This window comes from Canis lupus, chromosome 5 (assembly GCF_003254725.2).
Source record: "Canis lupus dingo isolate Sandy chromosome 5, ASM325472v2, whole genome shotgun sequence".
NCBI classification, from domain to species: Eukaryota; Metazoa; Chordata; class Mammalia; order Carnivora; family Canidae; genus Canis; species Canis lupus.
The window spans coordinates 4,705,529-4,849,707 of record NC_064247.1 but is presented as its reverse complement, the minus strand read 5'-3'; the positions used below and the strand labels follow the sequence as shown (position 1 = coordinate 4,849,707).

At 43.9% G+C, this 144,179-nt stretch overlaps 1 protein-coding gene and 1 non-coding gene across 5 annotated transcripts; one reads left to right on the top strand and one right to left on the bottom strand.

The window, feature by feature from the left end:
• The first annotated feature begins 49,539 nt into the window (after positions 1-49,539).
• Positions 49,540-131,704, top strand: APLP2 (amyloid beta precursor like protein 2). Of its 4 annotated transcripts, XM_025464894.3 has the most exons (18): positions 49,540-49,746; positions 93,533-93,706; positions 94,728-94,851; positions 107,830-107,942; positions 108,685-108,881; positions 109,168-109,376; positions 110,401-110,568; positions 113,460-113,590; positions 114,580-114,654; positions 116,079-116,237; positions 117,120-117,248; positions 121,334-121,433; positions 122,908-123,060; positions 124,567-124,602; positions 127,553-127,638; positions 128,342-128,416; positions 128,783-128,938; positions 130,220-131,704. In XM_025464894.3, the coding sequence occupies exons 1-18, from the start codon at positions 49,642-49,644 to the stop codon at positions 130,319-130,321; spliced, it is 2,292 nt and encodes a 763-aa protein (XP_025320679.1). In that variant the 5' UTR covers positions 49,540-49,641; the 3' UTR covers positions 130,322-131,704. The 4 variants fall into 4 exon arrangements, with proteins under 4 accessions (XP_025320679.1, XP_025320682.1, XP_025320681.1 ...); XM_025464897.3 differs by lacking the exon at positions 110,401-110,568; XM_025464896.3 differs by lacking the exon at positions 124,567-124,602.
• On the bottom strand, positions 64,603-64,704 carry LOC112671571 (U6 spliceosomal RNA). The gene has a single exon (XR_003143702.1). It is a non-coding gene; the product is annotated as a U6 spliceosomal RNA (small nuclear RNA).
• Positions 131,705-144,179: the final 12,475 nt, after the last annotated feature.

The window sequence follows — 144,179 nt, the reverse complement described above, 5'->3', positions numbered from 1 at the left end:
AAAGTCTAGAAAACATAAATTAATCACTACTAATGGGAAGCAGATCAGTGATTGCCTGGTGAGGGAGTGTGGGGGGAGGCAGGGAGATGTGAGAAGTTGATTACAAAGGTTCACAAGGAAACCTTGTAAATTGATGAGTATGTTCACTTTGATTGTGGTGATGGATTCATGAATGTATACATATTGCAAAGCTTATTAAATTGCCCACTTTAAATATGTGCATTTTATTTATTTTTAAGGTTTTATTTATTTAAGTAATCTCCACACCCACCACAGAGCTTGAACTCAAGACCTGGAGATCAAGACCTGCACACTCTTACAACCGAGCCACCCAAGCGTCCCTTATTTTACTTTTTTTTAAAGTAAGCTCAAACTCACAACCCCAAGATCAAGAAATGCATGCCCTACCAACTGAGCCAGCCAGGTGTCCCTAAACATGTGCACTTTAATGTACATCAATTACACTTCAAAAAAGCTATTAAGATTCTTTTTGGGATTTCTGACAATTATAATAATTGAAAATTTCAAAAATTGTTAAGAATTTGCTATGGACAAATTAGTCTCATTTGTTAATATAATTAGGATTTACCAAAGTGTCTTAGATTTTTTTTATGTAAACATAATATTAAAAAAATACTAAGAGACCTAAACATAAAAATAAAAATTTTCTAAGATAATCTAGGATACTATATGTACCATTGCTCCAAGGAACATCAGTGAACTTCTTCACCACGATTTGAAACCAAAAAGCTGTATTGGAAAAAAGAAGCTAAAATGGAGACAGTAGGTATATTTTAATTACTTGCAAATAAAAACTTTGGATATATATAAAATAAATGAAGTCATTAAACAATCAGGGGTACCTGGGTGGCTCAATGGTTGGGTATCTGCCTTTGGTTCAGGTTGTGATCCTGGGGCCCTGGGATGAGTCCCGCATTGAGCTCCCTGTAGGGAGCCTGCTTCTCCCTCTGCCTATGTCTCTGCCTCTCTCTCTCTCTCTCTCTCTCTCTCTCTCTGACTCTCATGAATAAATAAATAAAATCTTAAAAAAAATACATCAGAACTTTTAATATACAGAAAACAAAGAGTAATTTCTTACAAGTTTATAAAACAGGTAAACAGGGGGCACCTGGGTGGCTCAGTCAGTTAAGGGTCTGCCTTTGGCTCAGGTCATGATCTTGGGGTCCTGGGATTGAGCTCTGAGTCCAACTCCCTGCTCAGCAATGAGTCTACTTCTCCCTCTACCTCTCCCTTTGCCCCTCCCCACTCCTCTCAAATAAATAAAATATTTATGTATTTATTTATTTATTTATTTATTTATTTAATTTTATTTATTTATTTTTAAAGACAGCCTGTCTTTTTTTTTTTTTAAAGATTTTATTTATTTATTCATGAGAGACACAGAGAGAGAGAGAGAGAGAGGCAAAGACACAGGCAGAGGGAGAAGCAGGCTCCATGCAGGGAGCCCGACGTGGGACTCGATCCTGTGTCTCCAGGATCAGGCCCTGGGCTGAAGGTGGCGCTAAACCACTGAGCTACCCGGGCTGCCCCAAATAAAATCTTTAAAAAATAAAATAAAAAGAGGTAAAGAACCCAGTGGTAAAATAGACAAAGGGTAATAAGAAAATATCAGGTAAGAGCAAATCCAAATGCCCCCAATCATATTAACATATTAAAAGATGCTCAAACTTTGAGGTGCCTGGGTGACTTAGTTGAGCATCTGACTCTTGGTTTCCACTCAAGTCATGATCTCAGGGTCATGGGATCAAGTCCCACATCGAGCTCAGGGTGGCGTCAGCTTGAGAGATTCTCTCTCCCTCCCTCCCCCTTTTGCCCCTTCCCCATTCATGCTCAAGCTCTGTCTCTTGTTTTTTTGTTTTTGTTTTTGTTTTTTGTTTTTTGTTTTGTTTTTTTTTTTAAGATTTTATCTATTTATGAGAGACACACAGAGAGAGGAGAGATACAGGCAGAGGGAGAAGCAGTCTTCAGGCAGGGAGCCCGACGTGGGACTCGATCCCGAAACTCCAGAATCATGCCCTGGGCCAAAGGCAGAGCCACCCAGGCATCTCTCTCTATCTCACTCTCTCTTAAATAAATAAATAAAATCTTTAAGGAAAAAAGATAGTTTAATTATAAGATGCTCAAAATTTAAGCATCAAGGAAGTGAAAATTAAAGTAATTATTAGGTATTATATTTTTAAAGTAATTTCCTATGCCCAACATGGGGCTTGAATTTATGATTCCAAGATTAAGAGTTGCAAGCTCTAGGGGATCCCTTTTTTGGTTCAGCGGTGTTCAGCGTCTGCCTTCAGCCCAGGGCGTGATCCTGGAGTCCTGGGATTGAGTTCCACATCGGGCCCCCTGTGTGGAGCCTGCTTCTTCCTCTGCCTGTGTCTCTGCCTTGCTTTCTGTGTCTCTCATGAATAAATAAATAAAATCTTAAAAAAAAAAAAAAAGAGTTGCAAGCTCTAGCAAGCCAGCTAGAACAGTACATCCATTGTTAGAGTGCACTTATATAATATTAGTGGCATCATGAATTGTTCTAGCCTTTTTGGAAAGCAAGGTAGTAACATCAATTAAAATTGAATTTGCATACATATGTGTATATACATATACCTGAACTATAGCCATATCCATGGGCTTGGAGTGATTTCCAAGTGACTATTGAATTTAAAAAAGCAAAATGAAAATAGTATGTTTTATCAGTCAAGTCTCAACTAGAGAAACAAAACCAGTAAGGTTATATATCAAGGGATTTATTGTAGGACTTGTCAGGGCTGGCTAGGCAAGTCCAAACTCCATAAGGCAGGCCATTAGGAAGGGCAGGCTGGAACGCTCTGGCACGGGTTGAAGCTTGCATCCAGAGGTGAAATTTCTTCTTTTTCCTGGAAGTTTCAGTTTTGCTCTTAAAGCCTTTCAACTGATTAGATAAGGCACTCTCAGAGTACCTAGGATATTACTTAATGTGACTGATAATGGATTTAAATCACACAAAACACCCCATAGCAACACCTAGGTTAGCATTTATTGGAGTAACCAAGTTGACATATATAACTGACCACCACATGTGTAATATTCTATTTTTTTTTAAAGTGAATGATGAGGATCATAGTCCAAGATGTGGGATGAGTACAAGACCTTAGGTTTTTTGATACCAGGAATTCAGCTAGATAGCTATCAAATCATTCTGAACACCTACAAACTCAATGAGAGGCCTAAGAAAAGAATACCTGCAACTCTACACATAGAAAAGTGACCACTTTCTAGATAAATGACAAGACAGAAAGGCTCATCTCAAAAAAGAAAGTAAGAGGCAGGACGGACTGCCAGGGACCTAATCAGATTGAATGTAAGATGTCAGAACTCAAGGTCAGAATAGCAATTATTAAAGATGCTATCTGGGCTTGAAAAAAAGCATAGAAGACACTTGAGAATCCCTTCCTGGAGAAATAAAAGAAATAAAATCTAATCATGTCAAAATCAAAAGGCTAGTAATGAGAGCTAATCAAAATGAAGGCTCTAATGGCTAGGATAAATGAGGCAGAAGAGAAAAGTAGGAATATAAAGACAAAATGGTGGGGAATAAAGAAGCTGAGAAAAAGAGAAACAACTACTGGATTACAAGGAGAGAATTTGAGAGATAAGCAATAGCCTAAAGAGAAACAATATTAGAATAATTGAGATCCCATGGGGCACCTGGGCCACTCAGTTCACCAAAGGCAGAGTTTAAGCATCTGCCTTTGGCTCAGGTCATGATCCCAGAATCTGAAATCAGGTCCTGCATCGGGCTCCCCGTTCAGCAGGGAGTCTGCTTCTCCTCTCCCTCTGCCCCTCCCTACTGCTCGTGCTCTCTGTTGCTCTCATTCTCTCTCTCAATTAAATAAATAAAATCTTTTTTTTTTAAGATTTTATTTATTCATGAGAGACACAGAGAGAGAGGGAGAGACATAGGAAGAGGGAGAAGCAGGTTTCATGCAGGAAGCCCATGCAGGACTCAATCCCGGGACTCCAGGATCGTGCCCTGAGCCAAAGGCTGACACTCAACCACTGAGCCACCCAGGTGTCTCAATAAATAAAATCTTTTTTTAAAAAAGAATAATTGGGATCCCTGGGTGGCTCAGCAGTTTAGCTCCTGTCTTTGGCCCAGGGCATGATGCTGGAGTCCTGGAATCGAGTCCCACATCAGGCTCCCTACATGGAGCCTGCTTCTCCGTCTGCCTGTGTCTCTGCCTCTCTCTCTCTCTCTCTCTTTCTATCTCTCTCTCTGTGTCTGTCTATCATGAATAAATAAATAAAATCTTTAAAAAAAAAAAAGAATAATTGAGATCCCAGAAAGGGAAAGAGAGAAAGAAGCAGAAGGTATATTGAAGCAAATTATAGCCAAGAACTTCCTAATTTGGGGAAGGAAACAGGCATTTGAGTCCAGGAGGCACAGAGAAACCTCCTAAAAATCAATAAAAATAGCTCAACACCTCAACATATAATACTGAAACTTGCAAATCTCAGAGACAAAAAGAAAATCCTGAAAGCAGCTTGAGACAAGAGGTCTGTAACCTACAAGGGTAGAAACATTAGACTGGCAGCAGATCTATCCAGAAGAGACTGGGCAGGCCAGAAAGGACTGGCATAATATATTCAGGGTGTTTAAGGAGAAAAACATGCAGCCAGGAATAATTTGTCCAGCAAGGATGTCATTCAAAATAGATGGAGAGATAAAAAGCTTCCAAGATAAACAGAAACTAAAAGAATTTGTGATCACTAAATCAGTCCTACAAGAAATATTAAAGAGGATCTTTTAAGTGAGGAGACAGCCCAAAAGTAACATAGACCAGAAAGGAAAAGAGACAATGTACAGAAACTGTGACTTTATAGGTAATATAGTGGCACTAAATTCATATCTTTCAATAGTTACTCTGAATGTAAATGGGCTAAATGCCCCCAATCAAAAGACACAGGGTATCAGATTGGATAAAAAAGCAAGACACATCGATATGTTGTCTGCAAGAGACTCATTTTAGACCCTAAGACACTTCCAGATTGAAAGTGAGGGGGTGGAAAACCATTTATCAAGCTAATAGACACCAAAAGAAGACTGGGGCAACAACCCTTATATCAGGCAAATTAGATTTTAAACCAAAGACTGGGTCAGCCATGGAGCCTGCTTCTCCCTCTGCCTGTGTCTGTGCCTCTCTCTCTCTCTCAATGTCTCTCTCTATATCTCTCATGAATAAATAAAATAGAATCTTTTAAAAAAATAAAAAATAAATAAACCAAAGACTGTAATAAAGATGTGGAAGGACACTAGATCATAATTAAAGGGTCTATCCAACAAGATCTAACAATTGTAAATATTTATGCCCATAGCATGGGAGTTGCCAATTATATAAACCAATTAATAACAAAAATTAAAGAAACACATTGATAATAATATAATAATAGTTAGTGATTTTAACACCTCACTCACTGCAATGGACAGATGATCTGAGCAGAAGATCAACGAGGAAACAATTCCATCCTAAGGCAACAGAATACACATTCCTTTCAAGTGCACATGGAACATTCTTCAGAATAGACCATGTAATGGGTCATAAATCAGGTCCCAACTGGTGTCAAAAGACTGGGATCATCTTGTGCATATTTTCAGACCACAATGCTTAAAACTTGAACTCAATTACAAGAGGATATTTGGAAGTAACTGATATACATAGAGATTAAATAACATCCTATTAAAGAATGAATGGATCAACCAGAAAATTAAAGAAGAATTTTAAAAATTGGTGGAAACAAATGAAAATGAAAACAACTGTTCAAAACCTTTGGGATGCAGCAAAGGCACCTAAGAAGGAATTATATAACATTACAAGTATTTCTCAAGAAACAAGAAAGGTCTCAAATACACAACCTAATCCTACATGTAAAGGCTCTGAAGAAAGTATAGCAAATAAAGCCTAAACTCAGCAGGAGAAGAGAGTTAATAAAGATTAGAGCAGAAGTCAATGAAATAGAAACAAAAAATCAGTAGAACAGATCAATGAAACTAGGAAATGGTTCTTTGAAAGAACCAATAAGATTGATAATCCCTGTCTAGAATTATCAGAAAGAAAAGAGAAAGGACCCAAATAAATAAAATCATGACTGAAAGAGGAGAGATCACAACCAGCACCAAAGAAATACAAACAAGAATAAGAACATATTATGAGCCAACAAATTAGGCAATCTGAAAGAAATGGATGTGTTCCTCGACACGTATAAACTACCAAAACTCGGGCATCCTGGGTGGCTCAGCGATTTAGCACCACCTTCAGCCCAGGGCGTGATCCTGGAGACCGGGATTGAGACCCACGTCAAGCTCCCTGCATGGAGCCTGCTTCTCCCTCTCCCTGTGTCTCAGCCTCTCTCTCTCTCTCTCTCTCTCTCTCTCTGTCTCTCATGAATAAATAAAATCTTTTTAAAAAAAATACCAAAACTAAAACAGAAAGAAATAGAAAACCTGAACAGACCCAAAACCAGCAAGGAAATTGAAGGAGTCATCAAAAGTCTCCCAAGAAACAAAAGTCCAGGGCCACGGGAACCCTGGGTGGCGCAGTGGTTTAGCGCCTGCCTTTGGCCCAGGGCGCGATCCTGGAGACCAGGGATCGAATCCCACGTTGGGCTCCCGGTGCATGGAGCCTGCTTCTCCCTCTGCCTGTGTCTCTGCCTCTCTCTCTCTCTCTGTGACTATCATAAATAAATAAAAAGAATAGGAGCTGCCATTCCTTTAAAAAAAAAAAAAAAAAAAAGTCCAGGGCCAGATGGCTTCCCAGGGGAATTCTACCAAACATCTAAAGAAGAATTAGTATCTATTCTTCTGAAGTGGTTTCAAAAAATAGAAATGGAAGGAAAATCTCCAAACTCCTTCTACGAGGCCAGTATTACCTTGATCTCAAAACCAGAGACCCGACCAAAAAATGAACACGGGTGCAAAAATTCTCACCAAGATACTAGCCAATAGAACCCAACAGTACATTAAAAGGATTATTCACCACGACCAAGTGGGATTTATTTCTGGGCTTCAAGGGTGGTTCAACATCCACAAATCAATCAACATGATACACCACATTGATAAAATATAGGACAAGAACCATATAATCCTTTCAATAGATGCAAAAAAAAGCATTTGACAAAGTATATCCTTTCTTGATTGATACTCTTTACTGTATAGGGATAGAGGGAGCATTCCTCAATATCTTAAAAGCCATTTATGAAAAGCCCACAGTGAATATCATTCTCAATGGGGAACAACTGAGAGCTTTTCCCCTAAGGTCAGAAACATGACAGGGATGTCCACTATGACCATTGTTGTTCAACATATACTGGAAGAAAAAAAAAAAAAAAAAAAAAACATATACTGGAAGTCCTAGCCTCAGCAATCAGACAACAAAAAGAAATAAAAGGCATAAAAATTGGCAAAGAAGAAGACAAACTCTTACTCTTTGCAGACAACATGATACTCTATGTGGAAAATCCAAAAGGCTCAACCCCAAAATTGCTAGAACCAATACAGGAATTCAGCAAAGTGGCAGGATATGAAATCAATGCACAGAAATCAGTTGCATTTCTATACACTAACAATGAGACAGAAGAAAAAGAAATCAAGAGTCGATCTCATTTACAATTCCACCAAAAACCATAAGATACCCAAGAATAAACCTAACCAAAGTAGTAAAAGATCTGTACTCAGAAAACTACAGAACACTCATGAAAGAAGTTGAGGAAGACAAAAAGAAATGGAAAAACATTCCATGTTCATGGATTGGAAGAACAAATATTGTGAAAACGTCTATGCTAGGGGATCCCTGGGTGGCTCAGCGGTTTGGCGCCTGCCTTCGGCCCAGGGTGTGATACTGGAGGCCCAGGATCAAGTCCCGCGTCAGGCTCCTGGCATGGAGCCTGCTTCTCCCTCCTCCTGTGTCTCTGCCTCTCTCTCTCTCTTTCTCTATCATAAATAAATAAATAAATCCTTTAAAAAAAGACTCACGGAGTCTAAGAAAAGAAAAGAAAAAAGAAAAGAAAATGTCTATGCTACCCAGAGCAATCTATACATTCAATGCAATCCCTATCAAAATATCATCAACTTCCTTCACAGAGCTGAAACAAACAATCCCAAAATGTGTATGGAACCATAAAATACACTGAATAGCCAAAGGAATGTTGAAAAAGAAAAGCCTTGGCACCATTATCCTGGACCGCAAGCTCTGTTACAAAGCTGTGATCATCAAGACAGCATGGTACTGGCACAAAACAGAAACAGATCAATGGCACAGAATAGAGAACCCAGAAATGGACCTTCAACTCTATGGTCAACTGATCTTCAACAAAGCAGGAAAGACTACCCAACAGAATAAAGAGTCTCTTCAACAAATGGTGTTGGGAAAATTGGACAGCCACATGCAGACGAAACTGGACCATTCCCTTACACCACATACAAAAATAGACTCAAAATGGATGAAAGACCTGAATATGAAACAGTAATCCATCAAAATACTAGAGGAGAACACAGGCAGCAACTTTTGTGACCTGGGCCGCAGCAATTTCTTGCTAGATACGTCTCCAAAGGCAAAGGAAACAAAGACAAAAACGAACTGTTGGGACTTCATCAATATAAAAAGCTTTTACACAGCAAAGGAAGACGTCGACAAAACCAAAAGAGAATCTACAGAATAGGAGAAAATATTTGCAAATGTCTTATCAGATGAAGGGCTAGTATCCAAAAATCTATAAAGAACGTATCAGACTCAATACCCAAAGAACATGTAATCCAATCAAGAAATAAGCCAAAGACATGAACAGACATTTCTCCAAAGAAGACATACACGTGGCCAACACACACATGAAAAAATGCTCCACATCACTCAGCATCAGGGAAATACAAATGAAAACTACAATGAGATTCACCTCACGTTGGACAGAATGGCTAAAACTAACCACCCAGGAAGTGACAGATGTTGGTGAGGATGCGGAGAAAGGGGAACCCTCGTACACTGCTGGTGGGAACCTAAGCTGGTGCAGCCGCTCTGGGAAACAGGATGGAGATTCCTCAAAAAAGTTGAAAATAGAGCTAACACTACAACTCAGCAATTGCACTACTGGGTATTTACCCCAAAGATACAAATGTAGTGATCCAAAGGGGCACCTGCACCCCAGTGTTCATAGCAGCAATGTCCATGTTGTGCCCAAGATTGCAAATCCGAGAAAACCACCAAGGAGCTGACACTGATGCAAGTACATGAGGGTTTATTAACAAGCTCAAGCTTGGGTCCAAGTATACCTGACACAGCGGAGCAGGGACTTGGACCCCGAGGTGGGTTACAGCTGGGTTTTTATGGGCTGGTCTAGGGGTAAGGTGGGGTTTTTCAGTAAGAGTGGGAGTGTGAGAATCTCCAATAAAGAGGTCTCATAAGCTCTTGCTTCCTTTTTCCAATAAGGGCATGCTTTGTGTTTTTTTCTGTAGCTGGGGTAAGGTAGAGTTCAGTTCCTGGTCACAGTGGCCTGGTCACAGTGGCCTGAGATGGCTACCGAAGCTACAATGGCTGTACTTGTACCAATGTTAAACTTGAATGGCCCTAATTTTCTTGGCCTCCACAGTCCACAATAGCCAAACTGTGGGAAGAGCCCAGATGTCCATCGACAGATAAATGGATAAAGAAGAAGTGGTAATATATCCAGTGGACTATTACTCAGCCACCAAAAAAAAAAAAAGAAAGAAAGAAATCTTACCATTTGCAATGACGTGGATAGAACCAGAAGGTATTATGCTGAGTGAAAAAGTTAATCAGAGAAAGACAGTTATATCATCTCACTCATATATGGAATTTAAGAAACAAAACAGAGGATCAGAGGGCAAGAGAGATAAAAATTAAGCAAGACAAAATCAGAGAGAGAGACAAGCCATAAGAGACTCTTAATCATAGAAAACAAACTGAGGGGTGCTGGAGGGGAGGGTGGTGGTCGGATGGGGTAATTCTTTGATGGGCATTAAGGAGGACAAGTGATGTGATAAGCACTGGGTGTATATATAAGCCTGATGAATCACTGAACTCTACCTCTGAAACTAATAATACATTATATGCTAATTAATTGAATTTAAATTAAAAAAGAAATGAGACACCAAAAATAAATAAATAAAAACATAAATAGGGATCCCTGGGTGGCGCAGCGGTTTGGCGCCTGCCTTTGGCCCAGGGCGCGATCCTGGAGACCCGGGATCGAATCCCACGTCGGGCTCCTGGTGCATGGAGCCTGCTTCTCCCTCTGCCTATGTCTCTGCCTCTTTCTCTCTCTCTTTCTCACTCTCTCTCTCTGTGTGACTATCATAAAATACATAAAAATTTTAAAAAAATAATAAATAAATAAATAAAGGCAAATAATCAGAAAACTGCTATTTATTTAATGTGCATATTTTTGTATATGAGGATATCTGTACATTTGTGAATATATGTATCACATATATGCGTTGCACATGTAGTTGAGGATGGAGAAAAGTATTAAACAGTTACCTGGATATGTGGGTTGGGGTGTTATGGATGGAGGGATGGAGGGTCCAGAGAAGTGGAGGAGATTGCCAAGCACAAAAAGTAAAAAAAAAAAATTTTTAAAAAAGACTACAATATGAAGATATAAAATCCAAGGTATATTATATCATCACAAGGGCAGTTGGGTGGCTCAGTGTTGAGCATCTGCCTTTGGCTCAGGTTGTGATTCCCGGGGCCCCAGGATGGAGTCCACATAGGGCTCCCCATGGGGAGCCTGCTTCTGTCTCTGTGTTTCTCATGAATAAATAAAGAAAATCTTAAAAATATATATATCATCACAGTTATATCAAAATCAAAGATGGGCACCTGGGGGCACCTGGGTGGTTTAGTTGGTTAGGTGTCTGACTCTTGATTTCGGCTTAGGTCATTATCTCAGGGTCCTGCAGTCAGAGCACATATTCCTCCCTTGCCTGGGTGTTCTCTCTCTCTCTCTCCAAATAAATACAATCTTTTTTTTTTTTTTTTTTTTTAAGAAAACATCACCTGGCTGGCTCAGTCAGTAGCACGTGACTCTGGATCTTGGGGTTATGAATTTGAGCCCCATATCGGATATAGAGTTACTTAAAAAAATAAAAATCTGAAAGAGAAATAGAAGTGTTCTTAAAAATCTATTTTAAAACACACACATGCAAAACCCACAGACAATATCTTTATTAGTTTACTAGGAACAATTTATCATAAACTAGATGGCGTAAATAATAGACATCAATTCTGTCACAGTTCTGGAGGCTAGAAGTCCAAAATCATTAGCAAGAGCTAATGATTTAGCAAGAGCATGTTTCTTCACAAGGCTCCAGGGAAGGATCCTTCCTGGCCTCCTCCTCGCTGCTGGTGCTGCTGACAATCCTTAGTGTGCCTCTGCTCATAGTGACATCACTCCAATTGCGCCTCCACCTTTGTGTGGCTCACTTCCCTCTGTGTGTTTGTGTATGTCTCTAGATCTCCCTTTCCTTTAAAGACAACAATAATTGGACCTATGGCCCATCCTTTTTTCTTTTTTTAAGATTTTATTTATTCACGAGACATACACAGAGAGGCAGAGACACAGGCAGAGGGAGAAGCTGACTCCACGCAGGGAACCCAATGTGGGACTCGATCCAGGGACTCTGGGATCACAACCCAAGCAAAAGGCTGATGCTCAACCACTGAGCCACGACCTCACCTTAATCTGATTACAACTGCAAAAATTATTTCCAAATAAAGTCACATTCACAGGTACTGAAGGCTAGGTCTGTAACACACCTTTTTGGGGGGACACAATTCCACCCACTGCAGTATGCAACTCATGATAATTGACTGAAGCATTTCCAATAAGAGGAGATCATAACAATGCAACAGTTATGCAGTCATTTATCCCTGCCCTGAAAGTTCAAACCCATAAGATAAAATATAAAAGAATAATAAGAGACAGTGATGGGAAGGGAAAAAACCCAAAATCTGCATTATGTGCAGAAAGCCAAAGGAAATGTGGTGATATGCCATCCAGTCTATAAGACTGTAAAATTGTGACCACATGCAAAATAATTAAATACAGGGGCACTTGGGGGCTCAGCGGCTTGAGCGTCCTTGACTCGATTTCGGCTCAAGCCATGATCTCAGGGTTGTGAGATGGAGCCCCAAATCGGGCCCCACGCTGGGTGTGAGGCCTGCTCAAGGCCTGCTCTCTTGCTCTCCCTCTACACCCCCCCACCAGCCTCCATCTCTGTCTCTCAAATAGATAAATACATACATACATACCAATTAGTAGTTTTCCTAAATAGTAATAATCATCATAGGAAACACCCTAGAAGTATGTAGGCACGGAGAGCATTCTACACAGAAATGAGATGCATGAGATGAGTCAATTATTTATTAGGAAGGAATATTTGGAGTCGCAGGGGGGTAGGTTTCTGCTCCAGGCACACTCCTGTCGCCTGTGGTCGGCTCCCTTGCCAAGGTCAGGGATCCTGTCTGCACTGCTTGCTGACGGCAGAAACACGACTGCCCGCCATGCGGTTCGTGTGTCTGCTCACACCTCTGGTTCCAGAGTGGTGTGTAAGGTACAGCCCCGAGCCCCCGGTTTGCTCTCACCTGTGGCTGAGCTGATAGAGGAGCTGGATTGCCGGCTGCTTCCTTGTGAAGGGCGCTTCCCAGGCAGAAGCCGAGAACTGTAGTAAATGTACAGTGTTTTAAACAAGCAGTGGCCTTTGGCCAGCTTTTTCCTCTTGTTTCTGATTTGGCTCAACCTCTAGCTGCACAGGGACGGAGAACGCAACAGGACACCACGGTGGGTAGAAGAGGAAGACAAATGCAGATTCTGAACCAGTGGTGGGAAAAGTCGTCTGGGGGTAGTAAGAAAAAATTTTTAGGAGAGAAATTTTTTTTTTTTTTTTTTTTTTAGTAGACTAAGAGAAGGTGAAGGACCAGTTTCCAAAAGGATAGCTTCCAGAAAATATTACAGAACTTACTTTCTAAGAATTTTCAGCGACAAAACATTTCAGAGCACCTTTTCTGGTTCACTTAAAACTTGGTTTTTTAAAAAACTCAATACAGGGCAATTTCTATTTTGAGTTAAACCCCTCTTTTTGTATAAGTGCTCTTACAGCTTTCGCGTGGCCACATTTCATCTGAGTGGGATTGCAAATATATTGGCTGGCCAAACAGTAAACTGGGATAAGTCTTAGGCCGAATGGGAGAAAGGAAATGGAAAATTTTTTAGAAAACAAAACCCTCTGCCAAATATAGTACAGATTAAGATCCACAGAAACATTGTTCTGAATGTTTATGGGTAATCCACCAATAATCCTCAGAAATAGATATTGCTGATGCAAATCAGATTTTAAAAATTAGGATGGATTTTTCTAGAACATTCGGCAATAAAGAAGAGTAAAACACAGTGACATTGTTAGCAAGGCTCTGGAGCCATAATTTTAAAGACTGAGAGGAAACCAAGTGCCATTGGCTAGAGAAATAGTCTTCTGTTAGTAGGGACCAGAGTTCTCTGACTATTGAAAGTAGGAGACAGTAAAAAGCAAGAGGAAGAGCCTCTTCATGGCTACATGATACTTCCTGTTTGGATTTTCAGTTGCTTGAGCTTTTGCTCCTTCTCAACAAACTTTAACAAGAGACAGGTTCTGCATAGATTTAAATTTAAGTAGGACCTTTTCTCCTCCTTAACAGTGTTTTTTATTTACTCTACTCCTGTGGTCATGGAATGTAAATATTCGCCTAACTTCTCTTTCTTATCGTATTAAAGTAACCAGCAGAGAGCTTGAGAATTAAGCAGGATTCTTTTCTCTCAAGTTTCCTTTTCAAATTCTAGTATGGCATCCAATCTCCTCATTTCATTCAAAACAAAATTAAGGTTTTTTGGTTTTTTTTTCAAGTTTAAATGTATTTCCTCACCAGGCAGAAACATTCATCACCAATACCTACAAATGCAACCAACTGCTGGTAACTACAGTTCTAGAAAAAAATACTTTTCAGGTTCTTTTGTTCCTTCGTACAAAAGTCACAGGCTCACACAAACATTTCAACTATTCAGGTCGTGTTGGAGCCCTAGTCATTCAGTCCATTCATACGCAAATTATTGAAAGTTTTCCCCCCAGGTTAGAGAAGAAAAATAAGACCCTCGCTTTTAACCTTACAACTCTTGAATCCCTAGAAAAGTTTTATGCCAAGTATCGTGTTCTAGTTCATATGTGCATTTGTTTTCTGAGGGAAGATTTCATGATTTCCAGCACATTCAAAGGAGCCCAAAACCCTATAAAGATTAAGAATCACTGCCTTTTAATAATTACTAAAATCCAAGGGACTTTTATATTGAGTTTCATTTTCTTAGTTGGCTACATCGCTGCTTTCCAAATTTTAATTTGCACGTGAGCCCTGTGGGGATCCTGTATAAAATACAGATTATAATTCAGAAGGGCTGAGGAGGGGTCAGAGATTCTGTATTCCAAACAAATTCTAAGGTGACACTGTTGCTGCTGGTCCATGGACCACACTTTGAACAAAAGTGACACACCCAGAGGTGGGCCCTATGCAGAATTCAGAAAACTTCACCCACTAAGAAGATTCAAATACTTATTTGTCAATATACCCCAGTGCCCGACAAAGACAGGAAAGCAAACACTTGCCAGCATTGGCTTTTGCCATCCTTGGAATAAAGAGTATATTCATGAGATGAAAAGTAACACCCATTCCCCACTATTTAGATGTTTGAAGTTGATTTTTGAAGATGTCATACATCACAGAAGCTCTCTGATCGAATTTTCTATTTTTGTATTTCTTTCACCACCCCTCCCATCCATAGAATTGTTTCCTTAGAGAGAGTTTAATAAGACGCTGTCTGTTCCCCAAGTACAGACAGACATAAATTAATGGCATTCCTGGCAATAAGAAAAAAAAAATTGTCATTGTTTAATTATCTTCAAGACTGTGAAATACTGTTCTCTCTTTCTCAAGTCATATGAAGCCTTGCTATAAACAGGTTTAGAAATAGGCAAAACAGGGGCACCACCTGAGTGGCTCAGTCTGTTAAGGGTCCGACTCATGGTTTCAGCTGAAGTCAGCATCTCAGGCGGGTGGGATCCAGCCCTGCATCAGGCTCCACACTCAACATGGAATCTGCTTTAGATTCCTTCTTCCTCTCTCGCTGCCCCCTTAAATAAATAAGTAAAATATTAAAAAAAAAAAAAAAGAAATAGGCAAATACATTTTATTATTTCAGTAGAAAGAGAATCATCTCTTTTTCTTTTTATAGTCACTTTATTTTTCTTCTCATCTGCTTATTCTAATTGACCTACCAAGATTATCAATTCGTATATGGAAGTTTTGCCAACACCTGAAACTTATCATAAAAAAAAAATCAACAATTCCCCTCCTATTAATACTCATCTTCCATGACCCAAACAACTGTGTGATCAAATCCTCAAGATTTTGACTCTATGTCAATTAAACAAATTAATTGTTTACCAAGTCCCATTAAATCATCCCTCTAGTGTTTCCTAAAGTCACTCAGAATTTCAAATGGGAAGAAAAGAAAGAACTACACCAGTTTTCTTTCCTCTAGCCCTACCCCCAAAACTGCAGCCTCCCCTGTGAGATCTGAGAGGAAGAAACTATTCAGTCTATACATTTCTTCTTCTTCTTCTTCTTCTTCTTCTTCTTCTTCTTCTTCTTCTTCTTCTTCTTCTTCTTCTTCTTCTTCTTCTTCTTCTTCTTCTCCTTCTCCTTCTCCTTCTCCTCCTTCTTCTTCTTTTATGATTTATTTATTTATTTGAGAAGAGGGAAGGAGCAGATGGAGAGGGAGAGAGAGTCCCACACAGACTCTGCGGTAGTCGCAGAACCTAATGTGAGACTCAGTCCCGTGACTGTGAAATCATGACTTGAGCCGAGACCAAGAGTAGGCGGCTAAACCAACTGAGCCACCCAGGTGCCCCAGTCTATGCGTTTCTTAATACTTTTACCACATACGCATGTATCCCTCACTAAGTACTTTCATTTGTATATTTCAAACTTTCTGTAATTAGTATCATACAGTGTGTGTTCTACAACTTGCTTTTATTGTCTTCTCAATATTGTCTCCGGGAGTCATTCATGCCAATTCATATTTGCTATATCATATTCGTCAAATAAATATATAATAACTCCTCTTATGTCCTCCTACTGTTGAATATTTAGGTGGTTTGCAATTTTATATATATATATATGTTATATATTATTTATTTAATTAATTATTTTTAAAAGATTTTATTTATCCATTCTTTTTTATTTTTAAAAAATAAAATTTTTATTATTATTTTAAATTATTTTAAATTTATTTTTATTATTATTTTATTATTATTATTTTTATTATTATTTTATTATTATTATTATCATTATTATTTTTTTTATTATTATTTTATTATTATTATTATCATCATCATTATTATTATTTATCCATTCTTGAGAAACACAGAGAGAGAGAGAGAGAGAGAGGCAGAGATACAGGCAGAGGGAGAAGCAGGCTCCACGCAGGGAGCCTGATGTGGGACTCGATACCGGGTCTCCAGGATCACACCCTGGGCGGAAGGTGGCGCTAAACCGCTGAGCCACCCAGGCTGCCCATATAATTTATATATAAAAATATATATGTATACATAAAATGTTTGACAAATATCTTTCTTCATATTATATTTCTTTTTTCTTCATGTAGGACTATTCCCTTAGCATCGATCCCAGAAGTGAAATTACCAAAAAAAGCATGAACATTTTTAAGATCCTTGACTATATTGCCAAACAGCATTACAAAGGGACTGTACCAATTTTATATTGCCACTAGAAATATAGAAGTTCTTTGTTTTATCACGTACTCATGAGGCATGGATGAGAAACTAATTTTTCCTTTAGCTTTGGCTAGTTTGCTCAGCAAGGGGTGGTATATTGATTTCTGGTGAAATTAGGACTGAGTGGCTTTCTTATAGTAACTATTAATCATTTTGCCTCCTTGGTGATCTGTCTTTCAAACTGTTTGCCCATTAACATTGTTGGATACAGTGTTCTATTTCATCTTAATAGCCTTTTATATAATAACCTATTGTTATATGACAATATATTGTCAAATTTGCTACAATTTTTTTCTAGGCTTTCTTTTGGCACATTGCTTAGTTTTTTGTTGTGGCCTTTTTTATATTATTATTATTATTATTATTATTATTATTATTATTATTATTAAAATATTTTATTTATTTACTGATGAGAGACACAGAGAGAGAGAGGCAGAGACACAGGCAGAGGGAGAACCAGGCTCCATGCAGGGAGCCCGATGTGGGACTTGATCCCGGGTCTCCAGGATCAGGCCCTGGGCTGAAGGCGGTGCTAAACCGCTGAACCACCCAGGCTGCCCTTTTTAAAGTTTTATTTATTTAAGTAATCTGAACACCCAACATAGGGCTTAAACTCACAAACCCAAGATCAAGAGTCACACAGTCTTCCAACTGAGCCATCCAGGCACCTCTGGCACATGGTTAGTTTTTAAGTAATACCTGTATGTATTTTTTTTTAAGATTTTATTTATTCATGAGAGATACAGAGAGAGAGAGAGAGAGAGAGGGAGAGAGGCAGAGACACAGGCAGAAGGAGAAGCAGGCTCCATGCAGGGAGCCCCATGTGAGACTCGATCCAGGAACTCCAGGATCACACCCTGGCCCAAAGGCAGGCACCAAACCGCTGAGCCACCCAGGGATCCCTACCTGTATGTATTTAATTAAACAGTTTGATAATGAATTCTATTATGTCAACTTGTTTATGAGGGTGGTCATATATAAAATAGAATAGGACATTTGATGATAAAATCATTAATATATCATGAAATTTACAAATGTATATGCTCATCTGAAATTTACAAATATATAGGCTCATCTGAAATTGACCAAATTTTAAGATTCTCTTGGTGGTTTTAACTCACTCACTTCCCAGAAAGGCATTGACAGAACTATGAAATGTTGACCTATGTGTGGTTTGTAAAGCATAAGCCATCTTGAACATCCTATGAGACTTTATGTTTTCTTTTCTTTATTTCTTTGTCCTATTATGTTTTCCTAAGAAAAGAATTAGCAATCCAAGTTTAAATGACCATTAAAGCCTTTCACATTGCAATTCACTAAACAGTCTGATGTTAAGAAAATTAGCACTCTTGCTACTTTTTTTTTAATTTCTTATACTTTGAAGGGTAGACGCTGGCAATTTTAAAATAAAAATATACAAAAACTTAAAAAATATATCATAGATCGAATGAATTAGTAGTTGCACTCGGAGGAAAAGAGAAAAAAAGTGTCATTTATTTACCATTTTTATGCCTCCTCTGTGATGAAGAAAGTCCTAGGATTTAGCAAAAGTCTCCTTTGAAGACTTGTTGAATTTATACAACTGTTAACAGGTCAGAACAATAATCAATTTACCAAAAAGGGGCAGCCCGGATGGCTCAGAGGTTTAGCGCTGCCTTCAGCCCAGGGTGTGATCCTGGAGACCCGGCATCAAGTCCCATGTCAGGCTCCCTGCATGGAGCCTGCTTCTCCCTCTGCCTGTGTCTCTGAATCTCTCTCTCTCTCTCTCTCTCTCTCTCTCTGTTTCTCATGAACAAATAAATAAAATCTTTAAAAAAAATAACATAGAAGAAAACCTAAAATGACCTTGGATATGGCAATGACTTAAAAAAAAAATTTACCAAAAAGTATTTATTGAACACTGCTTTATGTTCAGGCCTGCTATAGGTACAAGGAAACATCAGGAGAGTGGATAAGTGGTCCTTTTATGTATGTATGCATGTATTTATAAAGTAGGCTCCATGCTCAACACAGGACTTTAACTCACAACCCCAAGATCAAGAGTCCCATGGTCCACTGACTGAGCCAGCCAGGCTTCCCCAATAAGTGGTTCTTTTAGAGCAGAGAAGGAAAGAGAATAGTAAGAAATCAAGCTGCAGAGTGCTGAGCCAGGTTACAAATGCTGTTTTATAACCCGCTAAAGAATATGGATTTTTTTTTTCCACACAGCAATTGACAGCCTTAAAATATCTTTTTTTCCCCCTTTTCTTTTGGCCGCACCATAAATCAGTGTGAATCTTTAATTGCGCAGACATGTGTGGCACTACCTTTGCCACTGGCAACACCATGAATCTAATTAAATAATAAAATGTCATCATCTCTTTTTGAATACAGACTGTGTTTTAGAGAGATAATTCTGGAGACAGTGTGGAAAATGGGCTGCGTAGCAGAGATACAGATGGGGGGTGACCACTGGGAGATTGATTGCTGTAGTCCAGGTGAGATATGATGAAGGTCTGATGTTACAAGACATCATGCTAAGCACTGCAGGGGATACAAAGCTGAAGACTCGGTCCCACTGTGAAGGATGAATGAATGAAAATGCCAGATTCCATGCTTATTTACCCTAACACGATGCCCCTGGGAAGATATAAATAAGAGAAGATAGATTTTTATTAAAAATCCAGCTGAAGTTAAAGATTACAGAAAGCAGGCATTCTTACTTGATCTTTTTTTCTTTTTTTTAAAGATTACTTTATATATTTTAGAGAGAGAGAGTGAGAACACAGGGAGAGGCAGAGGGAGAGAGAGAACATCAAGCAGACTCTTGGCTGAGTGAGGAGCCCGACGTAGGGCTCAATCCCACGATCCCAAGATCACCACTGGGGCCAAATCAAGAGTTGGGTGCTCACTTAAGTAACTGAGCCACCCAGGCACCCCTTTCAATCTTTTCAATTTGACTGTGTTGTCTCCCTTGTGTTTATGTAATCAGGTTACCCATATCTTGCTGTTTGTATTTTGACCAACCCTACCCAACAAGGCGGGGGAGCAATGCAGTCAGCAGTTGCCTGGACTTGTTAGCGGATGTGATTTCAGTAACCCACTACTTGCTGACTCAGAGACAAGAGGCATGCAAAACTCTCCTCTCCCTGTTCTGTGGCCAGCCAAGCGATTACCAGACTGTCAAAGTCCACAGTAACGGGGCCTGTTTCCATCCCCCAGCCTGTTCATTTGCTGTGTCACCTGTTAAGTGAGACGGAAGTATCATTCCAGACTTGAAGAAAGAAGTGAGTCGTGTGAATCATTTCCGGGGCTTGGCATCCAAGACCAGGGGGTAGGAAACAGAAGACCTCCTTGCCTGGCTTAAGGCTCCATTACTCATCTGATCTCTGGTGTGGCTCCTTAAAATGAATGAGCCAAAAAGCCAAGCACCCTCTCCAGTCCCTGTGGAAGCATCCAGTACAGAGCCTAGTCCCGTAGTAGAGGAAGGGTGGCTTTGGGATCACACATGGTTGAATATTGGCTCTGTCAATGCTCACAAGTCCGTCAACCTCTTTCAATCTCAGCTTTTCCGCCTATAAAGTGGTGGTTACGATATGATCACAAAAATCTACGCAAAATAATCTATGTATACCCACAAAAGGACCTGGCACTCTCATCCTTTGCTGGTAGGAGTGGAAAATGGAGCCGCTTCTTTGGGAAAGAGTTTGGTGGTTTCTTAAAAAGTTAAACCTAAATGTACCATACAACCCAGCATTTCTACCACTGGGCACTTATCCAAGAGAAATGAAAACATATGTCTACACAAAGCCGTGTGTGTGAATGTTCATAGCCGCATTATTCATGAGTGAACCACAAAAACATTATGCTAATGATATAAGCCAGACAAAAAAGATCACATATTCTCTAAGACCCGTTACATGAGGAAAAGCAAGTCCAGAAAAGACAAATCTATAGAGACAAAGTAGGTTAGAGTTGCCTGGAGCAGGGGCAAGAGGGGAGGGAGAGCCACTGCAAATGCACGCGGGGGATCTTCGGGCTGTGATGGAAATGCTCTAAAATTGGATTGTGGTGGTGGATGCACAACTCCGTACATTTACTAAATAAAAGGCATTGAATGTATACTTAAAATGTGGAATTTTATGGTATATAAATTAAACTTCAATGAGGCTATTTTAAAAGACCCACAGACAGGGGGTGGTATGCTTGGGTGGGTCAGTCAGTTGACTATCTGACTCTTGATTTCTGCTCAACTCATGATCTCAGGGTTGTGGAATCAAGCCCCACGTCAGGCTGGGTGCTCCGCACGGAGTCTGCTTGGGATTCCCTCTTTCCCTCTCCGTCTGCACCTCCCCCTGCTTGCCATAAACAAACAAACAAACAAATAAATAAATATCTTTTTTTTTTAAAGGGGGAAAAAAAACCACCAAACATGTTATATTCAGTGCTAGAGTGAATCCCTAACATTGAATAAACATCTATTAGGTAAACCATTTTTCTTATTGGTAAGCTACTTTTATTTTTTAAGATTTTATTCTTTTAAAGTAATCTGTACAGGGACACCTGGGTGGTTCAGTGGTTAAGCATCTGCTTTTGGCTCAGGTCATGATCCTGGAGTCCTGGGATCGAGTCCCATGTTGGGCTCCCTGCATGGAGCCTGCTTCACCCTCTGCCTGTGTTTCTGCTTCTCTCTCTCTGTGTGTGTCTCTCATGAATAAATAAATAAATAAAATCTTTAAAAATAAATAAATAAATAAAATAAAGTAATCTGCACAGCCAACAAGGGGCTTGAACTCAGATCCCCAAGATCAAACAATGCATGCTCTGTGGACTGAGCCAGCCAGGCACCTGTAAGCTACTTTCATCATGCCTCAGTGCAGTTTAACTCTTGCTCCTAAGGCCTATTCCTACGTTTCAGGAACTTTCAATGGCTCTCATAGCACTTTCACTATTTGTCCATGTCCATTGGCCAACGGTACAATTATCAAGCAAATATTTTTCTTTGAACAAAATTACTTTCTAACTACCTTCTATAATATCATCTAAAAATAAAACGTCCTGAAAAAAAATACAATAAAATAAAACGTCCTCTCACTATGGTAAATGGAAAAATCCATACCACTTGTCATAAATAAACTATTCTGTGAAGATAAGTGCAAGAAAAGCCAAGTGGCCATAGTCTGTGGGCAGATGTCAGTCTGAAGAAGGCTTGCTGTCTCTGCTTGAAAAAGGGAGCCTGGAAATGTTAGAGGTGACCCCGGCCTACTAGCGCCAGCAACCAACAGGGAGTTTCTCTCTGATGTAATCAGAACTGGCAACCGGGATCCCAGGCTGAGAACAAAGGAGGTTTTCTGTACCTCAACTGTCTATATAGAGTTGAAAACAGCAGAGCCCCGGTACCCTCCCAGGCGGGGCAGGGGGCGGCTGAGCCTGCTCCTGGTGCTTTATCACCTGCCCCTGTAAGTCCACAAAGGTAGGTGCCTGGAGAGACAGGGGTGGGGAGCACCAGTCCTGGCTTCTCAGGCGCGGTCAGGTGGGAAGTAGGATGACTTGGTGGTTCGGGAATGTTCCCACCCTGGGCCGTGAGGGTCCTGGGAGCATCGCAGAAACCACACAATGTTAAGGAAGGAGTTGGCATCTCCTGTCCTCACTGAGGCTGGAATCCGGCTCCTGGCCTGAAGCTGCTGCCCTCGGTGGGGTGTGCAGACAAAGGCCTCCTGGAGGAGCCTGGATATGACCCTTGGGTCGCGGGAGGAACATGACCCTCGTGGAGACCCCTGGGGACGGGAGATGAGGGTCGGTTGAAGCAGTCAAGCCCGAGTGACCTCCCACGTCAAACAACGACGCAGGCCCCACTGACATGCTCACCTAGAATCTGGATGCTTGGAGCAGGGGAGCATCAGTGACCAGTAAGGTTTAGGTAGAGAGGCGGCGCAGCCGAGAGGAGATGGCACACCATTTAGGGAACATGTTCCTCTTCTCCTTTCTCCTCCTCCTCTTCTTCTTCTTCTTCTTCTTCTTCTTCTTCTTCTTCTTCTTCTTCTTCTTCTTCTTCTTCTTCTTTTAAGATTTTATTTATTTATTCATGAGAGAGGCAGAGACACAGGCAGAGGGAGAAGCAGGCCCCATGCAGGGAGCCCGATGCGGGACTCGATCCCAGGACCCTGGGGTCACGACCTGAGCCCAAGGCAGACGCCCAACCCTCCTCTTCTCCTTTCTGTCACAAAATAATGGGGAAAGAGATTCAGCTGAGCACGGCAGAAGGGGAAAAAGAAAGCATTTCGCATTTGTACTCCACCTGGTTCAGACTATTGGCTCCACGGGGTAGAGAGGGATTCGGACAGCTTAAAAACACCTCGCTTCCAGGGGGCCTGGGTGGCTCGGTTGGTTGGGCAGCCGACCCTTGCTTTCAGCTCAGGATCGCAGCTCAGGCTTGATCTCAGGGTTCAGAGTTTGAGCCCCACATGGGGCTCCACGTTGGGTGTGGAGCCTGCTTAAAAAAAAGAGACAGAGAGCCCTCATTTTCACACTCTGCCATTCACCTAAGGCCCAGATTGTAACATCTAGAATTATCTCTGGTCCCTCCTCTATTTGGGGAGGCACCACTTCAGAGAAGCATGGCATTGCCTTCAGCCCCAGCCCACAACCCTAGGGTTGCCACTGGGGTATGAAAATGTGGAGGGATGTCTAAGCCACTTCTCTCCATCTTCAGAAACCTTGGCCTGTCTTTTCCAAGCCGTGGGCATCGGGGCAATATCTGGGAACAGGACATACCTAACCAGAGTGTGTAACCCCCACTTCTATTTTTCTTGATTGGTCTCATTCTCTTCCCTCTTACCGATTTCTCAGCTCTCACCTTTCCTTAGCACAAGAGAGAGGGTTTGGTTTTTTTGTTTGTTTGTTTGTTTGTCTTGTTTGTTTTGTTTGTTTTGCTCCCACTGTAGCTCTTAGGGTCAACTGAAAACCCAGGATTCCCAAGAAACCATGGAGGGCGAACTGTAAAACACTCCTGCCTGCAAAGGCCAGGAAGCGAGTGCAGGTTCTGCCTTTTGTGACCTAGTTAGCCTTGGACAAGCCTCTGAACTTCTTGAGTTACATTGTTTTATTTGCTTAAATGGAATTAATAGTAATATCTGCTTCCCAGCTTGTTGTGAAACTCAAATGAAGTAACACAGAGCTTACACCTTACATTGCACAAGAATGTTATTTTCTGTAACATGGTGGTGGTGGTTCTGAATAGAGCACTTCTCAGAAATAATTTGTCTAATTAAGATTCGCACGCACGTTGCAACATCTCTCAGAAACATAAAACTGAATGAAAAGAGTGAGTTGGAGAAATGTATGCAATGTGATTCAGTGCGAATTTTATTTTTTCCAGTTTTATTGAGATATAAAGGAGATGTAACGTTGTGTAAGTGTAAGGGGGGCTATGATTTGGTACACTTACATGTTGTGAAATGATTGCCATAGGAGGGCTACTCACACTTCCTTTGGCCTCATAATCACTATTTCTTTTTTTTGTGGCGAGTACATTTAAGGTCTACTCTCTTAGCAACTTTTTATTTTTAAGATTTTATTTATTCATGAGAGACACAGAGAGAGAGGCAGAGACACAGGCAGAGGGAGAAGCCGGCTCCCTCTGGGGAGCCTGATGCGAGACTCGATCCCAGGACCCTGAGATCACTGTCTGAGCTGAAGGCAGATGCTCAACCGCGGAGCCACCCAGGCATCCCTCTTATCAACTTTGAAGTATACGACGCGGTATTGTTAACTATAGTCACCACGCTGTGCATTAGATCCCCAGAATTTATTAATCTTCTAGACAGAAGCTTGTGCCCTTTGACCAATATTTCCTCATTTCCCCCACACCCCCAGACTCTGGCAATCACCATTCAATTCTGTTTTTATTAAGTACGATTTTTTCAGATTCCACATTTAAGTAAGAACATACAGTACTTGTCTTTCTCTTTCTGACTTATTTTACTTAACATAATGTTCTCAAGGCCCATATTCTCCCAAAAGGTAGGAAATTTGGGTGCCTCAGTCAGTTGAAATCTGCCCCTGACTCAGGTCATGATCCCAAAGGTCCGGGATCAAGTCCCAAGTCGGGCTCCTTGTTCAATGGGGAGCTTGCACCTCCCTCTTCCTCTTCCTGCTGTTCTCCCTGATTGCGCTCTGTCTGTCTCTATGTCAAATAAACAAATAAAATCCTTTTAAAAAAAAGGTAGGATTTAAAAAAAAAAAAAAAAAGGTAGGATTTTTTTTAATGACTGAATAATATTCCATTGTATTGGATGTTTCCATATCTTAGATATTGAGAATAATGTTGCAGTGAACATGGGGATGGGTGGGTCTCTTTCTGAGATAGCGGGTTCCATTTCCTTCAGATACATATCTAGAAGTGGAATTTTTAAATCAAATGTTAATTTCTAATTTTAATTTTTTGAGAACTTCCATGCTGTTTTCCATAGTGGCTGCACCGATTTCCATTCCCACCAATAATGCACAAGGGCACCCTTTCCTCCACATCCTGGCCGATATTTGTTATCTTTTGTCTTTTTGATGATAACCCTTCTTTTTTGTTGTTGTTGCTGAAAACTATTCTAACAGGTGTGACGTGATATCTCATTGTGGTTTTGATTTGCATTTCCCTGATGACGGAGTGATGTTGAGAGTCTTTTCATGTACGTCTTGGATGTTTTGAGTGTCTTCTTTGGAGAACATTGTGAATTTTAAAACATAGAAAATAGTGCTATCTGTTGTCGTTCAAGCATATATGCATATGTAGGAAAAGTGCTTCGAATGTGTGGGAAAATACATTACACTCATGCTTATGGTCTCTTTTGGGGAGAAAGAGGCGATGAGACTGAGGGAAGGGAACGCAGAGGGCTTTAGTTGTAGCTATTGTGTTTATTTTATTTTTTTAAGAAAACAGAGAAATACTTTGGCGCAGGTCATGATCCCAGGTCCCGAGATGGAGCCCCATATAGGGCTCCATGCTCAGTGGGGAGGCTGCTTCTCCTTCTCCCTCTGTCCCCCCACAAACCCACTCATGCTTTTTCTCTCTCGCTCTCAAATAAAGAAATAAAATCTTTTTCAAAAAATTTAAAAAAGAAAAAGAAAAATCTTCAGGGCTCCTGAGTGGCTCAGTTGGTTAAGCAGCTGCCTTTGGCTCAGGTCCTGTCCCATCGGGCTCCCCACTCAGCGGGGAGTCTGCTTCTCCCTCTCCCTCTGCCCCTCCTCCCGCTCATGCTCTTTCTAGCACTCTCTGTCTCTCAAATAAATAAACAAATCATTTTTTTAAAAAAGGAAGAAAGAAATATTCAAATTGAATAGAACAAATTGTGAACAACTGTTCAACCTGGGTGGTAGGCATGTTATTCTCTGTGCTTTTGTCTTTTGAAAAAAAATTTTTTTTAAAGATTTATTTATTTATTTATGATAGACATAAGGAGAGAGAGAGAGGGGCAGAGACACAGGAGGAGGGAGAAGCAGGCTCCATTCAGGGAGCCCGACATGGGACTCGATCCTGGGACTCCAGGATTGCACCCTGGGCCAAAGGCAGGCGCTAAACCGCTGAGCCACCCAGGGATCCCCCCCCCCTTTTTTTTAAAGACATTGATTTATTTATGATAGACATAGGGAGAGAGAGAGAGAGAGAGAGGCAGAGACACAGGAGGAGGGAGAAAAAAAATGTTTTTTTTCTTAAAATGTGCTCCAGCTCATCGTTGAAAATCTGGAGAAAACAAAAGAATAAAGGCAATAACAATAGTAAAAACCTACCTCAAATAACCAGTGTCAACATTTATTAGTATATATACTTCCCATCTTTTTTGTTTATCACGCATACAAATGCACTTTAAACCCAATTGGATCATTTTATTTTGAGACACCTAAGTGACCTGCTGGCAGCTGGATTGGACTGCCCTTGGCCTAGGTGTCAAACAGCTGGTCTTATACAAACAAAACCCTCCCTACCATCCCTTTATTACTGAAGCTTCTGGTTTATAAAATGGCCCTTTACAAAAGATCTGTTGTGTAGAGTGTAAATATTTAATGTAATCCACATCCACTTAGGCCTGCCTGGTGTATTTCATTTATATTTCACCGTGGTACATCAGGACAAATTCACTGCCAATTCACTCCATTCACTGTAGAGGGAGAAAAAAAGCACAGAATAGTTTTTTTGGTGTCTTATAGGTACCACTTGTTCAAGTGATCAACTACATTTTTCTTTTTTATCTATTTGGTTTAGGATTGTATTGTGTCCTTTCCTCCTTTGTATGCCCCAATACTGGAAAAAGGCTTTTTAAAAAATGTCCACCCTTTCACTTTTCAACCACCTACTGCTTTTAGTTTGGGCTTAAACTCGGCAGTTGGTTAATATTTTAATATTCAGGGGATCCCTGGGTGGCTCAGCAGTTTGGTGTCTGCTTTTAGCCCAGTGTGTGATCCTGGAGACCCGGGATCGAGTCCCATGTTGGGTTCCCTGCAGGGAGCCTGCTTCTCCCTCTGCCTGTGTCTCTGCATCCCCCCCGCCCCATGAATAAATAAATAAAATCTTAAAAAAATTTTTTTTTCAATATTCAACCAGTCAAGAAATCTGGATTTGGGGACTAATATCTGGAAAAGAACACATGGAACCCTAGACCTTGGGATGCCTGGGTAGCTCAGCGGTTTAGCCCTTGCCTTCGGCCCAGGGCCTGATCCTAGAGACCCGAGATCGAGTCCCACATTGGGCTCCCTGCGTGGAGCCTGCTTCTCCCTCCGCCTGTGTCTCTGCCTCTCTCTGTGTGTCTCTCATGAATAAATAATCACAATCTTAAAAAAAAAGAAAAAAGACACCCTAGGGCTGCACCGTCCAATGTAGTAGCTACTAGCTACATGTGGCATTTAAGTTCATTAAAACTAAGCACAGTTTTATTTTATTTTATTTTTTTTAAGATTGTATTTATTTATTCATGAGAGACACAGAGAGGGAGAGAGAGAGAGGCAGAGACACAAGCAGAGGGAGAAGCAGGCTCCCTGACCCTGGGAACATACCCTGAGCCGAAGGCAGATGCTCAACCATTGAGCCACCCAGATGCCCCAAAACTAAGCACAATTTTAAATTCTGTTCCTCGGTCACACCTGGCACATTTCCATGTGCTAACTAGTCACCTGCAGCTAGTGGCTTCTGTGTTGGGCAGCAGAGATCCAGCACATGCCTCTACCTAAGAAAGAACCGTTGGACAGGGCTGGTCTGGAATCATGTGGCAGATGCTGTGGTCATTTCCTGCACTTTCCAATTTCCTGCTTTCATCTTCTTAGCTTCAAAGCTGTTCTGCAGGTGCAACTCTGGATGAGGAAACTGTGGGCAATACATACACAACAAGGACAAAGTTAGCTAATTAGGGCTCTTGCCACTCTTCCCTAGGGACTGCTATTTCTAGGAAGCCACTCAGGCTTCTGTCCCCACATCTTTGAGCTGTTGTAAGATTTTCTAATAAAGACCTTACCAAAAACAGAAGTACATCCACTCATCTGAGGATCCTTTTTATGTTTATTTGTGAAAGAGAGTTTAAGGGTTTGAAACAAATGTAATAGGCAATCCAGCTTTGTCCTTAGACAAAATTCTAGAACTTGTAGTATCTATTTATTTCTTGGAAAACAGACTAATGATCAACTAATAGAGGCAAAGCATGGAGAGCAGGAAATTAGCTAGTAAGTTGTCAGTGACTCCATAAGGCCAGTACGTGGTTACAGCTCAGATGGCTCTTTTGTAGAGGACATGCTCTGCTGACAGGAGAAGTTAACGCCTGGTAAACTTTGAACCCAAGAAAAATAGTTAGCAAACGAAATTTCTGGTGAATGTGTCTTTTGCTAACTCACAAAGAGAAGATTTTTCTTACCATTCTTTCCATTGTTTCTGGGATCTTACCTAGCGCCCCATTATTTTTTTCATTGGGTTTACTCCCCCTGCATATTTTTCCATTTGGCTTTCACAAAAGTGTGCTCTACGGCTATTCCTGAATGACTCAATATACCATTTCAACTTTAAATCACCATATTTTATTAGAACACCTATAAAGTATTTATTATTTCAATTAATAAAAGTGTGTCCTTTGCAATAATTGCCTTGGGGCATGAGTACAGAGTTAAAAACACTCAGAAAGTTATGTAAAACTATAAAAGCCTCCAGCTGATGATAAATGTGCACTTTAGGCAGTAAGCCACTTTAAATTATTCTAAAGCGGTTTTCAGAAAATACTGCCTTATGGAGAGGCCAGCTGAAGAAAGAGAAGTGTTGGTCCAAACTCTGAAGGAAGCCCAGTGAGAGGCTTCATGGGATTGGAGCGGGGGAGGGAGTTATAGAAACAGGGGTCCTCCGTGATGAGGCCTCCGTGGTTTCCTCTTCTCTCTTTTCTGGATGGAATCTGCCTCGTGTATGTAGGTGTGCCCTTCCAGGTCTCAAATTGCAGCAGCAGGGCAGGGAGAGTCAGTCACTAGGGTAACCAACTCTCAAACCACTTAGGTCTTTCATAGACACGGTCAATGCTTAAAATCCTTAGACGCAAGTAGACAATTTGTTTGGACCCTCCAAGATGAGTTCAATTTCATACTTTCAGAGTTTCAGAGGCAAAGGACATAAATCTGATGAGTTTTAGTATAGTTTTGTGAATCTTCCCCAGAATGCTGGGCAAATATTAGCACCTTGTGTTGTCACCATTGACTTCTCTTCAACTCACTAGAGGCTAATCATCACTCCCAGCTCCTCGCCTTTGCCTCTTTGCAGTAACAATAATGAGCTTGGAAAGAGGACTTGGGAAGCCTTTTTTAAAAAATTTTAATCAGCCACACAGAGTTATTAGTTACAAATAATTGCACTTCTTGTCGAGCATATTATTTAGGTCAATGCTCAGACCACCTGGACAAGTAAGTATAAGCTACATGCTTCTAAAAAAAAGCATATTCCTACACTCCACCTAATACCCAATGACTCAGAATCTTTGGGGAGAGGATGGCAGGAATCTGCATTCGAATAAGCTCTCTTCCATGATTATTATATCAAAATTTAAGATTGAACGGATGAAAGATAAAGAGGTTCTCTATACCTTTTACTATGGAGAAACAACATGAGTCAGAAATTCAGCTAAATCTCTGAACCAGAACAAAGAAAAATTAATAATTGAGAGATAACTCTAGGCAAAAAGCTGCAATAGGAGAATTTTAAAGCTAAGAGTACATCTAAGGAGTCCAATGTCTTGGCAATACCTTGGTGATCATTGGTCCCTCATTTTCTAAGCTATTCTAGTCTCATATACCCTGTCATTTTGGTTGAGAACACTCACAAGTGTCTGTCTTCTCTTTGTTTCCATTTCTCAATTTGTAAAATGAGAAGCAGGAATTTCTGTCTTACACACCACATAACGTTTTTGTAAAGATGTATCAAATGAGGTAATATACGTGAAAGCAGTTTGCAAACTATATAGTGCTTTGCAAACATTATTAGGTCGAGGGAATAGCGAACCGTATTATTCTTTTATTGACCAACCCCTTGTCATTTTGGAAAAATCAGTTACTAATTCAATATTCTCTTCTGAGAACTAGGGCCGTGTCTTTGAATCATGGGTGAACTATATTATGGCACAATCAATTCATTCATTGTTTGTGCTTGCAATTAAGTTAACCATGTGGTCATTTACACTGATGATGGAGATACTCAGAGAAGATGTGTTACTTGGGGCTCTTCACAGATGTAGACACAATTTAAGTCTTCATCCCCCTTACCATTCTTCATATTGTTTTTTATTCCGCTGTCCACTTAAATGATCTATTTGGCTTTTAAATAGGTACCACGTTTGTCAAGAATAAAAATCAAAAAGTATAAAAAAAGTTATAATATGCAAAGTCTCTTTACTTCTCCATCTCCTACTCATCTAATCCCCACCTACCTTTTGTGAATAACCACTATCACTGATTTCTTGTGTATACTTGCAGAGATGTATTTATGCATACAGAGATTTAAATATATCTGTCATATATATATGATATAAATACATCATTCTTCCTTTTCCTTTTTTTTTTTAAGATTTTATTTATTTATTTATTCATGAGAGACACACAGAGAGAGGCAGAGACAGGCAGAGGGAGAAGCAGGCTCCAGGCTCCATGCAGGGAGCCCGACGTGGGACTCGATCCCGGGTCTCCAGGATCATGCCCTGGGCCGAAAACAGGCGCCAAACCACTGAGCCACCCAGGGATCCCCTCCTTTTCCTCTTTTAATTAATTAATTAATTTATTTATTTATTTATTTTTATTTTATTTATTTATTTTTATTTTATTTTATTTTTTTCCTTTTCCTCTTTTAAAAAAAGATTTCATTTTTGAGTAATCTCTACCCCCAACATAGGGCTTGAACTCGCAACCCCAAGATCAAGAGTCGCATGCTCCACCAACTAAGCCAGCCAGGCTCTCCATCTCCTTTTACTTTTTAACAGGATGACAGCATAATCCATACACTGTTCTGCACTTGCTTCTTTCACTTAACAGTGTATAGTTCTTTCCATAACACAATATAAAGTGTTCCCTCAATCTTTCTTACAGCTACAATAAATACAATTGTAGAGTTGCAGTATAATTCATCGTATCAGTCTCATATATATATTTTTTAAGATTTCATTTATTTATTTGAGAGAGAGAGACAACAAGTGGGGGAGAGAGGCAGAGGGAGGGGGAGAAGGAAAAGCAGACTCCCCACTGAGCAAAGAGCCCAATGCGGCATTCGATCCCAGGACCCTGGGATCATGACCTGAGCCCAAGGCAGATGCTCAACCAGCTGAGCCACCCAGGTGCCCTTAACTAATCTCATATTGATGAACTTTTAGATGGATTCCAATTTTTTGACATTATAAACAGTACTGTCGTGAATAAACTTGAACATTCACTATTTCACATTTGTGTGAGTATATCTGATGACAAATTCCATATGGCTTATTTTCTAGCCTATGAATGTTTTGCTTGATTTTTTTTGGGACCATTCCCAAGTTGTGCACATCTTTCTTCAATTAAGGAAAACAAAATTGTACACAATACTCTAGGAATAATCTTCCTAAGCAGGATTGCTTTTCTCTCTTTTGGTTTTGCAAATCAGATCTATCCGAATTGTAAAACCATTTTATTTTAAATATTTTATTTGTTTTGTTTGCTTTATTTTGTTTGTTTTATTTGGTTATTTAGAGAGAGAGTGAGCATGAACAGGGGCGGGGGAAAGAGGGAGAGAGAGAGAGAATCTCAGGCATACTCCCCACTGAGTACAGAGCCAGACACAGGGTTTGATCTCATGACCCTGAGATCACAACCTCACTCAAAATTGAATCAGATGCTTAGCTGACTGAGCCACCCGGGAGCCCCTGTAAACCCATTTTTAATTTTATTTTTATTTTATTATTTATTTTTTAAAAGATTTTATTTATTTATTCATGAGAGACACAGAAAGAAAGGCAGAGACACAGGCAGAGGGAGAAGCAGACTCCCTGAGGGGAGCCTGACGTGGGACCGGATCCCAGGACCCTGGGGTCATGCCCTGGGCCGAAGGCAGATGCTTAACCGCTGAGCCACCCAGGTGCCCCTAAACCCATTTTTTAAAATGACCCAACAACTGTTCCAAAACCTAAAGTTTATTAAAAATAATGACCTAACATTGCAGAAGAATATTAAATATCTAGGCAACATGATTTCCAGTTATTTTACTGGCTTGATTAAGGTCAAGGGTGTCCAATATATAACAATGAATGCAATTATGAACAGAGAGTAGGATGGGAAACTATTACTTTAACTGTCACGTAGGTGTGGTGGTTAAATGTCCTGATTTAAAATATTTCATCTCATTATCTGATCCTACATCTCAATTTTATTTTTAGAAAATATAACCACCACAGAAATATGGAATATCTTCAGCCCAGGGATTTGGTAGCTATAGCCCGTTGTTGTTTAAAGTGCCAGCAATTGCTTGAGAATTTCCAGTTTTCCTTAATGTTGATTAATACCCAATGATTCAAAGTGACTTAGTGGCAGAAAAAATAGCTACCAGCTCAGGAAATTTTGAGGTGCTTAGGAAGCATGCAGCAGGCAAATGGCATTGCATCAGTTTTTGTTGTTTAAATAGTGGAAAGCCACAAGCAATCCCCAACATTTACTTTGACTAATTGCCTCACCTTCATTTTCTCTGGCTTATCTATCTGTTCCTTTCTTTCTCTTCCTCACTCCCAAATCTCCTTTTGCCAGGATTTATCAAGCCGGAGTAACATTGACTTAAAAAAAAAAAAAAAAAAGAACCCTGGGATCATGATCTGAGCTGAAGGTAGACGCTTAACCAACTGAGCCACTCAGGTTCTCCAAGCATGAGACTCTTAATCACAGGGTTGTAATTTCAGACCCTACACTGGGTATAGAGATTACTTAAAGATAAAAATCTTTTAAAAAATCTATCTATTATCTATCTATCTACCTATCTATCTATCATCTATCTGTCATCTATCTATATCCATCTATCCATCCATCCATCCTTGAGGTACCTGGCTGGTTCAGTTGGTAGAACATGTGATTCTTGATCTCAAGGTTGTGTATTCAAGTCCACATTTGCTTATAGTTTACTAAAAAAATATATATATTATATATAAATATATATATATTTTATATTTATTTATTTTTTTCTAAAGCTATTTATTTATTTATTTTTTCTAAAGCTATAAGGCAATGGCTAAAAAAGAGAGTGGTTTGCAGAACTAAGAGGTCATGAATAGCATTAATAACATACAAAATAGATGAATGGTTGAGGACTGACTTTGGCTTTCATCAGACACCTCTGAACTCAAATGTGAATTGATTTATAACATAGCTGAATGATAGAAAACAACAGAATTCAGGATTAGACACCCAAGAAATTTTTTGCAAAGAACTAAGCAAACGACATGATGAAGATCCTTAGACCTATTCGTACCCTTTGTTACTGTAAATTCAACCTCATAGCTCTGGAAAACTTCAACCTTCATCTGTCCAGGGCAGCAGCCAAGAGCAAAAGATTAAAAAACAGCCACTCCAAGAATAACTTCTCTCGCAAGGATGGGTTATTGCCACATACATCAGTCTTTACAACTTGAAACGGTTGCAATCTTTTTATTTGGTGATGTTAACTTGATCTTGGGGTATCCAAGCATCACTTATCCTCACCAGATACCTCAGTTGATACATTTGCTGTATACTTTATCCCTCTATGTGCTTCGGTACAAATCATTTCTATGAGATCTGAAAGATCACACACATAGTCAAATCTCAATGTTTCAAGCAACAGGTACGCATTTGAAATTATTTTTTTTAATTTTTTATTTATTTATGATAGTCACACACAGAGAGAGAGAGAGAGAGGCAGAGACATAGGCAGAGGGAGAAGCAGGCTCCAAGCACCGGGAGCCCGACGTGGGATTCGATCCCGGGACTCCAGTATCGCGCCCTGGGCCAAAGGCAGGCGCCAAACCGCTGCGCCACCCAGGGATCCCCTGGTAAATTATTTGTATCAAATATTTCATCCTGTCTGCTTTTCTTTCTTTCTTTCTTCCTTCCTTCCTTCCTTCCTTCCTTCCTTCCTTCCTTTCTTTCTTTCTTTCTTTCTTTCTTTCTTTCTTTCTTTCTTTCTTCCTTTCTTCTTTTTTTTTCCTGTCTGCTTTTCAATTAGGGGCAACCTCTTACTTCTCAGTTTCACTCCTAGAGACTCTTTAGTATGTGTCACAAAGGAAAAAAAAAGCATTTTTCTCCCAAAGTCACGATACTATTTTTTACATCTAACAAATTTAACAAGACTCCTCAAGATGAATCTTCATTTTAGAATAGTTTATCGCGGCTCTGTAAATTGGCGTGTGAAGACCAACAGAGTACAGGTGGTACAGCCCCAATGTTCTGCAAAGATCTGGAGCCAATCTGATCGTTCCAGGACGAGCAATACCTGAAGGCCGGGCAGGGGCCCGAGTCACTACCTGGTGACACCCTCCTTGTCTGGTCTGCAACCCATCCCAGAAAGGGGTGGACCCCAGTTACTCGGGCATGTCCCGAAACAGCTGAGTCCCCAGCAAGCTTTACCATGTAAAAGATGAGGAGGGATTTAGAAGCTGATTTAGAACACTCTTCTGGGCCGCTGGAGGCAGGACCCTTTTTATCTCAAAATAGTACACACATCACCCAAAGTCCCGGTAGGGCAGGCCTCCAGGAGCTGCTTTGAATGCTGCTGACTGGGCTTTTTAGAAGGTGCGCCAGCAGCTGTGATGCGAAGGAGCTTCTCATACGAAGTCAGTAGAGAGCCGCACTAAGGTGCCTCTAGAACCTGGATGCCCCAGTACCTTTGGTGAGGAAAGCTACCCATTGTTGGCATGGCCTTTTTTTTTTTTTTAAGATTTTTATTTATTTATTCATGAGAGACACAGAGAGAGAGAGGCAGAGACACAGGCAGAGGGAGAAGCTGGCTTCCTGCAGGGAGCCTGATGCAGAACTCGATCCCATGACCCTGGGGTCACGACCTGGGCCAAAGGCAGACACTCGACTGCTGAGCCACCTAGGCGTCCCTAGCATGGACTTAATAAGCTGCCGTCCGCTTGGAATAGTCTTGTGGGTGAAAATAGGGGAAACACCCATTTCCAACAAATGGACAGTAAAATAATCGGTGGCATTTAAGCAGTATGTGTCTTGTCTAGTACTTCAGAGACAGTTCTGGAAAGAGGTAGACCTGGCTTCAAATTGTGTTGTTTCTATTTTTCTTATGTGACTTGGAACAGTTTTTCTAGTCACTCAGAGCCACAGAGAGTTGCTGCATTAAATTAAAAATGTGGGGCCCCTGGGTGGCTCAGACGTTAAGCACTCAAGGTCCTGGGATCAAGCCCCAGGTCAGGCTCTCTGATCAGCAGGGAATCTTCTCCCTCTCCCTCCCCCAGCTCCTGCTCTGTTTCTCAAATAAGTAAATAAAATATTTTTTAAAAATAAATTAAAAATTAAATGAAATAATATTCAATATCTCATATCTTGATGATGGATAGGATTTTCCCAAATAATATTAAGTATTCTAGTCTTCTGAAATTTGACCTAATTGTCAATCAATGTATTATCTTTTAGATCTCCAAAAGCAATCTCTCTTGAATCTGGTCACCTTAAGATAGAAGTTTAAGGGTTCGAATAAGATCAAATTTCTCTTTGTCTCCCTTCCTTCCTTCCTTCCTTCCTTCCTTCCTTCCTTCCTCCCTCCCTCCCTCCCTCCCTTCCTTCCTTCCTTCCTCTCTCTCTCTCTCTTTCTTTCAAGTAGGCTCCACACCTAGCATGAAGCCCAACATGGGGCTTGAGCTCCTGACTCTGAGATGAAGACCTGAGCTGAGATAAGAGCCAGACACTTGGGGCACCTGGGTGGCTCAGTTGGTTAAGCATTTGCCTTCGGTTTGGGTCATGATTCCAGGGTTCTGGGATCAAGCCCCACTTTGGGATCCCTGCTCAGTAGGGGGGTCTGCTTCTCCCTCTCCCTCTGCCCCTGCTCATGTGCTCTCTTGCACACTCTCTCAAATAAATAAATAAAATCTTAAAAAAAAAAAAAAAAAGAGTCTGACACTTAAGTGATTGAGCCACCCAGAGGCCCCAGGATCAAATTTCTGATCAACACAACAGAAGACTACCATATGACCTAGAAATTCTACTTTTTGGTATATGATCAAGAGAAAAACATATGTTCACACAAAAACTTATACACAAATGTCCATAAAAGCATTATTCATGATGGCCGAAAAGTGGAAACAACTTAATATCCATCAACTGATGAATGGATAAATGGTATATACATACAATGGAATGTTATTTAGCAATACAAAGGAATGAGGTACTGGGGCACCTGGGTGGCTCAGGTCATGATCTCAGGGTCCTGGGGTCAAGCCCTGTGTGAGGTTCCGCACTCAGCGGGGAGTCTGCTTGTCCCTCTGCTCCTCCCCCTTGCTCACACTCTCTTTCTCTCTCTCTCAAATAAATAAATAAATAAAATCTTAAAAAAAGGGGGGGGGGATGAAGTACTAATAAATTCTGCAACATGGCTGACCTTGAAGCCAGACACAAAACACTCTCTCTCTATATTTTTTTAAAGACCAAGTATTGGGGCACCTGGGTGGCTCCGTTAAATGTCTGCCTTCAGCTCAGGTCACAATTCCAGGCTCCTGGGATCAAGTCCCACAACGTGCCCCCTGCTCAGCGAGGAGCCTGCTTCTCCCTCTCCCTCTGCTGCTCCCCCTGCTTGTGCTCTCTCTCACTCAAATAAATAAATAGAATCTTTAAAGAAGATAAAAAGAACAAGTATTTTAAGATGAAATGCCTAGAAAATGCAAATCTATAGATATGGAAAGTAGATTAGCAGTTGTCTAAGGATAGGGGGAGGGGGGCTGAGGGAATCGGGAGTGACAAGTAATGGGTTCAGTATTTCTTTTTGGTATAATAAAAATGTTCTAAAATTGATTGTGGAGGGACGCCTGGGTGGCTCAGCGGTTGAGCCTCTTCCTTCCGTTCAGGGCATGATCTCGCAGACCCAGGATCAAGTCCTGCATCGTGCTCCCTGCATGGAGCCTGCTTCTCCCTCTGCCTGTGTCTCTGCCTCTCTCTCTCTCTGTGTCTCATGAACAAATAAATAAAATCTTAAAAAATAAAATAAAACTGATTGTGGTAATAGCTGCACAAATCTGTGAGTATACTAAAAACCATTGAATTATACACTTTAAATGGGTGAATTGTATGGTTTGTGAATTACATCTCAGTAAATCTGGCTTATAGAAAACAGACCAAAACAACAAACAAACAAACAAACAAAAAAAAACAAGATAAGCTGTGTTCTCTCTCTCTGATATTTCTTTTCTTTCCTTCTTCTTCTTTTTCTCTTCTTCTTCTTCCCTTTCTTCACCTTCCCTTCCTCCTCCTCCTCCTTCTTCTTTTCCTCCTCCTCCTTCTCCTTCTTGACATTTCCTAATTGAAACAACAAACAATATAAGTCAAGGAAGACTATGTTATATTAGCTTGTCCTTCATCTTATCTTTAACTCAAAGGTTTTCAAATAATTTTAAAGATGAGCAGTTTCATTGACGCTAAACATATATTCAATGATGCACAGAATAACAAATAGAGAATGAAAATAACCATCCTTGGAAGGACGTTGGAGAAGGAGGAAAGATGAGATTAGTGCTTTAGCTAGCAGTGAGATCCAAACTAGATTGCTGAGAACTATGATAATTCCCATTGTCTATTTCCTACCTGGTATCCTTTTCCCAATTCTCTCTTCCTATTTGATTTTCATTCATTATCACCGTTCTCCCATGCTGCCCCCACCTCCAGATCCTGGAGGTCCCTGTAGATTTGAGACATTCAGTACATTTTCTTTTTGCTTCTACGCCCACCCCACCCCCTGGTTATTGATTCAGGAGGGGGTATGTGACCTAAGTTGTTCAGCCTGAGAATCTCAGGGCCCTTGTTTAGAAGGCAAGGGCAGAAGCTGTCTTTTCTTCTGTACAATGTCTTGTACTGGTGTAACATAGGATCTGAAAGTTTTTGCAAATGACTCAGTGTTAGCCTGTGGATGAAGTGGCCTCTGGAGGAAAGACCAGGAAAATCATGGAGATGTGAGCTGAAGTCTTGATTGGAACCATGCCTGACCTCTACCCATTTACCTCTAGAGTTTTCCAATTATATAAGCCAACAAATATTATTTTTGTTTAAGCCAGTTTGAATAGACATTTCTATTTATGGCCCCAAACATAAAATTCGATATAAATTCTAATAAATTCTAAACTCCTATCTGAATTTAGTATCTATTAAGATGATTAAGACAATGCCTGGCATGTAGTAAGTGCTGTTTTGTGTTAGTTATAGTTGTTATCAATAGAAATATTAGTATTATAATGTACAGATAATAATAATGGCAAACCAATCTTCTTAACAGGCCATTGTTAATAAGAAAAAAAAAAAAAGAGAAGTGAATCACTTCTTCTGTTACCTAAGCAATACATATGCATTATAAAAAATTTGAAAAATGAAGAAATACATTAAGAATAGAACAATCCTTGGGATCCCTGGGTGGCGCAGCGGTTTGGCGCCTGCCTTTGGCCCAGGGCACGATCCTGGAGACCCAGGATCGAATCCCACGTCGGGCTCCCAGTGCATGGAGCCTGCTTCTCCCTCTGCCTGTGTCTCTGCCTCTCTCTCTCTCTCTCTCTGTGTGACTGTCATAAATAAATAAAAAATTAAAAAAAAAAAGAATAGAACAATCCTTTATAATTCCACCATCCAGGAAAAAAAAACTAATATGTTGGTTTATTTTCTTCTAGTCTACTTTAAATGTGTAATTGGAATTATTCTGCATATACAATTTTGCATTTTGCTTTTTAAAAATTTACCATATGTCATAAGGATTTTTCCAGGATTTAATCTCATTTTGAATAATTTTCCCAGGATGGAGTCCTATGAATGAAATAGTAAGCCTTACAAGGTTCTTTTTTTTTTTTTTTTTTTTAAACCAGAAGAGACTCTTTTAGAGACTCTTTTTTTTTTTTTTTTTTTTATTTATTTATGATAGTCACACAGAGAGAGAGAGAGAGAGGCAGAGACATAGGCAGAGGGAGAAGCAGGCTCCATGCACTGGGAGCCCGACGTGGGATTCGATCCCGGGTCCCCAGGATCACGCCCTGGGCCAAAGGCAGGCGCTAAACCGCTGCGCCACCCAGGGATCCCTACAAGGTTCTTTTGAAGATGAAATGAGATACGGGCTACAAAAGAAATCTGAAATTGAAAAGCACTATACAAATACGAGCTACTATCTTAATATCATTATCTCTTCCCCAAACTTGCTCCTCCCCCTGCATTTTCTATCTTGCTGAGCGGCACCCACATGATCAGTACCCCATAAACAACCAGTTCCAATTACCTGCTGTCCTGTATGAAGCACTTACATGCTATGGACTGGGCAAAACACTTTATCCATTATTCCATTCAGTCTCTATAGGATCCCTGCTAAAAAAGGTGATATTATCTACTTTCACAAAGAGACTACTGAACTTTGATGAAATTGAGTCATTTAAGGTCACACAATCAGAAATTGGAGAGCAAGGATTCAGACCCTGGAATTCATCTCAATCTGAAGGCCCTGCTTTAGCCACCGTGTTATCTGCTACAGCGCTCTGCGCTTCCCCACTGTATTTCTCAAGTCATCAGGTCGGGCAGTTTCTCATCCCTCTGCTAACCCTCCTCTACATTTCTACCTTCTTTGCTCTGGTTCAGGCTCTCATTGCATCTTCCTGGATTATTTCAATTGTCTCCTGGCTGGGCCTATCCCCAGTCTGTCATCGGGCTGGCAGGGGGATTTCCCTAAAAGGCAAATGTGACCATCAGTTAGTTTTTCCCAGTGGCTATCAAGACAGAGTTCAAAATCTTTAGCTGAGCACTCTTATGCATCATGATCTCTTTTTGCTCTGTCGTCCCCATATGATGTCGTGCCACGTCACACTGCCCTGTCCATGCCTAGACTGTTGCCTCGGCTTGGCTCACGCCTGCTTGATTGACGCCTGCTGCCCAGACCCATCTTTGTCCTGGTGACTCCCATCTTTTCAAACTCAGTTAAAGTATTTCTCCACTGGGAAGTTTTTCCTGTTATCATCACACGTGGGAACATTGAGCAAATTGTCTTTATTGATTAAGCAAAACAGGAATAAGGGACATATCATATTTCACTTTATATCCCAAGTAAAGTGCATGGCACACTGTAGGTATTAAATAAATATCTGTTGAATGAATTATTATGTGACTTTGGTATTGATGTCTCATCAGGAAATGTTAGGCCGTGTTAGTAAAATACACATTGTCCAGAAGAAGGCCATTGTACACCATATGGCATGTGAAATACTGAGCTCAGTTTTGGAGATCACATTTTAAGAAGCTGGTTGGTATATTGGAACGTATATAGTGGTGTATAATACATGGTATAAAGGTCTGCAAACAGTCACAAATATAATGGTTTTAGAAATGAGCCTGTTTTACATTAAAGAAAAATCTTGAGAATGGGGAGGGCAGAATGGGATATGACAGTCATCTTTAAATATGTGACGAAGATTAGCTCAATGAAAATACAGAATTTCCGACCACGGAGCTGTGAGTTTCTCCACCCTTCCCTTGTGGATAGAAAGGACATCTGCTCAGGGTAGAAAGATCACCCACATATCTGCTAAATCTTTGGGGAATTCTCAAGCAGAGTAGTTTCACATCAGCTTTTCTGAAAAAGGACATGCCATGTAGAAATCACCAACAATAAGGACTTTTAGTGCCAACAGTTCCCAACACTAGGTTTTTTGTTTTTTTTAATCATCATTTTATATTTTCTGCACTGAAGTCAGAAGAAATCATTCAACGAAGCACCAAGAAGGAGCCCTAAAAAATTGTGGCATCATTATAGGCAGTTGAGAAAAGAGCCATAACACGGAGGAAGGACAGACTAAGTACAACAAATGTGATGGCTTCTTGCAAATCAATATTTGGGACAACAACAAATGAAGGATGGTAAACAAGGCAGGACCACACGCAGTAGCATTGCCTCTAAAAATGATCTGCAACCAGAGGCAGCTTTTCTGCAGAGCTAACACAGAATGAGCTTTATGGACACCCAGTATCCCCCAAGGTCCTGGCAGGGACCCTACTGATCTTACACCACTTGTCTTTCCAAGGGCACCCAGGACTGTATATATTTGGGGCCTTACAAAACTTGTTTGCCTCAAGCCTGGAGGCCAGTTTCCCAGCAAAACAAAGCTTCCATGTGTGGTGTGTCTACAGTTGTTTTTCAGGCATTTTATTTTACACTCACCTACGTACCCAGATTGTGTCAATATTATCTTTGATAACAAAAGATATGGCTGTGTATACTCCAGGGCCGGATTCCTTTCCATGGCTGGACCCCGCTCTGGCATTCCAGAACATGGGTGCTCGGTATCGGTTCTAAGGACTCGGTCGTTCTGTCTGCTTGAATGTTTGCAAACCGGATTCTTCTTTTAGTCTAGACCAGGAAGTAGAAGAAAGGCTTCAGGAATTAAAATATTTAAATCTTAATGATCTAGTTGTGTAGTAGAGGCACAATCCCGTACGGTTAAACCTGTTCTGCTTCAAGCCGACCGTCCCTCTGAGAAGCGACTCCACCTGTTCAAGTGGCAGAGGGAACACGAAGGCCTCCCGAGCAGGAGAGATTTAGGACTCAGCTGGGTGGCTTTCTAACTCCTCCCAAGTCACATTTTTATAGCAACTTTATGAACAGAAGTGTGGTTTTAGAACACATCACGAAGCTAGGGTAAAATACAAGCAGACAGAATGGCTCGCCATTGATACATCTTCCACGTATCCACTGAAAGATTTATTAAGCCAATATTTTCTGGTATTTGATAGGGAGTTGGTTAGTATGATATGAGCAGAAGATCTTAAATCTTTTTTTTTAAAGGTTTTATTTATTTATTCATGAAACACACACACACACAGAGGCAGAGACACAGGCAGAGGGAGAAGCAGGCTCCCTGCAAGGAGCCTGATGCAGGACTCGAACCCAGGACCCCGGGGTAACGCCCTGAGCTGGAGGCAGATGCTCAACCACTGAGCCACCCAGGCATCCCCCCTACTGTTTTTTTAGTAATCTCTCTGCCCAACATGGGGTTCAAACTTAAAACCCCAAGATCCAGAGTCGCATGCTCTACCAACTGAGCCAGCCAGACACCCCAGACCTTAGGTCTTTGAGTCACCCAGACCAACGTTCAATTTCCTCCTCTGCTAGTGACTGGGGTTCGCCTGTGGACAAGTCATTTCACCTTGTGGAGCTTCCATTTCCTCATCTGTAATATAAGCCCCACGCTCGTGTTACAAATCTCAGTGGTCTCTCAAGCATTTTCAGTTTCTCTCCTTCCCCCAGTACTCCCGTCAATGACACACAGCAATGATGATATAAGTCTCCACTCAGACCCGGAGCGAGTTACTCCACTGGCTCACTCTTTCAGCAGGTAACATCTTGGAAGAGACACCTGTACTTGTTAGTCTCCTTCACAAGCCCCTTAAACCTTTACTTCCTGCAAGTGGCTTTTATTTTAAAAGAAATGACCAATGACCAAGTTCAACATCTCCCAGTTGGGTGGTCCTTTCTTAGCCCTCCACCTCGTGTGGGACTCTATACTGTGATGATAAACACCGGTTGAGTAGAAAAATAATATATCCTTCTGGGTTTCTTTTTCTGCCTTTCTTGCTGCTGTCCCCACTGGCTGTCTCGTGGGTTTCACCAACACATTTCTGGGTAGGTGACTTCCCCAATTCTAATTCCAACTCATCTCCAAGTTTACTTTCTAATAATTACTATGCCTCGCATGCTGGAGATTTTGCTGACGTTTATCATCTGCTCCCTCCTCCCATCCTCATGATCTTCTCATTTTTCCCTATTTCTCCCAATGGCGTTGTCATCAACATCATCTTCTCGCAGGCACCATGTTTGGACACTTGAATTTCTTTCTATTCCTCCTCTCCTCCTCCTCGGCTGACTCCTGGGGCCAATGACTTACGTTTTGCACCTGCCTCCTTTCCAATCTTGCTGCATTTCTTTTAGTTCTACCCATATTTACTCTTTCCCCAATATCACAATAGGCTCCTACTTGGACTCCTTGCCTCTAGGCCCTAGCTTATTCCTTCTGTGGCCATGGTACTCAGTTTGCCTAAGAGCCAACAGTACTTATATCTTGATCCAAAGGTTTCTATGGCTTCTCATTGAGATAAACCCATCCTACCTTTGCTATTTACTACAAAGTCTGCTCTCTAGTTAAGTGAAATACTCATATATTCTCTTATATGTCTCATCTTTTTCTAGTGCCATGCCTTTGCTCACATGGTTCCTTCTGTGCTTCTTGTTCTCTCCTGACCCTGTATGTGCATGTCCTGTGTATATTTTCAGGAAATCTCAGATATGATCTCCTCTGTGATCCTCATCTGATGCCCTTAGTGAGATATAGTCAACTTATTACTTCTCTTCATTCCATAAGAGAGACAGGCTTGGGGATCCCTGGGTGGCTCAGCGGTTTAGCATCTGCCTTTGGCCCAGGGTGTGATCCTGGAGTCCCGGGATCGAGTCCCACATCCGGCTCCCTGCATGGAGCCTGCTTCTCCCTCTGCCTGTGTCTCTGCCTCTCTCTCTCTGTGTCTCTCATGAATAAATAAATAAATAAAACCTTTAAAAAATAAAAATCTTAAAAAAAAAGAGAGAGACAGGCTTTTCTCCTCTTAGATCATGTATGAGTTTCCATTTAGTGCTATACTTGTGCATGCACATGTTTTATCCTCTCTGCTAGATTGTAAAGCTCATTTAGTGATGCATCCATTCTGCAAATATTTGTTGAATACCTATTAATAGAAGTTCAAGCACTATGTTAAATTATGGAAGTACAGGAATGAGGAAAACATGGTTTCTTCCCTCTAAGGTCTCGTGATGTAATCAAGACATCAGTAAAGAATATAAATGATTAATGTTTGGTTTACAAGTAGTATGTCAGAGGTGTGTATAGAATGTTCTGGGGAGCCTAAAGGAGGTGCAGGAAGTCAGAAGTGGAAGAGCTGAAAACTTCCATGAGCAGGTGATACTTGAGCCAAGTTTTACCTTTTTTTTATTTTTTATTTTTTTAAATTTTTTATTGGTGTTCAATTTACTAACATACAGAATAACCCCCAGTGCCCGTCACCCATTCACTCCCACCCCCCGCCCTCCTCCCCTTCCACCACCCCTAGTTCGTTTCCCAGAGTTAGCAGTCTTTACGTTCTGTCTCCCTTTCTGATATTTCCCACATTTCTTCTCCCTTCCCTTCTATTCCCTTTCACTATTATTTATATTCCCCAAATGAATGAGAACATATAATGTTTGTCCTTCTCCGACTGACTTACTTCACTCAGCTTGAGCCAAGTTTTAAATATTGAGTCAGTCATGGGTGGGGCGGCGGTTTGTGGGGGCGGGGGAGGCACATTCTGGGTGTGGCAGATTTAAAGGCTATCAGTTATAGGCCAAGGACAAGGCATATAACTGGTCATATTTACTTCCAGTACTGCAACGTCCCAACCTGTGTTAGACCAGGGCTGTTTGATTATAAAATGTTCATTCATCATTCTGGTGTTAGTGAGAAAATCAAAGACAATGTAGTGAGTTGTCTCAAAGTTACATTGCAGCCAACTTCAAAATTTTAAAATCAAAATAATTTTTAGTTTTTTTTTTGTTGTTGTTAAATGTTCTTTTGTGGGGGCATCTGGGTGTCCTAGCTGGTTAAGTGTCCGACTCTTGGTTTCGGCATAGGTCATGATCTTGTGGTCATGGGATCCAGCCCTCTTTGGGCTCCATGCTCAGTATGGAGTCTGCTCAGATTCTTTCTTCCTCTCCTCCTCCTTTCCCCTCTGCCCTCCCTGCTCTCGTGCTCTCTCTCTCTCTCTCTCTCAAATAGCTTAATTAATAAAATGTTTTTTTAAAAACTGTTCTTATATCTGTTTTTAAGTTTTTTATTATTTATTTATTTCAAATTTTATTTTATTTAATTTTTAAAAATATTTTATTTATTTATTCATGAGAGACACACAGAGAGAGGCAGAGACACAGGCAGAGGGAGAAGTAGGCTCCATGCAAGGAGCCTGATGTGGGACTTGGATCCCAGATCCCAGGATCACACCCTGAGCCAAAGGCAGATGCTCAACCACTAAGCCACCCAGGCGTCTCTCAAATTTTTATTTTGTTAAGTAATCTTTATGCCAATGGTGGGGTTACAACTCATAACCCCAGTATCAAGAGTCACATGCTCTCCCAATTGAGCCAGCTAGGCATCCCATATGTTTTTTAAAATTCATGTATTTAGTTTTTTAATTCCAGTATAATTAACATAGATTGTTATATTAGTTTCAGGTGTACCATATAGTGAATCAAGAATTCTATACATTACTCAGTGCTCATCATAAGTGTATCCCTTTTTAAAGGATTTTATTTATTTATTTGAGAGAGAGAGAGAGAGAGCGCGCGCACAAGTGGGGGGTGGCGGAAGGCCAGAGGGAGAGAGAGAAGCAGATTCCCCATTGAGCAGGGAGCCCAATTCAGTGCTCTGGGGTCATGACCTGAACAGAAGGCAGATGCTTAACTGACTGAGTCACCCAGGTGCCCGTAAATGTATTCTTAATCTGCTTTATCTATTTCACCCATTCCCTACCCATCTCCTCTCTGGTAACCACCAGTTTATTCTCTATATTCAAAAGTCTGGTTTTTTGTTTGTCTCTGTTTTGTTTTTTTTTGGCTTTGTTTCTTAAATTCCACACATGAGTGAAATTGTATGATATTTGTCTTTCTTTGACTTATTTCACTTAGCATAGTACCTTCTAGATCCATCCATGTTGTTGCAAATGGCAGGATTTCAATATTTCTTATGACTAATATTCCATTGTGCGTGTGTATGCATATATACCACACCTATATCCATTTCATCTATAGATGAACACTTGGGCTGCTTCCATATTTTTGCTATCATAAATAATGCTGCAATAAACATAGGGATTCACATCTTTTTAAATTCGCGTTTATAGATAATATAGTTTTATCTTAATTTAGTGTTTTATTTGGAAAACCAAAACACTGGTCATTTTAAATTAGCTACTACACATGATTCATTTATTTTTTAACTAGTCCCTATGATATTCAAGAGTGAAGCTCTCAAAAGTACTAGTGGATTAGAATTCCCTGGAAAGCTTTAAGTAAAAAAAAAAAAAAAAAAAAAAAAAGACTGATTTCCTTATGTCACTTAGGCTTAGTGAATTTCTGAAGTAGAAGCTTAGGAATTTGCCTTTTTATAAATCTTCTTAGATGATTTGGAAAGCATCCTGATGTGGGAGCAACTGTTCTAGCCTGGCTCACCTTATCCTGAACAGGTGTTGGATAAATGTCAAATGAATGCGTGCATGCTACCCATGTAAGTATATACACATAGGGACATAAACTTCACTTTTTCCCCCAACAGTGAAATGCACACATCTTCAGTGTACATGGAAGATACTTCTTTTAGGAGAAATCTTTTTGAAGATTTTATTTTTAAAGTTATCTCTACACCCAAGGTGGGGCTTGAACTCACAGCCCCAAGATCAAGAGTCACATGCTCCACTGACTGAGCCAGACAGCTACCCCGAGGATGTCTGATTCTTGAGAAGGGAGACGAAATAGGAGGTGATTTTAGGGCCTTTTACTTTTGTGCACTAAGGGAAATAAAATGATAACATAGCACTCTTCAAATGACTTGGTCACTGACATGAGCAGATTTAGGATGAAAAATTATTGCTTGAGAATTGCAGGACTAGATATGCTCCTATCAGTGTCATCTAATAAAAAGAGGGTAACATTTTAAAGTCAAAAACAATGATGAACGGGGCAATAAACTCTTATTAATGATCCTTCAGTGACCTGAAAATGCAAATAAACTTCTTCCAGGATCTAATTTTGGATTGAAAACTCCTAAAGCATTATTCTTTATTTCCTTGTCCCATCCTATGCTATTAGAGCTCAATCTCGAATATACAGCCCCAAGAACATGAATGTCAAGCCCACTGTTCTGAATTCCGGTAATTTCCCTTGCTTTTCTCTCAACATTTAAATTCATAGAAATTTCGACATCCTTTTGTGAGCAAGGACTAAATGACTCAGGGAGCTTGCTCTGCAGAACTGGAACTTACACAGTCACTTGATACTGTTTCCATATGTACTTGGACAGAAAGTATGCACTTGGTAACCTGTTGCTTCACACAGCTTTCACCTTTTAAGTCTCTTCCTGCTTTTTCACTATTGTACATTCACTTTTCATTGAATCACGTAAATTGGTGAAAGTGAGACAGGTTTGTAATATCCACACATGATGGAGAAGAAAACGGAATCACCGGGTGGCTGAAACAACAGAAATTTCTTTTTGGGAGGCTGGGAAGTCTGAGATCATGGTGTCTGCTGATTTCTCTCCTGGATGCTTGCTCTCTCCTCTCCTCCTGCTGTGTCCTCGTATGGGTAGCTCTCTGGGGCCTACTTCTAAGGGCACTAATCCCATCACAAGGGCCACACCCTCATGACCCCATCCAATCCTCATTACCTCCGGAGGGCCCCACCTCCTAACACCATCACTTTGGGGGTTAGGGCTTCAACCTGAATGAACTTTGGGAAGGACACAAATAGTCACAGCAAGTGTTCCAGAACAAAGACCAGAACCCAGCATCATTGGTTTCAGTGTCACTGCAGAAACATGACATAGCTCAGTTCTTATCAGTGGCATAACAGAGGTATGCAAAAACCAAGGGAGCAGGTGCCTTGTTGGGAAACAGCACTCAGCCAGGGATGACATTACATCCAGTGGACTCAGGAAGAGTGACAATGTTTTCAACAGGTAGGTATTGGAGAGAGGACATTGCAGGCACAGAAAGGGCTCTAAAATGGAAAGGTGTGGGTTGTCTTTGGGAAACAGGGACAGAGCCTATTTAACCACCAAGAACTGGGCACATCAGGCAACAAGGCTGGAAAATCCAGGGTTCTTCTCACTACCCCACTGTTTACTCTGTGGACACTGTCTCTTTCTTTTCACTGTCTGTTTCCTAGAGTAGAGACCCTGTTCCCTACTTATTTGGTTGAACCTAAAGGGACTAGCAAGGGCTCTGCAAAGGGTGGTGTATAAATCACACGGCTGTTGAAAGGAAACAAAGCCAGCAGTGCCCTCGCAGTGGCGAGGCCGTGCCAGTTGTGAAATGGGGCAGCAGAACGTTTTCCCAGTCGAAGTGGAAATGCAGTGGGGCAAGAAAGCAGGGAAGCAGGTCTCCTGCAGGGATCTTAAACTAAATAAGGAGGAAAGACGATCTTTGCCTAAAACACGGGAGGAAGGGGACCTGGGCTTTAGGGTCATCGTGGTCCTTGCACCCCTGGGCTCGGGCGGTCGGGAGAAGGCCTAAGGACCAGAGGTCAAAGGCGTGGAGACAGCGCCCAGCTCGGGGACGGGGACGGGGACGGGAGCGCCGATGCTCAGCCCCGCGCAGGGTCTGGGGAGGAGGAGGGCTCGCTCGTGCAGCGTGAGCCTGCCTGGGCTCCGCACAACAACATCAAAATTGTTGAAATTATGTTTTTAATACAACCATTTCCAGAACCTCGGACGGTAGTGCCCAAAGGAATCTGAAAAATACCCCGCGGGGCAGGGGAGCGGGGCGTGCCCCGAGTCGGGAGGCTGCAGGCGGCCGCAGCGGCGCAGCGCGGCCCGAGGAGCTCTCCCCGGGCGGGGGCCGAGCCTCCCGGCCTCCCGGGCTCCCGGGCTCCCGGGCTCCCCGCCTCCCCGCCTCCCGCAGCCGCGGCCCCCGGCCCCTGGCGCACACCCCCTCGCCGCGCGGCCGCGGGGTCCCGGGCGGGGGCGGGGCCGGCAGCGGCGGGGGCGGGGCCTGGCGGGGCTCGCGGTCGCGGCGGGCGGGAGGCGCAGGCTGTTCAGTCTCCTGATTGGGCCTGGGCTGGGCAAGGGGCGGCGCCTTGGGGCGGCTCTGCGGGCCGGCATTGGGCGCCGGGCAGAGGGGGCGTGGTCCGGTGAAGTCAGTTCCGGTTGGTGTAAAACCCCCGGGGCGGCGGCGCCCGGGCTTCAGATGCTTCTGGGTCGCGGCGGGGAGACGTCCCGAGAGCTCGCGTGCGCGCCTGGGAGTCGAGCGCTAGAGCGACCCGGCGAGGGATGGCGGCCCCCGGGACCGCGGCCGCCTCGGCCACCGGCAAGCTCCTGGTGCTGCTGCTGCTCGGGCTCACGGCGCCTGCCGCGGCGCTGGCCGGCTACATCGAGGTGGGGACCGGGCGGGCGCGGAGCGCGGCCTGCGGGCGGGCCCCGGGGGCCGGGGGCGCGGGGGTGGTCGGCGCTGCGGCGGGCTGAGCGCGCCTGCCCCGCCCGCCCGGCTTGGCGCGGCGCTTGGCGCTGGAGGTCGAGCCGCCTCCGCCGCCGCAGAGGCCAAATGAAAGGCATCGGGGCGCAGGGGGGCGCGCGGGGGGAGCTCCGGGGCTCGGGGTGCGCGCGGGGGCTCAGGGGGCGCAGTGCGTGCGGGGGGGCGCGCGGAGGGCGCGGGCCGCCCCCATCCCCAGCCCCATCCCCAGCCCCATCTCCAGCCCCATCCCCAGCCCCATCTCCAGCCCCATCCCCAGCCCCATCCCCAGCCCCATCCCCGCCCCCAGCCCCATCCCCATCGCCATCCCGCCCGCCGCGCCGCCGCCTCCCCGGGGGACCTCTGCGCCCTGCGGCCCCGGGCCCGATGCGGGGGCCCCTGCACCCTGCACGCCGCGGACGCCGCCTTTGTTGGCGGGCTGCCCCTGCACGGCCGCGGGGCCCTGGGGACGCTCGGGCCGCCCCGGGAGCAGCGCCGGCACCGGGCGGCGGGTGCGCCTCCCGCGCCCCCCGCGCCCCCCTCGGGAGGACCCGCCGCGCGGGCACCAGGCCTCGGGCGGCTTCGGCCTCGCGGACCCGGGAAGGGCCTCTCCCGCGCCGGCCTTGCCCCCCCTTTTCAGTGGGTTCCAGCGACGACGAGAGGAACCGACGAATACGCCGTAAAAACTCTGGTTTCATCCTACTTTTTTTTTTTTTCTTTTTTTTGGGGGGGTGGGGTGGGGGGTGTTCGGAGTTAAGCAGCAGCTGCGATGCATCGGACAAGCCCAGAAACCTTCGTGCTCCGCGGTGGCTCAGGAGCCGGGATGCGCGGCGGGGCCGGGGTCGCCGGGGTCGGGGAGGGGCCCACGGCCTGGCCCGGACCCTGCGGCTTCGTGAAACCCTGTGTGTTCCTGAGCGAGACGTGCAGCTTTTATTCTTCCTTGCCTTCTCGAAATAGTGCTTGAACTGTTGGACCCGAATGGGTCTCTGATGTAGCTTTTTTTTCTCTTTTTTTCTCCTTTTTCTCCACTCTTCACTATTTCTAAAATTACAATGGATTTCTGCACGTTTGGCTAATTTCAGAGAGAAGGGATTGCATGACCTAGGCATCGGCCGAGAAGTTTCCAGTAACAACCCCAAGTTAGAATGTGTTCTACAGAATGTTCAGACATCTGCAGGGTCAGATACGTCTAATCAAGAACACACCTCCGCTGCGGCGGCTTAAAACGTTTGTATTCATCCTGCTTAAAGCTTTATGATTCTTTGCAGGAAGGGGGAAGGGAAGTCGTATTGTAAGTAGAGTTAATGTTTATATACACATGTTTGTAGACCATTATTTTTGTTTCCACACAATGGTTAGATTTCTATCTGTGATCCCCCGATGGGATGTTGCAAGCTAGGTCAGCAGGATGCGAAAGGAAGGAAAAAAAAAAAAAGGATTTTTGTCTGGAACGTAGAATTTTTAGTCATGGTGTCAAAAACCATCCTGCTCCCTCTTTTCCCTCACTTCCCCAGGGGATTCGTAGTTTAAGGCGCCAGTAGATGCACAGTAAAGGATTGGTAGGTTTTAAAGACTAACGTCCTTTCAAGTTTAAGCAGAATATTAACACCTGTATGTGTGCCTGCAGAGAAGGAAAAACCAGTTGTGGATTAAATTCAGTTGTTACCCACAACGTTGTTCCATTGAAAAGGCTGGCTAGTTAGAAGGTAGGAATTAGACATTTCCCTAAAATGGTTTATAAGTGCTGTTTTAGGCTGACTTCTGTTCTTTGGAACTGTATTTTTGACCTCACTAAATGATCTTTCAGATAATTTTTCCTTTCGTCAAGTGGGCAAAATTTTACTTGTGCATGTTTCGTTTCATTTCATTTATTTGCTGTCAGGCAAAGGACTGCTGCCTAAACCTTGATTTAGATGAGAATGGCCTAAATCGGGATGTCTTTGGGAAGGTCTTTATTGAGATTAGCCAAAGGGATTCTAGCCAAATCCCTGATCAAGTTGCTTGGCGCAGAATTATTGATTGGCGAATCTTTAGTGTTGCTTGGTGTGGACTGAATTAATCTCTTACACCTGTTTAAAAAGAAAAACCTGCCTCTGTACCGAGGTCATCTCTTTTAAATCCGGGATATGTTCTGTTGTGTGCATGTTCCCATTCGGGATTCTCCGACGGTATTTGTGCTGAAACTCTGCACTCTGTAACAATGGACATTGATGCTTCCGAGAGCCAGAACTCGGGTTCATTCTGCTACATTTAAAAGAGGGCCGTTTGACAGACAATTTTCAGGAACCTCAGATAACAAGGTATGACAACTGACTTAGAAGATAAAGAAGGCTTTGTGTTGGTATTCTGAGTGGTATAGGGAATGTCTGATTATGATTTGGGGAGATGCCAAGGCTTCTGATAGGATTAGCAGTCATCATTTTATCATGACTACTAAAAATCTTTTGATAAATATGATAAATTAAGTCTTAGCAATCAGGTCCTTCTGTCATAGAGGGATTTTGTTTCATTATCTAAAATTGGGCTATATGACAGTTTAAAGGCATGTGGCTACTGAGCTTGCAGTATGATTGCGGGAAGGAGTTTTCCACTTTATTTAATTTTAATTAATTTAAGTTGACATTTAAAACTGATAGTTCAGGGACTGGAAAACTTTTAGCTGTTTTTGATAGAATTTGGTTATGTGGATCTACTTTTTGAACTGTACATTTAATGAAATCTAAATGCAGATCAAGTATTTCCTATGCAAATTTAGCATCTGAAATGCATTGTACTGTAACATGCACACCAGATTTTGAAGATTTACAATGAAAAAAATTGTGAAATATCTCAGTAATTTTTGTATTGATGATGACATCGAAATGATGGAATTTGAAACCGTGGCTAAGTAAAATATGTTAAACTTAGTTTCACCTGTTTCTTTTAATCTTAATGCGGCCACCTGAAAATACAACATATATAGCTCATATTATACTTCTTCTAGACGATGCTAATTTAATGTCTTGCCTGAAATTGATCGAGCATGCTTTTAAATGTTTTTTAGGACAATTTTAAGTGTCATTTTTTTGGTTACTTTTTTCAATTAAAAATGTTATTTAAAAAGAAGTTCAAACTTACAAAAATAGCGAAAATGGTACAAATAACTCTCATACCCGGAATCACCAGTTAATGTTTTTCCTATTCAGCATTTGCTTTATTTTTTTATTCTATTCTTATGTATTTTTTGAAGTATTTATGAGTTCCATTCATCCTGCCCCTTAATTCCTTCACTTGATATTTCCTGAGAACCAAGGAAATTGTCTTACGTGTTAGTACAGTTATCGATTTAAGGAAATTTGACATTGATATGATGTTAAAATCAAATCTGTCCATATTCCAGTTGTCAGTTGACCCAATAATGTTTTTTATAGCATTCAAAAACATAGTTATTTTTAAAGCTGAAGAGCTTAGAAGTCTTGGCAGTAAAATGTGAAGGGTTATTCATGTTTTCCAAATATAAAAAACAGATTTTTAAAAAGGATTTATTTATTTATTATTTTAGAGGGGGCAGAGGGAGAGGCAGGATAAGGGAGAGAATCTCCAGCAGACTCCCCACGGAGTGGGGAGCCTGTTTGGGGGCTCAGTCTCATGACCCTGAGATCATGACCTGAGCCCTAAATCAAGACTCGGTTGCTTACCTGACTGACCAGGTGCCCCTAAGAATCAGATATGTTTAACTTATCTGATGTTTTGACTTTGGAAAATCAAAGCTTAAGCCTTTCAAGATCTTTAATTATGTTTTTCACCCTTTCTGAATTCTTGGGCTTCTGTACTTTTTTTTTTTTTTTTTGGTAAGATTTTATTTTTAAGTAATCTCTACCTCCAGTGTGGGGCTTGAACTTAGAACCCTAAGATCAAGAGTCACATGGTCTGTTGACTGAGCCATCCAGGCTCCCCATTCTGCACTTTTTCTTTCTTTCTTTCTTTAAAAATTTTATTTATTTATTCATGAGAGAGGCAGAGACACAGGCAGAGGGAGAAGCAGTCTCTATGCAGGGAGCCCGATGCAGGATGCAGGACTCGATCCCTGCAGCTCAGAATCACGCCCCGAGCTGAAGGCAGGTGCTCAACTGCTGAGCCACCCAGGGGTCCCCGCATGTTCTTTTTGACATAACAGAAGAAAAATTTTATAGGTAGTACACATTCATTGTAAAATTTAAAAAATACAGATGAATAAAAAGGGAAAAATAATCTCAAAACGTATCTTCCAGGGAAACCTCACTGTAAACATGATGTATACCTTAGTAGATCAAGTACATATATTTCGTAAAACTGGCATATATTGCATATTGGAGTTGGTACCTAGCAGTTATTACTTTGAGTTGTCCTAAAATGAATTACTGTAAGAAAATCAAGTTTTCTGTCTGATAAAAGGTAGGGATAAATCTTTGTACAGTAATTGTAGTTTCTGGGGGTCATTTGAGAGAGAATTTGAAATTGTCTCTATTCCAATTTTCAAGAGTTGTTTTTTAGTGAGATAAAGTAGATTACCTTGATGCTTAATTAAATTTAGTATTGTATACCTTGATCTATGGCCTAAGATGGAAAGTGGACCATATCGGCCCATTCAAATAGAAATAGGTTCTAAAAAAATAAAAATAAATTTAAAAAAAAAAGAAATAGGTTCTAGTCCTTTGTACAACTAATTATTTTTGCTCAATTTTTTTTTACATAAGCTCATGAAGTTTTTTTTTTTTTTTTTTTTTAAGATTTTATGTATGTATTCATGATAGACACACACAAAGAGAGAGGCAGAGACACAGGCAGAGGGAGGAGCAGGCTCCATGCAGGGAGTCTGACGTGGGACTCGATCCTGGGACTCCAGGATCACACCCTGGGCAGAAGGCAGGCGCTTAAACTGCTGAGCCACCCAGGCTGCCCTGAAGATGTTTTTTTTAAATGAAATGCCTTTATAATCTTTTTATTTTTCAATTCATTTTATTATTTATTAAAAAAATTTTTTTAAGAGAGAAAGGGAGTGGGGAGGGACAGAGGGGGAGAGAGGATCTTAAGCAGGCTCCATGCCCAGCACAGAACCCAACATGGAGCTCAGTCTCATGACCCTGAGATCAAGACATGAGCTGAAATCAGAGTTGGCTGCTTAACCGATTGAGCCACCCAGGCTCCCCAACTATAATCTTTTTTTAAAATAGGCTTTTCATTTGTTATTTAGCCTACGAGTGTTTGTTGAATCACTGTTGTTAGGTTCTGTTTTACTTATTTTTATTTTATTTTAAAAATATTTATTTATTGATGAGAGAGACACAGAGAGGCAGAGACATAGGCAGAGGGAGAAGCATGCTCCCTGCCGGGAAACGTGGGACTCGATCCCGGAACCCCGGGATCACACCCTGAGCCAAAGGCAAATGCTCAACCACTGAGCCACCCAGGTGCCCTGAGGTTCTGTTGTAGATGCTAAATGCTACAGTAGTAAAAAACAAATATGCATAGTGCTTTTTACTCTACAGGATGCACTTGCCTGTGATTTCACGGCCGCACCCTCAGAGAATCTCATTGAGTACATCTGGGAGTCTCAGTTTTAAATGCTCCCCAGGTGATTCTTGTGTGCAAGTACAGAAAAACAAAACAGCAGCATACAAAAAACCCTAACAGAACTCTTTTGGGCACATTATCTTCTTAGTCTCTGTGGGCAGCTTACTGAAGTCAGTATTGTTATCCCCACTTAAAAAGGGAGTCAGTAGAGGTCAGGGGCCTAAGGCCAATCAGCAGGGCCCAGGTACAAATCCATCTGTCCTCTTCTAAGTCTGTTGCTCTTTCATCTGCGTCAGGGTGTTTCATAAGGTCTCTCTTGTGGTTGCAGATCTCCTTTTCTGTCTTCCCCACTACCAAAAAATCTGATGTAAGTATTTGCTTTAAAAGAAATTAATTTCATAGAAGTTAGATATATCATGAACCAGTATATGCCAAACTATATACCAAAGTGGTTATCTTTGAAGGATATAATTACAGGAGACTGTCTTTTTACATTTTCCATGGATTTTCCAAAAACTTCTAATGCCTTTTTATATAATGTGCCATCATGCTTGGGCTCTCTCTCGCTCTCTCTCTAAATAATAATTTTGTTTCATCTTCGTATTCTGCAAAATTTAAGGAAAGGAAATTTAAAAGCCCCCCCCCCCCGTTTGTGTGTGTGTGTGGTGGAGGAGGGGGAGTCTTATAAAAGTCAGGGGATGGGATTATTTGGAAGAGATTTACAGTCACTAGCCTAGCTAGTTGATAGACAAACCATAGGAGGAGGTTGATGGTTATCACTGACTGGGATAAGATTGTGGTCCAGAAAAAAGTTAATCAGCATTTGGAGTGGGACACCTGTGAGATCAGTTAACTGAGTAGCTCTGGGCAACCTTTCCATTCTCCCTTTCGCAGCCAAACACCTCTGATGGTTACAGATCGGATGTGGTTCCAGAGGACATGCTGTGGTATGATAATGCCCAGGGGAGGAGGGGACGACCTCTTCCTGTGTATCTCCCCTAAAGGGTGAAGAAATCTTTCTCAAAGCCCACCAGCACAATTCCCCTCAAATCTTACTGGACAGAATTGCACCAGATGCTCCTAGCCAAACCAGATGTTGGCAGGGGAGCGGTACTGCGAGCGGGTTGGGTTCTGTTGGAAAAGTGCTACAGGAGTTGGGTAGATGACCGCATGTGTGCAGCAAGGGCATTCTCTGGTTGCTTGTAGAACAGGTGGGCTGGCTGGAAGGAAAAAGAACTAATTCTTACCTAAATTATCTGTGGGTTAAATGTTTGCTGGCAAAACTGAGAAATTGGAGGAACCTCATAAAGGTTTTTTGTTTTGTTTTTTAAAGATTTTATTTATTCATGAGAGAGAGACACACAGAGAGAAAGAGAGAGGCAGAGACATAGGCAGAGGGAGAAGCAGGCTCCATGCAGGGAGCCCGATGTGGGACTCGATCCCGGGTCTCCAGGATCACGCCCTGGGCTGAAGGTGGCACTAAACCGCTGAGCCACCCAGGCTGCCCTCATGCAGGGTATTGATTAGGATCTTGGCCCTTCATTTTGAGGGCTGTTGCTGTCTAGAACAGAATGGCTGGAATGATAAGGAATATGAAGAATTTGACATGAAACATGGAGAAACTGTAAGGGAGATATTTAGCTTGGGAGAAGAAGAAAGTGTGGGATTTAGTGGTGGTGGTGAAGAAGAACATAAGCCTTTTAGAATATTTTATAGTTTGTTTCTGGAAGGCTAAGTAGGAAACTGAAGCAGAGTTTTTCCGTGGAGAAATGAGATGAAAAGACTGTAGGACATGGTTTTATTTTACTCCCTTATGAATATTTCCAACATATTATGGTAGAAATACAAAGATACTCCTATATACACCACCCAATTTTGTTAAATTTTAACACTTCCCATATTTGCTTTAGCCTTTTTTTTTTTTTGAGTACTAAAACATAGATAAATAAAACATTACAGTAGAAAGGCCTCCTTTGAACGTTTACCAATCCCATTAACCTTTCTTTCCAGAAGTAACTCTTATCTTGAGTTGGGAGTTTAGCATTCCCGTTCATGTTTTCATGCTGAGAGACGTCCCTTTCTTCTTTTTGGATTCCAAAGAAGTTTGTTCAGGTTCTTAGAGTTGTAATAAATGTTTATCAATGCAGCGAATTAATTGTTTGAACATAATTATGATTTAAAAGCTAAGATACTTGAAGTGGAAGTGAAGGTAGCCCCGTCCTCCTGAAGGTGCCAGGCATACATGGCACCATTGCAACCCTCCCTACATCAAAAGCCCTTGAGTATTTTTTAGTATATGTGCTGCCGAAGCGAGCACTGCCCTTGAGTATTTTTGAGCTTTTTAAAATTTATAACTCAGTGTATTTTCATAAAACACATACTGATGTAACTACTGCCAAGGTAAAAAATAGAACACTCCCACCCTAACCGCCCCCTCTAGTAATTATTACACTGACCTTTCTGGTAATTATTTATTCTTTATAGTTTTACCATCCAACCATTTGTCCTTATTCACTGTACTTTATCCTGCTTTCTAGATTTATATAAATAGAATCCTTCCGTATGTATTCTTAAGTATCTGGGCTCTTTCACTAAGCTTGTTTTTGTTAATTTTTTTCCCCCAAGTAATCTCTATACCCAGTGTGGGGCTCAGACTCACGGCTCTGAGATCAAGAGCCACATGCTCTTCTGACCGATGTAGTTAGGTGCCTTTCTTTCACTAAACATGGTTTTGAGAGTCATCGATATTGTTGAGTGTAGCTGTGTAGTGTTCCAGTATATGAAGAAACCATGATGTGTTTTGCTAATGGACGTTTGGGATGTTTCCAGTTTGATATTATTGGGATACTGCTCTGCTTTTTGATTTGCCTTTTTACTCTCCTAATGATCCCTTTGGAGGAAGTTCTTAATTTTAATGTCTAACATATCTCTTTATTATTATTATTGTGATAGGTGTTTTTCTTTGTGTGAGTACTATTTGAGAAGTCTTTTCCTACCCTGAGGACATAAAATTATTCTCCTAGATTGTCTATTTGGAGCTTTTTATTTTGCCTGCCACACTTAGAGCTACAGTTTACCTGGGTCTGATTTTTGTGTAATGAGAAGCACAGGTCTTTTTATTTTTATCTTTTCCATATGGGTATGTGGCCCATACCATATGGCTATCCAGCTTGCACCATTTATTGTCAAGGTCATCCTTTCCCTTCTGTTCTCCCATGGCGCCTTCATTGTTAATTAATATCTCTGTATGGGTGAGTCTGTTTCTCGGCTCTCTTAATCATTGATGTCTGTGTGTATCTTTGCATCGAGTCTATACTCTCCTAATAACTGTGCTTTATAATGAGATTCTATATCTGCTAGAGCATGCCCTTTTACCTAGGTTGTCTTTTAATATTGTTTTGACTATTTCATAATTTTTTTCTGATATATATATATTTGCTGCATATGGCTGAAAACAGTCACTTGTCAGAATTTTGATTGAGATTGCCCTGAGTCTAGTTAATTGGAGAAAAGTTGATTGTTTTTAATGTTGAGTCTTCCAGGGGCACCTGGATGGCTCAGTTGGTTGAGCGTCTGAGTCTTGATGTCAGCTCAGGTCTTGATCTCAAGGTTGTGAGTTTGAGTCCTGCACTGGGCTCTGCACTGGGCGTGGAGCCTATGTAAGATATATATATTTATACATATATATAAAGAGAGAGAAAATGTGTCTACTAATCTAGAAACATGGCACATACCTTTATTTAGGTCTTCTCTCATTACTCTCAATCTTTTTATAGCTTTCTGCATAGAGCTCTTGTACCATCTTGTATTAGATTTATTTGTAGGTATTTGGTTATTTTTAATGCTGTTGTAAATTTTTTGTTGTCCTTTTGTTGTGGTTGTGGAAATGCAGTTGATATTTCCAAATTGACTCTGTATCCAGGAGACCTGTTAAATTTGTGCACTGATTCTAAAAATTTATTAGTAATTTTGAAAATTTCTGAATATGTTCTGTGGATTTTGACAGTTTTTAATTTCTTCCCTTCCAGTTCTTAGAGCTTTAATTTCTTTTTCTTGCTTTACTGCACTGGCTATGACTTGTAAAATGTTCAGAAAAGTGGTAGTAATAGCTGGTATCTTTTTATTTTTCCTGATCTCAAGAGGGAAACTACATTTCACCATTTATGATACTTACGGATTTCTTTGTAGATACCATGTCCTTTATTAGATTGGGGAGGAGCTCTTTTATTCTCTAATTGCTCAAGATTCTTGTCAGGAATGAATATTGATTATTTTTCACTTTTTTCTCCAAATGATTAGATGGTCATATGATTTTTCTCTTTAATTTTGATAGTGTGAAATATATACATATATTTTTTGATAGTGTGAAATATATTGATTAATCTTTTAAATATGTAAGCATCTTATGCATTCCTGAAATGAGCCAAACTTATTTATTTTCTGGATTTGGTTTGCTAAAATAATATTCAGGATTTTTGCCTCTGTGTTCAATAGTGTGTTTGGGGGTACCCAAGGTGGCTCAGTCACTCTGTCCCACACACTCTCTCTTGCATAAATCTTAAAAAAAAAAAAAAAAAAAATCATTTAAAAAAGTGGATTTGATTTTTTTTTTTTTTTTTTTTCAAGTTGTGAAAAGGATGCCTCAGTAGCTTAGTTAAATGTCTGACTCTTGATCTCAGCCCAGGTCTTGATCTCAGGGTCATGAGTTCAAACCCCTACTCAAAAAAAAAAAAAAAAAAAAAGGGTTTATCCTGTTTTTCTCTTTTATAACATATCAGGTTTTGGTTTCAAAGTTCTGTGGCCTCAGAAAGACTTGGAGAGAGAGGTTATTGCCTCTTTTTTTTATTGGCATTATTTTTTCTTTTAATGTTTGGAAAAAATTTACCAGTGAAGCCATCTGGACTTTTATTTTTGGTAAGGTTTCCAAGTATGGATTTAATTCATTTACAAATTATATATATATAAATATATATATATATATAAATAGGATTAGACCTATCTTGTGTGAGTTTGGTTAAGTTTCTCTAGTAATCTATGACATTGGACTTTTTAAATTGATATTGTTTGATCAAACTTGTTTATAATACACTCTTAGTAGTCTTTGTAATATGGGTAGAATCTGCAGTGATGCCCTCTTTTTTCATTCCTCACTTTGGTTATTTTTGTGTATTTGTTTTGCTTTATTTAGTCACTCCTACAAGTGTTAAGTCTTTTTAAATAATCAACTTTGGGCTTTGTTGATCCTCTCTGTTGTATGTTTATTTTGCATTTTCTTCTTTTTTTTTTTTTTTTAGAGTTTATTTTTAAGTAATCTCTACACCCAAATCAAACTAACAGCCTTGAGCTCAAGAGTCGTGTGCTTTACAGACTGAGTCAGCCTTCATTTTACTTATTTCTGCTGATTATTATTTTCTTCTTTCTACTTTCCAGGGGCTTAATTTATTCTTTTTCAAACAATTTGATATGACTGCTGAAAAATTTCTTTCAGCCTTTCTGCTTTCATATTAATTTAAAGCTATAAATTTCCCTCTGAACAGGGCTTTAGCTGCTGTTCACAAGGGATTTTTAAAAATTTATTTATTTATTTATTTATTTAATTTTTTAAAAGTTGAGATGCAACTGACCTATAACATTGTGCAAATTTAAGGTGTACAGTGTGTTGGTTTATATATTGCAATATGATTACCACTGTCATGTTAGCTAATAACCACTATCACATAATGTAATTATCTTTTTTGTAGTAAGAACAATTAAGATCTAGTCTCTTAGTAGGTTTGAAATTTGTAATATAGTACTATTGATTATAATCACTGTGCTGTGCATTGATCTCCAAAACTTATTTACTAGTTAAGTTTGTACCCTTAAACAAGCATTTTATTTTTTTATTTTTAAAGATTTTATTTATTTATTCATGTCAGACACAGAGAGAGAGAGGGGCAGAGAAACAGGCAGAAGGAGAAGCAGGCCTCACCCAGGGAGCCTGGTGGGGAACTCGATCCCAGGTCTCCAGGATCACGCCCTGGGCTGAAGGTGGTGCTAAACCGCTGAGCCACCTGGAGTCTGCCTTGGGGCTTGATCCCAGGACCCTAAGATTACGACCTGAGCCAAAGTCATACACTTAACTGACTGAGCCACCCAGATGCCCCCACCATATAAATTTTGATAAGACTATTTTTATTATCATTCAGTAAAAAAATTGGTTTTCCATTATAATTCTATTTTTTTCTCCATGGGCTATTTAGAAGTACATTTGCTGGGGCACCTGGGTGGCTCAGTCGGTTAGTCTGTTTCTTGACCTCATCTCAGGTCTTAACCTCCAGGGCATGAGTTCAGGCCCCACTCCTCGCTCCTGGATGGGCTCCTCAGTGGGCATGGAGCCTACTTAAAAGCAAAAAGTACATTTGTTAATTTCTAAATATGGGGGATATTTCTGATTGTCTTTTTGTTATTTAATCCAGCTTAACTGCATTGTGGTCAGAGAACTAGTCTGTATGATTTCAGTCATTTGGAATTTGTTGAGACTTGTTTTATGACTGATTTATGGTGAAATTTTCATCCTGCTCATGAAGAAAATGTCTATTCTTCAGTTTTAACTTCTGATGTTTTTTGTTGTGTTTTGTTTTTTTAAACTTCTGATGTTTTGTATGTATGTGCTGGTCATGTTTTTATGTTCAGGTTTTTATCCTTAATGATTTTTTTGGATAATTTTTTTTCTCCTTGTAGTTTTGACAATGTTTTATTTTGAAGCTGTTTTTAGGTGTGTACAGATTTAGAATTATTATTACTATTTTTAAAGATTTTTATTTGAGAGTGAGAAAGAGCACAAGCCAGGCAAGGGGTGGAGGGAGAAGCAGGGAGCCTGACATGGGGCTCAAGCCTGGGATCATGACCTGAGCTTAACTGACTGAGCCACCCAAGTTCCCCCAGATTTAGAATTACTATCTCTTCCTGAAAAATGGAATCTCCCATAGTTTCCAGTAATATTTTTTGCCTTTATTAATACTTTGTCTAATAATATTTCTATATGTTTTACATATGCTGTGGTTTTCTCTTTTGTTAACCTAGCACTTGTGTTTTCCTGGAATATTTAGTACATTTACATTTAATGGGGCTGCTGATATGCTTGGGTTCTCATCTACCATCATATTTAATGCTTTTTGTTTGTTTTGCCAGTTCTGTGTCTGTTTTCTTAGTTAATCCCTTTGGAACTTGTTACTGTTTAACTTCTCTCTCTTATTACTTTGGAACGTATTTATATATCTTTTATTATTACTTAGTGGCTACTTGAGAAATTTCAGTATCTGTCACTTACCAGTGTCTTACATTAATTGGTATTTTTCTCCTCTTCCTGGACAATAGAAGACCTTAGAAGACTTTAATTCCATTTAACCCCTTCTCATCTCTTGCCATGGTTATCACGTATGTTCATTTCATTTTAAACCCCGGAGGACGTTACACAAGCCTTTTATACAGTCAAGTGAATTTAGGTCGGTGGCGATTGACTGGAGGCATTATGAGTATCATCTGGGAAACTTTTGCAAAATAGAGATAGCTGGCTCCAATTTGGACAAATGACATCAGGATCTCCTGACAGAGGGTCAAGCATTAGTATTTCCTAAAAACCCCTCATGTAATTCACACTTGTAGTAAAATTGAGAGGCTCTGATATAGATTTACATATTTATTCTAATTTTTTATGCATCTCTGACCTTTCCAGGATAATTTTTGGACTCCAAAACACTTTAGAATTCTAAGGGTAGGTTGGCTAGTGATGTATTCTTTCACCAGATATCTTTTCCATTGTCTTTCTTGACAGAGATAGGCTCATTGAGAACAGAATTTTCTTTCCTCATCTTACAGCGTTTACTCCATTCCTGATATTTTGTTACCAATATCCTAATATTGAATGTTATCAACAACTTGAATTTGTTGTCAGCATAATTATACTCCTTCGAAAATAATGTGTTCCTAAGTCTACTTTCAAGCTTTTCTCTTTGAATCTGGTTTTCAACAATTATGCTATTATATACTTAGGCGTAGTTTTTTAAAAAATAGGTTCTCTTTGGGGTTTCTGAGTGGCTCAGTTGGTTAAAGGTCTGATTCTTGATTTCAGCTCAGTCATGATCTTGGGGGTCGAGGTATCTGCTGGGTGTGGACCCTACTTACTATTCTCTCTTCCTCTCCCTCTGTCCCTCCCTATTTGCGTGCTCTCTCTCTCTAAAAAAAGAATTAAATTAAAAAAAAAATGTATTCTTGTAGACCTGCTTGAGTCTGTGGTTTGATGACTTTAATCAGTTTTAGAACATTCCCAGCTGTTTTCTTTTTAAGTATCGTTGAAAAAAATTTTTATTTATTTATTCATGAGAGACACACAGAGAGTCAGAGACACAGGCAGAGGGAGAAGCATGTTCCCTGCAGGGAACCTGATGCGGAACTTGATCCCGGGACCCTGGGATCACGACCTGAGTCAAAGGCAGAAGCTCAACCTCTGAGCCACCTGAGCATCCCTCTTTTTAAGTATTTAAATATTGCTTCCACCTAATTTTCTCCTTTCCCATTGGACTCCAAAAACAAACATCTTAGACGTTGCCACTGTGTCTTCTGTGTCTCTCCAGGCCTCATTCGATAGTCTTTTTTCTGGCCCATCTTTCTGTTTACTAATAATTATTTCAACTGAATTTGATCTGCCTTGAAGTCCATCCATTGAGTTCTTATTTATAGTTAATATAGTTTCAGGTTTTTTTTTTTTTTTTAACTTTTATTTAAAGATTTTACTCCTATATTTGAGAGAGATCGCACAAGCCAGGGGAAGAGAGGCAGCGTCGACTCCCTCACTGAGCAGAGACCCCAATGTGGGGCTCGATCCTAGGACCTTGGGATCATGACCCGAGCCAAAGGCAGATGCCTGACTGAGTTGCCCAGATGCCCCTGTGGTTTCAGTTTTACAATTAAAATTTTAAAAACATTAAAAAAAGTTTTTTTTTGAGGTTTGGCTGTTACTCCAATTATCATACTATATAATATTAGTTTTAGTAAAAATGTGGCATGCTTGGGGTGCCTGGGTGGCTCAGTGGGTTGGATGTCTGCCTTTGGCTCAAGTCATGACCTCACAGTCCTGGGATCGAGCCCCGCATCAGGCTCCTTACTCAGTTGAGAGCCTGGTTCACCCTCTACCCCTGCTGTTCCCCCTGCTTGTGCATGCTGTCTTGCTTGCTCTCTCTCTTGCTGTCAAATAAATAAAATCTTAAAAAAAAAATATGGAATGCTTTGTGAATTTGTCATCCTTGTGTAGAGGCCATGCTAATCTTCTCTATATCATCCCAACTTTAGTATATGTGCTCTGAAGCAAGCTCCCGACAATCAACATGGAGGTAAAACATTGCAGTAAGTGGTTCTTAGTAATCAGAAAGCCAAGGAAAAACTCTTCTAAGGCCCTCAGTTTCTCAGCTATCGAACCACTATCAGTAATTGTCCTTTATGACTCAGATGTGTATGATCTATCTCAGGGACCTATTTGCCACTTCTTAAAATCTTTTATTAAAAATGACTGAGATTTTTGGGCACCTGGCTGGCTCAGTTGGAAGAACATGTGACTCTTGATCTTGGGGTTGTGAGTTCAATCAAGGTCCACATTGGGTGTGGAGATTACTTAAAACAACTATTTTTAAAAAGTGACTTGAGATTCTAAATTGACTCCTTACAGATGATAATTAAAGGCGAGCTTTAGAATGTATCATGTGTTAAAGAAGAAATACAAAATCATTGAGAAAAATTTAGACTGTTACAGGTAAAGCAAAGCAAAACAAAACCAAAAAATTAACTGATTAAAGAATTAAAGTATTTACCATTTGGATAAATAATTTATTTTCCCATTCTTTTTATACATCTTACTTAAAAACAATGGATATTACCCATTTCCCTCCCATCTGACATATTGAATAACTTTCCAGGGTCTTAAATATTATACACTGCTTTTGGTTGAATCACTCTTTGTGGTTTGGGGTTTTTGAACTCCCTGCATTTAAAAAAAAATTTAGTAGTATTCTTTTTAGCCGATGTTACTAAAAAGTAACATGATTAAGATGGAGCAGAACACACATACTACATGTTGGTGCATTTGGAAAAATGCCCCAGAACCCTTCTCTACTTGCATCCTGGGGTCAGCTCTCTGAGGGGATAGCCACCTGGGCAGGACTGCCCTTCCAAGGCTTAGGAAGTCTGCAGGACTGCCCTTCCAAGGCTTAGGAAGGCTTAGGAGAGGGGTGCCAGAGTAGACCAGCCTGTCACAGGGTCCTCTGCATTCTGGCCACTGAACTTCTCCGTGGAGGTCTTCCCCAAGCAGGGGACAGTGTATGTGTGGTAAGAGCAGAGCATTTTCTTCATTAGGTGTGGCTGGTCACGAAAGGGACAGCTGTCCAGGTTGGGCTGGGACTTGGTACATCTGGTTCGGCCAGTCTCGGCGCCCAAGAAGTAGTTCATCCCAGCCACAACTTGCTCGTGGAGGCCCACCCCCTGAGCGCCACCTGCAGTGCCCTCGCTCGCCTTGTTGGACTTGGTTAGGGCAAAGTTTGACACCTGCCGCGCATCCTCCTCATTGACATGGTCAGCTGCCCATGGGGTGCCCACCATTGGAGACCGGCTCCTGTTCATGCCAGGGCTAGGGACAGGGCCAGGGTCAGGGTGGCTGGCAGGGTGCGCAGGGGCCCAGCCATAGTGTGGGTGAAGCTTAGGAGTGATCCAGCAGTGGCCCTCCCTGCATTTTTATTTTATTTTATTTTTATTTTTTTCCTCCCTGCATTTTTAAACGTACAATGTTTATACACCCCAAGTCGCTTCCATACCCTGAATATGGAGAACTTAAAATGATGCAGACGTTTCCAGTTACTGCAGAAGAATGCTGTTGACCATCAGTGGTTGGGTATTTGCAGTATTGGAATTACAATTTGAATATATGAATGCATTTTGCTCTTATAAGAATAAGTGAGAAAATGGGAAGCAAAGTGCTTATTGTATTGATAAAAAGTATGTGGCTTAAGTGTTGGTTCTTATGTGGTGCTTTCTGGAGTCTTTGAAGTTAGGGGACCACTCAGTGGGCTCCATGATGTAGGAAAGTGAGGGAATGTTTTTATGTATTTTATTATCACTGTTCTTTGAAAAGATTCTGAGTGAGAGAGTGAGCAACCATGTGGGGGTGGGGGTCGGGGGTGGGGGGAATGTAGAGGGAGAAGCACACTCCCCCTGAGCAGGGAGGCCCAGTGGGGCTTGAGGTGGACCTCCATCCCAGGTCATGACCTGAGCCTGATGCCCATGCAGAGGTCAGTCTCAAAACCCTGAGATCATGACCTGACCTGAAATCAAGAGTCTGCTGCCTGAGCCACCCAGGGGCCCCTGTGTAAGTAGCCTCCAGGCCCAACCTGGGGCTTGAACTCATGACCCTGAGATCAAGCGTTGCATGCTCTTCTGACTGAGCCAGCCAGTCGCCCCAGGAAGGAGTGTGTTCAGATGCTGGAATTAAGTTTTCAAGGATATTTTTTTGTCCTGAAACACTGGGAGTAATTGAGATTTGTAGAAATCATTACCTTTCTTGTAGCAAAATCCCCAAATAACATGCATATCTTTGAACTTGCTCATTTTTTCAAGAATATATTATATATAAAAGCAAGGATCTTCCCATGCTGTAATTTATTTAATTCATTCCTCTGTAATTGGATATTCATATTTCTGTTTTTTTCTCTAAACCGTATATGATGGATAGTGCCTCTTTTTTGTTTTATCATTTTAGCTGTATCTCAAATTGACATTTAAAAGAACCTTTGGATATAACTTGTTTTAAAGTTGAGGACTTTAAAACCATGGTAATTGGTTCATTTGAAATTCTTCATAGTTCTCATTATTAGCCCATATTTATTAAATTGCTGTATGCAGGGCACTGTGACAGCAGAAATAACACTAGCTGCAAGCAACGCATGAGTTACTAAGATGATAAATGAAAGAAACCTTTAATGTTGTTGGAAAAGTGATAGTCAACACTTCTCCAGTCTTATTTTTTTTAAGGATTTTATTTATTCATGAGAGACAGAGAGAGAGCGAGGCAGAGACACAAGCAGAGGGAGAAGCAGGCTCCCTGTGCGGGAGCCCGATGTGGGACTCGATCCCAGGACCCTGGGATCACACCCTGAGCTGGAGGCAGATGCTCAACCACTGAGCCACCCAGGCATCCCTCCAGTCTTTTAAAATAGGTGGTTTTAACCCAGTTTATCTTTTTTAAAAAAAACTTATTTCTAGGGTTTATCTCCAAATATTTTATATATGCCAGCCTAAGATGAAATATTTTTCTGAATTATACAACTGAAACTTTTCCTTCCTTCCTTCTTCCTTCCTTCCTCCTTTCTTCCTTTTCTTCTCTCCGCCTCCCTTTCTTTTTAGAGAGCCATTGCACCTGCATGTGTGGGGAGGGGGAGGGGAGGGGCAGAGGGAGAGGGAGTATCTTAAGCACGTGTCATGTCCCGCATGGAGCCCAATGCAGGGCTCAGTCTCACGACTTTGAGATCATGACCTGATCCGAAATCAGAGGCTTAACCAACTGAGCCACCCAGGTGCCCCATAATTTTTTTTTTTTATAAAATATGTATAACATTGAATGGTTAAAATGGTAAATTTTAAGTGTATAGTTTAGTGGCATTAATTCCATTCACAGTGCCCTGCAACCATCAGCACTATCCATTTCCAGAACTTTTCATCAAACAGAAACTCTGTGCCCATTACCCATTAAGGCCCTGTCTCTTCCCCCACCCCAAGCCCCTGGAAACCTCTCTTAACGATTTAAAAAAAATTTTTGTTTTCCTTTCTTATTAATTTGCCTGTTCTTATAAATGTTCTTATAAAACATACTGTTTTCAAAGAAAATGTATCAGAATGGCATTCTTTTTTTAAAGCTGAATAATATTCCATTGTGTGTATATATGCCACATTCTGTTTATTCATTCATCCTTTCATCCTTTGATGGACATTTGGGATGTTTCCACTTTTTGCTTATTGTGAATACTGCTGTGGTAAACATTGGTTTATTTGTATCTGAGTTCCTCTTTCAATTCTTTTGGGTATGTACTGAAAAGTGTAATTCCTGGATCATATGGAAATTCTCTGTGGAACTTTTTGGGAACTGCCAAATTGTTCTCCATAGTGGCTGCACAATTTTACATTCCCACCATCAGTGTGTGAGCTTTCTAATTTCTCCACATTCTTGCCAACAGTTATTTGTTTTTTTGGGTAATAGCCATCCTAACAGGTGTGAAATCATATCTCATTGTGGGTTTCATTTCCCTAATGATTAGTGACGCGGAGCATCTTTTCATGTTGGCAGTTTGTGTATCTTTGGAGAGATGTCTATTCAAGTCTTTTGCCCGTTTTTGAACTGGGTCTTTGTTGTTGAGTTGTAGGAGTTCTTTATATGTTCTGAATATTCATCCCTTATCAAATATCCCTTGCAAATATTTTCTCCCATTCTGTAGGTTGTCTTCCCTCTCCTGATAGTGCCCTTTGTACAGAAGTTTTTAATTTTGATAAAGTCCAATTCAGCTATTTTGTGTCTGTGCTTTTGGTGTTATTATCTAAGGAATCATTGCCAAATAAAATGTGAAGATTTGCCTTTGTGTTTTTTTGTTTTGCCATTGTGTTTTCTTTTAAGACTTTTACATTTTGGGGTGCCTGGGTAGCTCAGTTAGTTAAACACCTGACTTTGGCTCAGGTCATGATCTCAGGGTTCTGGGATCGAGCCCCATGTCAGGCTCCACTCCCAGAGTTTTATCTTTTTAGCTGTTGTGTTTAGGTTTTTGATCCATTTTTAGTTAAATTTTGTTTATGGTTTAAAGTAAGGTTCTTTTTTTTTTTTTTTTTTAAATTTTTATTTATTTATGATAGTCACAGAGAGAGAGAGAGAGAGAGAGGCAGAGACACAGGCAGAGGGAGAAGCAGGCTCCATGCACCGGGAGCCCGACGTGGGATTCGATCCTGGGTCTCCAGGATCGCGCCCTGGGCCAAAGACAGGCGCCAAACCGCTGCGCCACCCAGGGATCCCTAAAGTAAGGTTCTAACTTCATTCTTTTGCAGGTGACTGTCCAGTGTTCCCATCAATATTTCTTGAAAAGCCTGTCTTTTCCCTGTTGAATGCTCTTGGCACCCCTGTCAAAAATCATTTGATTATATGTGCAGGTGTTTATTTATGAGCTCTCCATTCTGTGTGTTTATCTTTATGCTAGTACTACACTGTTTTCATTACTATGGGTAGCTCTGTGGTAAGTTTTGAAACCAGGAAGCATAAGTCTTCCAACTTTGATCTTTTTTTCAAGACTGTGAGATTCCATATGAATTTTAAGATTTCTAAAAAAATTTCTGCAGAAAACACTTGGGATTTTGATGGTGATTGCACTGAATTAGTAGACTGCTTTGAGTAGTATTGTCATCTCAGTATTTTTTTTTTAATTTTTTTTTAAATTTTTATTTATTTATGATAGTCACAGAGAGAGAGAGAGGCAGAGACACAGGCAGAGGGAGAAGCAGGCTCCATGCACCGGGAGCCCGACGTGGGATTCGATCCCGGGTCTCCAGGATCGCGCCCTGGGCCAAAGGCAGGCGCTAAACCGCTGCGCCACCCAGGGATCCCGTCATCTCAGTATTAAATCTTTAGGTCTTTCACATAAATTTTTGTAATCAAATTGTTTATAATTGATATACTGTGATTAGTTTTTAGTTTATACTATAACTTCCAGGTGTTAGGTTGTGTGTGTGTGTGTGTGTGTTTTTTTAAAGATTTTATTTATTTATTTGAGAGAGACAGAGATAGCAACAGAGATAATGAGAGAACACAACCAGGAAGGAGAGGGAGAGAAGAGGATTCTCCGGTGAGCAGGGAGCCCGATGCGGGGCTCGATTCCAGGATCCTGGGGTCATGACCTGAGCCAATGGCAGACACCTAGCCAACTGAGCCACCCAGGTGCCCCTGGGTGTTAGGTGTTTGACGACCATTAGCTTCTGAAATTAATCACCATCTCTACTAACTGTGATTCCCAGTATATAACCGCCAAGTGGTGATGGAAAGCCTGTATCCTGCAGACAGAAGGTGCCCTGGGCTTCTGTTTTATTTGGCTCCCACCACGTTGGGCTTTATTGTATTGTATTGTATTTTTTTTTTTTAAACAATTATTTTTTTTTCTTTTTTTTTTTTTTAATTTTTATTTATTTATGATAGAGAGAGAGAGAGAGAGAGAGGGGCAGAGACACAGGCAGAGGGAGAAGCAGGCTCCATGCACCGGGAGCCCGACGTGGGATTCGATCCGGGGTCTCCAGGATCGCGCCCTGGGCCAAAGGCAGGCGCCAAACTGCTGCGCCACCCAGGGATCCCGCTTTATTGTATTTTAAATTCAAATTGAACATCACCATTTCCAGGGCACCTGGCTGGCTCAGTTGATGGAGCATATGACTCTTGATCTCAGGGTCATGAGTTTGAGCCCCACATTGGGTGTAGCGGTCATTTAGAAATAAAATCTTAAAAAAAAAAATGACCATTTCCAAATAATAAGGATTTTTATATTAAAATTTGTTTCCAAAAAAAAAAAATTTGTTTCCAGGTTTAAAAAATTTGAAGACCTGACAGCCATGCTCTGGTAGCACCGGCCCCCTTTAGATGGAAGGAGTCTCCACTTTTCCTGGGGGAGGTTGAATGTGGGTGCATTTTTGCCTTAGACTCCTTTCTGCTGCGATCACCTTTCTCTTATCCGTAGGCAGAGAGTTTCCAACCCTGTTGAAAAGAGGAGAAAGAGAAAGTTGGATTGAAATTGTCTCTTGGAATAAATGTTTATTACGGCAGATTTCAAGTGACCTGAGAACCACCTTTCATAACAGAATCTTCTTGGATTATCTGATTGACCTCTGCCCTGCCCCCACTCCCTTTTGAAGATGATTGCTGCTTACTGCTCTGTAAACGTCTTTCCTTGTAGCAGCTCCTTTTTATTTATTTATTTTAAATGTCTCTACACAACGTGGGGATCAAAGTCAGACCCAGAGATCAAAGGTCACATGCTATACCACTGGGCAAGCCAGGCACCCCCTCTAGCAACTCTTAAGGAAAATGAGGCTTGATTAGATTCCTCAGAATCGACGTTAATAAAATATCCTGCTGAGCTATCATTATGAAAGATTAATCTTGTGAATTGATACAAGTCATTGAGACTGCAGATTGGTTAGTGTTGTTTTTAAACAATGGAAATAGTAATCAGCGATTAAAATCAGATTAAAATGCTTTAAATATTGATTTTAAAAGATGCAAAACCTGATAAGCTCCCGGCCAAATTGAGCCATTACATGTGGTTTTATGTGTATATGTAGTGAATAAAGAAGTTGAACTTGTTACAGAACAATGAAAGTGGAGGCATATTGTAGATCTAGTGGATGAATGGATTTCATTAAAATATCCCCACGGTAATCTGATATTATGAGAGCAGCATTTATGTCTGTCTGCGAGAAGCTATAGGAAATAGAACAGAACATAAACTTCAAGTCCCATTTGAGGTAATGATGGTTACTTCAGTACACATTATTATTTTTATTTTCATTAAATATTTTATTTATTTATTTGAGCGAGAGAGAGAAAATAAGCAAGCAAGCAGGTGGAGGGAAAGGGAAAGAATCCCAAGCAGATGCATGCTGAGCTCAGCCCAGTGCAGGGTTCGATCTCATGACCCCGAGATCCTGACCTGACCTGAGCCGAAACTGAGTCAGATGATCAACCAACTGAGCAACCCAGGTGCCCCTTCAATACATATTATTAAGAAGATAGTATTATAGGTATAGCATTTTTAGCGTCTTTTTACTTGGTAATTTGTGAAGATGGATTTCTTTGGGATATCACCTCAGTGCCATATCCAGTATTTGGTATATCTGTGGGTTTAATGGGAACAGATATTTGGAAGAAAGCAAAGAGACGGATCAGGAGTGTCCCCTACAAATACAGATAAGTTTATGTTATTTTATACCACCATAGGTAGAGTTCATTGTTGGCCAAGTAAAATACTATGTTAAATATTATTGAGATTAACATAGGGCTTCTGTGATGTTAATGTAGGCAGCTATTAGTCTTACATACTTATGGAAATGTTTGAAACCAGTTTTTTCATAGGGCCAAAGAAGTGGCTTTAACCTAATATGAACACTTGCTTCCATCCTGGCATTAAGTATTAGAGATAAGATGCAAAAATTCTTTCAAAAATTCAAAAGAATTCAAAAATTCTTTCAGCTACTTAATAGCTGTTCCCAAGAGACCAGGAGAGTGAAAGGAGAGTTATTCTAATACAAGCCAACCTGGATTGCTCAAATTTGGCTGAGGTACTCACACATAGTACTATACATAAATAGCTGCTTGACTTGCCAGTCTTTGAAGGGTTAAAGGTGAACTAGTTCTGATGACTTTGTAAGACTGTTTATTTTTTATTTTTTTATTTTTATTTTTTGTTTATTTTTTTTTTTTTTTATTTTTTAATATTTTATTCCTTTATTCATGAGAGACACACAGATAGGCAGAGACAGGCAGAGGGAGAAGCAGGCTCCCTGCAGGGAACCCAGTGATGTGGGACTTGATCCTGGGTCTTCAGGATCACGACCTGAGCAGATGCTCAACCACTGAGCCACCCAGGTGCCCTATAAGACTGTTTAGAAAAAAACTGAGAGATTTTTGTAGACCGTGTGTGTGCTACACAAGTTCTCATATGTGCTGAAAATTGCCTTTGTGTAGGCACTGCTGAGGAGACTGCGGAGGGGGGTTGCGGAAAGGGTACTGTGTTGGTAGAAATAATTTTTTTGCAGTGTTTGTGTTGACACCATTTAGAGGCTTATCTACTAAGGACATATAAATACTTGTAGTAGAGCTAATGTTTCATAAACTGGTGTGGTTGTTGATGCTCTCAAACCATATTCAATTTTCACTGGGCAAATTTTTAAGATTTTGTTGAATTTGTTGTATACATACAACATATCGTTTGTGTCTGTATATACAACACCCATACACATATATGGTTGTGGATTGTAGTGCTATATTAAAGAATAAGGGCTTTTTACTATTTGGGACTTTTTATTTAGGAATACATAAGATCAGTTTAGCAAGGTGGTTGTCAGTTTTTCATCCAAAATACAATTGTTTGGAATTTGCTGATGGTTGCCAAGCTGTCGTCTGCCTTTTATTGATTTGCTTTTATGATGTGTTTGAATTCAAATTAAAATGGCATGTTATTATGAAGAGTAAGTGATTAAATTTGGTCTGGGCCATGTCTGTAAATCATCATTGGAAGGGGGTTTCTAGTCCAAGGGAAGGTTGATTTGATTGCTCCAGGAACAAACATGATTAAGTGGATTTTTAAGAAAATCAGCATTCAGGAGAAGGCTACAAGCACTGGTATGGAAATAGCACAGGGTTTTCCAGAAAAGTTAGCTGAATTGAGGAGTAATGTGTCTTTGGAAAAATGCCGGACTGCTTCCTTGACGTGATTGATGCATTCATGATAATGATTTGGTGATGGGGAATCATCCAGGTGGGTAACCTTGAAGGTAATAATAAGGTTCTTCGAGCCATAAAGGATACTCACACTTGTTCCGGGGAAGTTTTCCAGGAAAAGATGTCATCTCTCTATACTTGATTAGACTTAAAGATTTTTAAGAAGCCTCAGCCACTCTAGCCCATGAAGGGAAACACTCCAAAAGAACTTCTCTATGATCGAAATACTTAAGTTTATAACAACATTTGTGTCTGCTCTTCAAATTTGTTCAGGAATAGACTCCCAATTTATAATATGACACCTGTAGATACCAGGGGTACCACCATCACTGCACCTTTTATTTGGGCTTAACTTTTTTTGGGGGGGGGTGCTTAACTTTTAACTGTCTTTTAGGAGGCAGTCAGATAGAAGTTGGGGACCCTCCTATATAACAGAGTTGAAGAAGCTTTATCAGGCTTGTTTTGTTTATAGAATTGTCTCCCCTACCAAGCCAAGCCTCCGTGCATGTGAGGACATGTAACTCATTCATTTTGTTGTCTTTAGAGCCTACTCTTGTAAGTAAGGTCCTTAAAATGTTTACTGACTTAAAAATAATTGAATCAGCAATTCCTGTGTGATGTGAACATCATATATATGATCTTTCTGTTCTGGTTATTTTTATTGTTTTTGGATGACCCTTGGATTTTGTTCTGTGGTTGTCAGAAGCCTGGAAGAAGAGGGATTTGTTTGTTTATGTGTGAGTGAGGATTCCTCTCTTATTTGTGGATCTAAGAAGTCTGAGGGATGGAGGAGAGTGTCTACCTCCCTCTCCAGCAATTGGATAAAATAAGAACTTTGGCTCTTGGCATTTAACCCACTTAAAAACCACTACTGAACCCCTTCCCCCCAATAACCAATCTCTTATGAGAAGAATTGTCTCAGGGGCACCTGAGTGGCTCAGTTGGTTAAGCATCTGACTTTTCTTCGGCTCTGGTCATGATCTCAGGGTTGGGATTGAGTTCTGTGTAGGGCTCCAAGTTTGGCAGGGAGTCTGCTTGAGATTCTCTGTCTCCCTCTCCCTCTACTCCTCTTCCTGCTCTTGCACACCTATGTGCACGCACTCTCTCTGAAATAAAAAAAAATAAATCTTACAAAAAGAAGAAATGTCTCTAGTCCTTTTTCCTAATTCCTATTCTTTACTTGTAACCACTTGTCTCTTTTGAACTACCCTCACCTCATCAGGGAAGCTTTCTTAATGGCCTTTAATTCTTAGCAATTTGAAGATTCTCAAGGAACCCTCTGAGTACCTACCTTACCCGTCTGATCGCCAGAAACTTGCTAGCCATAGGTGATGAAAAGAAAGGAAAATGGATTTTTTTTTTTAATTTAAAAAAAAAATTTTTTTTTTTTTAATTTATTTATGATAGTCATACAGAGAGAGAGAGAGAGAGGCAGAGACACAGGCAGAGGGAGAAGCAGGCTCCATGCACCGGGAGCCTGACGTGGGATTCGATCCCGGGTCTCCAGGATCACGCCCTGGGCCAAAGGCAGGCGCCAAACTGCTGCGCCACCCAGGGATCCCTGGATTTTTTTTTAAAAAGATTTTATTTATTTATCCATGAGAGACAGAGGCAGAGACATAGGCAGAAGGAGAAGCAGGCTCCTCACAGGGAGCCCAATGTGGGACTTGATCCTGGGACCAACCTGAGCCAGAGGCAGATGCTCAACCACTGAGCCACCCAGGTGCCCCAGAAAATGCATTTCTACAGAATGTCAAGGTGAATGAAAAAAGTCATCCAAATCATGCTTCTAGCACAGTGTTAACATTGAACACAGAACTGTCCTACAGAAATCAATGCAAGCCACATGTATATGTAATTGCAATTTTTGTAGTTGACATTTTTTTTTTAAACCAAAAAAAAAAAAAAAAAAAAGTGGTGCCAGCCTGGCTTAGTCCATAGAGTATGCAACTCTGAACCTCGGGGTTGTGAGTTCAAGCTCCATGTTGAATGTGAAGCCTACTTAAAAAAAAAAAAAAAAGCAAAAATAGGTAAAATTAGCTTGACCATTCTATTTTATTCAACTCAGTAGTATATCAGAGATATAATCATTTCAATATGTATGATTGTGTTATAAAATCAACATGTAGGGATTCCTGGGTGGCTGAGCGGTTTAGCACCTGCCTTTGGCCCAGGGCACGATCCTGGAGTCACGGGATCGAGTCCCACATCAGGCTCCCGGCATGGGGCCTGCTTCTCCGTCCTCCTGTGTCTCTGCCCCCCCCCCCATCATAAACAAATAAATAAATCTTTAAAAAATAAATAAAATCAACATGTAATAAAATTGAGATATTTTGCATTTAAAAATTTTACATACTAAGTCTTTGAAGTTCTGCATATATTATACATTGATCTCAACTTGGATGTTAATCTTTATTAGAAATACTTGATCTTTATTTAGATTTTGTGAAATATATAGTTGGCAGAGTAGATTAACATTCTCAAGTTATTCCAAACAGGATTCAACACTTTCTAGTAACTGAGTGGAGTTTTTAAAACATGTTCTTTTGATGTTTGTGTCCATGTTGACAAAGCTGGTTCATGTTCTTTATTTTTAAAAATTTGAGAGAGAGCCTGAGCAGGGGTGAGGGGAGGAGCAGAGGGAGGGGGAGAAGCAGACTCTGTGCTGAGCAGGGAGCCCAACTTGGGGTCAAACCCATGACCTTGAGATAATGACCTGGGCTGAAATCAAGAGTTGGACACTTAACTGACTGATCCACCCAGGCACCCTTAGAATCAATTTTACCTTGAAACAAGTATCTCAGTTTAGAACTATCATTTAAGTAAATCCACTAACTCTTGTATCCACTCAGTACTATTAATATCAATTCACAGGGTGTTGCAAAAACTGAAAAACAAGCCTCAATTTAATAAATATCAACAAGCATTCTTCAGATTTTTCTGGTAGCTTTTGTAGCCAGTTCACATTACACTATGCTTTTTAATTAAACTGTTCTGTATATTTGTGTTATGAATGAGTTAATTATTATTTTGTAACGTAAAATCATTTTGTGTTTTTTTGTTTGTTTGTTTGTTTTTTACATAAAACTTTTTGTACCTATGTAGCTAAGGCCAAAAACGTTCCTTGCCTTTGAACATTAAATTCATATGCAGTGTGATAGGGTGTGATTGTATTAGGTTTGCTGGGGCCCCCATAACAACCTCAGACCGAGTGCTTTAAACAAAGAAATCTGATCTCTCACTTTTCCAGGGGCTGTAAGGCTAAGATTGAGGTGCCAGTGGGGTTGGTTTCTGGTGAGTCCCCTCCTTGTCTGGTAGGTGGCTGGCTTCTCTCTGGGTCCTCTTATGGGCTTTTCCCTCTGTTTGCAGGAAGGACAGAGATTGATCTCTAGTGTGTCTTCCTCTTTTCTTTGTAATTTTTAAAGATTTTATTTATAAGAACACGTGCATGAGCGGGGGGCCGGGCAAAGGGAGAGGGAGAAGCAAACTCCCCGCTGAGCAGGGAGCCCGACGTGGGGCTTGATCCCAGGACCCTGAGATCATGACCAGAGTTGAAATCGAGAGTCAGACACTTAACCAGCTGAGCCACCCAGGCGCCCCTTGGCTTATTTTTCAATTTGACGTCTCTCATAAGTGCTTCACCATGAGGTGACCAAGAGCTGCACTTCTCTGTGGCACGGCAGATTGCCCTGGTGACTGCCCGTCCCGCTTCCAGTATTGTAAGCACTGTCCTGTCCCCAGGTCTGGCAGCGTGCAGTAGGAGTTCCACACAAGTTGTGGTCTCTAGTAGGGGTGGCCTGGCACGCCCAACCTGGCCATCCCTAGTCTGTACCCATAGGCTAGTTCCTCGCCTCTCCTTTGTCACTTGGGTTCATGTGGACTTGTGTCTAGCACTGCCACTGCATTGAAGCGACGGGTGATCTCATGACCACTGAGATTTCACGCGAACGTTCGAATCTGCTGCTTCATCTCTCTCGATGGGGGGCTTTGACACCCTTTCTTGCTTCTTGCAGCCAGTCACTGACTCTCCTGTGCATCAAACGTTGGTATTTCTTATGGTGCCGTCTTTCTCCTTTTAATATGCAGTCTCCCCAGATGATCCCTCCTGTTCTCTGGGCTTAAAATTCTTTCCACCTTATTAAATTACAAATTCATGATTACCCTCTGGAGGTCCTGACCTGCATTTTTGTCTGGTAAACATCTCCACTCTTGCCATTCAGGTGACCTTGGAGTATTTTGAATACCGCGCATCCAAACCAGGTCTGTCCATCTCTGATCCCCTCCTTCCAGCCCTCTTCAGTTCCTTTGGTGAGGAGCTCCATTGCTCCTTCGTTGCCAGAATTAGAAAATTGGAATCATTTTGACACTTCTTTCATATCTCTTGTCCAAATCCTCCAACTTTTCTCTGGGCTGACCCTTCCTGCTCACGCGGCTCCAGCGTTAGTTGTCTGTACCTAATCTTCCCAGATCCACCTTCTAAAATACGCCTAGCAAGTCCTACTGGAGCTGGAGGAGAGCCGGAGCTCAGTCTTTTGGGAGAGGTTCTGAGGACTGGGCCCTCCCATTCCCTCACCCCCAGTTCCTCTTCTCTGCCCTGTGCCTGTCTCTGCTGTAGCTCTTCTCAGATTACACGGCACTCCCTTTCCACTTCCTCACCTCTCATTCACAATGCATGTCTTACGCTGTAGTTCTGGGTTTCTCTATGCCTGGATCCTGTCTTGAAGACTCTATTAGCTCCCCAAATATGGATCTTGAGTCTCGCTTGTTTACCCAGTGTATTCATTTGCTAGGGCTGCTGTGACAAAGTACCACAGACTAGAGAAATGTATTGTTTCACTGTTCAGGAGGGTAGAAGTCTAAGACCAAGTTGTCGGGAGGTTGGGGTGGTGCTCCCTGTGAAAGTGCTATTGGAAGGGTCTGTTCCAGGCCTCTCTCCTAGCTTCTGGCAGTTCCTTGGCTTTCGGCAGCACAGCTCTAGTCTATATGGCCTGTGTGTGTGTGTGTGTGTGTGTGTACATTTCCCGTCTTAAAAGGGCATCAGGTGTATTGGATTAGGGGTCCACCCGCCTCCACTATGACCTCATCTTAATTACATCTGCAATGACCTGATTTCCAAAGAATATCACATTTGGAGGTAGTGGGGTTAGGACTTCTTTTTTTTTTTTAAACAATCTTATTTTTTTACTTGAGAGAGAGAGTGTACCAGTTGAGGGCAGAAGCAGAGGGAGAAGCAGAGTCCCTGCTGAACTGGGAGCCTAACTCAGGCTTGGGGCTCGATCCCAGGGCCCTGAGATCATGACCAGAGCTGAAGGCAGACGCTTAACCGACTGAGCCACCCAGGTGCCCAATGGGGGTTAGGACTTCAAATGTGTTTTGGCAGGGATGCCATTCAACCAATAGTATGTTGACTGTAACCTAATTGTAAAGTGATCCAATGAAATCCTCTCTGAGTAAAGGATCAGACTTATTTTCTTAATGGGCATTATGTTTACATAATCAAAAATAAAAGCTTGTGGTTTTGCTCATACTTTACTATCTCTAGCTTTCGAATATATTCATATTTAGCGGCTTTTGAATTGTTGCACCTTAAAAGATGCAGGTGGATGATTCTAGTTGTCCTGACTCTGTCATGATGAGAGGGAGAATGCAGCTTGACTTTTGATATATGTAATATACGAATAAGCAACAAGGACAAAGAACTAGAGAGAAAGAGAGATGTCCACAGAATCTTGAAGATAGAAAGCAGATGGACCCCGAGTAGCAGAGTTATTAGCCCATCAGAAGGAACTGAAACAAATGCAGGGGGAGAAGCCAATTAAAAGCAAACTGATTTGCAGGGCAGGACTTGACTGAGGAAGGGGAAGCGTCAGGGCTTCTGAATGGGTGAGGCCTGTAACGAAGGAGGGTGAGCCTGAATGTGAGGAATCAGCCCAGGAATGTGCTCCTCCCACTGTACAGCCTGAGAAAACACTTTTCCTGGTTTACCTGGGGACAACAGGCCCAGCAAGAAGATGAGGGGTTGAGAGCTGGCCACCAGCCCCCTGACAGCCAGTCTGGTGGGCCCCGGGCAGGGGGCTTGTTGTCTTCCTCTCTGCATAGGTCATCATTGACTGGTTCTATCCATGTACAGAGAACTTCCAAGCAGGGGCGCCTGGGTGACTCAGTCAGTTAAGGGTCTGCCTTCGGCTCCAGTCATGGTCCTGGGATCGAGCCCCGAGTTGGGTTCTGTGTTTGGTGGGGAGTCTGCTTCTCTCTCTGCTCTTCCTCCCTCGTACTCTCTTTCACACTCTCTCTCAAATAAATAAAATCTTAAAAAAAAAAACTTCCAACCAGCTTTAAAAAAAAAAAGATTTTAGGGCAGCCTGGGTGGCTCAGTGGTTTAGCGCCGCCTTCAGCCCAGGGTGTGATCCTGGAGACCCGGGATCGAGTCCCACGTCGGGCTCCCTGCATGGACCCTGCTTCCCCCTCTGCCTCTGTCTCTGCACATCTCTCTCTCTCTCTTTCTCTCTCTCTCTCATGAATAAATAAAATCTTAAAAAAAAATTTAAAAAATATTTTATTTATTTATTAGAGTAGAGTGAGAAAACACGAGGGAGAAGGGGGAGGAGAGAGGAGAAGCAGACTCCCCACCAAGCAGGGAGCCCGACGTGGGGCTCAATCCCAGGACCCTGGGATCATGACCTGAGCTGCAGGCAGATGCTTAACCGATTGAGCCACCCAGGCACCCCTCTAACCAGCTTTTTAGTGCCCCCTTCTTAAATATTGAATCAGATGGCTTGGGAGCACCAAAGATTTCAGGAATGCTGTGAACATGATCCAGAGCAAAAACAGATAAGGGGGAAAAAGCAGCTTGAAGACAATGCAGGGAACAAATACCTTTAGATTAGATAAGTTCTTGATATTTACTTCAAAGAGGGGAGGGCATTACATCTGTGACATAATAGTTCACAGTAAAATAAGGCAGAAAACAAGGAAGAGTTCTTGAAGTTGAGAAACATACCAGGAGTTTAAAAAATAGAGTAGCAATCTTCCAGGGAGAATAAGGAACTAGAAAGGAAACCTAAGAAAACCAGGGGATTAATCTAAAAGGTCCAAGAAGCAAGTAATAAGAATTTCAGAAAGAGAACAGAGGAGACGTGGGACTGAGTGTGTCCAGGTTGACTTGGCCCACCCAGGGCTCAGGTCAGGGCCAGAACCTCACACTGAGGCCCGGACGGTGAAACATCACCCGAGGAGGGGAAGAATCTTAGAATTTACTTTCATATAGAAAGAACAGACCTGCACAAAAGATTAGGAATCAGATTTCCTTAAGATTTGCCAGCAGTGGTGCTGGAAGCTGGAAGACCGTAGCTCCATGCCTTAAATTCCGAGGGAAAATTGGGTCGAGCTTACAATTTCATTCTCGTCCAAATGAGCAATAAAGCATGTGCGTAAAATAAAAACTTCTTTTCAGACCCGTTGTGTCTGAAACTTAGCATTCTCACACCCTCTCTCGGGAAGCTGTCAGAAGGTGTGAGCCATGAAAATAGGCAGTAAGTCAACACAGAGAAAAGTACTGAGTCAGGGGAGAGGAGGAAGGTGGAAGGAATTTGTGATCAAAGCCCGAGGAGTGGCAGCTGTGTGCAGTCAAGAGACCATCAGTGTAGATGAAGTAGGAAAATGACAGGCCTGAGGGAGGCCTGTCTTCAAGAAAAAAAGAATCGAAACTTGGATCACCTCTTGCATCAGACCACACTGAGGGAGCCTTGTAGACCTTTTTGACAATCTCAGAGCTTGAGTGATCAGTGCATGTGAAACCATCAGGTAAAAGAAAAGGTGCAGTTGGGAGCTCTCGGGGGGAAGAGAGACGGCAGAGAAAGGAAGTGTAATCAGAGTACACTTTTATGATATAATAATGTAAATAGGAGTATTGATTTGACCAACAGGACCGGGGGAAGTGAGTGCATGAACATAGGGTATGGTGGTTTCTGAGTGAAACTTTTTTTTTTAAAGAGAGAGAGGAAGGAGAGGGGGTGCAGAGAGGCGGAGGGAGAGAGAAATCCCAAGCTGACTCCGTACTGCTCATGGAGCCCGATGTAGGGCTCCATCCTATGACCCTGAGATCGTGACCTGAACTCAAATCAAGCATCTGATGCTTAACCGACGGAGCCACCCAGGTGCCCAGGAGTGAGGATAATGTCTGGACTGACAAGGGTACAGAAATAAAGCATGCTGTTCAGCAATGTGGAGGTAAATAGTGGAGGAAGGCTGGAAGTGCTGCCGTCAGGAGTGTGCCCGTTGAGCTGGAGGACTGCTAGTCCTAGTACAAGCCTGTGTTACGGGCTTTTCAGGCCGTGTACTTAGTTAGATGCACTCGGCAAAAATTTTTAAAAAACTGGAACTTGTTGGAGCACCCACCTGGCTCAGTCCGTAGAGCATGTGACTCCCAATCTCAGGGTCATGAGTTCAGGCCCCACGTTGGGCATGAAGCTTACTTAGAAAAATAATGGAAACTTGTTATACCACATAAGTTTCTTTTTTTCATTTAATTTGTCATTTATTATGGATCTACTTTATTGAAACTTGTACAGTGTTAATCATTTAGAAATTGCTGAATGATGGGGCATGTGAATGGCTCAGTTGATTAAGCATCCATCTTACTCTTGGTTTCTGTTCAGGTCATGATCTCAGGGTTGTGAGATTGAGCCCTACGTCGGGCTACCTGCTGAACAGGGAGTCTGCTTGAGATATTCTATCTCCGTCCCCCACTCTCGTGTGCACTCTCTCTAAAATAAATAAATCTTTAAATTGCGTGATGTCTGCTAATTAATTAGTTTAGCTAAATGTCTTGGAAGTAAAGCAAAAGTGCAGGCTTTGGAGTCGGTCCCTTAGTGGTTGTCAGTGACTAGTTACTGTATCCAGATGCAGTGATTAGAAAACCATAGGAGGCCTCTCCTGTTGAGGAATTCCCCTTCCAGGGAGGGAGCTGAGCGAGCAAGGTAGTTCCAGATTGCTTGAGGGAAAGATCGAGGAACTGGCGGGCTGGGGACTGTCCTCAGGAAGGGCCTGCAGAGGTTGCACAGTGGAGGGGAGTCCTGCCCATCAAGAAGGAGCCAGATCAGAGAGGAACAAGGGGGAGGGTGTGCGAAGCAGAGAGCCATGGGCAGGAAAGACCCTGGCCGGGGTCCAGGCACAGCACGGGAAGGGTGGTGCTGCACCAGGGCTGGGTGATGGAGTGAGGTAGAGGTTGTGCAAAAGAGTCGGAATCTCTTGGAACAGGGAAGTGGTTGATGCCTTCCGACCTGCGATGATTCACAATGTTGGGGGAAGAACGACCAGGTGGGAAAGAGTGGACACAGCTCCCCAGAGGCCCACCTGACAAGTAGCACAAGGTGTTGTTGCACTTGCACTGTGGGGTGCGTTCACACCCACGCTTACATCCTTTTTTATTCATTCTTTTTAACTTGCACAGAAATGTTTCCCTTTCTCCTTTATGCATTTATTTTATAGTTCCAGTGGCTTGAGCCCAGGAAGCTTAATTAACAGTTGAGGCAGCAAGCAATAAGCATACCGAGCTGCGACCAGCAGCTCGTACTGGCTGTATTACTTTATTTTTTAAAATTGCTGATAATTACAATAATGCACATGGGCACGGGGCCCAGACAGGAAGAATCATTGTCTGCAAGCAGATCTGGTGTGAGCTGATAATACCGTCTGTATTTACTTTTAAATTTAGATGCTACATAAATCATAGGAAAGATGCCTTTTTGACTTGCTTTGAACTTGGGGGAGGGTGGAGCTCTTTCATATTTTTGTTATTTTCACAGTTTTAGTGGACACGAGAAGTTAAAATAATTTGCTACATCATGATTGGTATCTGAATATTGTTTACACCTAGTAAACGTAGTAAAATGGTTAGCATACTAGCACATAGAAAGTGCCATTTGTTATTTGAAATGTAATTTCCTCTCTCTCTGCCCTGTAAAAGTCATTTTGGCAAATTGTCTTATTTTCTAGTTACAAACAGATAAGGGCTGTTCACGTAAGAATTTCTGCCTTTTCTTGACTTTCAACATCGCAGAATCTCAGAAATAAAGCCTTTGGTTTTCATGGAAAAGTGAAAAATTAAGAAATTTTTAGATAAGGTCACTAATTTTTTTTTTTTTTTAGGTCACTAATTCTTAATGATTGTCAATTATACTATTCACTGTCAGTTTACTGTTTGTCACTTTACAGTCAATTTACTATTGCTGTCATTTTATGAAAAACATTTTAAAATGAAAGCTAAAAAGATGATCATAGAATTCAGAGCACTCTTTCCTCAAGAGAAGACAGTTAGCAGTCCCATGTCCTTGTACATCCAGGTGCACACACACGCACACCACACCCTTCTTATGTTTCTCATTTCTCAGGCCATTGAACACTTGTCATAGACCTTATTAGCCCTCTAATGAGTGGTAGGGAGCCCCCACTTTAAAATTCTAATGCAAACCATCCTATATATTAAAACATGAATGTTTTCAGTTGCATGGATTTGTTAAAGATTTTAATTTATTAGAGAGAGACCATGAGCAGGGGGAGGGGCAGAGGGACAAGCAGACTCCCCGCTGAGTGGGCAGCCCATTACGGGGAGGGGGGGGGACACTTGAAGGGGGGACGTTCGATGCCAGGACCTCGGTATCATGACCCTAGCCGAAGTCAGATGCTTAGCAGACTGAGCCACCCAGGCACCTTGATTTGTTTTCTTATCTTTTCCTGGGTATATTAAAGGAAAGGAGACTTAGTGGGTATCAGTTTCAGATCTCTGACATTAGCTATTCGTGTTTGTGGTTTTAATACCCAGAAGTCAGCAGTTTTAGCCAAAGCTGACATGTGAACAGCTTCTTCCCAACTTAACCTTGGTAAAATCACTAAGTCTGGTATATATTTTAATGAAATAGAAATAGAATATTTTTAAGGAGGTGTAATTTATTAAAGTACATGAGGTAACTGAAAAATGCTGAGTGCCTAATTTTTAATGATTATGACTTAATGCATTTGAAATAAACATAAGAGCATTTGATTAGCCAGAAGTAAGAAGCATGCTTATAACTTCTGAGACTATTGCCAGCTTTGTGCTTGAATATCCCACACTCCCCTACCCCTAACCGTTTGTATTATTTCTTTTGTTTGTTTGGTTCTTTTTTGGTATTATGTCTATCATCTGTGAATTAGTAAGAATGCTTTAGAATGAACATTAATTATTAATTAATCATTAATATTTAATCAGTAATACTTCTGGGCGTTTGTTACTTAGAATCATTTCCCTCCTTTAAGGTTTAAGAACCATATCCCTTATACATTCCCCCTAACCCTGCACACACTCCTTAGCCCCCTTGAATAAACAACTAAGTACTACTGGCCAGTGAGTTCAAAGGTTAAGTCCAAGTTCACACCATTTAGATCATCTTATATTAATACTCAAGCCTCCTGGCTTTCTGGCCTCTGCAGTTAGCGTGCCTTCCACATATGACAAGATTACTGCCTGGCTTTGGAATCCTGCAGATTCCTGTTCAGCGAGGAAGCTGCCTTTAGCTGCCTTTGTTGCCAAGCCGTGTTCTTACGCATCGGAAGCGGCAGGAAAGTAGAGTTCTGTCCATTGTAGTGTCGAACTGTGACCCAAAGTCCGAAGTTCGTATTGTGGGCATCATTTATTATAATACCTAAAATTTGGGTAGCACCGTATTTATGTTGCACGGAGGCTAAAACGAATACCAAGAGAGCCGGATTATTCGGTGACGTTGCATAGCTAGTAAGTTGAGGGACTACCCCCCCCCTCAAGAGTACAAATCTAGAGAAATAACTCACATAGTGCTCTTTTGATCACAGCAGTGTCTCAGTAGTAACTGCAGATTCATCTTGACCTGGCTTCCGTGCCAGCCGGAAGCTGGACCAGGGCCAGGAAGCCAGATACTCCCGGTGATTTTCTTTTAAATGGTAGGGCGGTATTAAATTGTTCATGTAAAGCTGAATTCCCACAGAAGAAAATGCAGACTATTAATGCAGCCCGCTTGGAGTATGTCCGGATTTAATAGGTAAAGAGGGAATGTGCAGTCTTTTAAGCCCATTTCATGCCATCCTGGCTTTGGGGAGGATGACTAGTCCCATGGGGACTTAATGGGTTCTTCCCTGCACACTCATAACTTAGGGCCCTTCTGTAATTGTAGCCGGACAGAACTGAAGGTCCCGGAGCCAGCCCGACGCTAATGATGTTAACATTTGAGTGCTTGCTCTGTGGCAGGCATCAGGCTTTAGTGAGCGTCTTAATTTAATCCACACAACAAGCCTGAGAGGTATAGGTATGCTAGGAGCCTCGTTTGACGAATAAAGACATGGCCACCAACATTTGAAGCTCTCTTTTCTATAGAACAAGCATGGTTTCAAGCGCTTTACATGCACCAGCTCATTTAAATCTCAAGACCGTGCTGTGCAGTCACTGTTGTCAGCATTTGAGAGATGAAGAAGCTGAAGCCCAGAGAGGTCAGGTGACCTGCCAAAGGAGCACAGCTAGTCAGTATGAGGCTGGATGTCTTTCAAGGTCTGTCTTCCTCTTAAAGCCCTTGCTCTGGGCTACCGCCTCCGGCACTTCCTCTGAGGTCAGGCACTCCTCCTGAGCAGAGGACTAATGTTTCCATACCCGCTGAAATCAGCTTCTTAGAGTTCCTATTATGGGCAGTTGGAAAGAAACACAGGAGCCAGTAGAGAACCTGTCCCCTTGAGAATTTTACATCCATAAACACTTTTTTTTTAACATAAACGTATTTTATGTATTTTTCAATAACTTCCATTATAGAAGACTCTTCGCTCTCATCTTGGGGACACAGGACAGGCCTCTCTTAGACCTTAGGGCTTGGATCCCCACCAGTGTAATCCAGATGAACAAATTCCTGTGTTCCTATAAAAAGCCTTGGAGACAGTCTAAATGGTTTTTAATCTTGGAAATGATACCTTATTTATACCTTAATATTTAGACCTGTAATAAAGCAGAGATTATTTGTATAAATCCTTGCCTATGAAAATAATACCTAACAGCTGTTATATGTCGGTGGAAGAATAATGGCTTTTTGCATTCAGAGTTTTCTCCCTAAACCTAATTCACCAGTTTCTAACTAGAATTAAGTTCAAACATTAAAAAAAAAACAAAAAAACAAAAACAAGGATTTTCAATTGGTGTAGTGCAAACTGTCATTTTTATGGTCAGGTTTTCTCAGTTTGCTGCTAAAACTAGAAAATGCTTAATAAGAATCCTGCTATTATTAAATAGTTGAAACATTTGAATCTTGGAGTTTTTTGTTTGTTTGTTTTTGTTTTTTTAATTGAAAGCTTCACTTCTTTACCGCTGATGAAGATGGGCTAAAGGCTCCAAACCCCCATCATCCTTTTGATAGTAACAAAAGTGGACTTTCTTATATGTTAGGCTCTGGGTAGAATCATAATAGTCCTCCCATTGGAGAGAATTTATTATCTGTACACATGGGGTTTTACTACCGTAGGTTGCGTGCTCGTGTGTTGAGAATTAATAGTTTATTTTTCAGGTATTGGATCTACTCAGTGCTTACTCGTGGCCCTGCCTAGAAGTGTGTCTTCTCTTCGTGACAGATTGAAAACAGGCAGTCACAATCAAAATCCAGGCGGGTGATGAACAGGACTTAAAAAGCCCAAAGCACTTTATTTTGACCTAACTTTAGATTTTTTTTTTTTTTAAAGTTGCAGAAATACTAGAGTTTCCCTGTACCCTTTCTGGGCTTCCCCTGATCTTCACATCTGACACGACCATGGTGCGATGGTCAAAACCAGGCAAATGACATTAGTACACAGTTATTAACTGACTCAGACCTGATTCAAACGATCGCTCACTTTTTCCCTGGCATCCTTTTCCTGTCCCAGGACCCTGTCCTGGGTCCCATGTTGCATTTGCTTGTCATTTCTTCTTGGTCTCCTGAAATCTAAGAGTCCCTCAGTCTTTGCTCATCAATGCCCTTTCGTGGTTACTGCTGCTGAGTCCACAGTTTTCTTCCCTTTTGTAGTAGTAACTACATTGGCGAGACACCTTGAATCTATGGCTTTATAAAACTGCTCAATTGAGGGCAGCCCGGGTGGTGCAGGGTTTTGGTGCCACCTTCGGCCTAGGGCGTGATCCTGGAGACCCAGGATTGAGTCCCACGTCGGGCTCCCTGCATGGAGCCTGCTTCTCCCTCTGCCTGTGTCTCTGCCTCTCTCTCTCTCTCTCTCTCTCTCTTTCCTCTCTCTCTCTCTCTCTGTGTGTGTCTCTCATGAATAAATAAATAATTTACAAAAAACCCTGCTCAATTGAGTAAATCTTAGGTGCAGGTTTGTGGACACAGACCTAAGTCCTTTCAATTGACAAATCGTGCAAATGCCAGGCAGGACCTGAACAAACAGGAATGAATCTACTACACAGGATCTTGGCATCCATTAATACATTGTCATTTTTCTGACTTTTTCTCTGCAAATGGAAGGCCTTTGATTACGGGTGCTGTGCCTCTTGCTGTCACTGCCACACAGGTGTAACTGGATGCTCCAAAGGCGTGTTTCGTTCCGTATTTATTCGTACTGGGACTGTGTGAACTTGCCCTCCTGGGCCGAAGCTGGAATGCTTGCCTGGCTGTAATGTAGCATCTTCCTATCCAAGGAAACATGATTCACTCAGTAAGGGGATAAAACAATCCTCCTTAGAAGATGCTCCCTCCACGGCAGGCACTTTCCCAAACCCCGAGCCAACTTGGATTCTGGGATGATAGTTTCAGGGAGGAAGGAGATCCTGGGCTTAGGTCTCGCCCTGGACTGGGAGCGCTGCTGTAGGTGAAGGGCAGTGGGGCCGAGATGGGCCGAGGAGCCGCACCTCTTGAGATGGTGATGAAAGGCCCTCAGTTAAGTTAGGTTCAGATTTAGATTTACTTAGATTTATTTATTGTTTTAAGCCATGTCAGGTTTTCAACCAAGTTACTCGAAGCACTTTTTACCAAGTTGAATTTCTGTCCTTGTAAGGCTAAACTCTCTTCCCTGAGCCAAATTAATAAGATGGAATTTCTTATTAAGAATGAATTATTAAGTAAAATGGAAGCACTGGGCTGGGAAGCAATTGATGCAATTTGTTTTCAAAGCCTTAAAAGTGCTGCAATGTGCATAGATCACAAGGACCAGCTTAAGTGCCAAAGCTTGGGGCATTAATTTTCTTTTCGTAGAGGATTCCAGGTTCACAGGACATCAGAAGTGCTGACTTGGCAGTGAAATCCCATTTGTAACATGTTAGATTAGGAAACAGATTGATTTATACATTGATGTAATGGATCCAGGCACAGTGTGTGCTTCAGAAAATGGACGCACATGAAATAAGAGCATTTTCAAAGGAAAGAAGTACAAACATCCCAGAACAAAACCGATCCTATTATACCCTAGGTAAGGTCGGGATGTGTTTGATTAGTTGATTCCTAGACATGGTCCACAGAGGCTTTTTATATTTCAGATGATACCTTCTTGAGAGTCTCTTATGACCACAAGGATTAATCTTTCTGAACTCAAGAGTGAATCACTGCAGCATATTAGCTGTCTGGAAGGCTTCCAGTTACTCTCCCTTTTCTTGGTGGTAACTGATGCGAGGAGCTGCTGCTGCCTAGCTGCCTCTTCCTGTTGCTTTAACCTCTGGTATTTTAGATTCTCTTTAGGGAAGGCGATGCTGACCATCTCAGCACAAAGATCAAATGCACTCATCACTGATGTATTGACCTTAGTGGTTGACCCATAAACTGAACATTTATCCAGTTGGAACTCTTGTGGTCTTGTAGCCAACGACCATAATGAGTAACTTGTGCAACATGATCTTTGGTGCTGATAAGTGGCTGCCTGCACGCTTTCGCCCACTGCACGGCTGTGGCTTGGGTGAGCTCACATAACTGACACTAGTTCCTACCTGAATTCATGTCTGGAATTTGAGTGGTTAATGTCCCGTCCGTCCCGTCCCCCCCCCCCCCCGGACTTTTACTGTACCCGGCATCCTATTTATTTAATAGCTGCTTTTAATGTCGAGCTATACAAGGCCAGGGGCTCCTCGCTGACTGTGTCAGTGGGGCGTTCGACTCTTGATCTCGGGGTTATGGGCTCAAGCTCCACGTTGGGGGTAGAGATTACCTAAAAATAAAATCTTAAGGGGGCCACTGGGTGGCTCAATAGGTTGAGCCTCGGACTCTTGATTGCAGCTCAGGTCATGATCTCAGGGTCATTGGCTCAAGCCCTGAGTCAGACCCTGCACTGGGCATGGAGGCTGCTTGGGATTCTCTCTCTCCCTCTGCCTCTCCCCCACCCCCTGTGTAAACAAACAAACAAACAAACAAACATCTTAAGAATAAAATCTACAAAGCCATAAAGAGGATTTAGGAATTAATTGCTTTACATCTTTTAGATTTAACTGTGGTGGTTCAATTACAGAAGGTTTAGGAAACCCTTTCCTTTTGACCTATTGATTGAGCTTTCTTTTTTTTTTTTTTTTTAATTTTTATTTATTTGTGATAGAGAGAGAGAGAATGAGGCAGAGACACAGGCAGAGGGAGAAGCAGGCTCCATGCACCGGGAGCCCGACGTGGGATTCGATCCCGGGTCTCCAGGATCGCGCCCTGGGCCAAAGGCAGGCGCCAAACCGCTGCGCCACCCAGGGATCCCTGATTGAGCTTTCTTTTTTTTTTTTTTTTTAATTTTTATTTATTTATGACAGTCACAGAGAGAGAGAGAGAGGCAGAGACACAGGCAGAGGGAGAAGCAGGCTCCATGCACCGGGAGCCCGATGTGGGATTCGATCCCGGGTCTCCAGGATCGCGCCCTGGGCCAAAGGCAGGCGCCAAACCGCTGCGCCACCCAGGGATCCCCTGATTGAGCTTTCTTATATATTTTTTATATCTTTCTTAATTTTCTTTATTTCTATCTGGGCTTTTGAAGTAGGAAGGAAAGAACTTTAGGGAAACACTGGTTTCAATAGACAAAATTGTCCCTGGGTTTCCTTTGCCTTCGTCTCGATATTAACCCATTTTCCTCCATGTCATACCTGAACGCTAGCCCATCCTTAACATGTGGCTTTTTCAAAAGAAGAATGGCCAGCAGAAGAGACATTTTGGTCCACATGTTGAACTCAATGTGAATATTAAGCACATCTGTCTTGGGCATCCTTACACCTTTTAATGATTGCTTTGAATTAAATACCATTAGAGTATTGCCTATAAATAAATGTGTGTACTTATCCTTCAATTTTCTTTCTTTTCTTTTCTTTTTTTTTTTTTTTTTTTTTAAGATTTTATTTTTAAGTAATCTCCACATCTAACATGAGGCCTGAACTTACAACCTGGAGATCGAGTCACAGGCTCCACTGAGCCAGCCAGGCACCCCTGTTCTTTTTCTCATCAGCCTGTAGCTTTGTACGCAGTTATATGGAAGACATAGGATCTGCCTTCTGCTTTAGTAAATGATTAATCATCACAGTAGGGCTGCAATCAATTCTAGTTAATAAAGTTGCTAATTGTTCTCTTTGTTGGATTTAATTGAGGTGTTTTTTCAACCCTGATTGATCTTGGCAATATTTTCATCCCAAATTAGCTTTCTCCCAGCTATCCAACAAGTGTCTGTGTTTCCTTCTCTTGTAGTGGTAGGAAGCAGGCTTATTTTAATAAGCTCCTGAGCAAAATAGGTGGACGATGGCAAATTTTTCCTGGAGAAAGGTCATAATGCCTTTCAAAATCAAATGTAGTCTCCTGATTGGAAGGACCATTAATATCTTTGTCGTCCATCAGCACAAGTAAATGAGAGTTGCTTAGAAAGCACATAATTTCCATATATTACAGAAGTCAAAGCTACCCTTTCTGTTAATAGGAAAGCCATTTTATATTAATTGCTCTTTTAAAAAAGAGCACTATGATAGACCATACAATCTTTAACCCTATCCGCCAAGTTTTAACATTAAAAAACTTCAGTTTTTATTTTGAAAGAACTTTTACATTAGAGGAAACCACAAAACTCCACTGTGGTTGCATCCATCAATATTGGCCTATTTCTAGGTGCTGGGATGCCTGTGTTTTTTCTGGAACATGAGACTTTGTAGGAGCCTTACCTGTCACGATGCCTAAATGTTTTTTGTCACCTGTAATTTGTGATCTGTTAGTGGCTATGATCTTTTCACAAAGAAGAGGATACCAGCCAGAGAAAGACAGTGGAACCATTATGTTTATCTGATACAAGATAAAATTGTTCATGAAATCCCTTTTAGTGTCCCATTTCCGTGAATGATGCATCCCTCGTTGAGTAATGCAAGCCATGCTTGACATCTGCTTCTGCGCCCCTTAGTTAATCTGTCGCCAACGCTCACCAGTTGTACTGTCCAGTCTCTTGCATCTGTTTCTCCGCTGTACTGCCTTTGTCTCAGGTGCCACCCTCCCTCGCTCCCCTTCTCTCCATCTCCCTGAGTCCATGGCACCAGCTTCCTGAGCCATCCCCGGCATACACTTGTTCCCTTGCAGTCTCTTTGCCATCGTGCAACCAGAAAATATCACAGGTGCATTTTGAAAATACTAACTTTGTGCTTAAAACCTCTTAGCACCTCAGTGACAAAGTCCTTTCTTGGCCCGCACGGTTGTCTAGACTTGCACCTCCCTGCCTCTCACCCTTCTGCCGCTGCTGTCTGCCTCTCTGTGTATGTTTCCTCCACGTGGGAGCTCCACGTCAGGAAGCTTCGCTGACCACCTCCGTATCCCAGTCTAGGTTAAATTCCCTTCCTATATGCTGCTTCAGCACTGGGTTCTTTTCCTTTTTTTTTTTTTTTTTTTTTTTTACATGATACATGTTTGATACAATACATGTATTGATACATGTAGCTCAACATGTATCTATTTATTTTTTTTAATTTTTTAAAATTTATTTATTTATGATAGTCACAGAGAGAGAGAGAGGCAGAGACATAGGCAGAGGGAGAAGCAGGCCCCATGCACCGGGAGCCCGATGTGGGATTCGATCCCGGGTCTCCAGGATCACGCCCTGGGCCAAAGGCAGGTGCCAAACCGCTGCGCCACCCAGGGATCCCTGGGTTCTTTTCCTTTGTGGGATATCTAGGAATGTGATCACACCTGATGTGCGAGTATGGAGTCCGGCAGTAGGCCGAAAGCCCCACGAGAGCAGGGACCATGACTTTTTGTTCACTCTGTGTCATAGGCATTTAGCACATTACTTTGCAAAATAGTAGCTGCTCAACAAGATTTTGTTGTGCGAGTGAATTACTAGCACTTTTGCCGTTCTGTACTTCTGTGGTTTAATATATGAAGGACCGGGAAGTAGATACACTCGTAGTAGAGCAGACCACAGTTGGATTATAGGTTCCCAAGTCAGAAGTATCCAGGTGGGGAGTGGGGGGTAGATTTTTTCCATTGACCTTTCGCTTTGATCATGTAAGTCCAACGCTCATTGTTTTTTCTGGCCTAACTCCTGGGAAAAGGATTTGTTTATGAAGATAAAGATAAAACTAATAAACAAGTTTTAAGAGATCAGTTCTACTGTCACAACCAGTAGATGACTGTGCCTTTGTGCCAGCCTTTTGGGAGTAAACCTGGATTTTTTTCCCCCTTTGGTAGGCTCTCGCGGCCAATGCTGGAACAGGATTTGCTGTCGCCGAGCCTCAAATTGCAGTATTTTGTGGGAAGTTAAATATGCATGTGAACATTCAGACTGGGAAATGGGAACCAGACCCAACAGGCACTAAGAAATGCTTCGGAACAAAAGAAGAAGTTCTTCAGTACTGTCAGGAGGTAAGACTGTTGCTGGAACATGAAAACGACTTTTTCCTGGGTCAAGCTTAAACCTCTTTATTTTATGTTATTTATTAAGATTTTATTTATTTATTCATGAGAGATGCAGAGAGAGGGGCAGAGACACAGGCAGAGGGAAAAGCAGGCTCCCTGTGAGGAGCCCTATGTAGGACTCGATCTCTGGATCCTGGAATCTTGACTTGAGCTGAAGGCAGACGCTCAGTCACTGAGCCACCCAGGCATCCCAGGCTTGAACCTCTTCACCTTAGAAGCCCAAGTTGCTAATGATGGAGCACCGGGCCTTTTATGTCTCAATATATATGACATGGCTGAGACTTGTCAGAGGTTTTGGCCATCCGCACAGAAGCTCGGCAGGTACCATACGAGTCAAGCCTGCTTCTCTTGACTTCCCACTTACTATGGGAGGATATAAAGCCAAACCTGTCAGGTGGACAGTTGCACTTTCCACTTGCTGCTAGAAAGCCACCTGTATTATAAATGATTGTCTCAGGTCTGATTCTGCTTACCTTTGGAGTCAGAACTTGACCGAGAAAGGGATATGAGATGTTTTAACTTCTCACCAAGATTAGCATCGAAGGCCAGGGTTAGAGTTTTATTCTCTAATTTCATCAGCAGATGTTTCCATGGACTTGCCTTTTAATATCTTTTTCTTCTCAGCTATTTACATGCACCCTGCAAGTGGACTTGTACCTAATAGATTTATTGTGGACTCGAGAGCCTGCTACTTTTGTATATCCTTAAGTAAAGATTCCTTTTTTGTTTGTTTTAAGAGAATGCATTAGAAGTGGTCAGAAATCTCCCAGACAAAAGAGAACTAATAGTTACAATATCTTTTTACTTGATGACTTCAGTTAGAACCAGGAGTAGCAGAGTGAAGTTTAGATTTATGGAGGATAATGATGACGCTGAGGAAGCAGACACCCATCCTTACTTGGAAATGAACATCCATTTATTATGGATAAAGTCAGTTTATTGTGAGCGCGTTTTCTTTTCTTTGCAGATGTATCCAGAGCTACAGATCACAAATGTGATGGAAGCAAATGAGCCAGTCAGTGTTGACAATTGGTGCCGGAGGGACAAAAAGCAGTGCAAGACTCACGTCGTGGTACCTTTTAAGTGTCTTGGTGAGTGACCTTTAGATATTCTTGGTGACTTCTCCAGAAGTAGAGGTTGCTCATTTTCAAATAAATCTTCTTTTGCCCCATAGTGCAATGCCTCCCTTTGTTAAGAAGCTGAGGGCTACAAGAAGGTATTATGGGACTTCCTTTTGGAATAGTCACCACTTTCTAGTGTCTGTGGTTTACTTGCCTTTGATGGTCATGACCTCTCCCATCGTGGGCATCCTCTGTGTTTTAAGGGTGAGCTTTTTTGCACGGCACAGAGTCAAAGTGCTACCCTCAGAGCAGTCCAACTTTGCGTCACATTGATGTTTGAAATTCCTGTTTCACGGCCATAGTAGTGCGTTATACTGAACAGCCCAAGGAATGGAGTCCCCCGTTCCTTTTACTTCATCCAAAGCATACTTTACAAGGTGCTGAAATCCTACACTGCTAGCCAGACCAGACTGGTAGTTTTCAGGAGGAGTGACTCATAGTGAGCTGCCTGTGCACTGTCAGGGAGGCCAGGCCAAGGCCCCGTGCTCCCTGCCATTCTGAAGGGCCCACAGCGGCCACAGGTGCTTCTGACCCTGTGGTCAGTGTTAGTAGAGCTAACCTGAGTAAAACTGAGTAAGAAATTTTTATTACCCAGAAAGAGTTGTTGCTTCCATTACTTACCTAGTCAATGTATTCATCCCAACCGCTCGTCACAGAGGTATCCAGATGCACTCATGCACCTGTAGCTATGCTGGGTGATTCAGGAGCAGATGTGGTCATTGAAGCGTAAAAGGTCAAAACAACTGATTTTTTTGATGATCCATGATGGGATTAACAGAGATATAGCATTAACATCGACATTCTGGGTAGTTGGTGGTATATTTAATTTTAGCCATTAATTTAACAGGTCCTACTTCCTCCCTTCGTTTAAAACCCTTCCTAAAATGGAATGTATGCCTTTCCTCATTCTCACATGTATCAAAATAACAGGAAGAGTCAGCACCTGAATAACAGTGTTTAAACCATGTAGCAATTACTGTTTTATTAAAGTATTCAGTGGGGGGAAAGCGAGACATTGCAGATGCTTACCACCACTTACTTTAAAGTGGAGCATCATGTGGTAGTCGTGTGAGACCTGGAGACCTTCCGTGTGGTGTGGTCTAAGGATGGTCTCCCATTCCATTTGGCTCTAAGAAATCTCTGGTATGAGGTTTCATACACTCTCCACAAAATTCTTTTTAAGATTTTATTTATTTAAGGAAGAGCATGAGAGAGTGAGCATGAGCAGGGGGAGGGACAGAGGGAAGGAGAGAGAGAGAAGCAGATGCCCCACCTAGCATTAAGCGCAACACAGGGCTCGATCCCAGGACCCCAAGACTACAACCCAAGCCGGAGGCAGACGCTTAACCGAGTGAGCCACCCAGGCGCCCCTCTATATAAAATTCTTGGATTAAAGAAACAAGAGTGTAATTTTGAATATTTGTAGACAGTGGGTAGACAGTACTTGCAGTCGTTTCTTCCCTTTACATTGTTACCCTGGAAGACTTTGCAGCCTGGTCTGGTCCCTCCTACATGTTCTTTGTCATGGCTCCACCCCTCACTCAGAACTCTGAGCTCGAGATCTGGGAGACCTTTATCTCCTCGACGCCCAGTCAGTTTTCAAGCCTGGTTCGTATGTCTTCAATAAGGCTTCTATCCACAGTTCCCAAACTGTGCACTGAGGCACCCCAGGGCATTGGTGCAAACTTCTGGCGGGAGGCCTTGTGGGATAGTTGGATTTTCAAAGGAAACATCTCTCAGACATCCCATGAACTGCTAGCTGGAGGTGTTCATGGTTTCAGCATCCTCTCAGCGACCTCCTATCTCCTGGACCTGAACATTAGTGGTTCCCGGGCTAAAGAGCCAGCATCACATAAAATAACTAGAGAAGGAGAAGGAAGGGTGACAGTGGTCAGTCAGTCGCACCCTTGGAGGCGTTGTGTGGTGCTCAGCACACACTAGCTTTTGGGTATTCTTTAGGGTAGGCCTGGAAGTGTTATGAAAATCTTACTGAGACACTCAAGGTGCTGTGACCCGAAAGTTGGGAACGTCTGGCTTATATCCCTTATTATATTCCTAATCCTGCTGCTCTGGGCGGCCGTTTGTCCTTTCCTGCCCAGACAGTGACAACAGCCTCCTTGTGTGCTTCTCCATTCTGTTGTCTAGTCTGTTGCCCTCGGGCCTCAAATGAGAATTGAATTGTTTTTCCCACACGTAGAAGCCCTTAGTAGCTCTTCTTCACCTAAAAAGTAGGTTTAATTAAGCTCCTTGCCTTAGGTCAAAAACTCCATACTGTGGCTCTCTTCATGGCCTTCCAGATGTCTGCCACCCCTGCTCTGTGTACCACCCCCTGTCAGCCTGGGCCTCTGTGGCTCCTGGCCACACACCCTCCCATTCTCATCTTTGGGATGCCTTTCCTCTACTTCCTTTGCTTGCTGAGTTCTCCTTTCAAAGCTTACTTCAGGGGCTGCCTGCTTTATTTTATTTAAATTTTATTTATTTTGTTTTTAAAGATTGATTTATTTGAGAGAGAGAAGCATGAACCAGCACGGGTGGAGTGGGGCGGTGGGGGGGGGGGCAGAGGAAGGGAGAGCATCTCAAGGAGACTCCCCCCTCCATCCCCAACACAGAGCCCAGCAGGGGTGGGGGGCAGGGACTCATTCTCATGAACCCAAGATTATAGCCTGAGCCAAAATCGAGTCAGATTTCAACCAACTGAGCCACCCAGATGAGGGGCTGCCTCCTTTTTTTTTTTTTTTTTAGGGGCTGCCTCCTTTAAAGAAAACTTCTCCTCCTAGTTATATTTCCTATCCAGATATGTAGATTTCTGGAATACTCCCATTGTTGCCCTTGCACCTGTCACCCTGTACAGTGATTATCTGTTTCTGTACCTTTCTCCAACTTTGCTGTAAACACTGTGAAACCAGGGCCCCTGTTTTATTCATTCATTCATTCATTCATTTATTTATTTATTTTTAAGGATTTATTTATTTATTTATTTATTTATTTATGATAGAGGCAGAGACACAGGCAGAGGGAGAAGCAGGCTCCATGCCGGGAGCCCGATGTGGGACTCGATCCCGGGACTCCAGGATCGCGCCCCGAGGGCCCCTGTTTTAGTCCTCTTGGACCTCTAGTACCATGACAGTGTCTGCAACACAGGATACACTTTTTAATGACAATTGTAAGACAAGACTGCATACTGTAGCTGGCACACGACAGAAATTTTATTCTACTGCTTTGTTTTCCCATATGTTACATGTACTTCGAATTTTTCTGTGTTGATAAAATGAAATAGTGAAATGATACTGTTAACTAAGTGCATAAAAAACTATTTGACGGGATCCTTGGGTGGCGCAGCGGTTTAGCGCCTGCCTTTGGCCCAGGGCGCAATCCTGGAGACCCGAGATCGAATCCCACGTTGGGCTCCCGGTGCATGGAACCTGCTTCTCCCTCTGCCTGTGTCTCTGCCTCTCTCTCTCTCTCTGTGACTATCATAAATAAATAAAAATTAAAAAAAAAAAAAAACTATTTGACCATAAATTACTCAATACTTTCTTTGCATCGTGGTCACTGAATAAAGTATTATATGGTCTTTGATGTTCCTTAGTGGAAAGTGTTTTTTTGTGTTTACACCAGTATCCATTTGAACTACTTCTTAGCCAATAAGTAGAGCCATCCACTGTATCCTAAAACGCATACAGTTGCCTGCGGCTGAGCTAGGAAGGGACCAGTTCTAACTTGGCATCATTGAAGAAGTAGATTTTAATGTCTCTCTGCTGCCCCCAGCCCATCTCCCCTTAGAGCACCCAGGTAGAGCTGACGTTGGGTAGTAATTAGTACCACTCTCTTCCATGCTCTAGAAAGCATTTTGGTGGTAGTGCTTTAGAGTTATTCTTGCCTTTTAAGAATAAGAATATTTTAAAAATAATTTCAAGTTTATGGAATGGTTAGAAAAATTGTACAGAGTTCCCATATACTCTTTCTTCAGATTTTCCAACTGTTACCATTCGCTCCCCCCCAACACCCCCAACCCTTGCCATTGCTGCGTTTTTGTGTTTGAGTCATTTAAGTTGCTATCTTTTTATCCCGTAGGGCTTTAGTGTAGATTTTCTAGAAACAAAGACATTCTCCTATATAACCACATCATCAAAATCAAGAAATTAGCATTGATCCAATCTAATCTGCAGACATATTCATGTTTCACCTTTTTTCTATAATGTCAGGATTTAATTAAAGATCACGCATAGTATTTAGTCTCTCACCTGGTTTTTCATGACCCTGACATTTTTAGAGAGTAGGAATTGCTTTGTGAAAATGCCTTGCAGTTTGGGTTTGTCTTGTGATCCTTTTTTCTTTTTTAAAGTAGGCTCCATGCCCAACACAGGGCTAGAACTCCTGTCCCTGAGATCAAGAGTCGGACGCTGAACTGACTGAGCCATGCAGGGGGCCCTTAGGACTCCTTTGATATACGCCTTTTTGAGGAGGCTACCCATAGATGTGTTCTTGCTGCATAGAATTAGGAGTTGCAGATGTCGGTTTTCATTACCCGTGGTAGCTTTTATTACTTGGCTGAGATGGTGTCTGCATTCACTTATTTCCTTCTGGGCTCATTGTCCAGATTTGTGAAAAAGATGATCCAGGCTGATGCTGTATTTTCCCAACTCTACATCAGGAGTCTGACATTTCTCCAGGAAGCCCTGGTTTCTGTCAGTGGAGAATGGTATTGAGAAACCAAGTCTGGGCATTGTGTGTACTTATTATACTAGGATGTTGCTTCTAGGCCTGCTCAGCAGACAGAGTTAAGAAATACATGTATATACACATATGCACATACACATAAATCTGTATTTCTGTAGCTACACGTGTATATTAGTGGCAGTAGCTCGTATTGGTGCCTCCAGTGCCATTATCCTCAGTATAACTATTGTTTGCTCAGTATCTCCTATAAATGATTAGTCTTTTTTTTTCTTTTTTCTTTTCTTCTTTTCTTTTCTTTTTTTTTTTTTTGAGAGAGTGCAAGTAAGTGAGGATGGGGAGGGCGAGAGACAGAGAGAGAGAGGGAATCCTTAGGAGCAGGCTCCATGCCCAGTACAGAACCACAATCCTGAGATCATGACCTGAGCTGAAATCAAGAGTTGTACACTGAACCGACTGAGCCAGCCAGCCGCCCCAACCAGTCTCTGCTTTAAAACAAAAACAAAATTTGTTGACATAATTCATATTCTATATAATTCACCCATTTTGAAGGATATAGTTTAATAGTTTATAGTATATTCAGTGAGTTAGACAGCCACACACCGTTCTTTTAACATACAAACTGTCCTAAAAATGGATGCAGTAAAAAGAGTCCTGTATGTTGTATTCACCAGAAGTAACCACAGTAAGTCTTTTTGGACATACTAAGATGAATACCGCATGTTGGAATACAGTGATGGTAGAAATATGGTTAGCTGTAGCCCTAGGACTCTGTCACTAGCTAATGGGGTGCCTGGCTGGCTCAGGCAGTGGAGCACGCAACTCTTAATCTCGAGATTGTGAGTTTGATCCCCGTGTTGGGCATAGAGATTACATTAAAAAATAATAGAGATAATTAATGCCCAGCAAACCCAAAGCATAGGTTGGTAGGCAGGCCAGAAAGTGAGGAGGTGAGGAGATGGAAACTGGGGAAACCAGGACCTGTCTATATGGGTTGGGTCGCCTCTATTAATTGGTTTGGGTGTCCCAGGGTCCTTACCTGTGTCCTCAGGCATTAGTTTTATTTGTTGTCGTTTTTGCTAGGTTGAGGGGAGAGATTAGCCTGCTTAGAAAGCAGTTTGAGAATGAATTTAGGTTGCTAGTAGTGCTTGCATCAAGTCTGTGTCACACTGTGGACATCTGTGTTCATGTCACTCAGCTCTGCCCTCTTCTGATGCTTAGCTGCCCATCAATGTGACTTCTAACCTGCTGTTTCAGTTGTCTCTTCCTTCTCAAAATGACCTCATATCTTAGGTTACTGTGGATTGACTCCTATTTATCTCTAAAAGTTTATGCGGACGACAGATAGGTAGGTAGGTAGATAGGATGATCCAAGTAGGACAGAGTTGGTGATGTGTGAAGGAGCAAAACTGCTGGTATTTTGGGGGAAGGAGTTAGTCATCTCTGACATTTCTGTGCAGGCTGGCTCCTGGACTAAAAGAAGAGAGCTTTGTAAGCCTGTGACTGTTTTTGTTTTGGGTTATTTTTGGATGGCGATCTGGACAGACAGTGTTACTGTGATGTGAAGCCTACCAAAGACAGTTCTCATCTCAGAGGCTTTGGGATGGTGCCTTCAGCAGATGCGCCTCGCTGTCTCACTATCCACTGCAGGCATCTGTTTGCTGCTCATCGGCTACCTTTGAATTCATGACAGCCTGTCAGCAGTTCACCCTGTCCCCAGCGTGGACCCTTGAGTATTTCTGCTCGTGAGATTATCCTGAGTCTGTAGCTTCAGAGCCCTGTTTGCCTCTGAGACATGTGCTCGAAACGGCTACTAGACCTCACAGAAATTTGCATTGGTGGTCAGGTCGATTCTCTTGGTGCTCTCATTATGGAAGGCTTTCTTCTCCCACCTGGTTACAGCTTCCAGAACCCCGTAACCGACATGGCTGGAGAGTACTTTTGCAGGAGGTTTTTAAAAAAATATCTGTGAGTGTTGTTGTAGAGGGCGGTCCCAAGTGGGTACAAACCCTTGTTATTTTTAAAAGGAATTTTAGCAACTCTGGAAAATCTCTCAAACCTGATGGCTGTCATGGCCCTGCTTAGAGGAAAGGGTATGACGAGAAAGAGAATCATAGGGACATGGACGTCATCGGTTTATTAGGTTTTGTTGAATTGCTATACTCATTGATCAGCTTCTTAAAGGGTGAAAACAATATAACCTTCTATGTGCAGTGACTTGGGAAATTGTGGCCATTATCTTTTACAGCCCAACCGATTAAATTGAGGATTGTTACAGACTTGGATAAAATTCTAAACTGAGACCAAGCCATTTTCAGTGTTCTTCTATAAAACAGAGTAATACTGGGGCAGCCCGGGGGCCTCAGCGGTTTAGCGCCGCCTTCAGCCGAGGGCCTGATCCCAGAGACCCAGGATCGAGTCCCATGTCAGGCCCCCTGCATGGAGCCTGCTTCTCCCTCTGCTTGTGTCCGCCCCCCACCCCCCGTCTCTCATGAATAAATAAAATCTAAAAAAAAAAAACACAGAGTAATACTAATCTGCTGAACCCCCCCCCCCCTTTTTTTTCTTAGAAGCTTCTGATAAATGTAGCAAATGCCAAAAAGTAACAGTGAAATGACAGAACCAATATTGGGATTGAAATGTGTTCCTCTTTAGTTTACTTGTTTAAAAAACTCGTTTTCTTTTCCCTCCCTCCCATCCTCCCTTCCTTCCTCTTTTTAAAAGATTTTATTTATTTATTTGAGAGGGAGCACAAGTGGAGGGGAGGGGCAGAGGGAGAAGCAGACTGCTCCCTGAGCAGGGAGCCTGATGCAGGACTCGATCCCCGGGATCACGACCTGAGCCAAAGGCAAACCCTCAACCACTGAGCCACCCAGGCGTCCTGCTTTTTTGTTCTTTTAAAGTTCATATTTGAACATCTATTCTGTACTACTCTTTGGAGATATATATCTTTGAATAAAAGACAAACTTGGCCTTAAGGAGTTAACCAACTGGTTGAAGGAGGAGGGTTGAGGATATAAGATGTGTTTCTTGCTTTGTTTACTTAATTTTTCTTTTTCTTTTTAAGTAGGCTCCATCCCCAGTGTGGAGCTCAACATAGGGCTTGAACTCACAAGCCTGAGATTGAGTTGAGCTCAAGAGTCCGATTCTTCTTCTTCATCTTCTTCTTCTTTTTTTTTTTTTTTTAGATTTCATTTCTTTATTCATGAGAAACAGAGAGAGTGTACAAGCAGGGGGAAAAGCAGGCTCCATGCAGAGAACCCCACGAGAGAAGGCAGATGCTCAACCACTGAGCCCCCCAGGCGTCTCAAGAGTCAGATTCTTCTTAACCCACTGAACCACATTGGCACCCCTAATTGTTTAATTATTTTTAAAATTATTTAATCACTATGGAAGTTTTTCCATGTTAAATATAGACACAAACCATATTTCCTGTGACCCCATGGTATTCCATGTATGTAGCTACCATCATTTAATCCCCTATCTATTGATGGGCATTTAGGTCGGTTCCAATTTTTGATATTAACACCACAATAAATATCTTTATTGGGATGCCTGGGTGGCTCAGCGGTTGAGTGTCTGCCTCCTGCTCAGGGTGTGATCCCAGGGTCCAAGCATTCAGTCCTGCATCGGGCTTCCTGCATGGAGCCTGCTTCTCCCTCTGCCTGTGTCTCTGCCTCTCTGTGTGTCTCTCATGAATAAATAAATAAAATCTTTAAAAATTTTTTAAAAAATTATCTTTATTTGCTTAATTATTTCCTTAGATTATGTTGTTAGAATGTTAGAATTACAATTGACTCAAAGAGTATTCTTTTTTTTTCTTTTTTTTCTTTTTTTTTAAGATTTTATTTATTTATTCATGATAGTCACAGAGAGAGAGAGAGAGGCAGAGACACATGCAGAGGGAGAAGCAGGCTCCATGCACCGGGGGCCCGACGTGGGATTCGATCCCGGGTCTCCAGGATCGCGCCCCGGGCCAAAGGCAGGCGCCAAACCGCTGCGCCACCCAGGGTTCCCTCTTTTTTTTTCTTTTACATTTTAGTTTCTTGTCAAATTGAGTGGTGTTTATAATTCTCTTCCGGTTTTCAGAGGTCAGATAGATTGATTCAGGCATGGAATAGCTAAGGATGGGTGGCACTTAATATTACAGTGTAGCATGGAGTTAATTTTTAAATCATTGGCACTTTAGAGGTTTTGGTTTTAAACTTCATTCTGACATACAGTATTTGAAGCATACTGAGAAGCTAACACAATATGCTGGCCGCTTGGTACTCATCATACTGATTCAAGTTCTTCAACATTTTGCCAGGTTTGCTTCATCTCCATCTTATTTTTTCATAGTTGTATTGAATATTCCAAAGCCTCATCCTTCCTTCCCTTTTCCTCCCTTCTTCTCTCTCTTGCTCTCAAGGTAACCAGTGCCAATCTTGATGGCATGTTATTCTCATGCATATTTTTTGGTTTTGAGGGGAAAGAACCAGAATTTTAGTGGCTTCATTTTTAAATAATTTTTAAATTTTAATTCCAGTGTAGTTAACATGCAGTCTTTTGTTAGTTTCAGGTGTATAATATTAGTGATTCAACAGTTCTCTACGTTACTCAGCACTGAGGACAACTGTACTCCTTCAACCCCATCCCCTGTTCCCCCACCCCACCTCTGCCTCATGCATGTTTTTATACTTGTGCTATATGCATATGTACCTATAAACCATTTCTTTTTCAGTTTGGAAGCTTACATGAATGGTATCATTCTGTAGTTGACCTTTTATTTTTATTTTTTAAAGATTTTTATTTATAGAGACACAGAGAGAGAGAGAGGCAGAGACACAGGCAGAGGGAGAAGCAGACTCCATACAGGGAGCCTGACGTGGGACTTGATGCCGGGTCTTCAGGATCACACCCCAGGCTGCAGGCTGCACTAAACCACTGAGCCACCAGGGTTGCCCTGTAGTTGACCTTTTACAACTTGATTTTGTTTTACATCATTTTGGGGGTATGACTAAAGTGTGATGTAAGTAGATTTCATTCAGTTTTAACCTGATATATAGTATTCCATTGTATTATTTTAAAACTCAGTTTCTTGTGTCGATAGATTATATATCTAGTAATAAAATTGCTGTTCTAAATTTTTTTCTGATGTCACAATTGTACATATAAAATCAAGGTTTTACAAATTACAGATTTCTGTATGATAACTGTAATTGTATATGTAGTTTCCTTTGTATGAAGCTGTCAGCTTAACACTTCAGCAACATTAGCATCAGTAATTAGAACTAGCACACTTATGTGCTGCTGAGTGCTTACAGTGTACCAGGTTCTGCTCTAAGCCTTTTTTCTTTTTCTTTTTTTTTTTTTTTTTTTTAAGATTTTATTTTAGAGAGAGAGTGTGTGCGTGAGGGATCACATGTAGGGGGAGGAACAGAGGGACAGGGAGAAGCAGACTCTTCGCTGAGCAGGGAGCCTGACACGGGGCTCAGTGGGGCTCGATGACCAAGATCACAACCTAAGCCAAAGGCAGACGTTTAACCAACTGAGCCAACCAGCTGCCCCTGCTCTAAGCTTTCTGTGTGTTCCAAATATTATGTCATTTAATTCTCACAACAAGATAAGGAAATCCAGGCACAGAAAGGTTAAACAAGCTGCCTAAGACCACTCCGCTTATAATGACAGTGCTAAAATTGAACCCTGGCGTTTAACCCTGTGCACACTGCCTTTTAATATACTCTTTTGATGGTTTTGTCATAAATATAAAAATTGCCCAGTCAATACAGGATAATCCCATTAAGACAATATGAGTTAGTGGTTGGATGTCCTAGTTCAAGTGATTTCTAACTTTGTTGAGTATCAGGATATTTTTTCCTAATAGAGGCAAATCCTCATTTACCGACAGGGATTTGGGGTTTGTTGAGCATTGATTGTGTCTAGTTGATTAAAAAAGTTTATGTATATGGTCTACCACGTTAGAGCCTTTAGGGCGTCGTACATCTAACTTACTACTTTGTTCCTGCGTTTAGTGTCAAATGGAGCTATTTGGCCCTCACATTCCCTTGTTCTGACAGTGGTGTACAGCATCATTACCGGGTGTGAGACTGTTTTGATGTGGGGAAGCTGTGTTTACAGTTCCAGCTTGTGATGTCAGAGCACATCTTCCCCCTTGAACAGGGCTCCTTCTGCTTGCACTTGGATCATGGAAGGGTTGACTTCTGTAGTGCCCAGAGACTGAGCAGTCCTGGAGGACCAGGCTGTGGTGATGAACCTTAGGAGGTGGGTCTGAGTGGACTTTCCACTAGTTCACAGCCCTGAGACCTTTCTCAGATTGGATGACTTTCCTTTTGCACTTCATTTCTAAAGAAAGAAAGAAAGAAAAGGACACCTCAGAGGTGAGCCTGCCTGCTTCCTTTCTCCTGCCCCTACTTACTGCATCTCTTCCTGAGCTGAGCACATATGTCTCTCCCTCTTTGTTTTCCTCTGCTGAGCCCCTGTGTGGAGCTTATTGGTGATCATCAGAATCTCCTGGAATGTTTGTTCAGTGAACAGTACTGATGCTACCCTAGACCTGCTGAGTCAGAATCTCTGGGTGATGATCCAGTGATATATGAATATGTTTTTTTAAGTAATCTCTATACGCAATGTGAGCCTTGAACTCAGGACCCCGAAATCATGCTCTACTGGCGGAGCCAGCCAGGCCACCCCATTGATAGGTGAGTTTTTAGCTTTTTCTTACGGAAGTTACAAACATGTCCAAACACAGAGAGAACTAGTACCATTAACCCTTATGTACCCGTGGTCCAGTATGTATCCATCATCAGTTTGCGAGCTGCTCTTACATTGTCTGTGGACCCACCCCCACCTTTCCCTGAGTGTTTGGAAACGTATCACAGACAGTATTTTTTTTTTCCTATAAATACTTCAGTGTGTATTTCTAAAAGAGCACATTCTATTTTTTAAACAGCTATGTGCATTTTTCTCCCAGCTTTGTATGTTTAAAAAGAGAACTTTAAAAGAGACCTAGAGAACACAAATGTGACAGCAAATACCTCTCTGCCCTTTCCCGAGGTTCTCTGGATTTGCCTTCTTTATCTCATTCTGTGGCTGTGTCTTATTTGCCTTTTGTTGTTGTGATTATACCCTTTGAAAGTAAGTTAGGACGTCATGACAGTTCACTTCTAAATATTCGGCTTATTTCTCTTAGGATCAGGGATGTTCTCCTATGTAACTATGGTAGTCACACTTCAGACACTTTTTCTCTAAATGTCCACAGAATGTCCTTCCTAGCTTTCCTTTAAAAAGTATCAAACATTATATTTGGTCCACAGTAATTCCCCAGTTCCGTCTTTTTAAAAAAATCTTTCATGACTTGTTATTTTTTCTTTAGTTTAGGCCACTTGTTTAAATATATCCCTGAATTTGAATTTGTCTTATTGTTTTATCACGATTAGATTCAAATGACATATTTTTGGCGGAAAGACCGTGTAGTGATATTTTCTTCTTAGCACATCACATATGGCAGCTTGTCATTACTGGTGATGTTAGGCTGGTCACCTGGTTAAAGTAGTGTCTGCCAGAGTTTTTCATCCCAGAGGCACCCATTCTCTTCCATCGAGGAGTCTTACCTGAATCACTTATAATGGTGCTGCGTTTTTAGGTACACAGAGGGCCAAAGTAAGATTCACCCATACGTTAGAAGAACATCCTTACGTTCTTGGCATTTTGTATTAGGACTAACGTGGGCTGGGGTGCCTGGGTGGCAAAGTCGGTTAAGCATCGGACTCTTGGTTTTGGCTCAGGTCATGATCTCGAGGCTGTGTTCAGTGCAGAGTCTGCATGAAATTCTCTCTCCCTCTGCCCCTCATCCCATCCTCTCTAAAATAAGTAAATAAGTTAAAAAATATGGGCAGAAATAGGGAAGTAGGAGGCTAGGAATATGAATTCCTGTGAACTCAGAGGCAGTCGGGAGTATCTGTGTGTGTTTGACATCATGGAATGGAAGGCGTCTCTATTCGTGTGTTGTGATAGCCACACAGACTGTAAGGATTGGAGTCTGGGGAGAGTGAGCAGAGTCCCAGGCATCAGGACTGTAAGGGAATGTCAAGCTGTTGTGGCCCTTTGCCTGGAGCCGTAACGTCCCATTGACCTTGGAAGAGGACGGAGGCACATCAGCTTATGTGTATCTGAGCTTGCTCCTGTTTACACCTGACTGTATAATCTTCAGGATCTTACCACCTCCAACCACCATCAGATTTGCTTGTAACAAAGCTTTCTCCTTTCCAGTGGGTGAATTCGTAAGTGATGTTCTACTAGTTCCAGAAAAGTGCCAGTTTTCCCACAAAGAGCAGATGGAAGTGTGCGAGAACCACCAGCACTGGCACACTGTGGTCAAAGAGGTAAAAGAACAGATCGTGTATTGTTTTCCCTTTAAAAGACAAAGTAGCATTTTCTTTGGAACTTCCTGATTTCAACTTGATTTAATTTTCCCATTATCTTTTCAAAGTTTATGAGTACTTGTATCTTATAAATTAAAAATATTTGGGAGGGCATTTTTATAGGGAAATACAGTGTTGACAACCCAGCCCCTATAGTTAAGGATGTTGAAAAGGAAGAATGCTGTCCCTTGGGTTCCCAAGGAGGCTGTCCCAAACCCTAGCGCCTTAGAGCAGAAATAGCCAATTATAGAAAATCTGTGTCTTGATGAACATGCTGTTGGCATTAGATGCCATTTCATTCTTCTGGGAGGAGAAATAGCCTTTCTTACACTTGCCTTCTGTAGTTAAGCTGGATCTCCAGTCAGTTTCTTTGGTCAAATTCTGACATCACGCCCTTGCGGTGAGGAGTGTGAATTATCTCTGACCACCTTTAGCTAGCCAGCATTGATGACTACAACTCCTTTTTCCTTAATTGTTTTTCTAACTTTGGGCTTTCCTTTGTTTCTGACCCAACTGATGTTTCCTCATCACAAGTTAAGCAAAATTAGTGAATCTTAAAATTACAGCATGGCAGCTTGTTGACAGAAAATTTCTGTGTTCCTGAGAAGAAGGTATTACGTAGTGATGTAGATAGGCATTTCTTTTGGGGACGATTTGACCGCATTCGTCAATGTTCTGATGCGGACTCACGGGTTTCTTTTAGGCCTGCCTGGCTCAGGGAATGACCTTGTATCGCTACGGCATGCTGCTGCCCTGTGGGGTAGACCGGTTCCACGGCACTGAATATGTGTGCTGCCCCCAGACAAAGACTGTTGAATCTACTGTGTCAAAGGAGGAGGAGGAAGATGAAGATGAGGAGGAGGAGGAGGATGAAGAGGAAGACTACGATATTTACAAAAGGTAAACCTCAGAGAAGACGAACCTGAAATGGTTCTGCTGTTGGCCGTGGCCTGCCAGTCCCTCCCTCCGGGCGCGGTGGGCTTCCCCCGAGGCCGCGGGAGTGGGGCCAGCTGGCATTTCCTTCTGGCCACAGCTGGTGGCAAGACTGCCTGTGGCCGCAGAGCTCACCGTGAGTTGAGCTGGTTTCCTGTCTCTGTTTTTGCGTTTCAGAATAGGGAAGAGAATCATTGTTGTGCGCTGCACATAGGAATCCGTATTAACCTCCCTTTTTTGCTGTGACCTCTAGTGAATTTCCTACCGAAGCGGATTTGGAGGACTTCACAGAGGCAGCTGTGGACGAGGACGACGAGGACGAGGAGGAAGGGGAGGAAGTGGTGGAAGACCGTGATTACTACTACGACACCTTTAAAGGAGACGACTACAATGACGAGAACCCAACTGAGCCCAGCAGCGACGGGACGATTTCAGAAAAGGAAATTACTCACGACGTTAAAGGTAACCCGACGTAAAGCCGTGGCGTTAGAATCTGTTTGGTGGTGTTTGCTTACAATTTTGGATTTCCCAGGTAAGTCCCAGGAGAGCTGGCGCTCCTGGGCGCCGACGTGAGGGCGGCCTGCAGCACGCTGGTCGTGCCCTATTCACGCTGGCGGCCAGGCTGGGGGTCCCGAGCTGGCCCACTCAGGAGGGACCCAGAGTGAATCAGAAAGTCTCGTTTGCATTGTAAGGACTTGACTGGAGGACAGGGACCGGACCAGAGCATCAGGGAGAGAGCGTGGTGTGCGCGTGGGCAGGACGCTTCCACGTGCAGCCCGAGGGGTTCTGTCCCCGAGGGGAGCCCCCTCCTCAGTGCTTCTCAAGCCCTGACCTTCTAGAACGGAAGAGACTAGCTTGGTTCTTTTCCTGGGTGTGCTCCCATCTCTAGGCCGCCCTGTCTGTGCCCCGGGCGGGTGGCACGGAATGACCGCCGGCGAAGGAGCCGGGCCGGCCGCTTCTTCATTCTGCCAGTTCCTCAAAGAAGGGGAAGGACGGTGGTGAGCACGCTGGCCCGCTGCCAGGCAGCCTCCTGCTGGTGCGTCTCCGAAGCGTCGGAGACCTGAAGAATGATTTCGGGCTCCACGAGGCCAAACACTTGACGAGTCCAGACTTTACGATTCACCTCAGAAAACATAAAACGTAAACATGTACACGCAGGCTTGCCAGGGGCCTGAGTGGCACTTCCTGGGGTCGCGGCCACTAAAACCGCCCTCGCGCCCACGCCGCGCTCCTTCGGCCCCTGGCAGCAGCCGGTGGGTGCGTCAGGCCCCCGCCCCCACCTCCGAGACGGGGATCGGGAGGCCCAGAACTCGACGTCGGGCTAGACGCCAGCGTGTGAGACACGCGTGTTGGCGGGCGGGCGGCAGCCGGGCTGTGTCGGCCTCCACTGAGGGGCTGCGTCCCCCCCCCCGCCCCCCCCCCGTAGCCTCGCGAGGCCCGCGAAGCCACTGCCCGTCCTGCTCACGCTCTGACCGTTTCCACACAGCTGTCTGCTCCCAGGAGGCGATGACGGGGCCCTGCCGGGCCGTGATGCCCCGGTGGTACTTCGACCTCTCCAAGGGGAAGTGCGTGCGCTTTATATATGGCGGCTGCGGAGGCAACAGGAACAATTTTGAGTCTGAGGACTATTGTATGGCTGTGTGTAAGACGATGAGTAAGTCCCGGCGCCGGCCCGCGCGGCAGCGCTGTCCTGTCGGCCGTGTCTCCCGGCGTCCCCGTGGCCGCGTCTGTGTGGTGCTCCCTGCCGACGCAGGTGTTTGCTGTCGTCTCCCCTCTGTGCTTCCTAGATCTAGGCCTTGCTTTCCTGTGGGCCGTCGCCAGCCCGGCTCTGTGTCCCGTGCTCCCCGTGGGGCTGGTGGCGGCGGGGTCGCGGCGGCCGCCTCGCCCTCGGCTGTCCGTCCTTGCGGGGCGCACACGCTGCGCTCCCCGTCTCGTCTTCGAGCTGCCCTGTCCTTGTCCCCCCTGTCCTCGTCCCCTCCGGGGTCCGCAGGCGGGAACGCACTGCTCTAGGGAGCGGCCCGGCGGCTGCGGGGCGGTAGCTGGTGCTCCCCCCGTGTTTTGGCAACGCTGGACCGCGGAGCTTTAGGAAGTGAAGGAATTTTCGTCCACGTGTCCTTTGGTCCCAGAGGAAGTGCAGCGGTTCCACCGAGCGGGGTTCCCGCGGCCGCGGCAGGAGGGCTCGGCTTTCCCCACTGTCGCGCTAGTCCTTGGGCTCCGCGCTCATTCCCTGGCTCTGCTTCTGGATCTCGCCGGAGCAGCGAGCTCCTGCTCGCTCCTGGTCGCTGCTCTCAGGGGAGTCCTCGGCTGTAGCTTCCGCCGGGTGTTCCCTTACATACCTTCGTGTGCCCCCCTCGCCACCCCCCCCCCCAAGATGTTCGAATCCCAACAGAACACAGTAGGCTTTTAGCACCACCACCCCAGCTGCTGCTCTGTGGAGAAGCTGTTCTTAGGGGAAGTAATTGAAAGTGTGGAAACAGTAGGAGTCCTTAGGGAACTTTGGTGGCAGAAACTTTTATGTTTTCATTTTTTTAAAGATTTTATTTATTTATTCATGAGAGACACAGAGAGAGGCAGAGACACAGGCAGAGGGAGAAGCAGGCTCCATGCAGGGAGCCCGACGTGGGACTCGATCCCGGGTCTCTAGGATCAGGCCCTGGGCCGAAGGCAGCGCTGAACTGCTGAGCCACCCGGGCTACCCAGAAACTTTTTTATTCAGGAAAGCTGGAGGCAGAGCCTACTGTGATGTTTCCTGCTTTGCGAGGTTGCTTAAACCAAGGGGCGAGGAGTCATAATCTGGAGGTGAAGCCCGAGGAATGCGGGGTCATGGAGGAGCTCCCAGAATAGGGAGAGGCGGTTGCTTCCTGGAGGATCACGCAGGCGGTGCTGTACGGGGACCTAGGTTCTCGAGGCATCGCGGTTCTGCGGTGTGCGCAGCTGTCGTTCTGATGCCTGTGGTAGGAAGACGGGCCACAGAGAAGCCCTGCGCTCATGTCCTGGTGGGTCCCCGGCCCCAGGGCTTTGACTGCCTAGAAGCATCACTGGCCACTGGTGGGGTTTGTGCCCCTCCCTGCAGGGATCCGAGGAGGGACGATGTGCTGGTTTCTGGAGCCGGCGGTTTTCCCACGGACCAGGGGGTGTGGTTCTGGTGTGCGTACCCTCGGGTTTTCCGGACCAGGTCTCCAGGCCCACTCTGCCTTTACCTTTTGTTCCCGGGGTGGAGGCAGCTTGTGGTTTGTATGATCTTTATCCAGCCCAGTGATAGGAACCAAAGACTGTCTGCAGCACATAAGCCTTTAAGCTGCAGACGATGGCAACGTGCGTATTGGCACCGACGGCTTCCGTGCTTTGACGTCCTCCCGACAACTTGCGAGTGTCATGGGGAATGGGGTTTGCGAAGCTGTACACTCTAGTTAATGTGAAAACTGGCCGTGGTGATCCTGTGGAAGCATACGTAGGAGCCAAACGTTCCTGACGGGGTTTTCGTTGTAGCGTGTAGGTTTGAACCTAAGTGAAATATGCTTTGATGGAAGAGCTTTGGAGTGGCTGGCGTGTAGGTGCGCATGTCGCTCGTACGGCTGTTTTGGTGGTGTGTTACAGCTACGCCACGTGGCATTAGGTAACTTTATTTCTGAGTTGAAGGCCACTCACCGGGTTTCGGTACTTCCTCTCTTAGCGCTGACGTCATGACACAGCAGGTTGTACGAGCAAGTGTCCTCCCTGGCTTGGGAGATTGGGAGTGAACTGGGCCAGTAAGAGTTTTTCTTGGGTATTTCCCACGGGGTTGAGGAGGTAAGCTTGTCATCTCAAACCTGCCCACGAGGTTAAGCTCCACTGCGCAGTGTTCACCTGCTGGGGCCCGTGAGCCCGGGTGCCGACTAGCAGTGAGGGGTGTGTCTGGGTGATGGGCTGGTGAGGCCAGGGAGCATCGTGGATCCAAACACCCAAAGCATCTCCACACTGTGCTGAGTCCTTGTCAGATTCCGCAGCTGGGTGTCGATCCCTCTTCTCCCTGGTGTTGGGGGTGGGGCTACGACTTCTTCAGTCTTGTTGAAAACGATAAAAAGATAGCTAGAGCAGCTTGGACGGGCCCTACGCAGCCTGTATGCAGAGGCCGTTGGGCACCACAGTTCCTTTCAGAATGGAGCGTCTGGGGAGGTGCCTTCGCAGGTCTGATGGCCGCCCTTGGCTCCGGCCAGAAGCGATCAGGGACAGAAATCCTTAGTTTTTAGGTTTTAAGATTGGAGGAACCGAGGGAAGGTATGGTAGGTTCCCTTTTCTTCCCCTGAAGTCCCAGGGAGGTGCCTCGCTGGTACAAAGATGCCGGGGGGCGTGGACGGGCCTGGATGGGCCTGGAGGTCCAGTGTCCCGTCAGGAAGCGGGGCCGCCGTGGGGTCTCGGCAGACAGGAGCACCTTGTACTGAGAGCGTGGTGCTGGGCAGACGGGTGCATTCTGCAGGCCTGAGCTCGAGCCTCTTCCGAGCGCGCAGCCCACTTCCCACGTTGGGCCTGACCCCCAGAGGGAACCCCTTCTGTCTTTCGTTTCAGTTCCCCCAACTCCTCTGCCAACCAATGATGTCGATGTGTATTTTGAGACCTCTGCAGATGACAACGAGCACGCTCGCTTCCAGAAGGCAAAGGAGCAGCTGGAAATACGGCACCGCAACCGAATGGACAGGGTAAACCTCGGCGCTCCCCTTACGCCCCTGAGGTGTGGCATCGAGTAATAGGGTTTCCATGGTTGAAGAAAAGGGACCCCGTCCCCCTGGATCGTCAGGCAGTGTTGCATGTGAGAGTTCAACAGGGCCACCTCTGGGCCAGCCTAGCCCCCTCCCCACCTCCCACCCCCTCATGATAATGTAATTACTCCGAGTGCTTATCAGTGCTCAGACTCTGCAGAGCACTCAGAGCACTTCCTGTAACCATGACATCCTTGTTTTTGTTCGCTATTAACTAGCTTTTAAAATATTTTTGTATTTTAAGGAGGGAAACTTTATATCACTGTTGTAGATAGAAAGCTGGTATCGTTTGCCATTAGGACAGGTAACTAAAAACGTATTAGATAGGAGCAAACCTATATTAACCTATTCTAGCGAGATTCTGTTGCCTGCGGAAGGTTCTCAGTCTCCGCTGCTTTCTCAGAAGAGTCATAAGTGTCGGAGCAGCATGAGCATCCTAGTGCAGCTTCCTCCTGGAGTTACTCAGAAATATTGAAAGAAAATTGAAAAGAGTTTTAGGTCTGAATCCCACCTAAAACCTCACTTGTCACCGGTCCCGGGATTACACTTTTGGAAATGTGTGTTAAATCTGTTTTATCCACAACAGTTCTGAGCAGTAGGTATGAAACCCGCCTCCACCCCGCGTTTTATTAGTGCAAGGAGACTAAGGCACAAAGACTTCTGAATAACTTGCCTGAGGTTATAAAACCAGGAGGTCATGGCATTGAGGCTCTGTTAGGGATGGTAGTGGTCCAGGACCTTGTGAGCAGTAATTCTGTGAACCAGCTTAACCAGCGCTGAGCTCGTGAGGGGTCATATGATGGCGATTTCCATTTGCAGTTTCTCATGTTAGATTCCAGGGCCTGGTGCTATTATTAGGAAACGGGGGGGGCGGGGGGATTGTTTCATAGAGGATTCTCTGGTGATACTGGCCTTGACCTTTGTTCCAGGTAAAGAAGGAGTGGGAAGAGGCTGAGCTTCAGGCCAAGAACCTCCCGAAAGCAGAGAGGCAGACTCTCATTCAGGTGAGATGCGTTCTCCAGAGATAGCCTCCAGCCTGGCCCTCCGAAACCCAGCCAAAGCCAAACTCCCAGGAAATTAAAGTTAGACACCTTCTTTCAGTTGAGAGCTTATGTTACAGGGAAGTTTTGACTGGCCTTTTTTTTTTTTTTTTTTTTTTTTTAACCCTTCTCATCTGCAAACTGGCATTCTCTAGAGTCGATCACCCACAGTAGAAGGAAAGCAGACCGACCAGAGCGCACCTAACTCGTGCCAGGAAGCAACCTTAGCTGGCTGTGTCTGTCAGTTGTGCTCTCCTGACAAAAGTCCTCAGTCATCTTCATTCTGGGGCTGTGACTCAGTTTTCAGCAGTACTGAGTTCCCTCCCCTCCTTTTATTTATATATAAAAAATTTTATTTATTTATTTGAGAGAGTGTGCGAGCGCGTGGGTAGCTCATGTGAGTGCGGGGAGGGGGCAGAGGGAGACAGTCTTCAAGCAGACTCCCCCTTAGCGCAGAGCCTGAGGGGGGCATGGGGCTTGATCTCAAGACCCATGAGATCATGGCCTGAGCCAAAACCAAGAGTCTGACACTGAGTCGGCCGAGCCACCCAGGCATCCCCTGAATTCTTTTTTTTGCGGACGTCTTCAAAAGTCAAAAGGCAGACAATAAGACCCTCTGATCCCCGTTCATCTGTAACTTTGCAAGCCTGTAACATTAGAGTCCCAGCAGCAGCTGGGTCCCCGTTGAATAGATGAGAGTGTGGTAGTCCCAGGGAGAGCAATTTAGGTTTCATAAACCTGATTGCATTTTAAATCAGTTCGTGTTTATGATTCACTGAACTCTGTCTTCTTGTGATGTTAACACTTAATTGGAGCACCTTTCCTTTTGTGTCAGTCACCTAGGAAATCTGAATGTTAATTTCTATGCGGCCGGTGCATCATGTGCAGGGAGAGGTAGTTTCAGGGCCTTCAACTTTACCCTTCCAGCGGGCCAGATACTTGGCCTTCGGAACTTCAGTGTGGATGACTCTGCATAACCCACCCCATTACTGGGATATGTTTCAAGATATGGCTCCTGTTGGTCTGCGTCTCGGGATTTGGAAGTGGGTGCCTCTGCTGTGGTGTGGAAAGGACAGCATCGCTTCCCTCGCAGGGCACGTTGAGGAAGCCCACAATTGGGCTCTTGGCGCTGGTGATTTCCGTGCCAGCAGTGCCAAGGTGCACCCTGACACTCTAATTTAACACACGCTCATTAGATAAGGAAGTCGTTTTTCTGACAGCAATCAGATAAAGTATACTTGGATCTCACCCTTGCTCCCCTCTCTGACTCTGTTATCGACTGGCACAGGCTCTGGGCAAGGAGAGGCAGCATCGGGGGCTCTGGCTGTTGGCTTAGACGTCTTCTAGGTGCCATGACTTATGTGTCTGTTCCTGCTTTCTTGGTTTAGCACTTCCAAGCTATGGTTAAAGCCTTAGAGAAGGAGGCAGCCAGCGAGAAGCAGCAGCTGGTGGAGACCCACCTGGCTCGAGTGGAAGCTATGCTGAATGACCGCCGCCGAATGGCTCTGGAGAATTATCTGGCCGCCTTGCAGTCCGACCCCCCGCGGGTGAGTGGTGTGTGGAGCCCCGTCTCTGATGAATGCTAGCCTCAGTGTTCCTGCTGTAACGTAGGGCATGAGTCGAGCCTACGCGTGATGACACGCAGGTCAGCAAACACATGACACTTTTAAGACAAATTCTGGTGAGGCTGAAGGAGAGAAAGGAAGAAGAATGGGGAGGAAACTATTATGTCACCTTGGCCTTACACCTGCTGCTTGCATGTGCCACCTGGAGATGGAAGTGTCTTACACTGGAAAAGCATAAAACCTCAGGGTACTACTGGTTGGTAGTTACTCAATTACTGAATTTTTTTATAGTAGCTTTACTTTTAGAGAATAAAAAAACATGCCTTTCAAAGCTTTTGAACTTGCTCTGTTCTAAATAAGATTAGGAAAAAAGAGGTAAAGGAATTTACGTCGAAGCCCTGTGTGGAAGCGTGGTCTCACACCTGTTTATCCCTTAACTCTAACCTACTTTACTTTGGGGGAATGCAGAGTACTGGAAAGTAGGATATTGGTGTTATTCTTAAGTGAGCAAGTAAAGGCTTTCCTGGATGACGCAGAGATTGCCTGCCTTGTAATCAAGGTGTCAGGCACTGAGCTCAGGAGAGAGGACAGATTGAGTAGGAGAGTGGGCTACAGACTCTGGAAGATACTGCTGGTTAAGGAGCCAACATAAGCTTGGAACTGTATGTAGTTTTTGGCACGTAGTTTTTACGTAGAAAGGTAGTTTCTTACTACTTGGTGAACTTAAAAGCTTTAAAAAGCACAGCTTTCATCCTTGTGCCCGGCTGGGCTTTACATTCCTAGGTGAGTGTTTTGCAGCTTTGCTTTCCTGCCTGTTTTCATTCTGTGGTCTCTGGATCTTAAAACTACTGTTCTCTCTTGCAGCCTCATCGCATTCTCCAGGCCTTGCGGCGTTACGTCCGCGCTGAGAACAAAGATCGCCTGCATACCATCCGTCATTACCAGCATGTGTTGGCTGTTGACCCAGAAAAGGCAGCCCAAATGAAATCCCAGGTACACCAGACAAAGTAGAAATCGCGGCGGGAGAAGGTCTCTAGCGGGGGCACTCTAGCTTTGTCCAGTGGTCGGGCAGCCCTGATAGTTGTGCTTAGAAAATGATAAATGGTTTATTTCCAAAGACATTATTAGGTTACAAGAGTTGATTTTGCAGAGATCCTAGTTTTAAAAATATGTTTTCCATATTTTCTTCTATTAAGTCATTTCTACTTAAAGCCTTTCTGGAAGCTTAAGAATGCACAATTGAATTGAAGAGATAAGGCAATTTCTCAATCTTTTTTATATCTGTTTACTTCTGATTTGGGGTACTGCCAGAATTAATATTTGAAGTCTTTTTCTAGGCAACTATACCAAGCAGTTCTTAAAAATTGGTCTTTTTTGTTTTGTACATTAGTTTTAGTTGGGACACACACTGGTACGTTCTTGGGTTTTATTCCGTGTGGGATCCAGCTTTCCTTTATAGTCGTCCGGAGAGGTCTGTTTCTGGACCCTCTTTCGCATTTCAGTATTGTCTGTGTGTTAAGTCGTGTTTTACTCTCTTGTATTCGTAGAAAAGAAGCCTGCCTGCAAGACTGTTGGCTTCCTTGTAAACCAGCAAGTCTAGTAGCTTAGCCTATTGGGCCTTGTAATGACATAACAGATCTGACTTAATTTCCTCCCATAATTTAATTTAAATATGGTACTTTACGAAGAAAGGTAGTTTCTTACTACTTGGTGAACTTCAAAGCTTTAAAAAGCACAGCTTTCATCCTTGTGCCCGGCTGGGCTTTACATTCTTAGGTGAGTGTTTTGCAGCTTGCCCAGTGTCCATGGGATGCGCTCACCCGTGTGCACACTTGCCCACCTCCCCAGCAACTCCCCCTCCCAGCCTCATGCTGTGTGTGTTATTAGGATTGTGAGGCCATCTGCCCAAAGTCCTGGGAGTCTGGCAACTGAGGTAGGTGGGCTACTCCCTTGGTTCAGGAGTTTGTGTGCCTACTGTCCACATGCCAGACTCTGCACTCACATCTGACCTTGCAAAGTTGAACCCTGGAGCAACTCACCATCAGCATAGTATTAATTATAGTAGCTGTAAAGATGAAGAATAACTATCCTTAAACATGCAAAGTCGGCTTCAACAGTCAGATGCTGGGTAATCAGGGGAATGAGAAGAATGGGAGAATATGGACAGGGATGGCTCTGGGGACCCCAGGAGGCACCTGGTATGGGCCTGCAGCTCAGGGCTTTGCTTTAAGCTGGTTGGAGTAGAAGAGAAGGCAAAAGGCCAAATCCTAGAGGAGCTTCCAGGAAGTGTAGATGGAACAATGCATCCATCTTGACAGGGGGTAGATTTTTCAGGTCTACTTGGTTTTTTGAAAACAAAACCCAAAAACATGACATTTTTTTAGATTTTTTTGTGGAAAAACTAGATTATCATATAATACTTTACAGAAGAAGAGCCATTTTTATATGGTCTGAGAACAGAAGGAAAGGAGAGCCCTCGATCAGTGTATTAAATTAACAGCTAGGGAATGAGTCGTCTGCCAGCAAGATCACAGCGCCACACCAGATGGCACGGGAAGTGGAACTCTCTCCCTTCTTAGCAGATCTCGGGGAAACACCCAGCTCTCCTCTGTGATATTTGCTCTGTGCTCTAAGCCCTTAATTCTAGTGATTCTTGGCTGCTGAATTACATGAACTTTTGCATGTTCCCTTGTTGTATTATCTACACTTTAGAGAATGCTGAATATGCTCAGCCTATTAGAGCGTGTGTGTTGGGTCTGGGGTGAGTGGTATGGTGCCCTGACCCCTCGTGCTGCAGCCCAGGGGCTCGCCGTGAAGATGCTACGTCCAGTATCCCACCCTGTGGTTCTTGTTTCTCCTGGGGGCATATGAACCGTCCTCAATCAAATGGCTCCTTAATTCATCTGAAGTATAACAACATCAACACTCACGAAGACTGCCGGTGGTGCCTTTTCAGTCTCTCTCCATTTGCATTTTCTATCTAAGGCACTTAGTCTTGTGCTTTCCCATCAATTTACTTGATTGAAAGAATGGCAAATATAAAATTAAATTGCTTTCATCCCTGCTTTTAAAGGTCAGAGAGACATCAATCTACAATAAAAGCATTTTTCCATTTAATTTTTTTTTTTCCATTTTGACCATGCTAATGGCTTCAAGCCCACGTAATTAATCCCTGGACTTAAAGCACCCTCTTTAGGATGAGCCTGGTAACTGCAGGTCCTGAAGTAGCTGGCGTTGAGCTACAGCAACAGGCTGATTGTGGCCTTGGGGAGGGTGTTAGCCCACATCACCTTTTCTTTCTTTCTTTTCTTTTCTTTTCTTTTCTTTTCTTTTCTTTTCTTTCTTTTCTTTTCTTTTCTTTTCTTTTCTTTTTTTCTTTCTCTTCTCTTCTCTTTCTTTTCTTCCCTTTCCCTTTCCTTCTTTTTTCTTTCTTTCTTTCTTTCTTTCTTTCTTTCTTTCTTTCTTTCTTTCTTTCTTTCTTTCTTTCTTTCTTGAATTTTACATTGATGCAATGTTTGTTTTTTTTAAAAGATTTTATTTATTCATTCATTCATGAAAGACACACAGAGAGAGAGAGGCAGAGACACAGAGGGAGAACCAGGCTCCATGCTGGGAGCCTGATATGGGACTTGATCCCAGGTCTCCAAGATCATGCCCTGGGCCAAAGGCAGGTGTTAAACCGCTGAGCCACCCAGGGATCCCATCACCTTTCGTTTCTACCCCAAAAAAGCTTTAAAAGTAAATGACCAGTTGTGATGGCTTTTTTTTCCCCCTTTTTAAAAAATATCAACAACCTGGAACTGTTTCATTCAGAAAAGGTAGTAAACTGTGTAAGACAGGTGGTAGGTAAGTTCCTTTATCACCCCCCTAAAATCAGGTTCACTTCTATCTCAGTGTAAATTTTTGAAGGAAAAAGTAATTCAGTTAAATATGAATAAACCAGCTCTATTATTTACCATGATAATCATTTCAAGCAATTACTTCACTAAGCAAATCCATGAATGGCCCCTTCTCCCTGCAAATCCACTTTTTAGCCAGTGATTTCATTCTTATTTTACCCCATCTAATCTGACCAGTGGTAAAAATGGACTGTTTCCATCTTTCACTCAGCAGAACCTTACCGAGTATCTGGCATAGTATGAATTACTCTTTTACACCCAACAAGTAAATTAGGAAGTGCCTTATATAAAAATCAAAATCAGGGATGCCTTGGTGGCTCAGCAGTTGGGCGTCTGTCTTCAGCCCAGAGCGTGATCCTGGAGTCCCGGGATCGAGTCCCACGTCGGTCTTCCTGCGTGGAGCCTGCTTCTCCCTCTGCCTGTGTCTCTGCCTCTCTCTCTCTCTGCCTCTCATGAATAAATAAATGAAATCTTTAAAAAAAAAAAAAGTCAGTAACTGCCTGGTGAAAGTTTTTAAAGTTTCTTTTAACTCGGAGTGGTCTCTGGATAAGTGCTCAGATCACCAAGGGGTATCACACAGTCTGGGCACACTCCTTACCTGAGGGTTCGCTTCCTATGGCCTGGAAACAAGTGACCCTTCCCCTGAGGTATCGTCAGGGGCTCAGTAGCCTAACCTCATGTCTCAGTGCCTACGTCATTCCCCTCACGTGATCTCCTCACGTCATCACAAGAAGGGTGAGTACAGCACAAGAAGGTATTGAGAGAGACACAACGTTAAGCAACTTTCATTATAGTATAATTGTTCCTGTTTGTTATTACTTACTATTAGTCTCTTATTATTACTTATTGTTAAAATTGCTTGGTTTCTAAATTGAACTTTATTTTAGGTATGTCCACACAGGAAAGAAACCTCGTATATGCGGGGCTCAGTATTACCTGCCGTTCCAGGTGTCGGGTGGAGGTCTCTGAACGTATGCCTCACGGATGAGGGCGGCCTATTGTACTGCAGGGGCCAGCAAGTAGGGTGGGGATTAATATATTTTCCCTGACCACCTGCTTTGCTGGGCTCTGCAGAGCATATACTTTTGCAGCTGATCTTTGTGGAAGCGTGTGTCTGCAAGCCGCCTCCGGGCCCGGCTCTGTTGGTAACAGGGCCTCTCCACCATGCTCTTCCCCCAGGTGATGACGCATCTCCATGTGATTGAAGAAAGAAGGAACCAAAGCCTCTCACTGCTCTACAAAGTACCTTACGTAGCCCAAGAGATCCAGGAGGAAATTGGTGGGTGCTGTGTTTGTATCGAGGTCCAGTGGGACTTCTGGCCGAGGCTCTGGGGTGGCAGCAGAGCAAGATTAGAGAAACCGGGACAGCCAGGCCAGGAAGCCGGGCATTAGCACGCTGGGGTTTAAGCCTGGAATGCGCTGGAGCTTATGTGGCAAGGTCAAGGCAGGTGGGCGGGCTGTGAGCCACAGGGCTTTGAGTTTCTTGACCTTTACTCTGTTACCGGAAGGGAAAAAAAAGTCTAGGGTGTGAAATTGCAAGGGACCGGGGGAACTTCCTGTTGCCCTTTCCCCCTTAATTGCTGGTGCATTTCAAGGCACCTGTTTTATACACATTCTCACTTCCCCTCCCTCTTGTGCTCTTCATCTTCATGTATTTGGCAAATAGTTACGTGTCCACTGTCCACCATGTTGTCACAGAGTAAAATGGTGCACGAGGAGACAGTGTATCCTGGAGATGATGTTAATACAGGGGAAACAGGAAAACAAGACGGAGTGCCACGTGGGGGACAAAATAGTTGGTGGATGGTGGAGCATGGCTGGGGGGGCAGGGAGGCTGTCTTGGGCACAGGAACCCGAGAGCCACATGAGGAGGAGGAGCCACCCACACGAAGATCACGAGGGGAAAGACATTGTTAGAGGGCATGACGACTGCACACGCCTGAGCTTTAAGTCAGTGTGGCCAGAACACACGGAGAAATGGGGCCAAAGAAGTTGGCAGAGGCCAATTTGTTCAGAGATTTTAGCAAAATCCAGGAGTTTGGGTTTTATCCTAGGATAATGGAAAACCGATAGAGGGTTTTAAACTAGGGAGTGACTAGATCTGTACTTTGCTTTAAAAAAGGATGTGAATTTAAAAAGAATTACTTGGCTGCTGTGTGCTATTAAAATTAGAAACCTGCCAGGAAGCAATTGTAAAAATCGGGTAAAAAATGCTGGTAGTGGGCGTTTGACGGTAATGGAGGAAAGAGAGATGTGGGGGGCTTTGGGGCATGTTGCAGAGGAAGGGTGAGCGGGGTGTGCGGGCAGTGAGGGCTTCCATCAGCCGCGGAGTGGGCGGTGGGGCTGCACTGCACTGAGGGGAGCAGTCTCTTCGTGCAGAATGAAGTCGAAGTTGCTGGAGCTTAAGGAGAGGGTGTGTGAGGTGGGGAGGGCGTTCGAGGAGCCAGAGGTCAGGGCAGCAGGGAGGAGGTACAGGTTTGGGGGTCACGGGCTGTGGATGGTGCTTAGGACAGCGCCGGGGGTGAAACCACCCAACCGGAGTGGGTCCCTAAGGAAGAGAGGCGGGCCCACATGGGCCCCCGTGCGGGTCTGCGGTGCTGTGCGGTCGGGGTGTAGGTAGGAGGGGTTGTCCACGGCAAGGGCAGCTGGCGGTGGCCCCGCAGCAGATCGCGCGTTCTGTGATGACCCGCGTCAGCCTCCATCACGCCCGTGGCCTTCTGAAAGCCGGGCCCTGCCGTGTCTGTCTTTGTCAGACGAGCTACTTCAGGAGCAGCGCGCAGACATGGACCAGTTCACCGCCTCCATCTCCGAGACCCCCGTGGACGTCCGGGTGAGCTCCGAAGAGAGTGATGAGATCCCGCCGTTCCACCCTTTCCATCCCTTCCCATCCTTACCTGAGAACGAAGGTGCGTATGATCGACAGTGTGCCTACCTGGCTGGGGGGTGGGGGTTAGGACGTGGCAGGTGGATGTTTGAACTTGGGTGTGCCAGGGAGGCGGTGCCCCTGCTGACAGCCAGATCCGCTGAGCCCCGACTGCAGGCACCATGCTGGGCGCCCGCATGTTGCTGGGCTCAGTATCCCCGTGAGGTGAGTAACCTTCCCCCCCTCTGTGGGTGGTTTGTGTGAAACCCTCTCTTTTTCCTGGTCCTGTCAGCTGCCTCCAGGGTGTGTGACGCCTTGCACGTGGAAGTCCCTTAAATAGCACTGTCATGTTATATGAGGTCATTAGCTTTTCATAACACGGGGTGGGGGGGGCAGGCAGTGGAGAGGCCATGGAGGTGGCCTGACATGCTCAAGGTGACACCTCTGGTACGGGGGGTGGGGTTGGGGGGTGACCAGAGGCCGTGTCCCTCTGACTCCCTCTCTGGCATGCTTGCTTCTGTTCCGCTGCTGGTTCTCGGTGTCTAAAAGGATCTTTAAAAGCCGTGGGTCTGCACCAGAAATAAACTGCCGAGCCCGGTGCCCTGAGACCAGGGTGTGGAAGCAGCAGTTTGCTACTCTTACTGCTGACGGCGGTGATGGGGAGAGTAGTGGATAGAGTCCTCATCGGATGCCGCTCTGGCTAAGCTGGAGCCCAGGTGCTCTCCTTGAGTCCTCAAAGGGAGCCCTCTTGGCTAGGTCCTGGAGTGTCCTCATGGGTCCTGGGTGTAGGCAGATAGAGGTGGAGTCTCTGCCCAGGTGGAGAGTAAGGATTTGAACCCCTGCAATCCTGGGCATGGTCACCTCCCTTGATCAGATGCAGCCTTGGTGGAACAGAAGCCTGAGGAAGGTGCCAAATGCGGGTGACGGGGACATCCAGCATAGCCTTCAGACCCTGACACGCCTTCTGAACTGGACACCCCAGAAGTACCAGCTCTGTACGGCTGGCCCTGCAGTAATCAGGATCTGAGAAGGGAGCCAGATAAATAAAGAGATACCACTTCGTTCCTAAGCCCTGCACTTAAAAATCCCGGACTTCCCGGGCCTGTAGGGCGGCCACGCTGATGTACCTCATTTGGGGTCAGGGCACCTCGGACAGATCCAAACTGGAGTCTTGTCTCCTTGTCAGAAAACCACAGTCCATACTGACTATATTTTTGCTCTTCCCTAAGAAAAATAACTTTGGGGAAAAAGAAAAAGAAAAATAACTTTGTGGGTTCAGCTCTGAAGAGCTTGGAAATCTCCCCCAACCACCCCCCCCCCCCAAACGACCCAAGGCAGACCTTTTTCTTTCTCTCCTGCCTTCCAGTCCCTATGCTGCGGACCTTAACTGCTGGTTGGTTTAATGGGATATTTCAGGCATGTTTTTAAGGAAGGATACAATACCTCTTCACGTTATAGAGAAATTCTAAGATCGGAATTTTGAAAGACGCCATTTTCTTTCTTAATCTCCTTTTTTGTACTATTTTTTGTTTGTTTTCCTTTCTGCTAGACACTCAGCGGGAGTTGTACCACCCAATGAAAAAAGGTTGGTCTGTCAAAGATGTTCCCTTTAAGACCTCATTCCTCTTCACTTCCCCCGTGTGTCAGGAGTTTCATTTTCTGTGTCATACCATCACCTGAGATTTTTCCACCTCATTTCCTCAGACGTGGCTGTGAGCGGAGCCAGAGTAGCCCCGGGTGCAGGGTTATAAGGTGGCCACCCCACACCTTCCTTCTGCATGGCCGGACAATACAGAGTAACCAAAACCAGATATTCTCATGAAACATTTTCATCTGGGTAGATTTTCAAATGTATATGCAACTTAGGTTGGCTGGAGTTACTAATATATCTAAACCTACGCGGGGACGCCTGGCTGGCTTAGGTCAGGCGTTGGGGTTGGGAGTTCGAACCCCACATGGGAGTGTAAAGTTTACTTAAAGTCTTAAAAAAAAAAAAATGCTTACTTTAGGGGCAGGTGGAGAGTCGCTTTCTTCTACCTCTTTGTATTTCCCATCCGCTGCTCCCTCCCGCTACATCCTTCCGTTCCTCTTAGCTGTGCCTGGCCCTTTGTGGTGCCCACCTGCCTGTTGCCACCTGTCTCCTGTCCTGAGTTGTGGCTCCTCAGAAGCTGCTGGACGGCGCAGGTTGCGACAGGTGAGCTCGCGCTCTGCGGTCGTGAGCGTCCGAGCTCCACAACAGGCTGGACCCTGCAAGAACCTTGCTGAGCTCCTCTTGTACTTGGTCTCACCGGATGCACCAGGCACGCCAATGGCCTGGTTTTCAGCTCTGACAGATTGGGTGGTCCAAGAAGCCTCAGACCGAATTATTTGCTCGGAGTCACGACTTTGAGGAGCAGAGGAATTCGAATTTGAACCCCAGCTCCTTTGTCTTCAAAGGCCCTGCTGCTTCTGTCCTGTAAAATGCTGCTGAATTTCTCTGGCTTGCTCCTTAGTCTGCAGTCCTGGGGTCGCTGTGAGAAGTGCATACGTTTCAGCGCTTAGTGTATGTTTTATGAGGCCCCCCCCACAACCACCCCCCGCCAGCTCCGGAGGACCAGGGACGGACCTCGCGGTGTTCTCTCAGAATTTGATGCAGAGCAAAAAAAAAAAAAAAGAATTTGATGCAGAGGAGTGCAATTTGAATCTAAAAATCACTTAGGGGTAAATGCTTGATTTTCTTCTGCTTGGATAAGCCTCCTCCTGGCGATGCCGGTGTTCCCTTTCCTCTCATCAGTCCCTCTCGGATTCTTAGGGGTAGAGGTGAGTTTCCTAGAAGCTTACCTGGCTTTCGCCCTCATGCTTCAGTTACTAGTTGGAATAATTTAAGCGTTAAATTTTCTTCTCCTGATGTCACTTGTTTATGCCTTCTCTGAGGCCAAATGGTTTTGGTCAGCGTTTAAGAAAACATGTGGCTTGTTCCCACCAAAGGCGCGTCAGAGCAGCCGGGGCTACTAGTAGGACTTTACGTTAGTTGGTTCAGTGCCATGTTATTTTTCAAATAGGATCCTGCCCTATGACCTGTAAAGTCTGGAGGAGGAGAGGGAGAAGGATGGGAGGATTAGAGATTTCCTAGGCTTGCTCATCCGCATCCTTGCTGAGGCAGCAGCTCTCCAGGTGCCTCTTGCTCACATGGTCGGGGTACAGCGTCCCTGCTCCAATGGCACTTAGAGGCTACAGAGCCAGCCCTGATCTAACTTACCCTAGAATCAAGTTGTGAAATTCCTCTTTACAGTGAAAGCTTAGGAAAGACCAGCCTTATGTCGGGCTGCACGCCCGGCGCCTGCGACTCCTGGCCCTGGTCAAGGGCGAGGGTGGCTGCGAGCTGGAAGGCTCTGCTGGGGCCGGGCCCAAGTGTCACCGTCTGCGCCCGGCCATCCCAGCGGCGGCAGTGCGGGCCGTATCCTCGTGTGGGAGCCTCCCTCACACGTTGGTGGTCCCCTTAGAATGCCGAGCGGGCCGGCAGGTTGATCTGTTTATGGAAGGTTCAAAACCCAGACCTTTGTACAGAACCGTATATCTTATTATTAAAAAACTCATAGGATAGCTAGACGTCACATGATTTTTGAAGCTAAAAATGAGGGTGGCTCGTCACTTCTCCACCCGGGCTAGCACTGGCTTCCGCCACGTCACATCTTCGGATACTGTCATTTGGGGCGCGGCGCACAGGGGATGTTGGCCCCGGCGATGTCCCACCTTGACAAGAGGAGCGGTGAGTCCTGCTCCATTTGTAGACGGGACCGTCCACCTCGTGTTCACCTTCTCCCTGTCTGTGGAATGCTTCCTTCCTGTTCATTCTCTGGTCACCGTCAAAGATGTGACCTCTGCGATCCACGCCCTCAGAGGGTTACAGGCCAGGGGGACACACAGAGGAAGCTGCGTGAGGAGAAACAGGCGCTGGAGTGCTGAGGGCGGGGAGCGTCTCCCACGAGGGGCTGCGGCTCAGGGGACAAGCGGGACGTGTTGGAGGTCGGGGGGGGGTGGGGGGGTCAGGCAGAAAGAACCGCCTGTGGGATAAAACCCGATGCTCGAGGCAGACCTGCAGATTCCCTGCCGCCGTGCTGGGTCCTCCATCCCGAGGGAGCCCAGGCTGTCGAAGGGCCGGCTTGTGGGGCGATGGGGCGCGGCGGCAGCGTCACATATCTTTCTGTGCTGGAAAGCCTCTGGGCTCCACTAGTGTTTGTCTCACAGTAAACATGGTCTTCTGAAGGCTGGCATTCCATTTTTCCAAGTTGGACATCCGTTGAGCACCCTGTCCTCGTCCATTGTACCCATCGGTCCTCTGCAAACTGCCTGCACCCTTCATCCTTCTAGAGCACACGGGGCATCCTTGGCACGGGAACGAAGTCGCGCGTCATGTAGCCGGGCGGGGCTGTGGGGCGGGGAGGTGACCAGGAGGGGAGGTGACCAGGAGGGCTCCCCGGCCCCCAGGACCGAGCTTGCTGTGAGGGCGGCGTGGGCCAGGCCGGGGAGCGCTCAGCCGTGACCTCTCTCCACAGGCTCTGGAGCGGGAGAGCAGGACGGAGGGCTGATCGGTGCCGAGGAGAAAGTGATCAACAGCAAGAATAAAGTGGATGAGAACATGGTGAGCCGCTTCTCCCTCCTGCCCTGCCCTCGCTGAATTTTGAGACTCATTAGAGTGAGTGGCACCGTTTTAGACGCTCTCCAGATGAACCTCCATGTGTTCGCTCTCCGTATGCTGGGAGATGGGTGGGCTCCAACTGCTCCCACGAGTTTGTCGTATTGTTTAGCATCTGGGCGTGAGAAGGAATAAAGAATTAATTCTCAGCAGTAACTCATCCCTTGCTCTACAGCGGGGGAGACACATTTGCAACTACAGATATGAATAAAATATGAGAGGCCATTTCCAAGCGAGTACAGAGATTTAATAACTTGAAAATGGAATAGAGTTGACGTTGGTTCTATCGTCTTAGGTTTATACCCCACTATTAATTATTCTTCTAGCATTTTCTGTCACTGGTATTTCTGGGTCATCCTCACCTGAGTGACTCCTTGGCACTCTGTCCTGCAGTGTCTCCCCATGACCGTTACCTCAGGGAGGATGCGGGTGAAAGCCGCGGGGAGCCAGCCGTGACACACTGGCCTGTGTCCACACTAGCCTCCCCCTCTGGGGGTTTGGTGACTCGATGTAGAGGAATGGGATGGAACGGCTTGGGTCGTGGGTGTCCTCGGGTACCAGGTAGTGAATGGAGTAGAAAAGAAGCGGTTCCACTTGTACTAAATGTCTCCCCTTCCACCCAGCAGCTGATATTTTCATGCTGTTTCAGGTCATCGACGAGACTCTGGATGTTAAGGAAATGATCTTCAATGCCGAGAGGGTCGGCGGCCTGGAGGCAGAGCCGGTACGTGCTCAGCTCCAAAACCTAACTGCCAGGTTTCTCGTGGCTCTTGGCTGCTTCTCTCCCTCTTCGTTTCATGTGGGAAACGGAGAGATGCCAGGTGTCCCAAGTGATCGGGGGCCCCATCCCCATTTTTCTGTACTTTTGGATAAGAGAGCTGAACCTAGGATCTCCATGGAGACTGGAAGAGTGGGAGTTCTCCCAATGGGGCTGGTTAACCGGGAAGCGGGCTCCTAGAGGTCCCTCGGGTTTCAGAGTCACGACTCCGGAAGCGTGGCCCTCGTGGAGCACGCATGTCCGCCCCCTGCTCGCTGGGTCTCGCGTGCAGGGTCACCAAGACCTTGTCCCACTCGTGCTTTGTTACTCTAGGAATCCGTGGGGCCGCTGCGGGAGGACTTCAGTCTCAGCAGCAGCGCGCTCATCGGGCTGTTGGTCATCGCCGTGGCCATCGCCACAGTCATAGTCATCAGCCTGGTGATGCTGAGGAAGAGACAGTACGGCACCATCAGCCACGGGATCGTGGAGGTGAGTGGCCCCGAGCTGGTGACGGTTTGCCCGGTGCTGTCGGGGCGGTTCATGGAATTCCGACGCCTCCGCGCGTGGGTGCCGTGCTCCAGGTAAATTCCCCACCGCGTCCTTAGGTCGTGTTTTGGAAGCCCGTCCCCACTGAACTAAGTTGGCCCTCTCACATCTTAACGTTAGTTAGTTTGGGCTCTGGCTGTGAACCTGAGAAAACCGCAAGAGCGTCTTCTGCCGCAGAGGGTGAAAGCTTTTCTCAGATGATTTCTTTAGTGTTCTCTTCTTTCCGGTATGTTTAGGTAGTTGAGAATGAGGACTGTCGATTACCCTTCTTTCTTTTGGTTTTTGTTGTTGATCTTTTTTTTTTTTTTTTTCTTTCTTCTTTTGAGGAGCAAACCGGGTATGTGACAGATCAGGTGACAATGGCAATCATGAGTGAACTACATGTTAAAAGTATGAAATAGAAGTAATAGTCTTTTTTTAATGGGGGGAAAAAGCAACAGGAAACTTAGAGCCCAGAGCAGACTGTTTCTGTTCCGTCTTCCGCCGATTCATATTTAGAACTGCTTACGACTCATTTTGAGGTGGGTGATGGGAACATCCAGAGGTTCTCGGTTCCAGAAAACAAAAACAATAAGGAACGTGAGGTGCTTCGGATGTGTGTCTTAGTGACATGGTTTCACCTCCCATGGCGCACTGGCCTCGTAGTAGAATTCCTGAGCTGGGAAAGACCCCACAGATGGTCCGGTCCCATTTCTGATTTCACAGGGATGGCTCGCCTGGGCCGTCCCGAATAGCGAGTAGCAGAACTGAGACCGGGTTCTGCTGTGGTGCGAGGAAATTCAGTTCATTCTTTTCTTGAGCTCGGACTCAGCTTTTAGGACTCCAGTTTTCAGAAGCCTCTGTGACCCCCTTCTTTTCTTTCTCCTCCTCCTCTGTCCTCACCACCAGCTCTTGTTGGTCTGCCCAGCAGCAATCGGACACTGGGATGATTTTCATTCCCAGGGGATTGTGCAGCAAGCGGCCCAGTCTTCTGGTCTCCGGGGCAATTCTTGTTTTTTAAACATTTTATTTATTAGAGAGAGTGAGTGAGCACGGGGGGGGGGAGGGGCAGAGGGAGAAGCGGACTCCCTGCTGAGCAGGGAGCCCGCCTCGAGGCTGATCCCAGGACCCGGGGACCATGATCCAAGGGGAGCACAGATGCCCGACTGACTGAGCCACCCAGGTGGCCTGCTTTGCGATTCTCTTTCGGTCCAGTGCAGTGATCTCCCATCCTTGTCCCTCCAGGTTGACCCAATGCTCACCCCAGAAGAGCGTCACCTGAACAAGATGCAGAACCATGGTTATGAAAACCCCACGTACAAATACCTGGAGCAGATGCAGATTTAAGCAGGAGAAAGCACGCAGCACCACCGGTTGGCGTGGGGTGGTGCAGGTGGGCCAGGAGAGGTCCGGTGTTTGGGATCAACTACTGACCAGCAGTTGCTTCCAGAGGATTTCACCTTCCGTTCAGACCTCCTGGATCATTAAGACTATAAAGTACTACTGTAGAATCACAATTTCCATTCTTTTAAATGGGTGAAAAATGTTAATATAACAATATATGATATATAAACCTTAAATGAAAAAAAATGATCTATTGCAGATATTTGACTGATGTAGTTTCTTTTTTTAAATTAATCAGAAATCCCACTTCTATTGTATTGTCTCACATATGCTCTCTAAATGGAAATGTTGGTTTTCGGTGATAGACTGTATACGCAGGCCGCTCCAGCCGCATTGTATAAATCACTCTTTAAGGCTCATTCACTGTCCTGGTTTTTCTTAGGGAAAAAAAAAAAAAAGCAGCAGCAGCAGCAGTTAAGGCATTATTCCCTTGTTAAATGAGCTAGCTCTGGGGAAGTTGCCCAGAAACCAAGTGTGATAGGGAACCGTAATCGACGGCCGTTCAAGCTCATCATGAGACCCTCGCAAAGTTCTCTCAGAAGTCGCGTTCCCAGCACTGGGTACCCTGGTGTCAGCACGGAGGTCACAGGCGTGAGTCCGGCGTCCTTTGGCGAGCCCGAGGTAGACCGCTGAGGGCACCCGCACTGCTTTCCTTCTAAATCCAGCTCTTCCACAGAAGTTAGCCTCTAGTCTATGTGTGACGCTCTCCCGCTGTCTGCCATTGACCTGCCGTAGCCTGTTCCTGCTCACCGCCCTCCAAGTGATGTCCGGACGTGCTGTCTTCCCCTCTTTGGACACTTTGCCCCCCGAAGGCACTGGCCCTCGGCCCTCCCCGTCGGACCCTGACCCCTCTGCGGCCCCCTCCCAGCACCAGCCCCCCAGCTGTTCAGGGAGGACGGCAGGAGGCCAGCGGGGGGCTGGCTTGTGTGCGCGAGGAGGACCCTCCACGTTGTACACGAAATGCTCTGTAGACACCGTGGAAAGCTTTGGAGATTGTTTCCTTCCCCCGAGTCTTTGTGATGCTTGTATAGTTGAGGATGCTCACGGTTTGTTTGGGTTTTTTTTTCTTTTTCTTCTGTTCTTTTTTCCTTTCATTCTTTTTCTTTCTTTTATTTTTATTTTATTTTATTTTAGTCTGAAGGTTCTGGTAACCTGTGGTGTATTTTTTCCTATTTCCCTGTAACTTTTTTTTTTTCTTCTTCTTCCTCCCCTTCACCTTATCCATGTGTCTTCCCACTATGCACAGATAAACTTCACCTACAAATCCTTAATCTGATCTGTGGAGAATGTACAGTTTAAACACATCAATAAATACTTTAACTTCCACCAAGACTCCTTGTGTCATTGGCCTGGTGTTAATCTGCAGGGATGGATTTCACTGTCCTGCCTTCCGCGCTCCGGGGCCCGCCCTTCCCTCCAGGGCCACCGGCTGCACCCTTCAGGGGCAGGAATCCAACCACTCAAGCAAGTTGGGCTCTTGGACTTGAATTCCGTTTTTTCATGGGAAGAACTAAGGGAGGGATACCCGGCCGGCCGGCTCAGCCACTGGAGCATGTGACTCTTGATCTGGGGTTGTGAGTTCGAGCCCCGAGCTGACTGTCGAGATGACTTAAAATGCCAGTATCTATTCTTTGTCTAAGGGCAATATTTGTCTAAGGGAAATTTCATTGTGTCCTTTAATGACTTCCTCCACCATATTTTATGTTTTCTAAAATGCTAATTTGGTTAAACCTCAGACTTCCCAGATTGCTTCTTTGTCCTTAAAATTTGTTTAAATTTCTTTGATATGTTGTTTGGGTTTTATAATCTGAGTGACTGCTTTGCCTTTATCTTGCAGCCATTTTTGTGAATTTTGTAAGTTTGAAATTTCAGAAGATCTTATTTTACTTTTTTTTTTTTAGATTTTATTCATTTATTTAACAGAGGGAGTAGGAGAAGCAGACTCCCCACCAAGCAGGGAGCCCAATGCAGGGGCTCGATCCCAGGACCCCGGGATCATGACCTGAGCTGAACGCAGATGCTTAACCAACTGAGCCACCCAGGCGTCCCCTTGACTATTCCTTTTTTTTTTTTTTTTTTTTACTATTCCTTTTAACATCCCCTTTCATGATGGCAAATCTGAGTTTATACATGAGATTTTTAAACGTTCTTTAAGTTACATGTCCTTTTGGCTGTTGATTTCCTGTAAATGATGTAGCAATCATTTATTTAATCATGGTTTTTTTTTTTTTTTTTTATTTAATCATGGTTAAAGAAATAAGAGGGACAGACAGTCGAGAGTTTTGTAAAACTCCACAAACTTGAATTTGGGCTACTGATACTTGTTTAAAAGATTTTTAAAGTTTATTTATTCATGAGAGGCAGAGAGAGAAGCAGGCTCCCTGCGGAGGGCCCGATGCAGGACTCGATCCCAGGACCCCAGGATCACGACCTGAGCCCATGGCAGATGCTCAACCGCTGAGCCACCCAGATGATCCAGGCTACCGATATTCATTTATATGAGACTTTTATTTTTGATCCTGGAAGCCGTGAGCACAGCTTTGGCCGGATTTCCAGGGAAGTATTTCCAGCCTTGATGTGTTTCTTTAATGACCTGCCACCAGGAGGTGCTGTTTTCTCATTGAAGGAGGTTTGTTTACCTGACCTCAGCTTCTAGCACTTTGTGCCTGGGGTGGTTTTCACTAGTGATTTAGTGTTGTTAGTGTCTGGCTACGTGTGTAAGAGTAAACTCGGGCCAACCCTAGAGTCCTCACCCCGGTGGAGTGGAGCGCCAGCTTACATACATGGTGCAGTCAAGCTAACCTTGCGTGCAGGTCTGCAAACATCCGTGTGTACCTCTATGACGCCTGTACTTGGCTTAGAGTTCTAGAATATAATGAATGTGCATCTGAGGAACCTAGGGCCAGGAAGCACCGTGGGACGAACCAGTAGAACAGGCCGGTTCTTTGTAACCATCAGCACTTCCCCTATCTGCCTCTTCCTCCTCTGTGGCCTCTCAGATTACTGCCAGGAAAGTCCTGAAAAAAAAAAATGAAACTTTTAATTTTCAAAGCCAGTTTCTGCCAGAGTGATCTCAAAAGTGTTGTCACTTGACCTTCTGCAGTATCAGCTGGAACGTGTAGATGGAGCATTCCTTATCTGATTCCAAATCTAACAGACCAGCTTCATTTATTTTAGTGCCTGCCATCTGCTAGCTGCTAGCTACATGCAGTGCCTCCTTTAATTGTCTTAACCTTTATAGCGTGGGTATTCTTATCTTAGAGAAAGCTGAGGTCTTTCCACTGGTAAGGGATGGAGCGGAGATCCAAGCTCCGCGCCCAGTAGTCCCCGTGTTCGCTGTACGTCGGCCCTGGGGACAACCCGCAGGCTGGGGCCAGTCCACCAGGACCCATCCAACTGGTCAACCATTAGGACTTTTTTTTTTTTTTTTTTTTTTTAATTTTTTTTTTTAATTTTTATTTATTTATGATAGTCACAGAGAGAGAGAGAGAGAGGCAGAGACACAGGCAGAGGGAGAAGCAGGCTCCATGCACCGGGAGCCTGATGTGGGATTCGATCCTGGGTCTCCAGGATCGCGCCCTGGGCCAAAGGCAGGCGCCAAACCGCTGCGCCACCCAGGGATCCCCCATTAGGACTTCTATCCATTCCCAGCACTCCTGTCGATGGGCCCCGGGGGGAGTTTGGGGCTGGGGAAATTGCATTTTCACATCCGTTACCGAAACAGGGTCAGTACCGGGGCAGCTGGGGTTAGACTCGAATGTGCTGGCAACGAGGCTCGCGTACCTCCCTCGTCCGGACTGATAGGGATCTGCAGATACGGCAGCTATAAAGAGTAGTTTTTTCATTTTGAAAGGAAACGCCCACAGCGATGAGGTGTGTGTCCGGCGCGGACGGCCCAGCAGGCCTCACCCTAGGCCAGCTCCACTCTGCTCCCTGGTGGCACCGTGTCCTCTTTGGGGACTGAGAGAAACTTACCTCCTGGTTTCTGCCTTGGTGACTCAGCTTTGCCTTCTGAGGAATGCGGCCCTGCCCACCTTGCCGTCAACCGCAGGTGCCAAGCAGCTCCCAGCTGAGTTCGGTGCGAGTTCCTCCTACTTCCCCGTCTGCCCTGTTACAAATCGGAACCCAGCGGCTGAGGTCTGAGCCGGGCCAGGTGTCCTGGCAATCTCTGGTTTCACTCGCTGTCACACCGATACTCTTACACTAGGAGACACAGATTGGGAAGCCATGAGTCCCTCAGGTTTGGGGGAAGCCCAGGGCCTCACTCTAAAGGGATCTACTGTCTTACCTCACTCGTTAGAAGTGGTGGGCAATGGAAAAAATGGGAAATGGATAGAAGGAACTAGAAGAGCCCTGCTGGCATCTCTCATTTCACCGTTGAAACATGACCACAAGGTCACGATGCTCTTCAGTGCAGAACCAAAATCTGGTATGTGCAACAGGTTCTTTTTTCTGGGACAAATGGTAAAGCGGTTCTTCTAAGAGAAGACCTTGCCGTGCTAGCTACTGGGAAATGGGGTGCTTCTGTCGGGATTCTCAGGTCTAGCGTCCCTAACAATTGCAGACTGTTAGTGCGAAGCCGCTGCCGAGAAGCCCAGGCGTCCAGGGGACGGGACAAGAGACGTAACGAATTCACGAATACTTGTTTCATCCTTGAAACGGATGGGGCACGACTCGGAGAATCTTTGCCCAAGGAATCCTTTGGCCAAGTTGACCCAGGTCCATTTGGACTTAAGATACTGCAGCCAGCGGCTCTTTCCGGTGAGAGCAGCAACATCCATCAAGAAAACGTTTTAAATATGTGCCCTATATGTACAGTTATTTTAAAATTCGATCTATATAAAATCATAAATAGAAACTTGGAAAGCATAAGAAAAAAGATGAAATTATTTTTTCCAAATGTTATTTAACAAAGCCTTTCGGGGCCAGTAAAATACGAGCGGCCTCCGTGCAGGCAAAGCGGTCGCTGGCGCTCTCACAGCCGTGGCCCAGGGTTGACTCCGGTTTCCCTAGTTTTTGTTTTTTCTTTACTTAGTTTTTATCAGTGTCCTCCCTCCCTCGGGATACTGCGTTCTATCGAGTTGTGTCTTTTTAAGCCCCTCTTGACCGCATCGCTTCGCAGACTGGCCTTGTTTTCGGTGACGCGGACAGTTCTGCGGGCCCGGCCGCCCTCTGTCGGGGTTTGGCGAGGCCCCGGGGTGCTGGGTAGGGGGGAGGAGGCCGAGGGCCCCGCTCAGCACATGGGGTAACCCTGTCCCCGTGACCCCTCACTGTTGGGGCCCCGTCACCCGGCGGAGGCAGGCTCTCCCCTGTACCCCCACCACGTGCCCCCCCTTGGAAGGAGGGGAGCCTTCTCCATATTTATTTTTAAGTCGTGTTTTAACACTTAGAGCAATTAAAAGTCTGGCTCGAGGCCTATTTGTTGCATTTCACGGTATCCAAGCTGCAAGGGTTCTTGAGCGTAGCGGTGGCCGTGCGGGTGGCAGGCGCGCGGGGTGCAGGCGTGGGCACTGGAAGAGGTGCAGGCGGCCGTCAGCCGTGTCAGCCGACCTCAGTAAAGCTGTTCAAGAAGGGCCCCGAGACCCCGGTCCTAACAGCTGGAAGAAGCGGGCCGCGGGCTGGTACAGCGCCTCCTACCTGCCGCTTCTGCCTCGGGGTTCGGGTGCCCAGATGGGCCTCGCCGGGGAGCCTGCCCACAACCAGACGACGGACCGATGGAAACCTCCAACCGACTGAAACCTCTCTGGACGTTTGCTTTCAAATTTATACCACGAGCTTCTTTAGAAAAAGCAAGTCAGGGACACCGGGGTGGCTCGGCGGTTGAGCATCTGCCTTCGGCTCAGGGCATGATCCCATGGTCCCCGGATCGAGTCCCACGTCGGGCTCCCTGCATGGAGCCTGCTTCTCCCTCTGCCTGTGTCTCTGCCTCTCTCTCTGTCTCTCATGAATAAATAAATAAAATTAAAAAAAAAAAAAAGAAAGAAAGAAAAAGCAAGTCATGGGCAGCCCGGGTGGCTCGGCAGTTCAGCACCGCCTTTGGCCCAGGGCGTGATCCTGGAGACCCGGGATCGAGTCCCACGTCGGACTCCCTGCACGGAGCCTGCTTCTCCCTCTGTGTCTCTGCTTCTCTCTCTCTCGCTCTCTCCCTCTCTCTCATGAATAAATAAGATATTTCCAAAAAAGAAAGAAAGAAAGAAAGAAAGAAAAGAAAGAAGAAAGAAAGAAAAAGAAAGAAAGAAAGAAAGAAAGAAAGAAAGAAAGAAAGAAAGAAAGAAAGAAAGAAAGAAAGAAAAGAAAGAAAAAGAAAAAGAAAGTCCAGGGTGGGCAGGGCAGTGCCCAGCCGGCACCGTCGGTGGAGCTTGGTGTCAGGGGCGTGAGTTCGAGCCCCACGTTGGGCCAAGAGCTTACTTAAGAGAAAAAAAAAAAAAGACACAAGACCATTGGAACAGGCGTTTTTTAGCTTAGAAACTTTACCAACCAACAGTGCAACATCTTTAGGTTCAGTTTTTTAAAGACTTTGTCACAAGATGGATCTCCGCGTGGGACCAAATGTTTTCTTGGTCACTTTCAATCTTATTTTAAAATATTGCAAAGATAATTCCACCATATTTTACATGTTCCTGATTTTCATCAAAATAACTACACTGAAGACATTTTGTAACATATTGTGCATTTCAGGTTTCCATGTGGGCTAGCACCAGAACTTTATCTGGAGATATTTCTTTATTCTACCCAAAGCAGCCAATCCAATACCATCACATTTTCTGAGATTTTTTTTTCATAATCCATCCTTTTCCATAAAATACAGACACAATCTAAGAGGGAGCTATAATGCTACGTGTAGGAATTTTGAAACCAAACTGCCTGGCTTTTTTTTCCCTAATTTGGCCACTTGCTAGCTAATGGACCTTGAGAAAGTTATCACTGCTCTGTGCCTTAAGAAATGGGGGGTGGTGACAACACTGACCCCACTGGGTTAGGAGTGAGTGACTGCCACATGGATGGGTACTCAGTGTAGAGCAAGTATTATTTGCTCGGCGGTTATTAGTGGCTCAGCGGTTGAGCATCTGCTTTTGGCTCAGGGTGTGACCCCGGGGTCCCAGGATCGAGTCCCACATCGGGCTCCCCGCATGGAGCCTGCTTCTCCCTCTGCCTGTATCTCTGCCTCTCTCCGTGTGTCTCTCAGAATAAATAAATAAAATCTTTTTTTAAAAGTGTAAGACCTAGCTTTATTATTATCATTATTAGAGAGCAGGATGGAGGGGGAGAGGGAGAGAGTGAATCTTAAGCAGGCTCTGCGCTCAGCTCAGAGCCCAATGCAGGGCTCAGTCTCACGACCCAGACATCATGACCTGAGCCAAAATCAAGAGTTGGACGCCTAAGCGACAGAGCTACCGAGGCGCCCCCAGAGCTATCTTTTAAAGTTATTTTTAAAGTAATTTCTATACCCAATGTGGGACTTGAACTCATGACCCTGAGATGAAGAGAAACGTGCCAGGAGCCTGACATATTGTTTGAAATGGTTGAAAACATCATCTCTGGGACCTAGGGCTCGCTGAAGAGACAGTACTTGTGTACGTCACGAGTAAAGAAATTGGCAAATACCAGACCACGTGCTGGGCTGTGACAGAAACATCTGTGCCTCCATCACACCTTCCACACACTAACATTGTTTTTTTGCTTGTTCCTTCAAGCCTGTGACTCTTCCAACAGCGTTTACTGACGTAAGAATGGATGATGGTGCTGCCTGTGGTTTTTTGGTTTGTGTTTTTGTGTTTTGTTTTTTTTGTTTTTTTTTTGGTTTTGTTTTTGGTTTTTGTATTGTTTCAGCCATTCTTACCATGGCAGGAAAAGTGATTCTACAGTGTCTTTGGTTTGTAATTAAGAACCTCAAGAACCTCAAGCGGGACGCCTGGGTGGCTAAGTGGTTGAGCGTCTGCCTTTGGCCCAGGGCGTGGTCCTGGAGTCCCAGGATCAAGGTCCCCGCAGGGAGCCTGCTTCTCCCTCTGCCTGTGTCTCTACCTCTCTGTGTGTCTCTCATGAATAAATAAACAAAATCTTTAAAAAAAAAAAAAAAGTACCTCAAGGTACATTTATCATTCCTCAATAAAATTTTGTAAATTACTTATTTGAGTATTGCATGACTTTAAGCACTAAAAAAAATGCAGTGGCTTGTCTTATGTACTAGATATTTGTGTGTTTGTCTGTTTGTTTGTTTGTTTCTGTAAAGTCGGCTCCACGCCCAGTGTGGAGCCCAACATGGGACCTGAACCCATGACCATCTCTGAGATCAAGATCTGAGCTGAGGTCAAGAGTTACATTGTGCAACCAACTGAGCCACCTAAGTGCCCCTGGATATTTAATTTCTTTTTTTTTTTTTTTTAGATTTTATTCAGGGTGCCTGGGTGGTTCAGTTGGTTAAGCATCTGCTTTCTACTCAGGTCATGATCTCAGGGTCCTGAGATCGAGTCCCATGTCAGCTCCCTGCGCAGTGGGGAGTCTGCTTTTCCCTCTCCCTCTGCCCCTTGTTTGCTCTCTCTCTTGCAAAAAATATATCTTAAATTTTTTGAGGGGGGATCCCTGGGTGGCGCCGTGGTTTAGCGCCTGCCTTTAGCCCAGGGCACGATCCTGGAGACCCGGGATCGAATCCCATGTCGGGCTCCCAGTGCATGGAGCCTGCTTCTCCCTCTGCCTATGTCTCTGCCTCTCTCTCTCTCTCTCTCTCTCTCTCTGTGTGTGTGACTATCATAAATAAATAAAAATTTAAAAAAAATTTAAGATTTTATTTATTCATTTGACAGAGAGAGAGCACGTGTAGGGGGAGTGTGGGAGGGAGAAGCAGGCTCCCTGCTCAAGGGGCTCAGTCCCAGGACCCGGGGATCATGACCCGAGCCAAAGGCAGACACTTAACCAACTGAGCCACCCGGGTGCCCTAAGGAACATCATTATTAATAGTAAATGTAAACCCACGGTCTCGATGATTTAGAACATTTTAACCAACTTCTTAATCAGATGATAATTGCTGTAACCATCAGGCCATGGTTGTGGCCACCGAAGAGTCTGTACTAAGAGTAGAAATGTCCATGTGGACCTGTTCTTGTTCTCTGCTTGAAGTACTGATATCATTTAATTGCAATGAAGATGCAAGAATCTTTTCATGCCACACACACAGGTGTTTACATTATTTGATTAAAACTTAAGTTCCGGGATCCCTGGGTGGCGCAGCGGTTTAGCACCTGCCCTTAGCCCAGGGCGCGATCCTGGAGACCCGGGATCGAATCCCACGTCGGGCTCCTGGTGCATGGAGCCTGCTTCTTCCTCTGCGTATGTCTCTGCCTCTCTCTCTCCCTCTCTCTCTGTGACTATCATAAATAAATAAAAATTAAAAAAAAAACAAGCAACAACAAAAAAAACTTAAGTTCCTTTATAGTTAGGCCCATGAGCACAGAACTCAGAGCATAAGCAAATGAGTCAGGGCACTTTGATATTTTCAAAAAGCCCATATCGGCCCCACGCAGCACCGTGGGTCAGGGAGTAGATGGCTGGGGCACAGCTACACATATCAGATGGAAGAAGGGGTGACCTTGGATGTGTGGGTGATGGGCATAGGGCCGGGGAAGCACAGAGGGAAGTGCTCAAGGATGCTATCTAGACAGAGCATCAAATCAGTAGTAGCCAGAGGTAAATAAAACGCCTTTCAGAAAGTCTCGGAGGGCACATTCCAGACTAGCAGCTCAGAGCACCTGCAATTGCGTATAGACACCAGGGGCTCTTTTGAGCAGCCCTCCTATATGTGGAGGGTTTCCATGTAAACAGTCCTGGCTCCCCAGGCCGGGACGCAGAGCTCGACTTCTCCGCTGGCTGGTAGGTAGGGCACAGAGCGAACTTAGGATCGCCAGTGAGATGCACTCACAGGGACTTATTCAAGAGCGAACAAAGAAAGGACACAGGTCACTCTCTGGTTAGAGTAACAGTAGAGGCAGGCGGCTTGGGCGCAGCAGGGGTAGCATTACCTGCGCACAGGGTGAGTCTCGCTGGGATGAACTGTAGTGGTGTCGCCCTGGACCAGGTGGCAGGGGCGGCCTGGGTGGCCCTGGGCCTGGGCTGGTCTGGTTCCCTATTGCGTCTCCTCCCCTCTTGCCTCTCTAGCCCTCCCAGAGGCTCTAGGAACTTCATAAGATTAATAATTTCCTCTTTTTTTTTTCTTCTCAGAGTATTCTGTTGTTTATCAACTGGCAAGTTGACAAAAACTCCATTAAAAACAAAGTCACTGAAGTCTAAGGAGAAAATTGTACTGTGACCTTCATTTAACAAAGAAGATGGGGGGGAAAGTGACATGGGAACAAGTGTGGGGGAAGACAAGACTGATAGAATAAGTTCTGTCGATACCCTGTGGTCCTTAATTTGAATTGGAAATATCAATATGAATTTGAATTTTATCTCTTTAAAAAATTCCTAGCTTTGTCCACCACCAAAAGCCCCAGAAGCAGTGACCAACTCAGTAATGATAAATATTCCTTGCACCCAGGTGATTGTCTCGAAATATCATTTCTCACTAAAAAAGGCACTAGGATGTCTTGAAGGAGTGGCGATTGCATGTCTGGGCCAGGAATGAATATGTGAGAAGAACCTGGAACATCTTACCAGGAAGCAAATAAATGATCAATGATGAGTACAATGGGGGCCAAAGTCACAGCCAACTGGAAGAGCTCCCATTTGGGGCGGCTGGATGGCTCAGCTGGTTAAGTGTTCGATGCTTGGTCTTAGTTCAGGTCTTGATCTCAGGGTCACGAGTTCGGGCTCCACATTGGGCCGCATGCTGGGTGTGGAGCTGACTTTAAAAAGGAAAAAAAAGAAGAAGAGACTCCTCAATTTGAACATCACTAAGCATAAAAATGACAATGAGCCAAAACATAGTATATATATTCAAAAATCCAAGAATTGGGCGCCTGGGTGACTCAGTTGATTAAGCGTCTGCCTTCAGCTCAGGTCATGATCCTGGGGTCCTGGGATCAAGTTCCACATCAGGCTCCCTGCTCAGCAAGGAGTTTGCTTCTCCTCCACCTCCCCCACTATCTGGTCATTCTTTCTCTCTCTCTTGCTCATTCTCTATCAAATAAGTAAAATCTTTAAAAAAAAAAAAAAGTACATGCTAAAAAAATAAAAATCCAAGAATTCATAGAAACACAAAAACAAGCAAACAGACACCAACTGGTCCTTTTGGAAGATGCTAGGGAATTGAACGATTTTGAGAGCGGCTAAGTAAAGGGAAAGACTCAGGCCTGTATCCTTTCTTTCCAACACAAATGTTACCACTGGCTAACTATGTAGATGGAAATTTTCCCCTAGCAGAGGTATTTCAGTCAGCAAATAAACAAGGCATGATAAACTGAAATGTTACCGTTCACATTTCCTGAATTTAGAATCTAAACATGACGCTGGGAATACAAGAGACAGCCAGATGTGAACACACCACCACGTATGAAGTAATCTTCCCTCCAAAATGAAAAAGAGCAACTGTATTTGAAAAAGGGGAGCCTGGGTGGCTCAGCCCATAGGGCACATGACTCTTTTTCTCAGGGTCATGAGTTCAAGTCCCACACTGGGCCTAGAGCTTACCTAAAAATAAAATAAAAAATAAAATAAAATATAAATAAAATAATAAAATAACCCACTGTGCTGCTAGGAAAGGAGCGTCTCCTTTTGTTGCCTGGGTTCCTAGAGCATCACGTTTTATCTCCGGAGCTAATAAATGCCCTGCACACAGAAGGCCCTGAGTGCTATCATTCGAATGCAATACACGTGCAGGGCACTTAATGCCATCCCAGATTGAGAGGAAATCATGCCGGCCCAGACCCTTCTCTGCAATCATTTCAGGTCCACCTCCTGAGGGCAGGCGGAGCAAGTGGAACCTTGTGTCGTTAAATTAGACCCATTTGGTCTAATTCTTACAAAATTGTGACATATGAAGTACATATTCTTTTTTTAAAAAAAGATTTTTTAAAAAGATTTTATTTATTTATTCATAGAGATGCAGAGAGAGAGAGAGGCAGAGACACAGGAGGAGGGAGAAGCAGGCTCCATGCAGAGAGCCTGACGTGGGACTCGATCCAGGGTCTCCAGATCATGCCCTGGGCTGCGGGCGGCACTAAACCACTGCGCCACCGGGGCTGCCTTAAAAAAAGATTTTTATTTATTCATGAGACACACAGAGAGAGAGGCAGAGACACAGGCAGAGGGAGAAGCATGCTCCATCTAGGGAGCCAGATGTGGGACTTGATCCCAGGACCCCAGGATTATGCCCTGGGCCGAAGGCAGACGCCCAACCGCTGAGCCACCCAGGTGCCCCTGAAGTACATATTCTTATTCTTGGGGTGCCTGGGTGGCTCAGTGGGTTAAGCATCTGCCATAGCTCAGGTCACAACCCCGGGGTCCTGGGGTTGAGCCTCACATCGGGCTCCTTGCTCAGCAGGGAGCCTGCTTCTCCCCCTCCCTCTGCCTGCCGCCCCTGCTCGTGCTCACTAACTCTCTCTCTGTCAAATACATAAATAAAATCTTTAAAAAAAAAAACCCACAAAACCACTTATATTCTTTTTTTTTTAAAGATTTTTTTGGGGGGTCAGCCCCAGTGGTGCAGAGGTTTAATGCTGCCTGCAGCCCAGGGCCTGATCCTGGAGACCCGGGATCGAGTCCCACGTTGGGCTCCCTGCATGGAGCCCGCTTCTCCCTCTGCCTGGGTCTCTGCCTCTCTCTGTGTCTCAATAAATAAATAAATAATCTTAAAAAAAAAAACCACAAAACCACTTGTAGTTTTTTTTAAAAGATTATTTATTTATTCATGACTGATGGAGAGAGAGAGAGAGAGATAGGGGCAAAGACACAGGCAGAGGGAGAAGCAGGCTCCATGCAGGGAGCCTGATGCGGGACTCGATCCTGGGTCTCCAGGGTCACGCTCTGGGCCGAAGGCGGCGCTAAACTGCTGCGCCAACCGGGTTGCCCACACTTGTATTCTTAAATAGTATATGCAGAAACCCAAGAGCAGAAGCCTGAGCAAGGGCCTGATCTACCGACAGCGCCCAGCTTCGTGGGCCGGCCTCGCTCGCCCCTTCCTGCAAGGACACCCGAAGAGCTCGGGCCACGACAAGCTGTGGCTGAGGGGCGTGCCAGGGTCCGGGAGGACTGGGGAAGAAGAGATCGGGGTGCCTGGAGGAGGGTCCACAGGGTGCTACGTCCGCTGAATCGGGGTGCCCGCGGGAGAAGGAGACGGGGTGGGTGAAGCGGTCACGCGGGGCGAAGGCAAGACCACGTCGGGCCACGGACCAGCTCTCGCACCTTCTCCCCCAGGCGAGCCTCAGCCGCAGCGGCCCCGAAGCAAAGGTGGCGCCAGGACCCGTAGGTACCCGCCATCCGGCAGGTGCAGACACGCCCGCAGGTGACGGCTGCGCGACCCGCACACCTGCTCCACCTTCCGACCTCCCCACGTCCACGCTTGTCCTTAGGGGGCCTGGCGGCCGGCCTGCACAGTCTGCTTCAGCGGGGGGTGCGGCTGAGTCTACCTGGTGGCCCCTCTCCCTCCCCCACGTTATCCCCCGTGGAAGCCAGCGTCTTGGCCTGTGGTCAGGTCGCTCTGGTACAAGCTCTGAGTGGCTCGGGGGTCCCAGGGCCACAGGCCTGACTTGCCCAGCAGAGTCCCGGGGGCAGCGTGGGGCAGGCCCAGGCCATAGTGGCAGCTTTGGCGGGAGGGTTCGGGGCCGGCAGGGGGATGACGGTGGCTCTGAGAGTTGGTCGTCGTAGCAAATGA

Excerpts from the sequence above, each read along its gene's own strand:
- APLP2 (XM_025464894.3), top strand. The coding sequence starts at position 49,642 with ATGGCGGCCCCCGGGACCGCGGCCGCCTCGGCCACCGGCAAGCTCCTG. Across the intron at positions 49,747-93,532 it reads CGCTGGCCGGCTACATCGAG|GCTCTCGCGGCCAATGCTGG; the intron begins GTGGGGACCGGG and ends CCCCTTTGGTAG. Across the intron at positions 128,417-128,782 it reads GCGGCCTGGAGGCAGAGCCG|GAATCCGTGGGGCCGCTGCG; the intron begins GTACGTGCTCAG and ends TTGTTACTCTAG.